The 144,179-nt window shown below is 38.2% G+C and overlaps 8 protein-coding genes and 4 pseudogenes across 10 annotated transcripts; 2 read left to right on the forward strand and 10 right to left on the reverse strand.

Annotated features, from left to right (window-relative positions):
• Positions 1-2,517: 2,517 nt before the first annotated feature.
• Positions 2,518-2,967, reverse strand: LOC143539743 (transcription factor MYB44-like). Its single transcript, XM_077032970.1, has one exon. The coding sequence runs from the start codon at positions 2,965-2,967 to the stop codon at positions 2,518-2,520; it is 450 nt and encodes a 149-aa protein (XP_076889085.1).
• Positions 2,968-8,084: 5,117 nt separating this feature from the next.
• On the reverse strand, positions 8,085-8,582 carry LOC143539744 (transcription factor MYB77-like). The gene has a single exon (XM_077032971.1). The coding sequence runs from the start codon at positions 8,580-8,582 to the stop codon at positions 8,085-8,087; it is 498 nt and encodes a 165-aa protein (XP_076889086.1).
• Positions 8,583-12,974: 4,392 nt separating this feature from the next.
• LOC143539745 (transcription factor MYB44-like) lies at positions 12,975-13,472 on the reverse strand. Its single transcript, XM_077032972.1, has one exon. It carries the CDS (start codon positions 13,470-13,472, stop codon positions 12,975-12,977), a length of 498 nt encoding a protein of 165 aa, XP_076889087.1.
• A 22,232-nt stretch (positions 13,473-35,704) lies between these two features.
• On the reverse strand, positions 35,705-36,202 carry LOC143539747 (transcription factor MYB77-like). The gene has a single exon (XM_077032973.1). It carries the CDS (start codon positions 36,200-36,202, stop codon positions 35,705-35,707), a length of 498 nt encoding a protein of 165 aa, XP_076889088.1.
• Positions 36,123-110,497, reverse strand: LOC143539721 (asparagine--tRNA ligase, cytoplasmic 1-like). Of its 2 annotated transcripts, XM_077032952.1 has the most exons (7): positions 109,972-110,497; positions 107,391-107,981; positions 107,049-107,305; positions 106,831-106,960; positions 106,676-106,734; positions 105,585-105,773; positions 36,123-36,132 (listed from the first exon to the last, which is right to left on the reverse strand). In XM_077032952.1, the coding sequence occupies exons 1-6, from the start codon at positions 110,449-110,451 to the stop codon at positions 105,590-105,592; spliced, it is 1,701 nt and encodes a 566-aa protein (XP_076889067.1). In that variant the 5' UTR covers positions 110,452-110,497; the 3' UTR covers positions 36,123-36,132; positions 105,585-105,589. The 2 variants fall into 2 exon arrangements, with proteins under 2 accessions (XP_076889067.1, XP_076889066.1); XM_077032951.1 differs by lacking the exon at positions 36,123-36,132 and having other exon boundaries at positions 105,359-105,773.
• Positions 47,925-48,518, reverse strand: LOC143539748 (transcription factor MYB44-like). The gene has a single exon (XM_077032974.1). The coding sequence runs from the start codon at positions 48,516-48,518 to the stop codon at positions 47,925-47,927; it is 594 nt and encodes a 197-aa protein (XP_076889089.1).
• Positions 54,318-54,896, reverse strand: LOC143539749 (transcription factor MYB44-like). The gene has a single exon (XM_077032975.1). The coding sequence runs from the start codon at positions 54,894-54,896 to the stop codon at positions 54,318-54,320; it is 579 nt and encodes a 192-aa protein (XP_076889090.1).
• LOC143539750 (transcription factor MYB77 pseudogene) lies at positions 71,868-72,245 on the reverse strand (annotated as a pseudogene).
• Positions 85,883-86,275, reverse strand: LOC143539751 (transcription factor MYB73 pseudogene; annotated as a pseudogene).
• On the reverse strand, positions 91,022-91,465 carry LOC143539752 (transcription factor MYB77 pseudogene; annotated as a pseudogene).
• On the forward strand, positions 101,785-105,358 carry LOC143539722 (D-amino-acid oxidase-like; annotated as a pseudogene). Its single transcript, XR_013136489.1, has 3 exons — positions 101,785-102,178; positions 103,143-103,492; positions 104,975-105,358. The product of XR_013136489.1 is annotated as a D-amino-acid oxidase-like (transcript).
• Positions 110,498-114,858: 4,361 nt separating the features above from the next.
• LOC143539753 (UPF0481 protein At3g47200-like) lies at positions 114,859-116,418 on the forward strand. The gene has a single exon (XM_077032977.1). The coding sequence runs from the start codon at positions 115,483-115,485 to the stop codon at positions 116,416-116,418; it is 936 nt and encodes a 311-aa protein (XP_076889092.1). The 5' UTR covers positions 114,859-115,482.
• The last annotated feature ends 27,761 nt before the right edge of the window (positions 116,419-144,179 follow it).

The following is a 144,179-nucleotide window of genomic DNA, read 5'->3' on the forward strand; positions in this document are numbered from 1 at the left end:
TTTTCGGACAAAACATAACATGGTCAACGACCATTAACACTTAAACTCCTTTTTATATTTTATAATTCATTACCTTAAAACATCAAAATAAAATTAAACAAAGTAGTGAAATACACAGTCTGTTAGTCGATGAAGTTAAAAACACTTAGAGCATGACCACTATCAAGTTAAACAAGTCCAACATGAATGAAGAGGTAGGTCCCAGCAGAGCCCAGTTGGTCCCGCAAGACTCATCTTAAACAGGGACGTCTGCGCAAAGACCAACTGGATCCGCAGGACCAACCATGCTCAGAGACGTGACGTCCTTACGCGCAGTACGCAAGCTGTTCCCGCAGGAAATGCCTCCCATGGTGAAGGACTCCGCCTGTTCCCGCAGCCTCGGATACAAGCCATGAGGGAAGGCCACCCGCGCAGCATGGCTACACGCACTAGGTACTTAGCTCTCGATCATTCAGTGTCACCTGAAGGAATGAGCAAAGCCGGGAGCAATCCCGCACAGAGGCGGGAGGGGGAATACTCCCGCCCAAATAAGCCAGTCTGTATACTGAAGGACCTTTTACTGTACCTGACGAGGTACGGGCGAAAGATCTGATCAGAGATACGACAGCTCACTGATACAGTATGGCGAGCAGCATGCTCCTGTACTGTATCACTATTAGCCGCTGCCTACTCACCAACTACTGTCATACCACGTGCATAGCCGGCAGTTGGTGGAAAGGGAATAGTACGCAGCAGGCCTGGTCACTATTAGCCGCTGCCTACCCACCAACTACCAGCAGGGCACGTGCGTAGGCTACTGTTGATGAACAGGAACACTGTAGCAGCCGGCCATACCTCCTCGGAAACCTACCTTCGGCTATAAATACCCCAAATGGTATGATCATCTAAACACATTACATTGTCACATTATCATCATAATATACCTGATATCTGCTCTAGCAATCTCTTAATATACTTTTATATTTAAAGAGCAATCTAGTCTGATTCTCACGCCGGAGGGTGGTCACAAGGAGGAACCCCCCCCTTCTCAGTGACGAGCTCACGGTGTCTGTTTTGCAGGTTATCAGAAGAACCATCTTCTAAGGGTCTAACCCCTCGTGGGAAACAGCTATCCAACCCCCAGGTTACCAGTAATCTGCCCGGGGTCAGGTTAGTGTTTCTTCATGTTGAGTGTGGTCAAAGATTTCACATGAATTTAGTCAATAATAGTCTGTAACACACTTACACCTTAAAAATGAAACATGTGAACAAATTTCACATGTTGAGTGTGGTCAAAGATTTTTTGAATTATATTAATATAAAAATTTATATGAATATATACAATAAAAAGTGAGTTGTATCATATACTTAATTAACATTTTTATTGTTTCATTTTTTTAATGACAACCCAAATGTTTAAGAATCACATGGCTTAGAGTATTCATATTCCATCCATCAAAATATGTAAGTGAAGTTTTTATAACGTAGGGAGTGGTAGGATATTTTGAGTGGAGATTAGAGAATGTAACGATTTTTCTGTATATTTGAAAAATTACTGTTTATGTCATATAATTTTTTGATGTATTTTGAAAGTGGTTGTGAATGAGGAAATGAGAAATGGTAATGATAAATATATAAAAAGTTATTAGAGTATTCATAGCCCATTCCACATCTTCATCTTTATAATTACACTATAAAACATTACATTTCTATTTTATTTTTAATTAAATAATATTTTTATACATTTATTATTACAGTTGTCTTTCTCCTTTACCCACAACCAATTTAACAAATATTAAAAAATAAATAGGGAGAAAACAAAGTTTTCCTAAATTTACAAAAAATCACTACCGTTTCTCTCTCCATCATATAATTTACACTCACAACCACTCAAAACTCCATCTTATAATTTACAAACTCTCCTCACATAAATTTAGAGAATGGATTGAAAATGCTCTTATTTAATTAAAAATAACAGAGAAAATGCAATGACTTTTTGTGTAATTTTAAATTTAAAGATAAGTGATTGTATGGGAATGCTCTTAAACCCACATATTTTGAAAAATGAAAGCCTCATCTAACTCATTAATACCATTAGTCGAAAGAACATTTGATTTTTATTGAGTCTAGTCAAAATTAGAAGAAAGAAAAAACAACGAACTAAATGCAAGTTGATCATATCCTTTCGGACATATTACGAATAAATATTTTGAATTTTATCATTCATTTCATTTCCTTTTCAACCGAATTCTGGTCTGTCCGGCATTGCGAGTTTAATCTTAAACATTCATATTAAATGCAATCAAATAAATTCTACTTCACTAATAAAATACCAATTTTATTCAATATAAAATATTTGCTGCATCCCTATTTCGGACAAAACATAACATGGTCAACGACCATTAACACTTAAACTCCTTTTTATATTTTATTAATTCATTACCTTAAATTAAAACATCAAAATAAAATCAAACAAAGTAGTGAAATACACATATTTTCCACCACCATTAACACTTAAACTCCTCTCCATGTCTTAACCTAAACTATGGCTAATGACAACTCCAGATTAGTCGGGTTAAACGGGTTCTCGAAAGAACCGAAAACCGCGCCAAATGTGCCAGTGCTCATGAACTCATTAAACTGTCTATATGTCATAGACGCATACTTTCGCTTCATGACACAACGCCAGTAGTTTCGAACCGAGTTACCAGTCCGACCATTCAAACGCCGGGCAATCCTAGCCCATTTCTTACCAATTTTGTCATGTGACCAGAAAATTATCCGGTCTTCTTCCGGAGTAAACGGATCGGCAAGAACAGCCGGTGACAGCTGGTCGGACCAACGATTTTTACAAGACATTGCAGTTCGACCAGGCACGAACTGGCTGATGTATTCCCAATCTTTGTCGGGTCCAAGCATCTCTTTGACTTGCACAAGCCATACATCTTCTGTATGAGTCCAATGGGTTCTGGGTTGACGAGCAGCCATAGCAATAAAAATGTGTGCGTTAGAGAGAAAGCTATAGAGAAGGGTAAAGGTGTGAGATTAAGGGTAAATGATAGATGGTTTTATAGAGGGTTTGGCTAAGTGGTAAGGGTATAAACGTCCGGTCACGTCAATGACATGTAGATAAGCGAGATCTTTTAGTCAACGGGGTGAAATAAATGGGAAGATATCAAGTATTTGATATTTGTTTTCATTCAACAAAGTGGAGCTTAAATGAGTTCAAGCTTCTGATGTAGCTCGATCACTTAATCCGAGTCAATATTTTACTTATATATCGAGTTTGAGTAGTCTCACACTCTCACACGAACACTCAATTTATAGTTTTTAATTGGTTAATCAAATCATAATTATTAGACATAAAAATATAATAAAAATAAGTATATAGCATATATCATATTTATAAAATTTAATTATTACGTATCTAAATTATATTTTAATAAATAATGTGCGAGCTTTTAATAACAACTTACACACCTATCTAATCTACACTTACATCTACGTCATAGTTTATTGTAGATGTCGAACCCTCGACCTCTAAAAATCGAAACATTATATAACATACCAAGGTATCATTGGAATAAATGTCTTTTGGTAAAATGGACAAGTTAATTATTAGTCTAAATTTGGTTAATAGTATCGATGTCAAGTAGTTAAAACAGTAAAAGTGTAAGGGTGTCAAGAAGAGATTTTGTACTTTAAGTTGTATGATTAGTAAGTAGTAACAAAGTTGAGGTTAAAGAAGTAAAGTAAACAATCTATTATTCATAAAACTATGATAAAATTAACTATATAACTTATATTATTTTTATAAAATTTAATTATTATGTATCTAAATTATATTTTAATAAATAATGAACAAGCTTTAAATAATTACGCACCTATCTAATCTACTCTTACATCTACGTCATAGTTTATTGTAGATATCGAACCCTCGACCTCTAGAAATGGGAACATTATATAACATACCAAGGTATCATTGGAATAAAAGTCTTTTGGTAAAAATAAACAAGTTAATTATTAGTCTAAATTTGGTTAATAGTATGATGTCAAGTAGTTAAAACAGTATAAGTGTAAGGGTGTCAAGAAGAGATTTTGTACTTTAAGTTGTATGATTAGTAACAAAGTTGAGGTTAAAGAAGTAAAGTAAACAATCTTATTTTCCGAGAGGTCTTCTTCCTAAGCTTAATTAGATATAAAGTCACAGACAAATGAAACAAATATTCCTTTCATTCCTCTGACATGTAAACAAAAACATAATTGCAGTATGATTGGTTGAGTTTTAACTGTAAGTTTTGAAAAACAGCCGTCATACTCGTACATATTTTTTAGGTCTCGGGCCCACGTCGGATATAAACAATGGGCCCTCGGATTTGTCCTGTTGTTCATGGGTTAACACCCTAACAAAACCAACCCAAGACCGAGTTCCATAAAAAATAGGGAGCGAACCAAACATGTAAGTATAGAGTCGGTCCGGGAACAAGTAAATTTAAATCGGTAAGGTTCTTCAGGTTTGATTCGGGTCTAACCCTATTTATGTTCACCTAAAACACCTAAGAGGAAAAAATCTACGAGTCATGAAATAAACCCACGGCTCAAGGTATCAAATATACTTTTTTTTTTCTTTCTAAAATGTTGACAAAATAAACATCATTTATAATTATCTTTCTTCTTCCTAGTTAAACTCTCTGATAAATGACACCATTCTTTTCTTTATTCATGTTAATCCGAAAGTAAAAAAAAAAAAAAAAAAACTTTATCTTGACCCTATCAAATTGAGAATTCAAAGATGAACTTAGTCAATAGCAGTTTGTATACACCTTAAAAATGGAGCATGTAAACAAATTTCACATGTTAAGTGCGTTCAAGGAGTTTTGTTTATACGTAAGACTAGCTTACTATGTAAAAATAGATATATGCAAAATAAAAACAAAAGGTGAGTTTTATATATCATTTACACTTAACTTTTATTTTATGGCATTCTTTTCTAAAGGAAACTCATATACTCTCTATGTACTGAATAACACATTTTAAAAAAAGCGACTCAAACCACGAATTTTAAAAAACACGACTTAAATCAAGCATTATAAAAAACGCGACTTAAATTCAGACTAAAAAAGAAGGAAAATCTTAACTCTTGACACCAATATGCTAAACGCTCCTTGATTTTAAAATTTTATTTTCTAATAAAAATTCATTGTTTACAACAACGAACCAAACACAACCCTCTGGTGTTATTACGAATATATATTTTGAGTTTTCATTTTCTATAGGGTTGCACAAAATCAACCGAATTCCAGTTTGTCACTAAGGCTGGCCGGCATACACACCTCACACCAGTGAGGGATCAAACGTGGAAGCAGACGTAGAAGCCTCGTCAGCGCGTGAGACCTTTCAAACACCGCCCCGACCTCCCTCACTCACACATGACGGATATGTGGGAGGAAGCTTAGGCTGTTCACACGAGCTTCTCTTCGAATTTTCATTTTTTTCTTTTTCTTTTTAGCTGGAAGAAGTGGGTAGGTGCTGGTTGGATTTAATTTTTAGAGGAAGTAGGCCGGCGGTGGTGGGTTTTTTCGGCGAGTTTCCCGGTGGTGAAGAAGATGGGTGTGTCGTGAAAGGTAGGTCGAAGAGGATGGGGTTGGTTTTAATATAATATATTTTGTTTTTGAAAGACTTAATTACATTCTTTCTAGTTTTTGTTTTGTGTTTTTTTATTAGATATAATTTATGTTAAAAAGCAAATAATTAAAAGTAAAAGGCAAAAATATAAATACTCTTTCAAATTCATGCGTTTTTTATATTTTATAAATATTATTAGTTTTTAATAAAAATTATAAATAAAATTTGTACTAAATAATAAGAAAAAGAAAAAATGGAAAATGATGAGAATGGTGTATACCTAGAGATGTTCAACGAAACCGGTTCCTGGAACCGAACCGGTGGACCCGAACCGTACCCGAACCGGTTCCTACCCGTTTTTTGTAGGAACCGGACCCTATCTGATTCAACCCGATGATCCGTGACCGGTTCTTGCAATTCTGAGTGGGGGCGGGTAGGAACCGGAACCAGTTCTGGAACCGAACCATCCGGAACCGGTTCCTAATCGGTTCTAGAAGATATTGCAAACAGAATGCACAAAGACCTAACATATCTTCTAATCTTCTAATATGAAAGATGATTTAGATCACTTAAAGACGACTTGACCATCTTAAGGTTAATTATGAACATGCATCACCTATCCTTTAATACACGTGCCTTGTATACTGAAATTCATATAAGCTCTTTATTGACTTAAGAATTTTCTACTAGTTTAGTTTAATTAGACATGGTATGCTCAAATGATCGACGATTGAGCTCGAATGACGATGAACCGCCCATCGGCCATGGTTCTTCTGCTACTTGGCTATTCAAATTTCAATAAGATCCTTGTTAGATACATCGACTTGTATGACATTGCATCGACTACATATGTTCTTTTTATGAAATTCTTCAATTTTTGATGTTTGTTTGAGTTGATTTTATCTTTACAAGCTATTAATGATGGACTATGCATTAGCCATCCCTCTGGTTCTATATATCATGATTTTCTTTTCACTTGTTTGATCTTTTGAATACTTATTTTGATGATTTAAGAATAATGAATATGAATATAAATTTAATTATTTATATCTATGGATAATTAGTAAAAAATTATAATCTCTCTAACAAGTCAACTGATGCATGGAACATATTCCACTAAAATTGTTTCTAGTTTTAGATTTGAATAATTGTCACTATGAAACAATTAGCTAGTGACTCTGGGAACGATCACTAATGGTGGCATTTTAGCCTTAGGAACAAACATATATTTGCAATTCTATATTCTACATAAATCAATGTAACACTTCTAAAGGTCAATATTACACCTATACATAAACTTTTCAATAAAATGTTTTAATGACATTATTTCACTAAGATTTCCACTATAACTTTTTCAGCAGAAAAAACCCTGACGTTTTCACGCTAATCTACGAAATCATCTAAATCGCAGATTGTGATGATTGATGAACAAATTATCTTGAAAAGGTTATGATGGGAAACCATAAAAACAAGATTTTAACATGATACCACTTACCACCACATAAAGATTTTATTTGACGAATTTCTATGAAGTACGCCCTAAAAGCATTGTACTTTTAAGACTATAAATCGCAAACGAAAAACGAAAAAAAAAAAATTTACACTGTAACCGGTTGGAACCGGGTTAGGAACCGGTAAGAACCGGTTAGATAGGTTAGGTGTCCGAGGGTGGGAGAGCCGTTTCGGTTCCCTAACCGGTTCGAGCCTGGAACCGGTTTAAAAGGGGGTTTTGAATATAGGAACCGGTTCCGGTTCCTAGTCCCAAACCGTTTTGAACATGGCTATGTATGCTCGTGGTTTAAAAGTGATGTTTAATAATGGTTGAAAAGCTGTTGTGGCCGAAACGTAACGAATGAAGGGAATAGTGTTAAGGGATATATACCCTTTAGCCTAAGAGCATTCTCATTATATCACCTAAAAATATGTGAGAGAAGTTTGCAAATTATATGGTAGAGTTTTGAGTGTAAATTATATGGTGGAGATAAATGTATTGATTTTTTTGTAAATTTGGGGGAACAAAGTTTGCCCATATTTATTTTTTAATATTTTCTGAATTGGTTGTGATTAGAATAGAAATAAAATTGTAATAATAAATGTATAAAAACGTATTATTTAATTTAGCAATAGTGATAAATGTATTGTTTTTTAGTGTAATTATAAAGATGAGAATGAGAGATAATTTAAAAATGCTATAAGCTTGAGTTTAATCCGGCTCAAACGTTCATGCATTAATTACAATTAAATAAATTCTACTTTTTTAGTTCAACACCAATTCAATATAAAATATTTGTTGAAATTCTTTTTACAGACAAAACATAAATTTTCAACGACCAAGATGCATAACTTAATTAAACTCTTTTACGTTTTTCTAATCATTCCCTTAAAACATTAAACATAAAATTTATTACTCTTTAAAACTAAAATTAAACAAAGTACATATTTTCCACCATGCACCTTCTACTTGCCTATCACTTCTTAATCTAATGCCCTGGAGTTGCGAGGGTCAACGCCGTCAACGGATCATCAACACCCACATCTCTGGCATCAGGTTCATTCGGGTTAAACGGGTTGACAAAAGGAACGAACACCGCGCCAAATTGGCCGGCGTTCATGAAATTTTCAAGCTCTATATTCGTCATAGACGAATATTTTCGCCTCATCTGATACCTCCAGTTGTTTCTGACTGAGTTACCGGTCCTACCAATCAAGGACCGGGCAATCCTGGCCCATTTCCTACCGATGTTAGCATGGGCCCATAAGATTACCCGGTCTTCTTCCGGGGTGAACGGATCGTGAAGAACTGCGGGTGACAAATGGTCGTGCCACCGTTTCTTGCACGACATGGGGGTTCGACCGGGTATGGACCGGCTGATGTGTTCCCAATCTTTGTTGGGTCCAACCGTCTCATTACTGAGTTGCCTAAGCATTGCATCTTCTGCAGGAGTCCAATGATATCGAACCACCCCATTACCAGCCATAGCAATAATAATGTGTGAGAGTGAGAGAGAAAGCTATAGAGAAGGGTAGAGGTGTGAGAATAAGGGTAAATGATAGATGGTTTTATAGTGGGTTTGGCTAAGTGGTAAGGGTAGAAATGTCCGGTCACGTCAATGACATGTAGATAAGCGAGATCCATTAGTCAAAGCGAAATAAATGTGAAGATATCGAGTGATGATGTCAGTTAAAAGATATTTGTTTTCTTTCAACATGGCGTATCGAGCTTAAATGAGTTCAAGCTTTTGATGAAGGTCACTTAACCTGAGTTAATAATTTAGTTATTGAGTTTGAGTAGTCTCGCAAACTCAAAAGTAAAAAAAATCTAAAAGTCATGACGTAAATCCGCGGCTCAAGGAAACAAAAATTCCTTTTATTTTTTGAAAAATGTTGAAAAAATATACGTCATTGATAATTATCTTTCTCTTTCCTAGTTAAAACTATCTGACAAATGACATCACTCTTTTCTTTCCTTATGTTAATTCGAAAGTAGAAAATATTAGCTTGACTTGATCTATCAAATTACACCTTAAAAATGGGATATGTGAAGAAATTTCATATGTTAAAGTGTGTTCAAAGATGTTTTGAATTATAACATAAGACTAGTTTACTAAAAAAAATAGATATATGTATAAATAAAAACAATAAGTGAGTGGTATTAATCATTTATATTTAATAAATTTTTTATTTTTAACATTTTTTTAAATGGAAACCCATATACTCTCTAAGAGTATTCTCATCTTATTCCCTAAAATTACATGAGGGAGATTTGCAAATTATATGGTGTAGTTTTGAGTGGCTGTGAGTGTAAAATTATATGGTGAATGAGGAAAAAATCTAGTGATTTTTTGTAGATTTGAAAAAACAAAGTTTGACCATATTAATTTTTTAATAATTTTTGAATTGGTTACGAGTAATTTAGAGAGAAAACTGTAATGATAAATGTATAAAATAATATTATTTAATTAAGTTTGTTGATGTAATTATAGAGACGATGATGAGGGATAGGTAGAGAATTCTCTAACTATACTACTGAATCATGCGTTTCAAAACCAATAATTTTTTGAAAGAAGGAAATCCTTAACCCGTATGGCAAACGCTCTTTGGTTTTTTATTTACTAATGAAAATTCATTGTTTATGACAACGAACCAAACACAACCCTTAGGTGTTAATACGAATATATATTTTGAGAGGGTTGGGAGGAGAGAGAAAGCAAGAGATGTGAGATGAAAGGTGACTAATAGATGGTTTTATAGGGGACGTGCCTCACTAATAAGAGTATAAACGTCAAGTCATGTCAATGACATGTAGATAAGCGAGATCTTTTAGCCAACCGGGTGAAATAAATGGGAAGATATCGAGTATCTGATATTTGTTTTCATTCAATAAAGTGGAGCTTAAATGAGTTCAAGCTTCTGATGAAGCTCGATCACTTAATCTGAGTCAATATTTTACTTATTTATCTAGTTTGAGTAGTCTCACGCGAATACCCAATTTATAGTTTTTAATTGGTTAATCAAATAATAATTATTATACAGACGACCGACTATAGTAAAAATAACTATATAACATATATTATTTTTATAAAATTTAATTATTATGTATCTAAATTATTTTTTAATAAATAATTAACAAGCTTTCAATAATAACTTACATACCTATCTAATCTATTTTAACATCTACGTCATAGTTTGTCACAGTTGTCGAACCCTCAAACTCTAAAAACGGGATCATTATATCATTGGAATAAATGTTTTTTGGTAAAATTAGGCAAGTTAATTATTACTTTAAATCTGGTTGATTGTATTGATGTCAAGTAGTTAAAAAAGATTAAAAGTTTAAGGGTGTCAATAAGAGATTTTGTACTTCAAGTTGTATGATTAGTAACAAAGTTGAGGTTAAGAAGTAAAGTAATCTTTCTTATTTTCCGAGAGGTCTTAAGCTTAATTAGATATAAGTCACAGATAAATGAAACAAATATTCCTTTCATTCCTCTGACATATAAACAAAAACATAATTGCAGTATGATTGATTTGAGTTTGAATGGTAAGTTCTGATAAACAGCCGTCATACTCATACATATTTTTTAGGTCTCGGGCCCACGTCGGATATAAACAATGGGTCCTTTGGTTTTGTCCTGTTCTTTATGGTTAACACCCTAAACCAACCCAAGAACGAATTCAATAAATAATAGGGACCGAACGAAACATGTAAATATAGGGTCGGTCCGGCATCTAATAAATTAAATCGGTTAGGTTCTTCGGTTTTTTTCGGGCCAGCCTTAATTATGCTCGCATCTAAACACTCGAGTCAAAAATCTACGAGTCATGAGATAAATCCACGACTCAAAGGATCAAATATTCCATTTTTTTCCATAAAATGTTGACAAAATAAGCATCATTAATAATTATCTTTCTTTTTGTAGTTAAAACTATATGATAAATGACTCCATTCTCTTTTTTCTTCATGTTAATTCGAAAGTAAAAAAAAAAACTTTTATCTTGACCCGTATCAAATTGAGAGCCCAAAGACAAACTTAGTCAAGAGCAGTTTGTTTACACCTTAAAAATGGAACATGTGAACAAATTTCATATGTTATGTGCGCTCAGGGAGTTTTGATTATACGTAAGACTAGCTTACTATATAAAAATAGATGTGTAAAATTAAAAACAAAAGGTGAGTTATATATATCATTTATACTTAATTAACTTTTATTTTGTGGCATTTTTTTTCTAAAGAAACTCACATACTCTCTACGTACTGAATCACGCATTTTAAAAAATGCGACTCAAAGCACACATTTTAAAAAACGCGACTCAAATCCAGACTAAAAAAAAAGGAAAATCTTAACTCTTGACACCAGTTTGTCAAACGCTCCTTAATTGATTTTAAGTTTTTATTTTCTAATGAAAATTCATTGTTTACAACAACGAACCAAACACCAACCCTCTGGTGTTATTACGAATATATATTTTGAGTTTTCATTTTCTATAGGGTTGCACAAAACCAACCAAATTCTAGTTTGACACTAAGGCTGGCCGGTATACACATCTCACACCAGTGAGGGGTTAGACGTGGAAGCAGACGTAGAAGCCTCGTCAGTGCGTCAGACCCTTCAAACGCCACCCCGACCTCCCTCACTCACACATGACGGTTATGTGTAAGGGTGCATAGGCTGATCACACGAGCTTCTCTTCGAATTTTTCATTTTTTTCTTTTTGTTTTTAGCTGGAAGAAGTGGGTAGGTGGTGGTTGGGTTTAATTGTTAGAGAAAGTAGGTCGGCAGTGGTGGGTTTCTCTGGCAAGTTTCCCGGTGGTGAATAAGGTGGGTATGTTGTCAAAGGTAGGTCGAAGAAGATGGGTTGGTTTTAATAAATAATATATATTTTTTATTAAATAATTAATTGTATTATTTTTAGTTTTTGTTTTGTCTTTTTTTATTAGATATAATTTATGTTAAAAAACAAATATTAATTAAAAGTAAAAAGCAGAAATATAATTAGTATAAGTTTCAAATAATCAACTTCATGCGTTTTTTTTATTTTATAAATTGTATTAGTTTTAATTTTTTTTTAATAAATATTAGAAATATAAGTTGTATTAAATAAAAAAGAAAAAGAAAAAATGAAGAATGATGAGAATGGTGTATACCCATGGTTGAAAGGTAATGTTGAATAACGGTGGAAAAGATGATGTGGCGTAAACGTAGCGAATGAAGGGAATGGTGTTGAGGGGTGTATACCCTTTGGCCTAAGAGGATTCTTATTTTATCCTTAAAAGTATGTGAGAGATGTTTGCCAATTATATAGTGAGGTTTTAAGTCGTTGTGATGTAAATTATATGATGAAGACAGAAAATGTAATGATTTTTGTTAATTATATAGGAAAACAAAACTTTTCTTTATTTATTTTTTTTAAATATTTTTTGAATTAGTTGTAAGTAGATAAAAGAGAAAAATTTTAATGAAAAAAATATAAAAAATATTATTTAATTAAATATGAGTTATAAATACAATGTTTTGTAATGTAATTATAGTTATAAGAATGAATAATATGTTAAAGAATGTTTTAAGTGTGAGTTTAATCCGTCCCAAACGTTCATGTTATCATGTATTAATTACAATTAAATAAATTCAACTTTTCTAATTAAACACCAGCTTATTTAATATAAAATATTTGTTTCAATTCTTTTTACGGATAAAACATAAATATTCAACGACCAAAATGCATAACTTAATTAAACTCTTCTTTTACGTTTTTCTAATCATTACCTTAAAACATTAATTAAACATAAAATTTATTACTCTTTAAAACTAAAATTAAACAAAGTACATATTTTCCACCATGCACCTTCTACTTGCCTATCACTTCTTAATCTAATGCCCTGGAGTTGCGAGGGTCAACGCCGTCAACGGATCATCAACACCCACATCTCTGGCATCAGGTTCATTCGGGTTAAACGGGTTGACAAAAGAAACAAACACCGCGCCAAATTGGCCGGCGTTCATAAAGTTTTCAAGCTCTTCATTCGTCATAGGCGAATATTTTCGCCTCATTTGGTACCTCCAGTTGTTTCTGACCGAGTTACCGGTCCTACCAATCAAAGACCGGGCAATCCTGGCCCATTTCTTACCGATGTTAGCATGGGCGTAGAGGATTACCCGGTCTTCTTCCGGGGTGTACGGATCGTGAAGAACCGCGGGTGACAACTGGTCGAACCACCTTTTCTTACAGGACATGGGGGTTCGTCCAGGGATCGACCGGCTGATGTGTTCCCAATCTTTGTTGGGTCCAACTGTCTCATTACTGAGTTGCCTAAGCATTGCATCTTCTGCAGGAGTCCAATGATATCGAACCACCCCATTACCAGCCATAGCAATAATAATGTGTGTGAGTGAGAGAGAAAGCTAGAGGTGAATAAAAGCCATAGGAGAGAGAAAGCTATAGTGAAGGGTAAAGGTGTGAGAATAAGGGTAAATGATAGATGGTTTTATAGAGGGTTTGGCTAAGTAGTAAGGGTATAAATGTCCGGTCACGTCAATGACATGTAGATAAGCAAGATCCTTTAGTCAAAGCGAAATAAATGTGAAGATATCGAGTGAAGTTGTCAGTTACTTGATATTTGTTTTTATTCAGAAGGTGGATCGAGCTTAAATGAGTTCGAGCTTTTGATGAAGCTCACTTAATCTTAGTTAATAATTTAGTTATTGAGTTTGAGTAGTCTCGCAAACTCAAGAGTAAAAAATCTAAAAGTCATGATGTAAATCCACGGCTCAAGGAAACAAATATTCTTTTTATTTTCTGAAAAATGTCAAAAAATATACACGTCATTAATAATTATCTTTCTCTTTCCTAGTTAAAACTATCTGACAAATGACGTCAGTCTTTTCTTTCCTTATGTTAATCCAAAAGTAGAAATATTATATTGCCTTGATCTATCAAATTACACCTTAAAAATGGGATATGTGAAGAAATTTCATATGTTAAAAGTGTGTTCAAAGATGTTTTGAATTATAACATATGACTAGTTTACTAAATAAAAATAGATATATGTATAAATAAAAACAATAAGTGAGTAGTATTAATCATTTATATTTAATAAATTTTTTATTTTTAACATTTTTTTAAATGGAAGCCCATGTACTCTCAAATAGCATTCTAATCTTATCCCCTAAAATTACATGAGAGATATTTATAAATTATATGGTGTGGTTTTGAATGGTTGTGAGTGTAAAATTATATAGTGAATGAGAAAAAAATATAGTGATTTTTTGTAAATTTGAAAAAACAAAATTTGACCATATTCATTTTTTAATATATTTTGAATTGGTTATAGTAGTTTATAGAGAAAACTGTAATGATAAATGTATAAAAAATATTATTTAATTAAGTAGGGGGAAAGAATTGTAATGTTTGTTGGTGTAATTATAGAGACGATGATGAGGGATAGGTAGAGAATTCTCTAACTCTACTACTGAATCATGCGTTTCAAAATTCAACGTGAAGAAGGAAATTCTTAACTTGTATGGCAAACGCTCTTTGGTTTTTTATTTACTAATGAAAATTCATTGTTTATGACAACGAACTAAACACAACCATTAGGTGTTAATACGAGTATATATTTTGAGAAAGTTGGGATGAGAGAGAAAGCATAAGATGTGAGATGAAAGGTGACTGATAGATGGTTTTATAGGGGGCGTGCCTCACTAATAAAGGTATAAACGTCAAGTCACGTCAATGACATGTAGATAAGCGAGATCTTTTAGTCAACCTGGTGAAATAAATGGGAAGATATCGAGTATCTGATATTTGTTTTCATTCAACAAAGTGGAGCTTAAATGAGTTCAAGCTTCTGATGAAGCTCAATCACTTAATCCGAGTCAATAATTCACTTATTTATCGAGTTTGAGTAGTCTCACGCGAATACTCATTTTAGAGTTTTTAATTGGTTAATCAAATAATAATTATTATACATACAACTATAATAAAATTAACTATATAAAGTATATTATTTTTAAAAAATTTAATTATTATGTATCTAAATTATTTGTTAATAAATAATGAACAAGCTTTCAATAACAACTTACATACCTATCTAATCTACTATTACATCTACATCATAATTTATCGCGGTTGTCAAACCCTCGACCAATATAAATGGGAACATTATATCATTGGAATAAATGTCTTTTGGTAAAAATGGACAAGTTAATTATTACTCTAAATGTGGTTGATAGCATTGACGTCAAGTAGTTAAAAAGGTTTAAAAGTGTAAGGGTGTCAAGAAGAGATTTTGACATTTTGTACTTCAAGTTGTATGATTAGTAACAAAGTTAAGGTTAAAGAAGTAAAGTAAACAATCTTATTTTCCTAGAGGTCTTCTTCCTAAGCTTAATTAGATATAAGTCACAGACAAATGAAACAAATATTCCTTTCCTCTGAGTTTCTGACATGTAAACAAAAACATAATTGCAGTATGATTGGTTTGAGTTTGAATGGTAAGTTCTAATAAACAGCCGTCATACTCATACATATTTTTTAGGTCTCGGGCCCACGTCGGATATAAACAATGGGTCCTTCGGTTTTGTCCTGTTCTTCATGGTTAACACCCTAAACCAACCCATGAACGAATTTCATAAATAATAGGGACCAAACCAAACATGTAAATATAGGGTTGGTCCAGCATCAGATAAATTAAATCGGTTAGGTTCTTCGGGATTTTTCGGGCCAGCCTTAATTATGCTCGCATCTAAAAACACGAGTAAAAAAATCTACGAGTCATGAAATAAATCAACGGCTCAAAGTATCAAATATTCCTTTTTTTCTCGTAAAATGTTGACAAAAGAAACATCGTTAATAATTATCTTTCTTTTTCTTAGTTAAAACTATCTGATAAATGACTCCATTCTTTTATTTCTTCATGTTAATTCGAAAGTAAAAAAAAACCTTTATCTTGACCCCTATCAAATAGGGAGTCCAAAGACAAACTTAGTTAAGAGCAGTTTATTTGCAGCTTAAAAATGGAACATGTGAAAAAATTACATATGTTAAGTGCGCTCAGGGAGTTTTGATTATGCATAAGACTATCTTACTATATAAAAATAGATATGTATAAAATAAAAACAAAAGGTGAGTTGTATATATCATTTATGCTTGATAACTTTTATTTTGTGGCATTTTTTTTCTAAAGGAAACTCATATACTCTCTACATACTGAATCACGCATTTTAAAAATTGCAACTCAAATCACGAATTTTAAAAAACGCGACTTAAATCACGCATTATAAAAAACGCGACTCAAATCCTGATTAAAAAAGAAGGAAAATCTTAACTCTTGACACCAGTATGCCAAACGCTCCTTGATTTTAAAATTTTATTTTCTAATGAAAATTCATTGTTTACAACAACGAACCAAACACAAGACCAAGTTCCATAAAGAATAGGGGAGCGAACCAAACATGTAAAGGGTCGGTCCGGGAACAAGTAAATTTAAATCGGTTAGGTTCTTCAGGTTTGTTTCGGATCTAACCCTATTTATGCTCACATCTAAAAACACCTAAGAGGAAAAAAACTACGAGTCATGAAATAAATCCACGGCTCAATTAAGGTATCAAATATTCTTTTTTTTTTCTAAAATGTTGACAAAATAAACATCATTTATAATTATCTTTCTTCTTCCTAGTTAAACTCTCTGATAAATGACGCCATTCTTTTCTTTATTCATGTTAATTCGAAAGTAAAAAAAAAAGGAAAACCTTTATCTTGACCCCTATCAAATTGAGAATCTAAAGATGAACTTAGTCAATAGCAGTTTGTTTACAACTTAAAAATGGAGCATGTAAACAAATTTCACATGTTAAGTGCGCTCAAGGAGTTTTGTTTATACATAAGACTAGCTTACTATATAAAAATAGATATTTGCAAAATAAAAACATAAGGTGAGTTTTATATATCATTTATACTTAACTTTATTTTGTGGCATTCTTTTTTAAAGGAAACTCATATACTCTCTATGTACTGAATCACGCATTTTAAATATGCGACTCAAATCATGAATTTTAAAGGTATCTCGTACACATTCTGACGATTGGCCGAGCGAATAAGTCAACTTCAAAGTGGATTTGTTGTGCGAAGAGTGCGTTATGACCCGTGGCCGCCTGCCTGGTGGGGGCGGCTCCTCCGTTGTGGGTAAACGGGAAACCCGACTCTACGAACCCGAGGAAAGGCTGCACAGCAGTAGTAGGGGCGTTAAGACCGGAGCTTTTTGTAGTGCTAGCAGGATTGCAAGTGAATGAATCCCATCCCCTAGCGAGTAAAGTGCTTACGCCCCTTTAGAGATAGGGGCGCGCTAGCGCTTGACTAATAGAAGCTCTTGCTTGCTGCCTACTTCGCGAGCCTTCACTGCCCCGTTCTGTAACTTACCTTCTTTCGTCCGTCCACGAGGCTGTAAAAAGAGAGAAAGGGGCGGCTATCTAGCGGGAGTCGTTTCGGTTGTATGCCACGAGGTCCCTATGGACAAGGGGACAAGTGAATCATCGCTTTTGGGAGCAGGCAGCCCTCTACCATCTATCCCATTGCATTCCATTGTCTCGTATTGTACTGTACCGTATCAGACCGGATACATCTATTGAGTGAGAGAAAGGTAATCTATTTCATTCTATTTTCTTCATTTTGATATTGATAGGGATCCCCATTCATTCCTAGATTCCCGGATTGATTGTCCCTACCTAACTACATGGTAGTGGTCTAGGGAGCGCAATTGCTAGAGCACGGGAGAATGAAGAGTAATGATTTCAGCAAGAGCAACCGGACGGACTACTATAGTGAGTCTAGTGACTACTAGAGTAGAGTTAAGTCAAAAGGTATGGTATAGCAGCCTTTCCGAGCGAGCCTCTGGGATCTCCTGTAAACCCCCATGATGTGGTAAAGGGAGGATATTAGGGGAAGCAGTGAGTGGAGATTCCCCTGCAGAGAGCCGGATGAGGGGAGACCCTCACGTCCGGTTCGGAGGGCGGGGATATCCCGACCCTACTATCATTAAGCCTTTGCAATGTTACTTGGTTCAACTCTATTTGTGACCTTTTCTCGTATGTGGGACTCTCTATCTTCTTGGGTAGATAATCGATCGTCTTTCATTTGGATAATGAGTTGTTTTTATAATAAGTCAGGTCAAGAATCATAATCGAACTGGGGGGAGCTTGCCAGGATGGCTTGGTAAGCAAGCAAGCAGTTATGCAGGCGCCAACTCCCAGTTCTTTCTCTTCTTTCTTTTTTCTCATCAAAAGAAGATTGCTGGAAGAAAAGAGATCCGGTCTTTCGTTCGCAACAAGGTAGCCATAGGGAGAACCTGTGGCTGGATTGAATCCTATGCCCTCAAGTTCTTCAAGTCCGGATTCATGGATAAGCCTTCAGCTAAGAGAAAGAGAAATGCTATAAGTCAAAGTCAACTTCGTTCATCACTACGTTCTTTCAAAACCGCTCCGTGGGCTTCCCTGAAATAAGATGTGGAATAGCGCTAGCTAACAAGTAAACGAGTGAATCTTGCGTAAGTGAACGGAATGCTGTTGGCATGTTCGAGCTAAGCAAGTAAACTACTTCTCTTCGTTGCGTAGGCGAAGTGAGTTGGCTGTTTCGAGCTAGGGCTAAGCGAGCCAGAAGTGATCCAAGCTGGAAATGAGCCGGAGTTCGTAGGCTAAGTGAACGGGGAGCAACGGCTGATCGAAAAGCGAAGATAGGCGCAGTGATCTACAAGAGTGGTAGAGGTTATTGAGCTGGTGGCCGGTCCCCGACCAAAAAAGACTATTTCGATTGTTTTTACAATTCGATGACATATTTCCCCCAGAAAGTATACAGCAAATTCTTTCTGTGAAAACGGGGAAAATGAAACGTAAGGCAGAATTAGATCCTGATCCTTTTTGGACCGAGCAAAGCAAAGAGACTGAAAGTAGATAGGAGTACAAGGGCATTTCAAACGAAAGGTGCATTTCCTCAGTTGATAGAAGAAAGAGTGCAGCCCAGCGCTACGGCTTAGTTAGGGGGCTAAGAGTCATGGCTGACTTATAAGGAGAGTCTACGGTAAGCAAGAGAGACAACGACACCTAAGCTATTCACATATTAGGATTGGTTAGTAGTCTTTGATTATGAGACTAGGGAAAGTGAGACCATAGCCCTAAGCTCTTCTTTAATAGCTTATAGTGCACTGGGAAAGAGAATGAAAGACTCTATTGTAAGCAAGACCCTAATCTAAAGCCAGAATCAAAGGCAATGCCACGGGGAAGTGAAAGGTGGCATGAAAGTAGAATCAGATCTCCGAAGCAGACTGGCTTGAATTCATGTCATGCTTAAAGACTGCTTGAAAGCTAATCCTGCATTCCTTCTTGCTTGACTGACTTTCAAAAAAAAAAGTACTATAGTATATATCTCGAACTGTAGTACTTGCGTTTCCGCTAAGAAGAAGAAGGTTTGGATCTTTAAACCTTAAGAGGATGCTATCGAATGTGCTCTTGGCGCACGTGAGGGATGTGACCTATGTTAGGTCCATAAGATAGCACAGCTTTTGGTGTTCTATGATTCACCTCCGAATAATGAGTAGATAGGGAAGAGCTTTTTATTTTTCTCTTCATAGAAGACTGGTGGGTGGAGCAAGATGTCAAATTACTATAGACAGAAAAGTTGTAAACTATAGGACTTCTTTTTCTAGTAGTAAGATTTAGGGTTTTTTCGTTCCTTCTCTTCGATAATAATATCGATTTGAAATGATAAAAATTCCTCTTGATTCTCTTGTGTTCAGCGAAAGAACTGCCTAAGCATACTTTTTCGGATCCAAACTTCTTTGTTCTTTCTAAGTCTTCGTCTTGCATAGAAGAACGCAACTGTTGCAAAAACGGGTCTTTCAGTAGTAGGCGGCATCCCCTCTTAGTTTTAAGTAAGCGGAACCATTCCGTTTTGGTTCTTCTCCACATTCTTACCGGGCTATCCAGGGATTTTCCTATGATTTTAGAAACTGAAATTTCGATATAGAAGGATCTCCTTATTTTTGAATAGATTATAGCATCATTTTCTTTCAAAGATATGAAATCACCTTGGGAAACTTGAAAAACCAGGGCAACAAAAGTGGAGCATACGGCGATGCCGCCCGTTTTCATTTCGTGGAAGTCCCCGGCAGAGGAAAGGGCTGTAGGTGATGGCGCGTTCTGCTTCTTATCTAGAGAGGGGCGCTAAATCCTTTCTATGGGCTCGTGCGTGGCAGCTGGTATAGATGAAGAAAGGCGGACCGCTTGAACGGGACCTATTCTATTAATAGGCGGCAAAGCGGAATAGAAAAGCACGGACGAGCCACATGCAGGGAAACTTACACGTGTGGTTCAAAAAAGATACGGCAGTCAGAACAGCTTCAGTCCAAAATTGACTAAGGACAGAAGCAAGCTACAAGCATTAGCAACCGCTTTCGTTTAATCTTTCAAAAAATCAAAAAGAAAAAAAGAATCTTTTTTCTTTTTTCGTTTTTGAGTGATTTTTAGAAGAGAGAAAGAGTAGAAACAAAGGGTACGCACTCTAGAAGATTTGCTCGGAGCTGTTCACTTTCGCTCGGTCGACTGGTATCTTGAAACCTTTTCGCTTGCGGGGGCAGGTGTGACACCCGGTAAATTCCCAATCCCTTAAACCAAGTAATCAACCTAAATATTAGGTAATTTTGTTATGTGCGCCCTGCGCGAGCGCGCCATATTAGTCAGCGCGTGCATTTGTTATGTGCGCCCTGCGCGAGCGCGCCATATTAGTCAGCGCGTGCATTTGTTATGTGCAACCTGCGCGAGCGCACCATGTTAAGAACCAGCGTGAGCATATGTATATGCGCCATGCGCGAATGTTTTGGCTTTATGTTTTCATGTAACTTAACGTTATGTTGTCTATGGGTTGACCATCCCGCATGATGCTAAGGCGGGTGCATCCTAAATCGTTTATGCGCGTGCGGAAGGGAACTAACCTCCCCGCATGGCGGGAACATTGAGAGCTAGTTTGTCTGAAGCTCCAAGATGGAATTGACTTCAACATGACTGATCACTATGTTGAAATACCAAGACCACCTGGAGAATCTACAAATGAAACTCAATGACCCTAACTGCGAGAAGGTTACGTGCCTACCCGCAGCAAAGAAATGTCCTTCACGCAGAAAGCTATGCGCACAAAGTGATGCGCACAGAACACTTAGTCTATTCTCCAGATGTAAGGAGATTACTCCCGCCCAAAAGGAAACAGTAGCGTGTTTCAGAGATTTTCCACTTTTTACTGTACACTGACAAAAGTACCTGAAAAAGCACACTGTAACATGAAAAGTCAACTGTCAGCCACCCTATTCTCACCAACCCCAGACCTGCATGTCCTGTCCAAATCAAATCAAGATCTTTTATCCACTCCTCCACTTTTAAATAAACAATAAACAATAATAATTTCCATACTTTATCATCATTACACCTAGATATGAAAAGATTACAATCCCCTAAAGCAAGGGATTGTGTTCCCTTGAGTTTGCCTATAAATATGTAACCTAAATTATCACTCAAAACACACTTCAAAGAACTGCAAACTTGCACTAATCATCTCCCGAGCATCCGTTATTTTCGATTCCGTTCCAGTTACTAGGTAAGCCGAGGTTATAAACTTGAGATCTACTTTCCAAACCTTATATTCTCCTATTTCTTGATCTTAATATATATACTTCTTGTTATTTAATCGTATTCTAGACCTTCGATTCCGAGGCCAACACCAAGAAAACCCGAATCTCGATTAATCCCTTAACAAGAACCACAGGTGAGTCTCACAGCCCCTATTTTCACTGTTTTCACTATTTTTAAACTGTTTTCGGGGCGAGGGACACGTACTTAAATAATGTTTTATCATGGTATACTTACAAGCTATGCAAGCGATTATGTGTTTAAGTTATGTTTCATGATGAGCAATGCAAACGGTTATCTAAGGTTTTCGATGTATGTGCGCTAGAACTCGAGTAAGTGATCACTTTACCATTGGAACTCTAAGGGTAGGGACTGCTGGTTTGATCCGCCCACTCGTAGGGGTCGCACCTCTTACACAGACGAGTGCCTAGTATGGTCATGGGGCAGTACTATGGGTTTGAGCCCGCTCGTAGAGGTCGCTCCTCTTACGCAGACGAGCGCCTTGTTTTCCGGCACAACGTCCGCGCGTAACCCGCGGGACGGTATTACAGCATTATTCGCTCGTAGTGGCAGCGCCACTTACACAGACGAGCACAGTTTCCAGAAGTGTCCGTGCGTAACCCGCGGGACGGTATTACATTATTTTAGCTCGTAGTGGCAGCGCCACTTACACAGACGAGCACAGTTCCCAGAAATGTTCGCGCGTAACTCGCGGAACGATTTTATCAGAATTTGTTGATAGAACTATGTTTTACCAAGCATGTGTTTTAATGATGCTATCAGAATTATGTTTCAGAATGATTTTTATCAAGATTATGATGCAATACGATTTATCAAGTTACGAAAACTTGTGAACTCACTCAGTTTATACTGATTCAAATGTTTTACGTGTCTTTCAGGAGATAACTAGGTAGCGCATGAAGTCACACTTAGAGCACCTCACGCTGAACATCTAAAACTAGCTTTTTGGAAGATTTTAGTTCTATCCCTTCGATGCGCGTGGTTGTTCTCGCCGCGCAAGGGGATATGGCGTGGAAATCTTCAACAGTTTTTATACTTGGAAGATTTTATGTAATCTTTAAACAATGTAATGTATTTGTATTAAACATTTCATGCGCAATGAAAATTTTATCTTGAATGTTTGCAATGACCCGTGCTTAAGTATCAATCCCCACTCGCGCGCGCCCGGCTGTTTCCGCCGTTCAGGGCCGGGTGTGACAGATTGGTATCAGAGCACTGGTTATAGCGAACTAGGAAAAGAAGTTTTAACCTAGACTATAACCGTTGGGGAATCGCATGAAATATTTTTCAAAGAAAATATTTTCAAAAGAAACTATACACACACTTAGGAACACGGGTCACACAGTGTCTAGTGAATAAAGATAAAGAACATTATGTGCTCAGAGTACATGCGCTAAGTTTGATATATTTTCATTCTCTTTTAAAGCGAGAATGCCTCCAACTAGAGCCAAGGGAATTACCATGACACCCGAGGAACTCGCGGAAATAATCGCGCAGGCGATTGCGACGCATGAGGCCAGCAAGGCCGAATCAAGTCAGGGTCGTCAGAACGAGACCCCAGAACCCGAGTCAGGAACCTTGGACAAATGATGCTCCTACAAGACATTCATGGCCTGTAAGCCTTGGCCATTCAAGGGTACCGAAGGGGCCATTGGGCTCTACAACTGGATTGACAAGATGGAGACAGTTCTCTCCATTAGCGGATGTAGTGAGAACCAGAAGGTCCTTTACGCGACCTGCATGTTCCAAGAGGCAGCTTCGTCTTGGTGGAAGCTTCAAGTGAAGACATTGGGGCGAGAAGTTGCTCTCCACAAGACCTGGGAGGAACTGAAGGAAATGATGATGAGAAAGTTCTGCTCTCGCGCAGAAATCCAGAGTCTGCAGCAGGAATTCTGGAACCACACCATGGTAGGAACGGATATCGACGCCTACAACAACCTGTTCAATGAGCTTTGCCAGTTGGTGCCAGACATGGCAAACACGGAGGAAAAGAAGATCGAGAGATATATTTTTGGGTTACCTCCTGTTGTTAGGGTTCCGCTCAACGCCGCAGCGCCTCCAACCTTTGATGAGGCGGTAGCGCGGGCCATCACCCTTACAAGGGATACGGTCCGTGCGGGTATGTTAACTACGCGCGGAATCGAGCAGCGAACCTCTGATCCCAAGAGGAAGTGGAACTCTCACCACCGAGGGTCCGACTCCAAGCAGCCACCGTTCAAGAAGCAGGAAAGCGCAAGGGTTTACGCGATCCAAGCCGCGGAGCCATCAAGGAAAGGATACAGTGGCCCTTACCCATGGTGCAACAAATGCAAGTTTCACCACGAGGGTGAATGCGCGAGCGTCACGTGCGCCAAATGTAACAGGCCAGGACACAAGACGGTGAATTGCCGTGCTAAAGAAGCTGGAGCCAATGACAACTGCTACGCATGCGGAAAGCCAGGGCATTTCAGTCGGGATTGCCCGCAAAGGGGAAACCAAGCTCGCGGGAGAGCTTTTGTGATCAGCGCGGGTGAAGCTAAAGAAGAGCCGAATGTGGTAACCGGTACGTTTTTACTTAACGGCCATTTTGCATCTGTCTTATTTGATACTGGCGCTGACCTGAGTTTTATATCTGCTGAGTTTAAAAACTCCCTAGGCTTAGCAACCAGTAGGCTAGATACGCCTTATACTATAGAACTAGCCAATGGTAGGCAGTTATGCGCGAACGAAAGAACTGAACAATGTGTTATAGTCATGGGAGGTCACGGGTTCAATATTAACTTGTTGCCAATAGACTTGGGAAGTTTTGACATTGTGGTAGGTATGGATTGGTTAGTCGAGAACCGCGCGGAAGTTATTTGCCATGAGAAGCAGGTTCGGATTCCACTGTTGAATGGAGAAACCTTGGTAATTCAAGGGGAAAGAAGGGGAGTTGCGACGAAACTGATTTCGTGCCTAAAGGCGCGTAAGTGCCTAAGGAAAGGGTGCTACGCCTTCCTGGCGCATGTCGTAGAGAAGAAAGGAGATGAGCGAAGAATTGAAGACTTACCAGTAGTGCGCGAATTTCCAGAAGTTTTTCCTGAAGATTTGCCCGGATTGCCGCCGCCGCGACAAGTCGAGTTTCGTATTGATTTAGTCCCAGGAGCTGCGCCAGTAGCTCGAGCGCCTTATCGACTAGCTCCATCTGAGATGCAAGAGCTATCCAATCAGTTACAGGAACTATTGGATAAGGGTTTCATACGCCCAAGCTTTTCACCTTGGGGAGCTCCAGTACTGTTTGTTAAGAAGAAGGATGGTTCGTTCAGAATGTGTATTGACTACAGGGAACTGAACAAGCTGACAGTCAAAAATCGGTACCCCTTACCGAGGATTGACGACTTATTTGACCAGTTACAGGGATCCAGTTATTATTCGAAGATAGATCTACGGTCAGGATACCACCAACTTAGGGTCCATGAGGAAGATGTGCCGAAAACAGCCTTCCGAACTAGATACGGCCATTATGAGTTCTTAGTGATGCCTTTCGGGCTAACTAATGCGCCGGCTGTGTTCATGGATCTGATGAACCGCGTGTGCAAACCATACTTGGACAAGTTTGTGATTGTGTTCATAGATGACATTCTGATTTACTCTCGGATCAAGGCCGAGCATGAGCAACACTTGAGATTGATTTTGGAATTGTTGAGGAAGGAAAAGTTGTATGCGAAGTTTTCCAAGTGCGAGTTTTGGCTTAGAGAAGTTCACTTTCTCGGTCACGTTGTAAACGAGAAAGGAATACACGTTGATCCTTCCAAAGTCAAGGCCATCGAAAACTGGGAAGTGCCGAAAACCCCGACTGAGGTAAGGCAATTCCTAGGACTAGCTGGCTACTATCGACGCTTCATTGAGAACTTCTCCAAGATAGCTCTACCTCTGACCGCGCTAACTCAGAAAGACAAGAAGTTTGTTTGGGGCGAAAATCAGGAAGCAGCGTTTCAAATGTTGAAACAGAAGTTATGTAGTGCGCCAATTCTGTCTCTGCCCGAGGGGACGGATGACATCGTTGTTTACTGCGACGCTTCGCATCAGGGACTCGGATGTGTCCTTATGCAGCGAGACAAAGTCATAGCGTATGCCTCGCGCCAACTCAAGACCAATGAGAAGAACTACACAACGCATGATCTGGAACTTGGAGCGGTTGTCTTCGCGCTAAAGATTTGGCGCCATTACCTCTATGGTACAAAGTGTATAATCTTTACGGATCACAAGAGTCTTCAGCATATATTTGATCAAAAGGATTTAAACATGAGGCAACGAAGATGGGTGGAGTTGTTGAATGATTATGATTGTGAAATTAAGTACCACCCTGGAAAGGCGAATGTGGTAGCAGACGCGCTAAGTAGGAAGGAGCGAATAAAAACGCTACGAGTCAAGGCTCTAAGGTTGACCATTCACGCAGATCTCTCTACTCGCATCCGAGACGCTCAGCAAGAAGCCTTGAAACCGGAGTTTGTTAAAAACGAATCTCTTGGGGGTATGATTAAGGATTTGGAGCTCAAAGAGAACGGCACTCGGTATTTTGCTAACCGCATATGGGTCCCTCTCAAGGGAGGATTGCGCGAGCAAGTATTAAACGAAGCTCACAAGACGCGGTATTCCGTACATCCTGGCGCAGACAAGATGTACCAAGATGTTAAAACGCTGTATTGGTGGCCCAATCTTAAAGGCGCCATCGCGACGTATGTCAGTAAGTGCCTGACGTGTTCGAAGGTGAAGGCTGAATACCAGAAACCATCAGGGTTGCTTCAACAGCCAGAAATTCCCATGTGGAAGTGGGAACAAATCTCTATGGACTTCATCACCAAATTGCCAAGGACACCTGGGGGTTACGACACGATCTGGGTTATTGTAGATCGGCTAACTAAGTCAGCGCACTTCCTGCCGATCAAGGAAACCGATAAGATGGAAAAGTTAGCCCGATTGTATATTCGAGAAGTAGTTTCAAAACATGGAGTCCCAGTGTCCATCATTTCTGATAGAGATAGTCGGTTCACATCAAGGTTTTGGAGAACGTTACAAGGAGCTCTAGGTACTCGCCTTGATATGAGTACAGCTTATCATCCTCAAACGGATGGGCAAAGCGAGCGAACAATTCAGACGTTGGAAGATATGCGGCGCGCGTGCGCGATCGATTTCGGAGGAAGCTGGGATACTCATCTCCCATTGGTTGAATTTTCTTACAACAACAGTTATCACACAAGCATTAAGGCTGCGCCGTTCGAAGCTTTGTATGGGCGCAAGTGTAGATCCCCACTGTGCTGGGCTGAAGTGGGTGACAAGCAAATGACTGGTCCAGAATTGATCCAAGAAACAACAGACAAGATTTTTCAGATAAGGGATCGCCTTAAGACAGCGCGCGACAGACAGAAGAGCTACGCAGATGTGCGAAGGAAACCGTTGGAATTTCAAGTAGAGGATAAAGTACTTTTGAAAGTCTCTCCATGGAAAGGAGTTCCCCGTTTCGGCAAGCGAGGAAAGTTGAATCCGCGCTTCATTGGACCATTTGAGATCCTGGAAAGGATCGGTCCGGTTGCTTATAAACTCCGTTTACCCGCCGAACTCAGTGGAGTTCATGATACGTTTCATGTGTCCAACCTCAAAACGTGCTTATCTGACGAAACGTTGATTTTGCCGTTGGAAGAGATTCACATCGACAACCAGCTGCACTTCGTAGAAGAACCTATAGCAGTAACCGATTGGAAAGAACAAAAGTTACGCAGAAGCAGAATCAAGTTAGTAAAGGTTCAATGGAACTCGAGGCGTGGGCCTGAATTCACTTGGGAAAGAGAAGACCAGATGCGCAAGAAATACCCACACCTCTTTCAGAACATGGCTTCTGCCAGCAACGTCTCCTAAATTTCGGGACGAAATTCGTTTAACGAGGGGAGAATGTGACACCCGGTAAATTCCCAATCCCTTAAACCAAGTAATCAACCTAAATATTAGGTAATTTTGTTATGTGCGCCCTGCGCGAGCGCGCCATATTAGTCAGCGCGTGCATTTGTTATGTGCGCCCTGCGCGAGCGCGCCATATTAGTCAGCGCGTGCATTTGTTATGTGCAACCTGCGCGAGCGCACCATGTTAAGAACCAGCGTGAGCATATGTATATGCGCCATGCGCGAATGTTTTGGCTTTATGTTTTCATGTAACTTAACGTTATGTTGTCTATGGGTTGACCATCCCGCATGATGCTAAGGCGGGTGCATCCTAAATCGTTTATGCGCGTGCGGAAGGGAACTAACCTCCCCGCATGGCGGGAACATTGAGAGCTAGTTTGTCTGAAGCTCCAAGATGGAATTGACTTCAACATGACTGATCACTATGTTGAAATACCAAGACCACCTGGAGAATCTACAAATGAAACTCAATGACCCTAACTGCGAGAAGGTTACGTGCCTACCCGCAGCAAAGAAATGTCCTTCACGCAGAAAGCTATGCGCACAAAGTGATGCGCACAGAACACTTAGTCTATTCTCCAGATGTAAGGAGATTACTCCCGCCCAAAAGGAAACAGTAGCGTGTTTCAGAGATTTTCCACTTTTTACTGTACACTGACAAAAGTACCTGAAAAAGCACACTGTAACATGAAAAGTCAACTGTCAGCCACCCTATTCTCACCAACCCCAGACCTGCATGTCCTGTCCAAATCAAATCAAGATCTTTTATCCACTCCTCCACTTTTAAATAAACAATAAACAATAATAATTTCCATACTTTATCATCATTACACCTAGATATGAAAAGATTACAATCCCCTAAAGCAAGGGATTGTGTTCCCTTGAGTTTGCCTATAAATATGTAACCTAAATTATCACTCAAAACACACTTCAAAGAACTGCAAACTTGCACTAATCATCTCCCGAGCATCCGTTATTTTCGATTCCGTTCCAGTTACTAGGTAAGCCGAGGTTATAAACTTGAGATCTACTTTCCAAACCTTATATTCTCCTATTTCTTGATCTTAATATATATACTTCTTGTTATTTAATCGTATTCTAGACCTTCGATTCCGAGGCCAACACCAAGAAAACCCGAATCTCGATTAATCCCTTAACAAGAACCACAGGTGAGTCTCACAGCCCCTATTTTCACTGTTTTCACTATTTTTAAACTGTTTTCGGGGCGAGGGACACGTACTTAAATAATGTTTTATCATGGTATACTTACAAGCTATGCAAGCGATTATGTGTTTAAGTTATGTTTCATGATGAGCAATGCAAACGGTTATCTAAGGTTTTCGATGTATGTGCGCTAGAACTCGAGTAAGTGATCACTTTACCATTGGAACTCTAAGGGTAGGGACTGCTGGTTTGATCCGCCCACTCGTAGGGGTCGCACCTCTTACACAGACGAGTGCCTAGTATGGTCATGGGGCAGTACTATGGGTTTGAGCCCGCTCGTAGAGGTCGCTCCTCTTACGCAGACGAGCGCCTTGTTTTCCGGCACAACGTCCGCGCGTAACCCGCGGGACGGTATTACAGCATTATTCGCTCGTAGTGGCAGCGCCACTTACACAGACGAGCACAGTTTTCCAGAAGTGTCCGTGCGTAACCCGCGGGACGGTATTACATTATTTTAGCTCGTAGTGGCAGCGCCACTTACACAGACGAGCACAGTTCCCAGAAATGTTCGCGCGTAACTCGCGGAACGATTTTATCAGAATGTGTTGATAGAACTATGTTTTACCAAGCATGTGTTTTAATGATGCTATCAGAATTATGTTTCAGAATGATTTTTATCAAGATTATGATGCAATACGATTTATCAAGTTACGAAAACTTGTGAACTCACTCAGTTTATACTGATTCAAATGTTTTACGTGTCTTTCAGGAGATAACTAGGTAGCGCATGAAGTCACACTTAGAGCACCTCACGCTGAACATCTAAAACTAGCTTTTTGGAAGATTTTAGTTCTATCCCTTCGATGCGCGTGGTTGTTCTCGCCGCGCAAGGGGATATGGCGTGGAAATCTTCAACAGTTTTTATACTTGGAAGATTTTATGTAATCTTTAAACAATGTAATGTATTTGTATTAAACATTTCATGCGCAATGAAAATTTTATCTTGAATGTTTGCAATGACCCGTGCTTAAGTATCAATCCCCACTCGCGCGCGCCCGGCTGTTTCCGCCGTTCAGGGCCGGGTGTGACAGCAGGAGTGGAAACATCTGAGAGAGCGCTTCGCGAAAGAAGCGTGTGGCGCGGTGAAGGGTTCCCGTTGGGGTTTCCGGCTCTTCCGGTCTCCACCTACTTGTGGAAGAGGGGGGTGAGTTGATATTAAGGTGTCAAGGCGCTCGAAGAAGGCCACAAGTGGAAGCAACCGATGCTTTGGTCATTCAGTTGACTCCTTGCTGCCAGTCCGTGCTTGCTGTCATGCTGGCAAAAGCGGGGCTTTCGGTCGGTTTTACCTACTATTGGATTTGAACCAATGACTCTCGCCGTATGAAAGCGACACTCTAACCGCTGAGTCAAGTTGGTCAAGCTGAGTCAAGTCAGAGAAAATAGACCCCTAGAAGTAGAAGAGAAAGCCGCGCAACCAAAGTTCCCCGTACTATACAAGGGGGGGGGGGCGGAGCGCTAAGAAAGAGAAAGCGTTATCACTATACGAAATGAAGCAGCGGCTAGCACGCTAAGCTAAGATCAACCACTTGGAGAACGCGGAGCCTTTCTTTCTCGGTCGTCTGTCTTAATAAGTTAAGCGGATTCCAATTCATGTGGTCGTTCTCTGTTGCATTGGTGTTTTCACTCCCCACTCTCCACCCTAACAAATGTTTCCACTATATCTCAGGAGTAGTCAAAGGAAGTACGGCGGGTCCGAGTAGGAAAAAATGAACTAAGAATTAGGGCATAGAACAATGGATCAATTCATTCAACAAGATCCGTTCGGATCAGACCAGTATAATGGGATTGGTTTGACCTCTCGCTCGGAATTAACCCGCCGCCGACAGATGTCCCATGCCACGTTTCGTGAACAGCTATGCCCGAGAATGAATGAATTGTGATATAGCGCCGAATAAGTCACAGCTCTCCGACTTGAAATCCATAAAGGACTTTAAGTCGGGAATAGAGCTGTGGTAAGCAATATAGATTGCCCCTGACTCTCTCTCTATAAAAAAAGCCCTTCTTAATTCTTAACTGAATAAGGCTTCGGCCCTATGGAGTAAAGGGAAGTGCAGATCTGGAGTGTTTGGACGAGAAAGAAAGGCTTTGAAGCAAGCGGAGTTGTACCAAAATGGATTTTCCGGGCATACGAGAAAAGAATCCAGCCGAGCATATTTGTTTGCTAGTTTCTTGATCCCGGAAATCTTGTACTCAGAGTCACGGATAAAGTGGACTACCCAGCGCCTTTGATACTTGGTGGACGACCTTTCTAGTGGCTTTTTCCCGTCCCTTTTGGGACCATTCACCCTTTTCCCAACCAAGCATAGGTAGAAGCCCTCTTTCCCATACACAACGACGGTTCCAGGCAAGATTAATAGTTTATAGTCGACTCAATATCGGCGAAATCCCCCATTGAATCTCTTTAGTACCTATTCTCTTGTAGTGCACCCTTCCTCAAAAGAGTAGGCGGTTGAAAGACCCACCTCTGAATAAAGTTTAGGTTGGGAGATCTCAAAGGGGAACCTCGCTTAGCTTATCAGTCCCTGTATTATTCAACTCATCTGTCCACTTATCTTGTCCAAAGCAGAAGGAATTTTTCAATCCTTTGTTTCGAAGGTAATCCGCCAGTCTCTAGACTGGAAAAGATTCAATCCACTTGTTGGCCTGCTTCTATGTCCTGTAGCTTCTAAGGCATTAGCTTCAAAGGGGCTTGTTGGCCCCCTTCTTAGCTCCTGAGGTCTGCTTTAATTTAAGCTTCGTCGAAAAAGGCCCGTAGCTTACAACATCTTATGAGAAGGGCCTGTAGCTCGATACAATTTAAGGCCAGTTGCGTACTTGCTAGAGACGGATTCCGCCATTCCCTGAAACATCAGGGCCCAGCTTGAAAAAGATTTGGATGCGGATGATAGAGAGCATATTTTTTATATATCCCCAAAATGAGAGCTATTAGATGAGAAGAGACTTCGCGCCATGGAACATGCCCAGGTCTACCAGAAAAGGGGCTTTCAAGTGAATTCCAAAATACGGTAATATAGAGAAAGGTCAACATAGGAGATAAAGTCGTGAAAAAGATTCTTTCCGGACGTGAGCCTCACCCAAGAGGGAAACTCCATTTTGTGCTCGATCTCTTCTGTCATGCATCATGGCTGGGTGAGTTGTCCCATTGCGAAGGAACCTCCGTGCTTCCAATCTGGTCATGCACTTCTTTAAGATGTGGAACCTGGGAGCTTTCCTCTTATAAAGAGGGCTAAATTTTTCGTAGGGGGGGTAAGGAGGGTGCCGAGGTCTTAATAGAAAGCGGTTGATAGTCCCGTCTGCTAGGCTTTTCCGAACTTCCCTTCGCCTTTCTATCTCTTAGTTAAGGGGGTTTCAGAGAATCATCCGAACGAGATAAGGTTGTCAAATGGGGGAAGAGGAACGAGAGGCGTCCCTGGCTCACTAGTAGGTGACGAGGGGATTAAAAAAAAGGGCTCATTTCACCTGCCCATGCATTCGTTCGGATCCATTCTTCCTTCTTTACCATTTCAACCCACCCTTACTAGCTAATAGGGCTTACTAAAAAAACGAATTTGCCTCTTCCTGGTAATGAATTAAGCGGCAGCGAGGAGGTCCGGTTCCATAGTGATTTCGTCTGCTTTTGGAACTTAGATTCCTAGGGACAAAGAAAGTGACTTCGGACTTTTGAATTCTCAGAACCTCCTTCTAATGAAAGAACTTGAGAGGGTCTCACAGGCATCTCTCTTCGAGCGGCAGTGCAAGCTCGGATGATGTTAGCGCTAGCAGAAAGTCCTGGATTAGTTTGTACCGGTGTAGGTCCCTGAGTGGTGACTTGTCCCCCTTGATGTTGTGGCATTGGATTAGTATAGATCCCCAGTAGCTTCAGTGACATTGGCGGCTTTAAGGTATGCCTTAACTTCGTTCCAATTGAGAAGATTTTCATCTAGATGACATCACGCAAAGTATGACACTCTTCGATGGTACGGACGCAAAGTATGACACTCTTCGATGGTACGGACGCAAAGTATGACACTCTTCGATGGTACGGCCTGCGTATCAGTGAAATGGACAGAACTTTGAATAGTCGAGACCAGGAGGCCAGGGGAGTGGTTTATCTCTGGGCAGAGAAAGTTTTACAGGGCAGAAGGTGGAGAAGGCTGGGCCGTAGCTACTATACTAGGAGAAAAGTATGACCTCTTTAAGATCTGGGATAGATCTTTCCGATGATATCCATGGCCCACCCTCGAAACGGCCAAGGCTTTATAATCGGGTATAACTCGGAAGCCGGCTTGTGCTGGATTCCTGCAAACCTCTGGCAGGCATCGCAGCTCTTAGCATGTGCTACGTAATCTGCATGCAAGGACCGTAGGCCAGTAGTGGCCATGTCTCCGGATCTCTCGAATTTCCCTCAGCGCCCTCAATCTACCTATCTTTCTGAGTTTGATTGGTTTTCGCTCCAGCTGACCTTTCCCTTTAATCACTGACAAAACCTACCTTTCTTTCTTCTTACCCTAGGAGCTTTCAGCAAAGGACAGATTTCTTGGTCCATTGACATCGATCAACGAAATAGACCTCCTTCTTTCACTTTTGTAAAAAAAAGACTTAAATCAAGCATTATAAAAAACACGACTCAAATCCAGACTAAAAAAGAAGGAAAATTGTAACTCTTGACACCAATATGCCAAACGCTCCTTGATTTAAAAATTTTATTTTATAATGAAAATTCATTGTTTACAAAAACGAACCAAACACAACCCTATGGTGTTATTACAAATATATATGTTGAGTTTTCATTTTCTATAGGGTTGCACAAAATCAACCGAATTCCAGTTTGTCACTAAGGCTGGCCGGCATACACACCTCACACTAGTGAGGGGTCAAACGTGGAAGCAGACGTAAAAGCCTCGTCAGCGCGTGAGACCCTTCAAACACCGCCCCGACCTCCCTCACTCACACATGACGGGTATGTGCAGTGTTGCAAAAATCCCGACTAGTCAACGATTAATCCCCGATTAATCGCTAGTCCCCACTTCACTGATGAATTTTGGGATAGTCGGCCAAAATCGGCGGTTTCTTGTCAAATCCGGTCAAAATCGGCGGTTTCCGGCAAGATTCCGACCAAAATCAGCGGTTTTCGGCGATATTACGACAAAAATCAGTGGTTCCGCGTGAGACTTCAACAAAAACTAGCGGATTCAAGCGAGATTCAAGCCAAAATATATTTTGTGTATGTATAAAACTTGAAATTACATATAAAAACGTGTGCGTGTATGCATAAAACTGAGAATTATGCATTAAAGTCCGATCCGATTAATCCCGATTAATCTCGACTAATCCCGATTAATCGCTAGTCCCCACCCCACCGCCCGACTAGCGACTAGCGATTTTTGCAACACTGGGTATGTGGGAGGAAGCTTAGGCTGTTCACACGAGCTTCTCTTCGAATTTTTCATTTTTTTCTTTTTCTTTTTAGCTGGAAGAAGTGGGTAGGTGCTGGTTGGATTTAATTTTTAGAGGAAGTAGGCCGGCGGTGGTGGGTTTTTTCGGCGAGTTTCCCGGTGGTGAAGAAGATGGGTGTGTCATGAAAGGTAGGTCGAAGATGGGGTTGGTTTTAATATAATATATTTTGTTTTTGAAAGACTTAATTATATTCTTTTTAGTTTTTGTTTTGTATTTTTTATTAGATATAATTTATGTTAAAAAACATATAATTAAAAGTAAAGGGCAAAAATATAAATACTCAAGTTTCAAATTCATGCGTTTTTTTATTTTATAAATAGTACTAGTTTTAATTTTTTTTAATAAAAATTATAAATAAAAGTTGTATTAAATAATAAAGAAAAGAAAAAAAAAATGAAGAATGATGAGAATGGTGTGTTCCATGGTTGAAGAATGATATTTAATAATGGTGGAAAATTTGATGTGGCGGAAACGTAGCAAATGAGGGGAATGGTGTTAATTGGGATATATATCCTTTAGCCTAAGAGCATTCTCATCATATCACCTAAAAATATGTTAGAGAAGTTTGCAAATTATATAGTGAGGTTTTGAGTAGTTATGGGTGTAAATTATATGGTGGAGATAAATATAGTGATTTTTTGTAAATTTGGGAGGAAAAAGTATGCCCTAATTTATTTTTTAATATCTATGGATTGGTTGCGAGTAAATGAAAAAGAAAACTATAATGATAAATGTATAAAAACGTATTATTTAATTTAGCAAAAGTGAAAAATATAGTGTTTTTTATTATAATCATGCAGATGAGAATCTTGGTGGTGGGATAAGGCTTAGGGACCAAAAGGTCGTGGGTTCGAATCCCACAAGGGGGTTTTCCCAAGATTTATTGGGTTTCATCATGAATTGGTGGTTAGACATTATTGTCTAGTGGAGATGGATATGATCACGTGGTCTGCTGGTGACACGATGATACTCCAGTGGTCCGTGAGTGATCCTAATTTGCCGTTAAAAAAAAGATGAGAATGAGAGATATTTTAAGAATGCTCAAAGCTTGTGTTTAATCCGGCTCAAACGTTCATGTATTAAATACAATTAAACAAATTCTACTTTTCTAATTAACACACCAACTTAATTTAATATAAAATATTTGTTGCGGTTCTCTTTACGGACAAAACATAAATTTTCAACGACCAACATGCATAACTTAATTAAACTCTTTTACGTTTTTCTAATCATCACCTTAAAACATTAAACATAAAATTTATTACTCTTTAAAACTAAAATTAAACAAAGTACATATTTTCCACCATGCACCTTCTACTTGCCTATCACTTCTTAATCTAATGCCCTGGAGTTGCGAGGGTCAACGCCGTCAACGGATCATCAACACCCACATCTCTGGCATCAGGTTCATTCGGGTTAAACCGGTTGACAAAAGAAACAAACACCGCACCAAATTGGCCGGCGTTCATGAAGTTTTCTAGCTCTATATTCGTCATAGACGAATATTTTCGCCTCATTTGGTACCTCCAGTTGTTTCTGACCGAGTTACCGGTCCTACCGATCAAAGACCGGGCTATCCTGGCCCATTTCCTACCGATGTTAGCTTCAGCCCAGAAGATGACCCGGTCTTCATCCGGGGTGAACAAATCGTGAAGAACCGTAAGTGACAACTGGTCAAGCCACCGTTTCTTGCACGACATGGGGGTACGGCCTGGTATCGACCGGCTGATGTGTTCCCAATCTTTGTTGGGTCCAACCGTCTCATTACTGAGTTGCCTAAGCATTGCATCTTCTGCAGGAGTCCAATGATATCGAACCACCCCATTACCAGCCATAGCAATAAAGATGTGTGTGAGTAAGAGAGAAAGCTATAGGAGAGAGAAAGCTATTGAGAAAGGTAAAGAACTAAAGATGTGGTAAATGATAGATGGTTTTATAGAGGGTTTGGCTAAGTGGTAAGGGTAAAAACGTCCGATCACGTCAATGACATATAGATAAGCGAGATCTTTTAGTCAAAGCGAAATAAATGGGAAGATATCGAGTGATGATGTCAGTTACTTGATATTTGTTTTCATTCAACATGGCGGAGCTTAAATGAGTTCAAACTAATGATGAAGCTCACTTAATCCGAGTCAGTATTTTACTTATCGAATTTGAGTAGTCTCGCAAAGTTAAGAGTAGAAAATCTAAACGTCATGACGTACGTAAATCCATGGCTCAAGGAAACAAATATTCTTTTTTTTTTCTAAAATGTCAAAAAAATAAATAAACGTCATCGATAATTATCTTTCTCTTTCCTAGTTAAAACTATATGATAAATGACGCCACTCTTTTATGTTAATCCGAAAGTAGAAAGAATGAAGTTTAGCTTGACTTGATCTATCAAATTAGACGAGTCCAAACATAAACTTAGCCAAGACCAATTTGTTTACACTTTAAAAATGGGATATGTGAACAAATTTCATATGTTTAATGCGTTCAAAGATGTTTTGAATTATACATAAGACTAGTTTACTAAATAAAAATATATATATGTATAAATAAAAACAAAAGGTGAGTGGTATATAATCTTTTATATTTAATTACTTTTTTTATTTTTTAACTTTTTTTTTTCAAATGAAAACTCATATACTCTCTTAGAGCATTCTTATCATATTACCCAAAAGTGTGAGGAAAATTGCAAATTGTATGGTGGGGTTTTAAGTGATTGTGAGTGTAAATTATAAGGTAGAGAAAGAAAAACGTAATGATTTTTTTTGTAAATCTGAAGAGAAAGTTTGACCTTATTTATTTTTTAATATTTTTTTGAATTGGTTGTGAGTAGTGTAGAGAGAAACCGCAATGATAAATGTATAAAAAAATGTTACTCCGTATTTAATTGAGAAGAAGAGAGAAATATAGTTTTTTTTGTGTAATTATATAGACGAGGATAGGGGATTGGTTGAGAGTACTCTAACTCTACTACTAAATCATGCATTTTAAAAGTTAACGCGACCCAAATCTAGAATTTTTGAAAGAAGGAAAGCCTTAACTCTTGACACTAGTATGACAAACGCTCTTTAGTTTTTTTAATGAAAATTCATTGTTTACGACAACGAACTAAACACAACCCTTCGACGTTATTACGAATATATATATATATATAGTGGCGGAACTTCAATACTTAATGTGGGGGGTGTAACACCCCGACCAAAGGCGGATTATACATCGGGGCGCCACATATTGTTTCATTACTCGTGACACTATTGGGTGTCAATATTTAATAAATATATTCATTCACGCATGCGCAACGTATACATAAGATATAAATAAACCAACATAAATCAATATATAAACCAAAATATTCGAACAGCAATAACTTGTCTTGATACATTTTAATCTAGGTCCAAAAGTAAAAACGTCCTATGTGTCCACAAGCTCCAAAACAGCTACTGCAAACCTGAACATGTGTTAAAATAAACGTCAAACACTTGCGTGCTGGTGAGAAATCAAGTTTAATACAATACATAGATAACAATAAATCTGCGCGCAACATGTGTATGTCTGGTTTCAACAAGGGTGTAATCTGATCGGGACCAACTCTAAGATTCATAAGACTGCCAGTGCTCACAATTGAGCTCACAAACAAGACAAACTGTGCATGTGTAAACAAAAGAGAAAATCATAAACGATAGTTCTCCCGTGTTCATCTAATTGTACCATGAAAACTGCGGAATAGACCGACAAGACGGTTAATGATCCTCACATACAAATAACAGCCAAGTCTACGTCCTCAACACATGGGGTACTGCGCGACTAAAGTTCATAAACAAGTTTAAGACTCTAAGTTTGTATGAACACATGAACATCCCAAAACATTAAAAGCAAAAAGGGATTAGGTACGAGATTACTCACTTGATAATCGGTGTGAAGAAAGACAAAGCAAGAACCAAACTCTTAGCAAGCAAAGTTAACCTATATTTAAAGATTATTGTTTTAATGATTGGTTTTAAGTCTTGATTATAAGTTAGCATAATTAATAAGTAAATTATTATATATAATATATACATTACCGGAAAAGCAGGGCAGAACAGGGAGGAAGACGGAGGCAGAGAGGGAGGCGGCAGAGAGAGCAAGGAGCAAGAGAGAACATGAGAGATTAAGTGTTTTGTGTGTGTAGTGTTAGGAAAATATCATTATTATTTATAGAGAAACCCTAGGGAACACAATCCCTAGAAAAAGGGAAAAGATCTCCAAAAAGCAAAAGATTCCAAAAGCAAAAGATATGGCAGCAGGGAAAAAGAGAAAAAGGCTGACAGGGAACAGTAAAAAGGCATGGGAGGGTCAGATAAAGGTACTGGTCAAGCATGGAAAAGCAGATCTCCAAAGATAATGTCAGTCACTTTTTCTGCCAACCAATGGGGTTGGTGCGCATGCTGCGCCGAAAGTAACTTTTCAGACATAAAGCAGGTTAGGTCAACGGCTCAAAAGATAAGACATCACAAAAGCAAACGGCTAGATTAAACAGAAGAAAACTCAAAAGGGGTTTAGCGCGAGAAGGCTAAGGCGCGAAGGCAGACACAGAAGGTCAAGAGAGCGCGAGCGCGAAGGCAGACAGAAGGAACCTTAACGCGTCGCGGAAAGAACTACATTTCTTAGCGCGCCGCGGGAAGAACTATAATTCTTCGCGCGTCGAGGGATGAACTACGATCCTTAGCGCGCTGCGAGAAGAACTACAAATCCTTAGCGCGTCGCGGGAAGAACTACCGTTCTTAGCACGCTGCGAGAAGATTTACAATTCTTAGCGCGCTGCGAGAAGAGTTCGTCTCGCGTAACGCTGAAACAGATGGTCTTCACGCAGGATTCCTTGTAAGGAGTCTGCGCAGACAACCTTAGGCGGGAAGGAACAAAAGAGTTAGAAGAAAAAGGGAAACAAGGCTTAAGGGCGGGACGGCGACAAGAGGGAAAAGAAGGCGGAAAGAGAGAAGGAGAGGGACGGGACGGCGGAAAGAAAAGAGAGAGAAAGAGGCGGGAAGGAAAATATATTATTATTATTAAAAGTAAAATATAAGTATAAATAAATACTAAATCATAAAAGAAAGAGATCGGATCGGAGAAACGGGTACCTGGGTCGGGTCGGATCGGGGCAGATGTCACAGTCTCCCCTACTTTAAGAAATTTCGTCCCGAAATTATCTCGAAGTAGGTTGCGCAAAGAACAGGTGCGGGTACTTGATCTTCATTTGATCTTCCCTCTCCCATGTAAACTCGGCTCCGCGCTTGGACTCCCAGCGAACTTTCACGATAGGGATACGACTGCGCTTGGTTTGCTTAACCTCGCGATCCATAATCTCAACAGGCTTCTCAACGAAATGCATAGATTCATCAACTTGAACTTCATCAAGTGGAATGTGAAGGTTCTCGTCAGCTAAACACTTCTTGAGATTGGATACATGGAACGTTGGATGCACATTACTGAGCGCGGGCGGCAGGTCTAGTCTGTAGGCAACTTTTCCTACACGCGCGGGAATCTTGAATGGACCAACATAACGAGGAGCAAGCTTACCTTTCTTCCCAAAGCGGACAACACCCTTCCAGGGCGACACTTTGAGGAGAACAAGATCACCAACTTGAAATTCGAGAGGCTTCCGCCTACGATCTGCGTAACTCTTCTGTCGGCTTCGGGCAGTCAGCAGATGATCACGGATCATGGCGATTTTATCGGTTGTCTCTTGAACAAGTTCGGGTCCTGTGATTTGAGCTTCACCCACTTCGCTCCAACAAATCGGGGAGCGGCACTTACGACCGTAAAGTGCTTCAAATGGGGCCATACCGATACTGGAATGATAGCTGTTATTATAAGAGAACTCAATCAAAGGCAGGTGTGAATCCCAATTACCTCCAAAATCAAGAACACAAGATCGGAGCATATCCTCAAGAGTTTGAATAGTTCGCTCAGACTGACCGTCAGTCTGAGGATGATATGCCGTACTCATGTCCAAGCGAGTTCCAAGCGCAGATTGGAGAGATTTCCAAAAGCGAGATATAAAACGGCCATCGCGATCGGATATGATGCTCAAAGGAGTACCATGGCGGCAGACAATTTCCTTGACATAAAGCTGCGCGAGTTGCTCAACACGGTAGTTTTCACGAATGGGCAGAAAGTGAGCAGACTTAGTCAAACGATCCACTATTACCCAAATGCTATCATGTTTGCTTGCTGTCAAAGGTAACTTGGTAATGAAGTCCATCGCTACACATTCCCATTTCCACGTAGGAATTTCTGGTTGTTCGAGCAAACCAGATGGGCGTTGGTGTTCAGCTTTTACTTTAGAACAAGTCAGGCATTTAGCTACGAACACAGCTATATCCTTTTTCATACCGGGCCACCAATAAGTAATGCGCAAATCCTTGTACATCTTATCAGCGCCAGGATGAATAGAATACCGAGATTTATGCGCTTCACACAGGATATCAGCGCGAAGATTCTCATCAAAGGGAATCCAGATGCGATTAAGATAGCAGAGAATTCCACTCAGATTGGGCACAAAGTGCGCTTCCGCGCCACACGCTAACTCGGCGCGAAGGTTACCATTACTGATGGATGCGCGCTGCGCGTCACGAATACGCGATTCAAGGTTGCTTTGGATCGGCGCAAAGTGAAGCTGCGTGCGCGGTAAGATACAGTTAAGCTGGCAGGGTTTTCGGCTGAGCGCATCGGCTACCACATTAGCCTTACCAGGATGATACCGGATCTCACAATCGTAATCGCTGATGAGTTCGTTCCATCGGCGTTGTCTCATGTTAAGTTCCTTTTGATCAAAGATATGCTGAAGGCTTTTATGGTCAGTGTAGAGGATACACTTAGTACCATAAAGGTAGTGTCTCCAGATCTTCAAGGCAAAAACAACTGCACCAAGTTCGAGGTCGTGAGTTGTATAATTCTTTTCGTGAACCTTGAGTTGCCTCGATGCGTAAGCGATAACCTTGCCTCGTTGCATAAGAACACAACCGAGACCTTGGTTGGATGCATCGCAGTACACGACAAAATCATCATTACCCTCAGGTAGCGCAAGAACAGGAGCTTCACACAACAAACGCTTGAGCGATAGAAAGGCTTCTTCTTGCTTCGAGCCCCAAATATACGGTTTACCTTTGTGCGTTAGAACTGTTAAAGGCAAAGCGATCTTTGAGAAGTTCGAAATGAAACGCCGGTAATAACCAGCTAAGCCCAGAAAGGAACGGATCTCGGAAGGAGAAGATGGCGTCAACCAGTTCTTGATTGCTTCAATTTTGGATGGGTCGACATGAATACCCATCTTGTTCACAACATGGCCAAGAAACTGTACTTCATCAGACCAGAATTCACACTTGGAAAGCTTAGCATAGAGTTGCTCAGCTCTAAGCTTTTGCAACACCAACCGAAGATGTTGCTCATGCTCGGCCTTGGTCTTAGAATACACCAGAACATCATCGATAAACACAATCACGAATTTATCCAAGAAAGGCCTACACACCCGATTCATTAGATCCATGAAAACGGCGGGTGCGTTGGTTAAACCGAAGGACATGACCAGGAATTCAAAATGGCCATAACGAGTTCGAAAAGCAGTCTTCGGAACGTCCTCATCGCGGATGCGCAACTGGTGATAACCCGAACGGAGATCAATCTTGGAAAAACAAGAGGCACCTTGGAGTTGATCAAAGAGGTCGTCAATACGCGGTAAGGGATACCGGTTTTTAATGGTGAGTTTGTTCAACTCGCGGTAATCAATACTCATGCGAAACGATCCATCTTTCTTTTTAACGAACAACACCGGAGCACCCCAGGGCGAAGAGCTAGGGCGAATGAATCCTTTAGCAGTCAACTCTTGAAGTTGGCTTGCCAATTCTTGCATCTCAGCGGGTGCAAGACGGTAAGGAGATTTAGCTACGGGGGAAGCACCAGGGACAAGATCAATACGGAACTCGACTTCACGAGCGGGAGGGATACCAGGAAGATCATCAGGAAAAATTTCAGGAAAATCACGCACAACAGGGATATCGCGAAGCTTCTTTCCTTCATCGGGTTTAACCACATGGGCTAGAAATGCAGTACACTTCTTCCGCATGAGTCTTTGGGCTTCGGCGCAAGACATAAGCTTAAGACCACTGGAGGGTTTTTCGCCGTAGATGTGAAGATCACCATTCTCACGAGGTATGCGAATCAATTTCTTGGCGCAAATAACTTCGGCGCGATTATGCGAAAGCCAGTCCATACCAATGATAACATCAAAGCTTCCAAGAGGCATGGGGATGAGGTCGATCAGGAAATCGTCTTCGTTAAGGTTAAGCGTGCAATTTTTAATCACAGAGTTAATTAAAACAGTTTCACCGTTAGCCAGTTCAACTGAAAAATCTTCTTTTAAATCGCTGCGCGGTCGCGCAAGCTTCTGCTCGAAGGCGCGAGAGATAAAACTTCGATCGGCGCCAGTATCAAAAAGTACAGAAGCATAAAATCCGTTAAGCAAAAATGTACCATTAACTACGTCATTATTCGCTTGCGCTTGGTGCGCGGTTATGTTAAAAGCTCGTCCACGCGTCACTTGGTTTGAAATCTGGTTCACCGGATTCGCTTGCGTAATCTGAACTTGTAGTCTCGGGCACGCGTTCCGGAAATGACTGGGATCACCGCAGTTAAAGCACGATCTGGGTCGTGGGTTTTGGTAGGTTGGTTGAGGGTTTTGCGGGTAGACTGGTGGTGTTGGCGCAATTGGATTGGCGGGAAGGATTCTACAGTTTTCTGCAAGGTGACCAGTACGGCCACATCGGGTACAAAGTCGACACGGGGTTTGGGTTGGGTGGTGAAATCTACAGGTTGGGCAAAAGGGATGGTTTCCTGTGTAAGGTTTCTTAGTTGGCGGGGCAGGGAGTGCTGGATTGGTTAAGGCATAGTTGTGGACTATAGGGGGAGTTGGGTAGGCTGATGGTGGGTTAGGCGTGTAAACTGGAGGTTGGTAGATGGGTTGCTGGACAATGGGCGGGTTGGTAAGCGCATAGGCTTGTCTGCGCCTACGTTTCTGGTTATGGTTTGAGGGTTCAGGTTTGGTTTCTGTTGGTTCAGGGGCAGATTTGGTAGGTTTGGTCTTCTCAGCTCCCCGCAGGAACAGGGTTCCTGCTCTGACATGGTTGTCGCTGAGCACAGCAGCCAACTCGATGGCGTCAGAGAGGGTAACTGGGTTTCTGGCCCATACAGAATCTTGAATTTCCATGGGGAGACCCCCAAGGAATTTCTCTATGGCTCGGCGGGAAGGGGTAACAAGGTGAGGGACCAGTAAGCTTAGCTCGTGGAAGCGCGTCGCGTACTCGCGCGCTTCACCACTGTACTGCTTAAGATTCCAAAATTCCTCCTCCAGGCGCTTAACTTCGTTGGGAGGGCAGAATTCTCGCGTCAGAATTTCCTTGAATTCCTCCCAGAGCATGCTGGAAGCAGCTTCTGCGCCACGCGCATGAGCTACTCCATTCCACCATGTAAGCGCTCTGGATTCCAGGACACTGGAAGCATATAGGGTTCGTCTGTCTGAGGGGCATTGGGTGTGGAGGAAAGTGTTTTCTATTTTCTCAAGCCACTGGAGCATCACGGTGGCTCCTTCAAGGCCTGTGAACTTTGGAGGGTTACCCGCGTTAAAGGACTTAATGTTATAACTGGAGGTATTGTTTTGGCTCAAAGCTTGGGCTATCGCGGCGGCCATTTCCTGGGAACGTTGCTGTCTACGCATGCGCGAGGCTTCTCTTCTCTGAAATCGGCGAGATAGCGGAGGCATTCTATAAAAATTTTAATTTTAGTTAATATCTTGGTTTTAGCGCAAAGTTTTAATCTTATAAAGCTTGGTTTCACGGAGTCAGTTACTGTCAAAAGTTAAAGTAAGATAAATGACCCTAAATGCAGACTTAATAAAGGTAACAAATTCGAATCAAGAATCGACAATTCATGTATCACCATGACTTTCCGAATTCCCAATTTAAAATATACGAGCAAACGAGTATTGGAGATTGACGATTCATGTATCACCATGACTTTTCAATCTTCAATATAAAATATACAAGAAAATGAGTATTGGAGGTCGACAATTCATGTATCACCATGACTTTTCAAGTCTCCAACCTCAGAACATAACCGTAAATGGAAATTGAAAATCAACTATTCATGTATCACCATGACTTTTCGGATTTTCAAATTCAACAAACGAATATGTAAGTAAAATCAATAAAAATCGAAATTCAACAAAAATCGAAATATTGTGAAATAAAACATAAAATCATATACTGCGCAAGCGCGAGCATATTCATAAATAACGAGTAATTAACAATAAGCGCGCAAACATGAGATTTCTCTCATGCGCGAGAAGGGACTCTTAGGTATTCTAGGCCGTTACGTCTAACCACCTATCCTAAAGTCAACGAGCTCTGATACCAATCTGTAACACCCCGACCAAAGGCGGATTATACATCGGGGCGCCACATATTGTTTCATTACTCGTGACACTATTGGGTGTCAATATTTAATAAATATATTCATTCACGCATGCGCAACGTATACATAAGATATAAATAAACCAACATAAATCAATATATAAACCAAAATATTCGAACAGCAATAACTTGTCTTGATACATTTTAATCTAGGTCCAAAAGTAAAAACGTCCTATGTGTCCACAAGCTCCAAAACAGCTACTGCAAACCTGAACATGTGTTAAAATAAACGTCAAACACTTGCGTGCTGGTGAGAAATCAAGTTTAATACAATACATAGATAACAATAAATCTGCGCGCAACATGTGTATGTCTGGTTTCAACAAGGGTGTAATCTGATCGGGACCAACTCTAAGATTCATAAGACTGCCAGTGCTCACAATTGAGCTCACAAACAAGACAAACTGTGCATGTGTAAACAAAAGAGAAAATCATAAACGATAGTTCTCCCGTGTTCATCTAATGGTACCATGAAAACTGCGGAATAGACCGACAAGACGGTTAATGATCCTCACATACAAATAACAGCCAAGTCTACGTCCTCAACACATGGGGTACTGCGCGACTAAAGTTCATAAACAAGTTTAAGACTCTAAGTTTGTATGAACACATGAACATCCCAAAACATTAAAAGCAAAAAGGGATTATGTACGAGATTACTCACTTGATAATCGGTGTGAAGAAAGACAAAGCAAGAACCAAACTCTTAGCAAGCAAAGTTAACCTATATTTAAAGATTATTGTTTTAATGATTGGTTTTAAGTCTTGATTATAAGTTAGCATAATTAATAAGTAAATTATTATATATAATATATACATTACCGGAAAAGCAGGGCAGAACAGGGAGGAAGACGGAGGCAGAGAGGGAGGCGGCAGAGAGAGCAAGGAGCAAGAGAGAACATGAGAGATTAAGTGTTTTGTGTGTGTAGTGTTAGGAAAATATCATTATTATTTATAGAGAAACCCTAGGGAACACAATCCCTAGAAAAAGGGAAAAGATCTCCAAAAAGCAAAAGATTCCAAAAGCAAAAGATATGGCAGCAGGGAAAAAGAGAAAAAGGCTGACAGGGAACAGTAAAAAGGCATGGGAGGGTCAGATAAAGGTACTGGTCAAGCATGGAAAAGCAGATCTCCAAAGATAATGTCAGTCACTTTTTCTGCCAACCAATGGGGTTGGTGCGCATGCTGCGCCGAAAGTAACTTTTCAGACATAAAGCAGGTTAGGTCAACGGCTCAAAAGATAAGACATCACAAAAGCAAACGGCTAGATTAAACAGAAGAAAACTCAAAAGGGGTTTAGCGCGAGAAGGCTAAGGCGCGAAGGCAGACACAGAAGGTCAAGAGAGCGCGAGCGCGAAGGCAGACAGAAGGAACCTTAACGCGTCGCGGAAAGAACTACATTTCTTAGCGCGCCGCGGGAAGAACTATAATTCTTCGCGCGTCGAGGGATGAACTACGATCCTTAGCGCGCTGCGAGAAGAACTACAAATCCTTAGCGCGTCGCGGGAAGAACTACCGTTCTTAGCACGCTGCGAGAAGATTTACAATTCTTAGCGCGCTGCGAGAAGAGTTCGTCTCGCGTAACGCTGAAACAGATGGTCTTCACGCAGGATTCCTTGTAAGGAGTCTGCGCAGACAACCTTAGGCGGGAAGGAACAAAAGAGTTAGAAGAAAAAGGGAAACAAGGCTTAAGGGCGGGACGGCGACAAGAGGGAAAAGAAGGCGGAAAGAGAGAAGGAGAGGGACGGGACGGCGGAAAGAAAAGAGAGAGAAAGAGGCGGGAAGGAAAATATATTATTATTATTAAAAGTAAAATATAAGTATAAATAAATACTAAATCATAAAAGAAAGAGATCGGATCGGAGAAACGGGTACCTGGGTCGGGTCGGATCGGGGCAGATGTCACAGGGGGGGGGGGGGTGAAATGCATTTCGACAAATCCAATAATACATGCCGATAAAATCCAATAATACATGACGATAAATACATTGCGATAAATTAATAAAGTCGAAAATTAAAATGACAAAATAAGTTAATACTTTGATCTGACTCAAAAAATAATACCCCATCTGTCCCATTATAAGTGTTCTAGTTTGATTTTTCAAGCTTTTCTTGTTTAACTGTGACCGACAATATATTTGTTTGTGTTATATAATACTTGATGTAAAATATATGCATGGATTGGGTTTTAAATGTATTTTACATTGATATAATTTTCATCAAGTATTATATGACACGAACAAAAATATTTACAATCAAGGTTGCAAAAGAAAGACTTGAAAAGTCAAACTAGGACACTTATAATGGGACGGAGGAAGTAATACTTTTATATTACACATTAATAAACCTCACTCTTTTATCATACTATAATTAAAAAGTAAATAGAAATTGTTTGCCAATATTAAAAATATACTTATAAGTTATAACCTTAAATAATTCAAAAGATAAAACAAAAAACAATAAAATACTAATTTTCTAACTTTTGTTACTCCCAATGCATCATCTTCTTCACTTGGCATCTACTCTCCCCACACATATTACTATTAGGAAGTTGCAGCTTCACTGGAAAATAATTAGATAAACACCTTTTGAGCTTCTTTCTCTGACCCAACGTACGCTTATCAGCCAAAACACTGGGAGGGCCGGAACCCCCTCTCGCCCCATTATGTTCCGCCCTTGTATATATATATATATATATATATATATATATATATATATATATAAGTTTTCATTTTCATTTCTAATAAGATTGCACAAAACCAACCGAATATCAGTTTGTCCGTAAGTGCGAGTTTAATAAAAAACGTTCTATTAAATACAATTAAATAAATTCTACTTTTCTAGTTATTACCAATTTAATATAAAATATTTGTTGCAACTCCTTTTACGGACAAAACTTAAATTGTCGACGACCAACATGCTTAACTTAATTAAACTCTTTTTTATGTTTTTCTAATCATTAAACATAAACCTTAAAGCATTAAACATAAAATTTATTACTCTTTAAAACTCAAATTAAATAAAGTACATCTTTTCCACCATGCACCGTCTACTTGCCTACAATTTCTTAAACAAGTGCCAATGACAACTCTAGATTAACCGGCTCAGATGCCGGTATTACCGGCATCTGAACCGGCGGATTACTTAACCCTAAACCCGGAGTTGCGAGGCTCAACAACGTCAAAGGGTCATCCTCACTTGAATCACTAGTATCATCTCCAGTTGGGTTAAACGGATTAACAAAATAACCAAAACCCGCACGAAATGAGCCTTGGTTCATGAAGTCATTGAACTCTTTATTCATCATAGACGAATATTTTCGCTTCATTTTATACTTCCAATTGTTTCTAACCAAGTTAGCAGTCCGACCGGGTAAAAACTGGGCAATCCTAGCCCATTTCTTACCGATATTGTCATGTACCAAGAAGATAACCCGGTCTTCATCCGGCGTAAATGCACGGTGAGTAACTTGTGGCGATATTTGGTTAGACCACCGTGTCCTACATGACTTTGGGGTTCTACCAGGAATAGATTGGCTGATAAGTTGCCAATCTTTGTTGGGTGCATGCAACTCAACAAGTTCCCTAAGGATTTCATCTTCTTCTCGTGTCCAATGATATCGAACCCGAAGAGGATTGTTCATGAGAAAATGATCAGCCATGGTAATACTAAGTACTTAGAAATGTTTTTGAGTTTTGAGTGAGAAAGAAAGGCAAAGGTGTGAGATGAAAGGTGAAGTATATGGTGATTTTATAAGGGGGTGTGCATTGATGGGAGGTGTAAAGATATCAAACCTATATTTTTAATATATTCTTATCACATTCTGATTTACTTTTTTTTTTCATGTTGAACATAGGATCAACATAGGATCGATTAGTAGGGGACACCTAATGGTGGCGTACACCATTTCTAATATCTGAGTGAGCACTTTTTATACTGATATATACAGACTTTTGCGTTCTAGTGCTGACACTTCTGACTCAACTAAAAACACTATCAGTAAATATATTCATCACTACAAAAAAATCTTCTTAAGTCATGTTTCAAAAGTAAAACCATAATACCAATTGCTGCGTACACATATTTACACTACAAATAAAAATCCATTTAATGGCAAAAAAAAAGTGTCACAAGAAACCAAAGAAGTGCCACTAAAGAACCTTGTTGGAATGAGTGACACACAAAAAAGTGCCACTACCACTAAAGCCTTTTAGTGGCACTTTTCTCGTCTTCCACACAAACTTTTCGGCTTTTAGTGGCACTTTTTTTCGTATGCCATTAAAAATATTTTGGACTTTTAGTGGCATTTTTTTCCATATGCCATTAAAACATTTTGGACTTTCAGTAGCATTTTTATCCATATGCCATTAAAATATTTTTGGACTTTTAGTGGCATTTTTTTCCATATGCCATTAACATTTTGGACTTTCAGTGGCATTTTTATCCGTATGCCATAAAAACATTTTGGAATTTCAGTGGCATTTTTATCCGTATGCCATTTAAAAATTTTAGGACTTTTAGTGCCATTTTTTTCGCATGCCATTAATAACATTCTGGACTTTCAGTAGCATTTTTATCCGTCTACCAACATAAAATAAAAATAAAACCGTCAAACATAGAAATTATAATATCTTGACCACAACTAAAAGTTCAATTACATTCTAAACACACACCAATCGCATTCCATATGCATATTATATGTCTAATAACTCTCAAGTCAACTCAAATATCAATCATATAAAAAGGAAAATAACAAATATTCGAATAAAAACTAAAAACTTCATCACACTTGTTAACCTCTTTCACCATCTTCAATCTTCATGCAAGGAGCCTAATAAGAAAAATAAAAACTTTTCAATATGTAAATAATATGGACACTAACTTGTGTAGCATACTTAATTATTAATCTAAAATCGATAATAACCTGTTAAAATCAACCATCTCAACGCTTGTGAAAAGGCTAAACTAGTCCGAGCCTAAAAATAAGCTCGTTCTATAAACGAGCCCAAGTTTCATTGTCGAGCTCGAGCCGGCTAACGAGGCAAATATTTTTATTATATATATATATGTTCGTTAACCGGTTAAGTTTAAATGGTTCCTATATGAAAATTCCTAACCGGTTCCTAATCATTAGTTACAATTGAAAAGTAACCGGTTTTGTTTCGGTTTACCGGTTAGGATTTGCACCTCGAGTTACAAACGAATCACATAAAAGAAATTACCATTATTATTTCATGAAGATGATACTTGGTTAACCGAAGAAATTGTACTCGGTACCTAAAACATATAAATGAGAAAAAAATGTCAATATATAGATATGTAACAATAAAAATAATAAATAATAGTTTATAAATGTGAGTACCTCTAAGTTCATGTCGCTAAGAACCGAAGACAAGTTTGCATTGGGAATATGTTCAATAATGTTCAACATAACATTGACAACACTCATTAGTCGATCAACTTTATGTGAATTTGTTGAAGAATCACCTTACTTTTTGCGACTAGCATCCTTCCAACTAATCGAACGTATCCCCTTTTCTCCGGGCCTTTAAATTTTGAGTAGTCATCATTTGAAAAATCGCATGGATCTCCGGATTTACTTGTAGAGTCACTTGCAATAGCTTTTAATGAAGCCTAAATACAAAATAATAAAACGTATCCCCATCTTTACGAGTGTGAGTTTTTATATAGTTCTCCTCGTGTTGGGTGTGCACCATTATTATTCATGGCCTGCAATTGTGTTTGATGTTTAGTAAGGGAAAAAAAACAAAAAGAAGACTATAATTTAATTCAAAATAGCTAAAATAATACCTCTTCATGAGAAAGTGTAGCAAACGATTTTGTCCCTGTAACATGAGGCTCATTCATCTTTGAGCGGCTCGATCTTTTAGCATCACATGTACTCTATGGTAAATAGTTAAATAATACATGATTAGATTTATTTAATATAGTTCCATAATTATATATACTGTATAAGACATCAAAGATATGAATCATTGTTACTTGAAATTTCGGAGTGAACCAACGAGTAACAAGTTTTTTAAATTGAGTTGGATCCAATCTATTGCCCTCCTTGGTTTGTTGTGCCACAACTTCATCAACAGATTTGCTTGAATCATATGCGCGTGTCTTAAATAAACCTTTCCACGTTCTCCATTTTTTCCCCATGCTACAGAAGATCCATTTCTTAATCTCATCTGTTTCTTTAGGATGAGTAACAAATTTGGACTGCAAATAAAAACTATGTATTAGCATATACCTCTTAATGAGTCACCACATATCAAGCTTGATAATAGACTATACCTTAACAAGTAAATACATGTCTTCTTTCTTTTGCTCGGGAACCTTTCTCCAATCAGTATATTCTATCGACACATGATCGGACATCCTCAAGTGTCCCAAGGTACTGAACAAGTTCATTACCTTCATCTCCTATAGGTTGTCCAAAATGGTTAAATGTGACAACTATCCTTGTCCATTTGTAGACCGACATTCTTCGGAATCTGATTGATCACCTTGACTTTTGCTGGTATCATCACCTTGAGTTTCATATCGCTCATTATCTACAACATTTTCTTCAACAGTCTCTTCCAAGTCGCTAGAAACTATACATGGCCTCTTGCGTTTACCCATACTATCTATTAAAAAAACATATAATTCAAACATCATTACTAGCATATTAATTACTAAACAGCCTGTTTGACTGTATCATTCCTTGAGAGACACTAAGTAAACAAGCAATTACATGAGAATAGATTGTATCCGCTTCAAAAACATTACATTCGAGTATCAAAATATTATATAAAATGTAAAACCTTATCATTCACTAGCATATTGAACCTAACAGCAACTGATTGATTCGATAATCGATTACAACAATCAGTCAATTAAGAATAACTAAACAACAATTAAATGATTCAATAATTGAGCTAAACAACAACCTAATATCTCAATCATACGGTTAACCTAATTTCAACTAACATCTCAATCACAATTCATAACAATTAAGCTCAATCAACTAACATATCAATCACAATTCATAAGAATTAAGCTCAATTGCATAATCACAATTCATAACAAATAACCTAATTTCAATTAAACACTTAAACCTAATTTCCGTAAGCTCAATTGCATAATCACAATTCTAACAGTTAAACAATTAAGCACAATCAACTAACATCTCAATCACAATTCCGAACAGTTAAGCTCAATTGCATAATCACAATTCATAACAAATAACCTAATTTCAGTTCAACACTTAAACCTAATTTCAGTAAGCTCAATTGCGTAATCACAATTCAGAACAGTTAAACAATTAAGCTCGTATTTCAGTTAAGCACTTAAAACTAATTTCAATTCGTATTCAAGTCGCTAGAGATTTGGTGTCAGGTGATGTATAGAAGTTACCGTCGCCAGAGATTTGGTGATGTGGAGACTTACCATCGCAGGAGATTTGGTGACGTGAGACGGTTACCAGAGAAATATCGCCAAAGACGCTCACATCATCGGAGATTAATTTGTGCAGACTTAATTTGTACTGAACCAGTATTATTATTTGGTGATAGACTTAATGGTTTTTTGTTAAACAACATTATTATTTAATAGATATATGAAACTAGTTAGTAAGATTTTTAAAACCGTACTGAATATTAGAAATTGAGTGTGAATTATTAAGGATTAACAAAGGGATTATTATTATTATTACTATTATTATTATTATTGATTGTATGAAACCGAAAAAGTCAAACAGACGGTTTGGTTTTACAATGTCGTAAAAAACCAAACTTACTGGTTCAGCTCGGTTTTGGTTATATGCTTGTAATAAAAAACGAAAAGGAAACTGAACCGAATTTATAGAGTTTTAAGTATTTATTATTTTGGGTCAAATATTCATTATTTTGGGTCAAATATTTTCTTTCGGCCCAAAAATTTCAAGCTCAAATGGCAAAACCGAAATGAACGTTTTTCAGATAATAAAAAACCGAATTGACGTTTTTTGCCTAAACCGACCTAAACCGAACCGTGCACACACCTAAGTTCGTTTTTGTTCGTTCTTTTGTATAATAAATGAATAAACATGAAAAAGGAGTTTCGTTCGATTAACTAAATGAACAAACATGTACAAAGGCCATGTTCAGTTGTGTTCGTGAACCATTCACGAACAATGGTAAGTGAAAAAAAATCGTTGTGTCTTTTTTTTATTATTGTGTTCTGTGTTTATTTCGTGACTGATTGTGTAGTTTTCCTTGACATTGTGTATTTTTTTTCTTTATATTGTGTTATATATATTACTCAACATTGTGTTATATTTTGTTCAGCTTTGTGTTAAATTTTGTGATATGTTGTGTCATTTGTTCATTTTCGTCATTTTGCCTTTAATCTTAGCATTGTGTCTTTTCAACAATTTTTTTTTGTATTTTTTTAACATGAATGATGGCGGAAACATTTTAGTTCTTTGTAATTATTTTCGGTTTTTATTTATATTTCGAGTTATGATTTTTTTATTATTATTTTTTAATTTAGTTTTAAGGGATTTTTTTTATCATAAATCTTTCTCACACTTTTTATTTTTGTCTTCATTTGTATTTTAACTTTACTCATATTATCATCCATTTTATAAGGAAATTATACATGTTAAAAACCATTTTAAGAAGTTCGTTATCTAAAGTTTTGTCATTAAATTTATACATAATTTTCTTTTGGTTGCTAGTGTTTTAATTTAGTTTATTTATAGCTTGGCTGACTAAGTTTCAAATATTTATTATTTTTCTCATTAACTTTAATAATGAATTTTTTATTCGTGTCATAATACTTTTAGTCTTTCAATTTTAGCAACAACAAAAAATCAACTTTTACAACAAAAGTTTATAAGTAACAAATCACACCGATACTGACTAAGTTCTCACTGTATCCCCATGATAACGTGTGGTAGCTTTTGAACACATAACACACTTAACTTGATCGGCAGCAACGCATAGTAGTTTTCAAAAATACGTAAAAAAGAATCATAAATTAAATTTAATAAAAAAAAGTCATTGTTGAGGAAAAAAGATTATTGTGTCATTTTTATACTTTTTGTTTATTTTCGTGATTGATTGTGTATTTTTTTTCCTTGAATATTGTGTTATATTATTCAACATTGTGTTATATTTTGCAATATATTGTGTTTTTTTGTTTGTTTTCGTCATTTTTTTAGAACAGAAGTGACGAGGGAAACATTTTTGTTTTTTTAATTATTTGTATTTTAAGCTATGACTTTTTATTGTTTTTTTTTAATTTTTATTTTAGGGTTTTTTTTATAATTATTTTTCACACTTCTCATCTTCCTTTGTATTTTAACTTCTATAAACATAGATCGCCAACGAACTATCAACATGAATTAACTCTTTATTTATATTATACCTTTTAAACTAAAAACATAAAAACTTTCTTCCTTAATTTATAAAAGACTAAAATAAAATCAAACAAAGAAATTAATTTCTTTCACCACCGGTTCTTCAGCCCTAATACCACCATCACCTTGCCCTAGTACTGACAAGGACAACTCAAGACTCACCGGCTCCGGTGACCGCATTATAGGCTCCGCAACGGGCGCATCCTCGAACCCTAACCCAGGCATTCCTAGGCTCAACCAGGTCGGATTGTTCAACGCCGGTCCCCTTGGCCCAGGAACCGCCTCTCGGTTCGCCCTAAACTGATCTTCTTCATTCTGCATGATCAAATCGGAATACTTCCATCTCAAATCCGACTTCCAGTGGTTTTTCACCCTGTTAGCGGTCCGGCCGTTCAAACGGGTGGCGATTTCTGCCCAGCAGTTACCAATTTCAGCATGTGCTTGAGCTATCGCCAGGTGCTCTTCTAGAGTGATGGGAAGGTGGTTCAGCTCGGGCGAAAGCTGGTCGCACCACCGCGCCCGGCATGCTTTGGCACTTCTATCAGCAAAGTATGTGCTGATAAAAGACCAATCATTAGGACCATTTTCATTAACAAGAATTCTAAGTAGGTTGTCTTCATATATGGTCCATGGACGTTTAATCATTGTATGTAATAATGTTTATTATTATTATTATTATTATTATTATTATTATTATTATTATTATTATTATTAGGGTGAGAGAACTTGTGATATATACTTGGCATATGTTTGGAAGTATATATAGAGATAGAGGGGTGGTTGGGGATATAGAGAAATTAAGGGTGACATATTAATGGTATATCAAATACTGGTTTTGTATAATCATGTATTGATGGTATGATGTAATAAACAAGCGGTACTTGCATCATGTATTATATGATGTAATTTGGGACGGTTGTAAACAAAGTATTCAGATACATGCATTCACATTGTGATCTTATCTCTTATGTTAACCTTGAAGGGAAGAGAAAAATGTAGAAATGACAGAAAAGCATGGTTAAATAATCTTGTATCTATCAATACTTCTTTAGGTCTTTGTCTTAACGATGTGTTAAGGAGTTAGATAATGTTTTGTTTCTCAAAGGACATGTGTTTAAGTTCTGTACGTGGTTATTGCTGATAAGAGTGTAATTAAAGTGTAGATTAGAGAATAAAGAGTGTATGTGAGCAGCTCTTAAAATAATAATAATAATAATAATAATAATAATAATAATAATAATAATAATAATAATAATAATAATAATAAAAATAATAAAAATCTAATTTATGCTAATATAAAAACAATCAAAGTAACTATAGTAATATTTAAATTTAGAGGCTATTCGATTTCTTATTGTAAGTGTAGAAAAACAAAAATAAAAAATATATAAAATTATTGTTGTTGAATTGATTTAAAATTCACATAGAATTCAATGGAATTCGTATGGGAATTGCAAAGAAGTTGAGTTAATTAGTTATTCAAGTCTTGATTTGCCGAGGGTATATGTTCAATTAGTTAGATAATATATTGTTTTACATTTTGTTTCTACAAATTACTAATCATACATACATACATATATATATATATGTGTGTGTTTGGTGTACAAGCAGTGGCGTAGCCAGAAATTTTTTCCTACGGGTTCGAAAATTTTTGAGGGACAAAAGACCGACTGTTTACCACTTATATTTGGGTTTTCTACGGGTTCGATATTGAAATTTCTACGGGTTCGATGTCAAAATACACTAATATATAACACTAAAACAAAATTCTGTACGGGTTCGGCCGAACCCATTCCCCTAAGGCTGGCTACGCCCCTGTGTACAAGTTAAATATGTCATTTCTAATGTGGTGCAGTAGTATGGTGTTCGGATTTTTAACGGAGACTCAATTTCAATTCCACTTATAACACTTTAAGTGGACATGGTGGCTCAATTAAAAAAGACTGAAATCTTTGTAATAACCAATTCGATCCGAAGAGCATCTGGATTTTTATCACTATACGGGTGAGTTAAAGTTAACTTGGAGACACTTAAGAACTTCGTAAGACCGGCTAAGTTAGGCCAGTTGGTAGTGGCATTTGCCATTAAATCACTCCATTAAAAAGAACCTGTATATTATATTCTATGTTTGTTAGAGAAAAAAGAAAATTTCATAAGTTAAAGATAAAGGTCTTAATCATTAGGCTTTTGTTCATGTTTTCTATATGTTTTTTTGTTGTCTTTCCTTGGTAGATGTTCATATTCTTATGGGGTCCATGGAATTCTGATCCCACCAGAATCCTTGTTGGGATTGTAACCCATAATAAGTACTTTTAAAAATTTCTTATTTTTTAATGATCAGAAAACATATGATGTTTGGGACATGTTTTAGAGGAAAGAGAGTAAGGGTGACGTAATCAGGTTACCACCTGTCAGATGATCTATCTGTTGCATGTAAAAGACACTTGGTTAACGGGCACGTCACATCATAGCATTGAATTTGTACTTTCTCTAACTTAGGATTGAACGAGTTTTGTTTTTTTTACCGAAATGAAGATGAGAAAAAGTATTTATTAAAATAAGTTATTTGAATGATATTTTGTTGAATAGGTTTTTCTTTAAAAACTTATCTTTTAACACTTCGAATGTACTTGAATAAAATCATTTCTACTAAAATTTTTAACATAAAAAACATAATCAGAAAAGTGAATTGAAAATAATAAAATTTTATTTTTATTTTGCTTAAATAAAAAATAATCAAAAAATGTTTTTTGAAAATAAATTTTTTATTCATGTCGGTTAATAATAATTCCAACAAATATAAAATGAAAAAACCACTTACTAAAACTTGACGAAAGCTATTTTCTTAAATTAGTTTTAGAATTTTTAGCACCGTTAATCTTGAGAAATCCTACTTATTATCTCTACTACATTTAGAATTGGTTACACACTTATTTTTATATACATTGCACACTTATTTTTAACCTTTTTTCAAAACATATTTATTTATAAAGTTTAGTTTAATTAAACCATATTCCACATACACAAATTTAATAAGTTTCCCCTATCTATTTATAATTTAACCGACGCATCATTTGAGAGTAAATGTAATTCATCGTTTACTACTTTTATTATTCCTATTTTATGAAATTCAAGATATGTATAATAGAATTCTAAATAAAATAATCAAAATGCCAAGTTGCCATCCTTTAGCAGTTATTATTCCTATTTTCTAATTAAGAATTCAATTAGCCACCCATTTAAATAGTTAAATAACCGTTACTGATATAAAAGTGTCGCATTTTGGAAGACAAAAATTAAGTTACTATATATCTGTTTCCCTGACTTTTTCCTTTTTATTATCTCTTCTACATTTAGAATTGGTAGCAAACCTATTTTCTAAACATTTTTATAAAAAAAACCTACATTATGAATTACAAATGCTTATAGTTTCATCCTATAATTTTATTGTTACAATTAAAGCAATGTTTTACAATTAATTTTACATCCTAATCATTTATTATAGAAATTACATAAACTACTTTCTTAATATAATATTTAAACTATTTGCATCATAATAATATAATAATCAAATCCTACATTATAAATCGTGTGTCAAATTAAATAATAAATAATATATCAAATTAAATAAAATTCATGTAAAACTATACACATAATATGGCACCCTTTTAAAACACCAACCCAACCGTTGTGTCTTTTCACAAAGTGACCACCTCTTAACCGTCACTATCCAAAACCTATAAATACACCCTAAAATCTCACCATTTTCCTCATCCCAACTTCAAACATGGAATTAAACCAAACATAATAATCAATTATCACACAACATGTAATATAAAAAATCAATATGAATTATTTAATGCTAATTGATTATGGATAGATATATATATCTTGCCATTAAACCAACTGAACTGACATGTTTTTTCAACTTTTGTCGTAACTTCATTTATATATTTTATTGCACGGAAAAATGCAACTTCACCATGCGTGACACTTTCTTGGCATGTTAATAAAAGTTTGTTTGTTTACATTTTAAGGGGAAATAATTACACCAACATACAAGAATCGTCATGAATTTACATTTTGCTACAATTTCACACCATATATGTTATCCTAATCGTCACTGAATTCATTAATCAGATTCCTCCTTCGTCGTCGCAAAAATTAGGATCACTGAAATCTTTACCAGCGCGAGTAAGGTTTGACCGCGTGATTCACCGTCTGCGGTTATGATATGACATAATTTTCGTTGATTAATTTCAATTATTAATGTGTCGACGTCACGGGAAATGGTGGATGTGGCCGGGATACTTTCGCCAAAAAACGACGAATATAATCCCAAGTTATTTGTCAAATAATAATTTATCATTAACAACCAATAATTAAATAAATTTTAATTGATTTTAATATATGTTGTTTTGTGAAAAACAATTCAAACAAATCCACAAAGTCAAAATTAAAAATATGAAATATAAGTGATGAAGATAAAATGATTTACCAAAATTAAAAATATGAAATATGTTGTGTATGCACTGTGACGTTTTTTTCCCAAAACTGTAACATGCATATGAACCGATCTTTTAAGAGAATTTAGTATTAATGTCTTGAATTGTTACAACAATGTTCAAATTTAAATATCACAGTAACACATAATATTACCGTTAACATTATGCTCTTTTATTTGAATGTTATTCCTTAACATCACAAAATAAAAATAATATACAAAAATAGCGCCGCAGCAACGCGCGGGTAACATCGCTAGTTTTTAACATTTGACAATAAGATCGATAAAAGTTTACCATTGGAAAAATCGATTATTTAAAATTATTAAAAAGTGGTATGATTTTTTATCGTTAAAAAAATAAGATCTATTCATAAAACATTTTTTAAAAATTTGACGATAAGCATGGAAAAAGATTTTTTTTTTTACATTCGACAAAACTAAAGCCTAATCTTATTGCTTTCGTCAAAATTTATTCAAAAGGGTGTTTTAAAATTGTTTTTTAAATTTATATGGTTATTTTCTTTTAAAAAAACCAATTTAAAACAAATGGCTTATTATTATTTTTTTTAAGATCAAAAGTCTTACTGGTGTTCGCACCGTACTGGTACCAATAACAAACCGTACTGCCTATGACCAAACAACTTCGATATTGATAGCAGTAATATCGGAGCGGGCGCCAATATTTATTTTTATGATTGCTTTTAATATACTAGATTATCGTGCAAATATTCTGTGCATGTGAAATTTGTAATAATAAAATTTTGTTATTTTTATGATGATTTTGACGTTAATTATTTATTATACATATTATTATTATTATTATTATTATTTATTGTATAATGATAAATTTGCAATAACAAAATTAACTTTTATTAATATATATGCAAGGACGATTATATACATGAACGATTTTTCAATCTCATATTTTTAATCATGTAAGTTTTATTATTTTTCAATTTATGTTTTCTTGTTTTACTATTTTTAGATATAAGATTTTAACAAAAAAATATTATTAACCAATAAGATTATGAATAAGAAAACGTGACTTAACAAATAAAAACCAAATTTGGTAAATATTTTTTAAATCACTCATTTTGGTAAATACTTTTCCCTCCTCCCCTATTTTGGTAAAATCCTCGTGGATGAACTCATTATACCGATTTCAAAATTCGTTAAAAATGGATACCGATACTGAAAATATTTGGTAGAGTATTATAACGATTCAATATCGGTAAGGTATCGATACCAAAAGCAAAAAAGTGGGTAAAATATATGTATATACTGTAACGGTACCATTACAAAAAATTTCAAAAGTTGCTATCGAATTGGTACCGAAAACACCCAGCCTCATTTACTCATGCCTACTCTCACTCATAATCCTCTTGTCAAAGGTTTTTGCTTCAATATGTAGAGTAGCATGTTAAGATTAATCCCCCCCATGTGTTACACGAGTTGAAAAAAATGCAACATTATATATTTATTAATAAAAACAATTTGGTTTTTTAAAAACATGTGTATTGCAAAGGTTAAACAAACTCATAGAATAAAATATAATGTAATCCCTCAAGTATTAAAACATACATTTATCAATATGTAACATCTTGAAAAAAATACCATATTTATTTTTGGGTTAAATGTCAAACTTTGATAATATGAGGACCCAAAAATAATTTAAGAATAAATATGGTAAATAAATAATATATATGGATTATAATAAGTTAGAAGAATTCATATTAAGAAAATGGTGGAAGGATATCCATCCCACATTGAAAGTAGGAAGAAAATAGAATTTCTTTCAAAGGGTACAAATAAGGAAAATAAATCGCATCCCACATATAAAGTGAAATAAATTTGGAAGCTCTTTATAAGAGATGGAGTTTCCACAGTAATATTATTTTATGAATAACATGCACCAAGTGTTCCTAAAGGAGGGTGCGGAGCACCCGACGCGCACGCGCACTGACACGGGCTCGGGCGAGGACGAGGACAATGGCGACGGCGACGACGAAGGGCGCAATGCGACGCTTTGATGGCGCACTTCGCACGCTCGCATTGCCGCTTGAGAGCCGCCTTATTGTTTTTGGATAGTGGAAGCGAGGTCAAGAAGTGGCAAGATGTAAAAGTACAAGGACTAAAATGAAAAATCTTGATTTCAAGACCCATCGCGATACGCAATCGCCTAACCTCTTGGGTGGGCGGTGCCGCGATACGCGATCGCCTAACCTCTTAGGTCATCGCGATACGCGATGACCAGGCGAAGTAATCGTGACACGTGTCCAACAACGTGGCGCCACATGTCAACACGTAGCTGGTCTACTAGGTGACCAATCAAGGCTAGTGGGAGACGTCGCGATACGCGATGTCAGAACCTAAAGTTCCATCGCGTAATAAAATAATCAGAGGCGGTTAACAGATCCATCGCGATACGCGATGGATCCCTTTTTAACCCATCGCGTATCGCGATGGGTCACAATCTTAGCCCTATAAATAGGGGTGTCGGGCTCTGCTTATGTGTAAGGCCCCGAACCCGGTAGCCCTACTTTAGCGTCGGATTTACTCATAAACACAGTTCTTACAAATCAGAGTTCATTAAAACTTTCGCGGAATATAAAAACTTTCATATAACATTTCGTAACAAAACACATCTTGTCTTAAAACATCATTTTGTCTTTCAAAATTAACGAACATTAACTTAAACGTCTTGAGTCTTCCGATGCCAGCCTCTTATTCAGTGTCACGTGTCTCCTCAAGCGAGCTGCCTCATCCTACTCACCTGCGTGCATACTAAAAGTCAGCTACGCTGAGTGAGTTCTAGTTAATCAGACGCCACACAATACATACACATACATACATATCCGAAGATACATATCCATACTTAACCAATTACCCTTCTGTTCTACATACATACTTACTACCATACATACATACATATCTACAATCACTAACCTCAGTCTACCGAGAGTACGTTCATAGTCCGCCGTCTATACCTGTACTCAAGGTCGTGAACACGTAAAAGGTCCGCCGTCCTTACCTATGTTCACCATTCATGGTACGTACAAGGTCCGCGATCCTTCCCTATACCATCATACATCCACAACACGTACAAGGTCCACGATCCTTCCCTATGTTGCAACCTAATTCATAGCACGTACGAGGTCCGCAGTCCTCCCCCATGCTAAAGCACGTATAAGGTCCACAGTCCTTTCCTGTGCTAACGCCTACCTATATTACGTATAAGTTCCGCAGTCCTTATCTACGTTACGTATAAGGTCCGCCGTCCTTATCTACGTTGGCGTCTATCTCCTATAACACGTATAAGGCCTACCGTCTCTATCTACGTTTATATCTATCATCTACACCACGTATAAGGCTCGCAGTCCTTAACTATGCCATCACCAGCCGAGTCTATGTCCGACAGAAGCTAGAGGGATTTGCCATCCTAACTTACTATGTCGAACGTAAAACTCACATACCATTCGTGTACCTGTATACACATACTTCACATATACAATAATTACATTATAGCATAAAAACATTCTAGGCGTTCTTTACATCCTTCATTTAACAACCATACCCCTTGTCGTTACGTGCAATATCCGAAGATCGTTCACGCACCGACAAGTATTCATTTGTAATATTCATACATCTTCGATATATAATATTCGTACCTTTATTTTTAACCTGACAGTACGCGCAATATCCGAAGATCGTTCGCGTACCGACAAGCAATCATTCATATCCATCACATATATCACATATGGCATACACTTATCACTTAGGATAAATGTATTAACAACACATCGAGTATGCACACAGCCCCGAAAACATAACAAGGAATGGGGCTAGAAACTCACCTGAACTCTGCTTCTTCCTCTGATAGTTGTAAATCCCTTCTTTAACTGAGCTCGGCTGACTGTATAAGTTACACGTATCAATACTCTTCTGATCTAATCTGGTGGCCTAGTATTAGCTTACTTTTACTTATCGTTTTAATCTATTTTCTAATCGAACTTAGCTTTAGGCGAAGTTGTCATCAGGCGAACTTGGCTTTAGGCGAAGTTGTCATCAGGCGAACTTGGCTTTAGGCGAAGTTGTCATCAGGCGAACTTGGCTTTAGGCGAAGTTGTCATCAGGCGAACTTGGCTTTAGGCGAAGTTGTCATCAGGCGAACTTCGCTTGCAGGCGAAGTTCATCAGGGGAACTTAGCTTGCAGGCGAAGTTGTCGTCTGCAGTTACTGTTCGTTCTTAAATCCCTTAATCACATTCGTTTCTTAACCAAATAACTCGATTTAGGTACCCACGGGATCGTCTGACCAGCGCCTACAAACCCCAACCATCAAATCGGCCTAACATCGATGTTTAAAGGGTGCGATTTAGGCATATATGTTACGGGTTCTTTTTATCAATCGATTAACCCATCAAATCATAACCATTTTCAGTAAGATTAGCTTTGTTGGATTCGTTTTTACCATACAAACTCAGATCTATCATTTCTCAAATCAAACCGAACCTATACGAATGATTTCTAACTATAAACGTACCTTGAACAAGTCGAACTACGAACACGGTTAAGCCTTGATGTTTTGGTCCGTCACGACGTTCCAGCACCAACAAGCTCGGGTTTTCGCATTCGGATCTTGGTTCGGGTCGTGTGTGTTTTGGGTGTGTGTATGGAATATGTGAGAATGAGGATTAAAGGGTGATTAATGGTATTTATATTTAGGGATCATGGGCTTAAGCCCATGGACTCTCCTTCCTTCTTTCATAACCCAAGTCCATAACCCATATCCATTACCCAACACTAGCCGACCCATACCAACTCCTACTCTATTTATTTATTTCCCGATAACCCGAGTAAACTTTCCCTCTATTATTAAGTAATATAATTAATATCATTTTGGAAATTTCGGGATGTTACATTATGGCATCCCAAAATCAGTTCACAACTCACTTTCTCGAAAACCGTGTCACGATCCCGTTGTTCCGACAATCGATTCTCGAAATACGTGCAAGGCGTAGAAGTGTTATAAGATCATTCCCTCGATACCGACGACAAGTAAGAGTGCTGCCCGCGTCAAGCTTAAGCATTTCCAGAAATACAAGCCATACAAGGTAGGGGTTCTGCCCGAATATATTATTATATATGGCTTAAACCCTAGTCGAGGGTATAGTCTATACCTTGATTATATAAAAAGTAAAAATATAATCTTTTACAAGACGAGGGTATATATATATATATATATATATATGTATATATATATAAGAGGGTTCAGATAAAAAACAATTGTTTTGTGAGAAGTGTGAGAATGCTTTAAAATAAATCAAACCACCTAAATTAAAACTATACCATATAAATAGGAAACTATACGGTTTTCAGAAACTACCAATCTCAACCGTCAGATCCTAGATCCAATGGTCTAGATCTCTTCTTATGTTTCTCACAAAATTATTGTTTTTACATTAACCCTACCCTATATATATATATATATATTAATTCTTTATAATCATAAAGATTTTATATTATTATGGATATATATACGTTTCTTCATAAAGAAGAAACGTAGTGTTTAAATGATAAAACTTCTTGGACTAAAGGTCCTAGTAATTTATATAAGAGAAATGACTATCAAGGTAATGATTATGCAATTAGACTAAAGGTCTAAAGCTAAATCGATGATCTAGTATTTATAAAAGATTATTCTCGTACTATAGGTTCGAGGTAACAAGAAGATTTCATCAGTGGGTTAAACTGATCATAACAAAGGTGAATATGCCCAACTTTTTACAACTTTATAAATCGAGTCTTATAAATGATTACATGGGATTGCGTATCCCTAAAACGTTATAAAAAAGGGTAATCGCTGGCCCTCAGGCTATCGTATACGTTTGTCTGGATCCTTTCATATGTGGTTAGACGGTGGGCACACCACGCCACGCTTGATTATGCCCTCGCCACGTTGGGCCGGACCTACGATGTTCGAGTGGGGATAATCTTGTGTATATAGGTAGTGGCTACGATCTCGAACGCTATGATGTTCGCTGAGCGGTTTCGAGTTGAGCTGGAGTTTGTAATAGTTACTCAGACTTTCAGAACTTAATTGTTTCCTAGCCACGTTGGGCCGAGGCCTACGATGTCTCGAGAGGATAATTAAGTATCAAAATATTTTGTGTCAACATATTCACCAACATGCGTTGCTGACGTATTTTATAACTGTTTTGCAGGTAATCAAGATTAGGTGTTTGGAGATGAAGAATAGCCATTAGACGATCTGATGGCTCAGATGGAGTTTTTATTATTAAAATAATGTAAATTATGGTTTTCATGTTTAAAACACTTTTGTACCAAACATCGGGTGTTAAATTCCCGACTTTTGAATTATATTAATATTTGATTTTTAAATGGATTTGGGTGATTTTTAAATGGATTTTTTAAAAAAACCATATAATACTTTTTAGCACATCCTATTTTATAGGAATTTCACATCAATAATTTAGAGAGATTAATTGTTAATTCAATGAGATGTTATAACATGTTTAAGAAATATCTGGGTTTGGTAAAACTCATACCCATGAATTCGGGTCAAATGCATGAGAAGCTTCAATTTAAAAACCAAGCAAATCTGGTGATTCCAAAAAAAGGGGGAGCGACCACATCGTGACAAATAGGATTTTTATGGTTTCGTTTATATATATTATTGATATTAATAATATTATAAATGTAAAAATAATAATAATATCCAACTTTCATGTGCATTTACACATACTTGTTTAAATATATAACATTTATATTTCTTCCATACTAGCATAAATGTAGTTTGGTTGGTTGTTTGGTGAAGTATTCAACAATACTTAGTATCGGTCATGAACCCGGGTTCAATTCCTAGCATCCACGTTATATTTATTTAGTTAAAAAGTTCTTTTACCAATTCATCCAGCGGATCATAGAGTCCGGGTCCACAGCCACCCTTAGAAAACGAGTCAAATACCATGATCCGACCTGGTATAGGTACCAGAGACATGCAGGGTTAGGTTGTGTTTCAAAACATCGGCGTAAACATGCCGAGTGTGGAGAATAGTGTTGAGAGGTGTATAGCTCTTATCCTTATGTCTTGTTTTCCACCATTATATTATTAGATAAGAAAAAAATGAGAAGAGAACGGAAAAAAACACAAATAATTTGATTGGGTGAGGAATGACGCGCATGATCGTGATCATATGGACCCTATCATGCATGAGAGGAGGATGGGGCGCGATGCTCCTCACTCACCCTTGAGTGTTGAACTCTCCACGTAGGATCATTGAATGGGGAAGAATAAACCACACCCAATATTCTAATAGCTAGGCAATTATCTTAGAATAAAAAATTGGGAAAAAAAACATTCATGATCATGCGCTAGAATGAGAACACGAGATGGTTACTTGTTTGGTGAAAGGAGAAACATAGTGAGTTGACACATCACATATGACATACCACGCTTTAGGGTAGGAATACGGTTGAGAGGTTACATGTACGGTAAAAGAGAAAAAGAATAAAACGAAACGCCAACATCACGCTATACCTGTCGTTGGCTGCGGAGATTTCTTTCCTTTTCACGTGTTAGAAAAATTACGTCATTGTAATGACTATTGAACAAAATGAGGCGCGCACGTCAGGATACCAAAGACCGGGAGACAAAAAAAAAAGAGTGTGCATTTATTTTACTCACGTGTTATGAAGGTAACACCAATGTGCCTTCCCTCTTCTCTTAAGAAAAGATAGAATATGTGAAATAATGTCAAGAAGGGATACAGTTTGTATGATTGACAAAGGAGTTTATTATGGCCCACTTACCTACCTCTCTATTGTAATTGGATCCTTTTGTTTAATATGAAGTTTCAACATGAAAATTTTCCAAAAAATAAGCGTTGATGTGATAATTAATTTTCTTTTTGTCGCGATTAAAGCAATTATGTAGCATCGTCTAGAAGTGGATCAAATTGCATTAATAAGTATTCCTTCCTAAGCAAAAGTTGACGGTAAGTTTGCAAGAGTGGAACATAACTACATATACAAGTATTAATGTGCTTTTCCTAGTCTAAATTGGAAGGAATGAAACATGTTTTGTGAAGCATGACATTTATATAGTAGAGAATATTGAGGCATGTTATTGGAAAGTTTTATTCCTTCAAAGTATATCCATGTATTAATAAGTAATTATAGTGCAATTGGACTTCCTTGCGAGTAAGAGTGTAAGACTAGGCGATGAGAGTTAGGATTGCATGTATCTAACATACAAAGTCGTAAAGATAAGAAAAAGAGCATCTTGTCTTTAACATTAACAAAAACAAACTTAAAATTCCTACATAGATGCCAGTTACTAGTACGAATAGCTTGCCGACACACTCCTTCCTGACACAAACCAAAAGCTAACTACGCTGAGTGAGTTCTAGTTTAATTAATATTGTTATATAATTATAATTACATATTATTAACATCTCAAGTATGAATAAGAAGCGAGTTTGCAAATTACTCACGAGGCACGTCTTAGGCATCAAGTTCAAAACAAATATAGCTGGAAATATGTTAAATTAAAAGACCATAATTAAGTTTAGTCATTTTTAAGGACCTTTGTAGTTAGATACGAGTCAAGTTATAGATATGAACTTAAAAATGAAGAGTTAGGTATCATTTTAGTACCTGTGGTTTACTCAATTACGCAACTTTAGTACCGTTTTTGAATTTTATGCAAATGGCTACTTGATGTTTCCAAAACTTGCCATGTTAATACCTTTTTCTAACCCAATTAATTTTTCCTCGTTAAGTCAGGGGTAAACATGTATTTCAGTTATTTTATCATAAACTCAAAAAATTATGTGGTGTCAAGGACTCGAACTCGCGTCTATGACCGATATGAAGATTTAACAATGGATGCACAAACCACTAGGGCAAGTGACTGACTTGTTCATAAGCTGGTTATGAATATTTGTATTGTGAAGTTTGAAAGACCCCACAAATCCTCATAAACCCTAGAAATGTCAAAATCGGTCATAACGGATCATGTGACGAGTTACACTAACACATTCAGGCACGAGTCTGTCCTTCAATTCCTTCAAACAGAGCTGTTAATTTGTTGTTTAATCATGTTAATGTACTACACATATTGTATTGCGGATTACTATTGATCTGTTGGATGAGGTTAAGAAAAATTGTTGAGAAGGAAAATCGGTATGTTGGATACTGGTATGTGATTCTAAATTGTGTGAATGCTTAAGATTGTTGTTGTTGAAGACGGGCGATGAGTTTAGTTGGGAGTAAAATGTAACATCCTACTTTTGATTTTAATAATAAAATAAATTTCGTCTATTTTATAGTGGGTCGTTATCGGTTTAGATAAATAGAATATGAGTTGGGCTAGTGTTAGATAAATGGATATGGGTTATGGACTTGGGTTATGAAAGAAAGAAGGAAAGACCATGGGCTTAAGCCCATGATCCATAATTATATAAACGATTAATTACCCATTTAATTCATTTCTACACATATCCCTTACACCACCCAAAACACACACTTAAGATCTTTTTCTAGTTCCTCCCTTTTCTCTAACCGAAACCAAGAAAGAAACCGAACACCGACCCGAGGTAATACTAGTATGATGTTTTATTAACTTAAACCCGTGAGATATGGTCACGAAACGACGAGCCGACACCGTTAAACCGTTTAAGTCACGAGATCCGGGTGGAATCGGGTATAAACCGAACCTAAGATGAGCTTAGGAATCACCCTAGCTCAGATCTGGATCGAACGGGGCGAAAAACGGTGAAAAACGAAGCGAAAACCCGATTTTCCGGCAATGGCGGTGCCGGAATAGTGGTACGAGGTTAAGGAATGTCAGAGAATGTTTTGACATTCTCTGACCTAACCCTAGTTCGCTATGGGAACATAACGAATTGGAAGGTGATTCATTAGTTGATTCGCATAAGGGAGCACAACGAACTAGCTCTAGTTCGTCTTTGATTCGTTAGGGTAAAAGGGTAACGAATTACCCTTGATTCGTGATGGACCAGTTCTTTAGAAGAGATAACGAATTAGATGGACTAATTCTTTATATGGACTGGTTAGCTATGGAACTGATTCGTTAAGGAGTCCAGCTCGTTAAAGAGTCCAATTCGTTATAGGAACCAGTTCGCTAAGATAAGCCAATTAGTTAGGAACCAGTAAGAATTAGAGGTTTAACGGAATGACAAGAACAGTCCCTGGACTTAGAAAAGAATGATTTAATTACAAAGAAGCCCTTGGATTTTAAGTAGCAAATTAATTAATGATTCAAAACGCTAATGGAAAATGTGATAAGACAGCTCGACACCAGCCAGGGGCTCTGCCCCTTAGACCCTGCTAGGGGCTGCCGCCCCTAGACCCCGCTGCCAGGGGCGCTGCCCCCGGACCCCCGTTCGTTGAGGGTTATAATTGGACTAGAAATACGATATGGATAGTGATAATAATTAATATGCGTAATTGTTATACAGTTACTCGTGCACAGCTAAAGAGGGGAATGACCGTAAACGGTGAACGCGTCCGCATTGAGGTGAGTTTCTAGCCCCATTCCGTGTTATGATTTCGGGGCTGTGTGCATACTCGATGTGATAGTTAATACACTTACCTTAAATGGTAAGTGTATGCCTTGTATGGTTTATGTATGATGATTGCTTGACGGTGCGTGAACGATCTTCGGATATTGCATGTACCGTCAAGTGGCAGTTAAAGATACGATTGATATGTAGGATGTATGAATGATGTACGTATGAATATGTATGATGTATGAATAATGTATGTATGATATGTCAATGGTACGTGAACGCTCTTCGGAGATTGCACGTATGGTCAAGGAAAGCATGTAAGACAGGTATAGTATAATGTACTAAACGTAGGGAACCGACCCTAATAATGTCGGCGAACGCATGGGATAGACCCTAATAATGTCTCCGAACGCAGGGGACCGACCCTAATAATGTCTCCGAACGCAGGGGACCGACCCTAATAATGTCGGCGAACGCAGGGGACCGACCCTAATAATATCGACGAAGTTTATAGGGCATAATGCTCTTTAAAACGTATATGTATGAATGAAACTACGTATGTAAGGATGTAAGTAAAATGAAGGCATGAACCTTCGGGTACATATGTAAGTATGTGGATGTATTGTATGTCGTCTGATTAACTAGAACTCACTCAGCGTAGCTGATTTTTTGTATGCACGCAGGTTAACAGATTGAGACAGCTGGTTTGAGCAGGATACATGGCAAGACTGAAGAAGCTGATATCGGAAGATTTGTCATTATGTTATGATACTATGTTTTAATTATGTTCGACAAGTTACGAGTATTTGTAATGAATGGTTAACTGTTATTATTATTCCACGAAAGTTTTTAATTAACTCTGATATTTAGAACTGTGTTTATGAGTAAATCCAACGTTAAGGCGAGGCACCGGTAACGGGGCCTAACATAAAATCGGCGTGCAAGTTGAATGGGACTTTGAGCAGGTGAATCGGTTGTTGCTTTTTGAATTATTGAATTTATGAAATGTCGTGAACGTTTTTGGGTTGGGATTTAAATCGAAAACTAAGCGGTTGGCCAGAGTAGAAATGACCGGAGTCTCGTCGGCGGTGTGTGGGAGTGGGAGCCGGAGAAACGAAAGGGAAAGGGGTGGGGGTTGTTTGGTTTAGGGAGTTGACACCATTAGCCCCTAGGGTTTTGAAATGTCTAAAAACTAAACAAAACTATAACGAAAGGGGGGATTTGACTAAATGATCGATAAAATAGATGAAATTACCATTTTACCCAATACTTAACGAGAAAACATTGGCGGGTTAGAGAAAGGTAGTAAAATGGCAAGTTTTAGAAACGTGGAGTAGCCATTTGCATAAAATTTAAAAATGATACTAAAGTTGCGTAATTTAGTAAACCACAGGTACTAAAATGACACTTGACTCTAAAAATGAATAAAGATTAAAGATTGAGCTCTTTTGAGTTAAACAAGTCCATCATGAACTTAGTCAAGGATAGTTGGTTTACGCTCAACAATGGAACACGTGAACAAAATTCACATGTCAAATGTGCCCAAGTATGTTTTGTAATAAACATAAGACTTTATATAAAATATAAGATATCTTTAAAAATATAAATATAGAATTGTTTTAGATTATAATTATATTTCGACTTTAATTTTTTAAGTTCTTTTTCGATCGTTATATCGAATCATAGTGACGGATGGAACTCAATAAATACCTATTAAATTCCGCCGCCTTATATGTTTCCTTTTATCGTCTGACAACAATTCAACTAAAAAATGTACGGAATCACATGTTGATACCTTTTAGGCATATTAAAAATATGTTACTTGACTTTTCTCTTTCGTTTCGTATAGGAAGTGCATCGAAACCGACCAAACTCCCACCACAATACCACATAGCGCGATATAAATCCAACTTAGTTAATATTAATTACCAATTTAATAAACCTATTTTTCTTATTTTATTATATATTAGTTGTAAATTCTATGCCACCATAAATTAATTCTATAATTATAAATATAGAATTGTTTTAGATTATAATTATATTCCGACATTAATTTTTAAGTTCTTTTTCAGTCGTTATATCGAATTCTAGTGCCGGAAGGAACTCAATAAATACCTATTAAATTCCGCCGCCATACCTGTTTCCTTTTATCGTCAGAATAAAATTCAACTACAAAAATGTGCGGAATCACATGTTGATACCTTTTAGGCATATTAAAACTTTGTTACTTGGCTTTTCTCTTTCGTTCCGTATAGGAAGTGCACCGAAACCGATCAAACTCCCGCCACATAGCGAGATATTAATCCAACTTGTTCATATTAAATTCCAATTTAATAAACTTATTTTTCTTATTTTATTATATAATAGTTGTAAATTTATGCCACCATAAATTAATTGTTACGACTCCATTTCCGGAGAAAAATTAAAACTTCTTCGACCAGTCACAAGAAACACTTTCTTTATTATTATTATAATAATAACTAACATAATAGTATTATGTTCTTTTATTATTACATTACAACTAGAAACTCCTCTTTAACACTAAAATCAAAGACAAATTAATCACTATCATGAACCTCCTCCTCGGCCATCGCCACCATGTACTTGAGAGTATGATTCCATCGGTTTCTAACAGAGTTGCCGGTCCGACCGGGCAAAAGGAGAGCAATATTAGCCCATTGATTACCATGCGCAGCATGTTCATAGATAATCACCCGGTCCTCTTCCGGCGTGAAAGCACGATGGTCCACCAGCGGTGATAGCTGGTTATACCATCGTGTCCTGCATGATTTAGCAGTTCTGCCAGGTATGGACCGGCTTATAAATGGCCAATTTCTGGCACCATGCCTGTCAACGAGTTGCCTAAGCATTTGATCTTCTTGTTCTGTCCAATGAAATCTTACTTGAGCAACAAAGTTCACAGGATTACCTGCCATAGTAATAAAAGTATTTATAAAATTGTTGATTTTGAGAGAGAGAATTAAGGATGTTAGAGTGTACATGTAAATGGTTTGGTCTTTATTGGTTTTATAATGGGGAATGAGAGATTACTTTTTAATGGGGTAGGCCCCACCAAGTTTATGAAAGAAATGAGTATGTTTAATCATGTGTTATGGAGCGTTATTAGTTAGTTAAAAGCAATAAATAATAAATAGAATTACTTTATTTTTTAACTATATTTTATTTTGTTTTTGTTTTTCTTTTAGTTTTAAATACGTTAATTTGACAAAATGAATATTTGAGTTTATTTCTAGTACCGTAACAACCTATCCAATATCGATCAAATTTGTGTTGGCTTGCAACCGCAACATCCGGATAAACGTCATTTTAATAATGTTATTTTTCTATAAGATGCACAAATGTTACTATTGTTGTGGCCGTTTACTGATAAGTGTAGATCAAATTCGCATCACTGCAGCGCCTCAACGCGACACGTTTGTTACCTAGTTTTTTTTAAAAAAAAAATTGAACGCAGTAGCTTTATAAACCAAATAATTTAGGGTAACCGTAACTTTTATCTTTGTGTAAAAGAATGCATTATAAAAGTTAATAAAAAATAAAAGGCTTATGGGATAATAACTTAAAAATTATAACTACCAGATAAAATGAAATTAATACAGATGATTGCATGTTTCATGGCGGAAGGAGAAACAAAATAATCAAGCAAATCGTATATAGATTAAGTGCGAAAATGGCAATACAACATAGGGATCAAAGGTTCGAAAGAAAGAGAAGAAAAATGGTTTCGTGATAAATGGCAATACAGTAGAGGGATTAAAGGTCAGAAAGAAAGAGAAAAAACGGTTTCGGTTTGGGTTTTGATCGGTTTTGGTTCGGTTAACCGGTTTGGAATAGAGAAAATTACAAACCGGTTTGTAGATAATCCGTTTCAACCCAGATTGGTTTTAATTCTGTTAACCGGTTTATTTGTCCACCTCTACTCACGTCAATATATGAAGAAAGAGGTATTCTACTTTTTTTCCTCACGTGTTAGAAGAAGTAACTTGTAGTGATTACTCTCTTTAAATTTAGTCTCAAAAGTAAATTGTGTAGAAGTAACTTGTAGTGATTACTCTCTTTAAATTTAGTCTCAAAAGTAAATTGTGTAGAAGTCGTTACACTTATCTTTTCTTCACTTTAGTTGGTAAGTAAAATGAAACTTTAGCAACAATAAAATTAATTAAAATAAAATAAATTTGAGTGTAACAATGTATGATTAAAGGGATTTAAGACTTCAAGTTATATAATTAACAACTAAGTTCAAATCCGACTACAGAATTAAAGTATATACATTCATTTTCTAGAAATTCTTCCTAAATTTCAAATGGAGTTAAAGGTCTTCAAGTGATCGATAGTCGTCTGTGTTTCGTGTGCCTTTTCTTAGTTAGGGTTGTAATGTATATGACGTTTGGTGAAGCGTGTTATGTACGTAAAGAATAAGCGTGCATTGTAAATACGTTCATATATAGTATATACTCCGTACATATAGTATAAGTTGTGATAATATTAGTAGACTTCCATATGAATTAGGACCAAGTAAGAGTCCAGGCATGATTAAGCTAAAAAAGAAAAGATTTTTAAGAGTAAGAAACGTGCATATGTCACTGTATATAGCTTGTAGATAATTAAAGAAAACAAATATTCATTTCTTTCTAACATGTTAAAAATATAACGCTAATGTAATTATTGTTTTTCTTTCGTTTTGGTTGAAACTATGCATAAATATTGTTCCTCTTATCTTATCTGGTATAATTGATTGATTAAGGAGTCATTCCTAAGCTGAAATTGGATGTTAGTAACAGGTATCACACATATTTTAAGAATGTTTTACTCATGCCATGTATATATGTAAAGTACTAAAGTTTATTAATGTATTAAATGGTAATTATAGCACACTACCTCACTTAACCTCACTTTCATATTTGATCAAAAAAAAATATCTTCTTAATTTTCCAAAATATTTTTCACCACCACATTAGTGCACCGCTGCAACATAACAAATACTTAAAGAGATTCGACATGCCCGACACAATGCATAGGGTAAAACACTAGTTATATATAATAAAAAAAGTCAAGTATTAATTAGACGTGAATTTGCAAATTACTCACAAGGCACATTTTAGGCATGTATTTCAAAACAAATAAAAATATGCGGAGTTAAAAGAGTTGAACTCAAGTTTAGTCGATTTTGACCTTTGTATTTATATACGATTTAAGTTTAAATATTTAGTTAGAAACAAATAAATCTTGAGCTCTTCTATGTTATACGAGTCTAAAATAAAACGATTAGTTTACACCTTAACAATGAAACACGTGAACAAAAATGTTAAGTGTGCCCAAGTAGGTTTTGTAATATATATATAAGACTTACTTTTAAATATATAAGATATTTGTATAAACAGAAATAAAAACCAATTTATTTTAGAATATCATCGAATTCCAATTTTATATTTTGCTTTACCTTTTAGTAGTTATAGCGAATTCTAGTATCGAAATGAACCCAACAAATACCCACCGAATTCAACAAAATATATTAACAAACCGATCATGTGTTGATCGACATACCACGATTATTTATTCGGGATTTTTGTCTTTCGTTTTATAGCATCCAACCGGCCAATTTATATTAAATACCAATTTAATAAACCTAGTTTCCTATATAATTTTATGTTAGTTGTAAATTCTTTGCCACCATATATTAATTGTTTCAATTTCAATTCTATTTATAGAGAAAACACAAACATGAATGACCAACAACACAATTAAACTCTTTTTCTAAATATTATTATTGTTTAATTTTGCTTTTTTATTCATTACATTAAGACTTATTACCACTCTTTAAAACTAATCTATGCCATCACCCTCTTCCGACACCATTTGCTTTAGAGTGAAGTTCCATCAGTTTCTAACAACGTTACCGGTCCGACCAGGCAAACGACGGGCAATATTAGCCCAACGGTTACCATGCACAGCATGCTCGTAGATAATCGTCCGATCCTCTTCAGGAGTGAATGTTGGAAGTAATTTCCAACTTAATAGGCCCGTCACGTGTAGGTGACCGGTTGGACCTATTGGGTCCGTGAGATTCATTATTATGTAATGGGTTTATGGGATTACAATTATGGTTTATTATAATAGGTATGTATTGGCTAGCAAGTTAGGTTAGTCTATATTAACATGTCATTGTTAGACATTATAGATTGTGTGGTGTGAGATGCAACCGAGTTAGGGTTCATCCAAGAGACACACAGGAGATGTAACCGAGTTAGGGTTCATCTAGAGTGAGGTTGGTGTAACCGAGTTAGGGTTCATAAAGAGTCAAACCGAGTTAGGGTTTGAGGGTTTGTAATCAGTTTTTAGAGTTATATTTTCTGATTAATATAAACGAGAGTTATTTGTTTATTCGTGTTTGTTTATCGATCCGGGACTTGAATTGGTATCAGAGCCAAGTTCAAGATATCGATAATCGTTAGGCGGTGATCGGTGGCTTGAGGAGAAGCTATCAATCGGCGAATATCGGAACCAAGTTGGGTTTTCAAATCGCGGTCTGGTGCGGTGAACGTTGAGAACAAGCAGGATCCTTCAAGGCTTTGATCGGTTTCTATTTGACGGAATCAATTTCCCACGCTTCTGTTTTCGGGATCTTTGGTTTTGTGATTACGTATAACACATCAAGTCAAAAGGTGATTTGTCTTTATTAACGACTGTTGTCCTTTGTGATTAAAGAGTACAAGAGTGTCACAAAAGTCAACAAGGATTCAGCACATGTTACTGAAGAAACACTAAGTGAACCCTGGGCAGATTATAGATAATCTGGGGGTTAAGTAATGTTTCCCACGAGGATGAGGTCTAGCAGAGAAGGTTGTTCTTCAGGGGACCTGCAAAACAAACACCGTAAGCTCGTCACTGAGAAGGGGGGGTTCCTCCTTGTGACCACCCTCCGGCGTGAGAATCAGACTAGATTGCTCTGAATATAAGTGTATATTAAGAGATTGCTAGATAAGATTGAGATATCAGATGATGTCCTTACCATTCCAAGGTGTTGGAGTATTTATAGCCGAAGGTAGTTTCCTAGAAGGTACAGCCGGCTGAATAGTATTCATGTTCCACCAACAGTGGACTACGCATAGGCCATACTGGTTGGTGGATAGGCTACGGCCAACAGTAAAGGTCGGCTGTATACTGTTCCTTTACTGCCGGCTACGCACTGTTCCACCAACTGTAGGCTGCGCACGTCCCATCGTAAGGGTTGGTGAGTAGGCAGCGGCTAATAGTGACAAACAGTACTAGAGGATGCTCCTCCTCGTATTGTTGTCGGTGAGCTGTCACCCTGTGATTGGTTCATGGGCTGCTCTGGTCAATTTGTCTGTTCCGCCCATACCTTAGTAGGTATAGTACGAAAGACCTTCCAGAAGCATACGGACTGGCTCATTTAGGCGGGAGTGTTCCCGCCTTGCTCATTCCTTCATGTGACTACTGAAGTAGCTAATGCCTTGTGCGTGTAGCCTTGCTGTTAGTGCGGGTAGCCTTCCCTGATGGCTTGTATCCGCAGCTGCGGGAACAGGCGGGGTACTTCACCATTGGGAGGCTTTCCCAGCGGGTACACCTGGTGTACTGCGCGTAAGGTTCTTTGAGCATGGTGGGTCCTGCTGGAGCAGTTGGTCATTGCGCAGACGTCCCTGTTCAAGGTGAGTCTTGCGGGTCCAACTGGGCTCTGCTGGGACCTACCTCTTCAAGTCCCCCCAGTCCAATGTTCTTCTCATGAATTATTAATAAGTGAGGTGAACTTTTGGACTTAGCAAGGGGTTTTGAAAAGGGTTTAGTTTTTAGGTTTTCCGTGGTGATTCTTCCCGCGGTTTTCCTGATGTCACGCAGAAATTCCCGACTTTTCTGCTTGATCTTTGGGTGTGAAGCGGGTAGGTTTGTAACCTCCTCGCACGTCAGGAGCGTTGAGTCCTACTTGTGTGGATTCTCCATGGGGTCTTGGTAGTTTTCAACATAGTGATCAATTATGCTAAAACCACCAATTCCATCTTGGAGTTTCAAACAATATAGTTCTCGACGTTCCCGTCATGCGGGGATGTTATTCCCGTTTCCGCAAGCATGGCCCAGAAGATCCTTCTTGGTTTGAATTCCCTGCAGAGTGCTAAGTATGTGAAGGGTTTTGCCTTGACACTGTACCCGCACTTGTCTTACGGTTACTTTACTTCCAAGGTATTCCTGGCGTCAATTCCCTGCGGGTGCTAAGTATGTGAAGGGTTTTGCCTTGACACTGTACCCGCACCCGTCTTATGGTTACTTGGTTGCCAAGGTAAGGGGTATTTTTCCGCTTACTTTTGAATCTTTTTGAATTTTGAATTTCGAAATTCGAAGAGTTGGTGGAAAGATAAGAACAGTCCAAACATCTGAAACGTCGTGCGACGGTTTCTTCTGACTGTGTCAGGACGTGCAGGAAGTTATGGTGACGTGACAGTACATGGTCATTCCAGACGCTTTTTCAGGCGCGTGGGCGCGATTTTTCGGTCGCGTGGCCGCGAAATTAATGGTATGCGTCCTGTCAACAGCTGTTGCCAGCTTGCTTTTCGCCACGTGTCATAGTTTCATTGCACCTTCGATTTCTCTCTCCTCCGTATTAAATTCATCGCATTAATTGCGATTAGTATATAAAGGGGGAGAGGGTTCTTTGTAATCCACACTTTCACTCTTCTTTTCATCTTTTAAGCGATTTCCGGCGAATACTCCCCTTTTCAGGCAAGCATTCTCTCGAAATCGCTTTCTTCTTTGCTTTGCAAGATGTCGTCTCGTGATCTTGATTCTACAGCCGATGACAAGAGTACTGCTGGATAGAGTGCCAGTGTGCTCTGCCTGGCGATCTGTATCGGTACGTCGTCAGGAAGTTCATGCTCGAGTCTCTCGAGTCTGAGTTTCCTGAACCCCACCAGACGGTGTACGATGCCCCCAGAGGCAAGATCGGGGTTTATGCTGCATTCTTTGTTTATGGGAATCTTAGGTTCCCATTGACAAAGTTTGTTTACCGTGTCCTTGAGAGGCACGGTGTTCATTTGACCGAGTTGCACCCCATGGCGATCGCCAAGATTCGCCACTTTGAGTGGGTGTGCCGGATTCTGGGCATTGAGCCCTATGTTGACCGCCTGATGACCTTCTACACTTGGAGGTGCATCCAGGGGTGGTACACGTTGATAACCCGGGTTAAGGGTTTGAAGATTTGCGCAACCGAGCGCAGTCTTCGCGCGTGGAAGCGGGAGTTCTTCTTCATATCCGCTCGCGCCATCCCCCTTGCCATGAAGTTTAAGAACGGGCAAGCTCTTCCCAGCCTTCACGCCTCCAACTACGAGGAGGCGGAATGGTTTTCGAGGATATCCCGAGTCCAATCTCCGGTTTACCGGTTTGCGGAGTCCGGGATGGTGATGCTGGGGATGAGCCGGGTGTGGAAGGCTGCTGATGCGCAAAAGATCCCAATCGTCCTCGAATACGGTTCGAACTCTGTTCCTTACGGTATGCTTTGTTTCTTTTTGTTGATTCTGAATTTCTTCTAACTTTTTCCCTGTTTATTTCAGAGGGGAACGACCTGCAGTCGCTCCTTAACCCGCGGGAGGCTGACGGTCCCGCTCGGATGGGTACTCGCGCTCTAGACGAGAACGAGTTGCCCATCCTAGAACAAACTGCGGATCGGTTCGTGGAGGTCTACCCGCTAGGCCATGAGATCCTGAGCGCCAGGCGGCCAGGTAAGGCGCTATTCAACCCTCGACCCCTCAATGTTGAAACCTCTGCTGGAATTCCTCTAATCGTATGTTCTGATGAGGAATCCGCAGATGGTCCTCCGTTGGTGCGGAAGAAGAAGGCTGCCGGCGGGAAGGGAAAGGAGAAGGTGGCCTCCACTGCCGATCCGGCGCCTCGGTCTGATTCGGAGACCGAGAGCGAAGAGGTGGCGGGGAATCCCGGTGGTGATAAGACCACCGCTCCGGAGGCTGCGACTGTCACCTCCGGAGAGCTCAAGAAGATGACGGTGACCGGCGCAAAGAGGCCGGCTCCATCGGGTTCGTCCCCGCCTGTCGATTTCTTATACGTATTTTTTATAAATACGTATTTTTTATAAATGTTTGTCAGTGTAAAACAAATAAAAATATATAAAAATATTGTGGCTGAATTGATATGAAATTCACATAGAATTCAATGGAATTCGTATGGGTTGCAAAGAAGAAGATGATTTACTTAGTTATTTAATTCTTGATTGGCCTAGGCTGTATGTTCAATTAGTTAGATAATATATCATTTTACATTTTGTTTCTACAAATTACAAATAATACATATATATTTGTTTGGTGTTCAAGTTAATGGTGTCCTTTCCAATATGGTGTGGTAGTAGGGCATTTGGATTTTTAATGGAGGCTTAAGTTCAATTCCACTTGCAACATTTTAGAGAGACTTGAGTGGCTTAATAAAGAAAGACGGAGATCATTTTAATTAATCTTCAGTTCGATACTAAGGGCATCCGGGTTTTTACCACTAGTGCGTTTTCGGACGGGTGAATTTTCCATGAAACTTAATATAACTTTGAGACACTTTAGAGCTTTGTATGATTAGGTTGGGCCAGTTGACGATGACCCTTGCCATTAAATCACTTCTTACGTAGAACCTATATATTTTATGTTTGTTTGGCCATTAAAAGAAATTCAAGTCAAAGGTAAGAGGTCCTAATCATTAGGCTTTTCAGAGTTCATTCATGTTTTTTTCTATATGCTTTTTGTTGTCTTTCCTTGGCAGATGCTCATATTCTTCTGGGGTCCATGGAATTCTGATCCGACCAGAATCCTTGTTGGGATTAAACCCATAACAAATAAGTACTTTTGAAAACTTCTTATTTTTTAATGATCAGAAAACATGTGATGTTTGGATGTGTATTTTAGAGGAAAGAGAGTAAAGGTGACGTAATCGGGTTACCACCTGTTAGATGATTAATCTATTGCATGTAAAATACACCTGGACACCTGGTTAACGGGCACGTCACATCATAGCATTGAATTCATACTTACTCAAATTTAGGTAGGCCCTGTTTGTTTTTGCCTCTTTTCTCTGAATAGAGGAAAACGTCTGATTCGGTCAGACGTAATCAGACGTGGGGTTGTTTGTTTTTTTTCTGGCATTAAGAGGTTCAAAGTCTTAATAACATCTGAACCAATAAGAGCTTTTAGTGGGTCTGAAAACCTCTTAACCCAAAAAAACATACGTTTGTCTCCGGCCTCCATTAACTTCTAACCCAGAGACTAGGCTCCATCTCCAACGACTAGAGGTTCGTCTCTAGCCTCCACCTCTTAATGATTCAGATTTCAGACATTTGAACCACCTCTTAACATTCAGATGTGGTATTCAGATTTAGACTTAAATCTCTAAAAAACAAACGGGGCCGTAGTGGATGAACTCAGTATTGGTATATCTAATTTAAACACTAGTAGAAAAATGCTTTTTAGATGCGGTGAAAATGACTTTTAGACGCGGTTTTAGACCGCGTCAAAAAATGGTGAGGCAAAAGCTAGCTTGGTTTTATATGCGGTTTTGGAAACCGCGTCAAATGCACACTCAACCGCGTCAAAAAAGGGTGTGGCATTTTTATTAATCATCTTTAGACGCGGTTTTGAAACCGCGCCAAAAGAATATTTAACATTTAAAAAAATGAATTGCAATTTAGCGTCAAATCCATATGTAACCTGCCAAATCTTTTTCATTGCAGAATTTTAGCAACCCAAATCCACCAAAATCACAAAATAAACCAAAATGCATTAAATCTAGAATTTTACAATATAAGCTCGTCAAAATACATTTTTCTACAAGATAGAACCAATTACAAACTATACTAAAATCTATTCAGCTATATACAAATCGAGAGTACAAATACTCAATTTAGCGTATTCCTAAGCTTGTAAAAATTTGAAGCATCATGTTCTCGAGTAGGTTGACGAAATCTGCTCACGAGTTCCTCTAATATATACGACCCTTGCAAAAGTTTGAAATCAAAGTTTATGTCATGACAATTTTACTATAGACAACGCATCCCAAGTGAAGCTTAGTAAACAGATATATATATATATATATATATATATATATATTTCACTTTTGATGTCTAAAAGAATTACATAATGAGTTATTGGTGACTTACAATATAATACTTTAAGAAAAATCAACATTCTTATAAAAGTATGTCTAATTAATTTAAATTGATGTTAATAGAAAACATCATAATTATATATGTATATAGATTGGGTTTGCATAAAGGAATATGCAAATGAGCAGATCACAAGTACCATTAAAAAAAAACTTACGGAAAATTGGTTAATCGCGTGAAATAAAAGTCAGTTTGGTTCAAGCATTTTATCGAGCTGGTGGCGTGCGTCTTCAGAACTCACCTTTATACAGCATAATAAGAACCTGCGAGTAAGACCAGAAACAAACATAACAAAATCCACCTTTGATATGTACAACTGACGTTTGAATGAACAATTTAACTAGAAAAATCTAACCATCAATGATCAATAATCATCACTGTAGCGTATTCGAGAAGCATCACCGCCGCAGTCCCTCTTTCCAGTGCTCGCCCACATCCATAGCGGTCGTATAGAAGTAGGAGATCGGGAACTGAACTGGAGTGGTGGACATGAATTATCGCAACTTAATGAACTTTGTGACAAACCTAGTCACAAAATCAAGAACTATAATGAACTTCCAAATTCATATCGATTACATAAGATAACTTTCGGCAAAATCAAAATCCCTAAAACCGATTTGGGAATATTAATAAAAATTAGGTTAACCCAAAATTAAGCAATAAGGGGAAAACGCAGATGAGGAAGTAAATTGGAGAAGAAAAGATGACGAAGTTTACCTTTTTGGAGAAGGAAACAACTAAATGTTCTTCAAAATTGCTCCTAAAGTAGTGAATGAAGGTGATATGGTGGGATTATGGAGAGGGTTCAGGTTATGAGATGATAAAGGAAAACTGATCGATCTAAAGTTATAATCTAAACTGATCTAATGGGTCAGATTTATGGACTAAGGAATAAGAAATCATAGTTATAGACGCGGTTTTTAAAAACCGTTGCTATAGTCATAATCTAAATCTTTTGACGCGGTTATAAACCCTCAAACGCATTTTGTTGGCACCTGATTAACAGTTTTAATGAGAAAGACATTTTTAGACGCGGTTTTGGAATAGCACCGCGTCAAAAAAAGAAACCCAACCGCGTCAAAAGTTCGGTTTTCTACTAGTGAAAATTATGTAAAATTAGATACTAGTACTAAAAAAATTTGGTACAGTACTGTATCGATTCAATATCAGTAAGTACCGGTACCGAAAGCAAAAAATAGATAAAACATCGGTATAGACTGTAACGGTACCTGTACCGATTCAAAAAATTTCAAAATTAAAGTTGCTAACGAATTGGTACCGAAAACACCCAGTTTCATTTACTCATGCCTACTCTCACTCATAATGCTCTTGTCGAAGTTTTTTGCTTCAATATGTAGAGTAGCATGTTAAAATTAATCTCATGTGTTACACGAGTTGAACAAAAGCAACGTTATATATCTAGTAATAAAAAGAATTTGTCTTTAAAGACATGTGTATTGCAAAGATTAAACAAACTCGTAAATAAAATATAATGTAATTCATCAAGTATTAAAACATATATTTATCAATATATGTTTTTAAAATGAGCTTTAAGGAGATATATATAAATTATGTTAATTTTAAACATACGATTGAACGATTATTTGATAATAAACAAAAGTTTGAATAATTAATATGATTGAACTATTTAATTGATATAAACAAACTTTTAAAATATCTATCACTTGTGGCCATATGGTAGGAAGGTTAAGTTCTTATGTGGGGCCCAAGTTTGATTCTAATTTGGGTTATTTTGTGTAGATATTGGTAATGAATGATTTGAGATAAGCCTTTTACAAGGGTGTCAGTTTGGATTCTGAGCCAACTCGAGTTTTGTTCCCACTATGTGTTACGCCAGAGATATCTGCTATTGTGACGTTAAAACGATGATCAAGTGAAAGACGGCGGTATGGTTTCTCGGAGGAATGCACAAGCCAAACTCTGAAGCCAGCATAAACCTGGTTAAAAAAACATAGCATGGTCAAAATGAGACATCAGGGCTCTTCAAATTTAGAGTGCTGTAGCTTAAATAAAAAAAACCGTCGTTCTATTTGAAATGAAAAACAATTAAACTCGTATTAAAGTCAGAATTTATATCATCCATAAATAATTTCATGTTAAATTATTTGGTCAATGTATATAATATATATCCATAACTAAATAATAGGTATTAATGATTAAATTTATATTAAACATCTAAAAATGTTTTTTTTAATATATTATTATTTAATATTGTTATGTAATTGTAGAAAGATGGGAAAACCCAATTGATGATATTTAAAATTGTGCCATGCTTTCCGTGTGTGTTCTTTTGCTTATTAAGCATATAGATACTTTTTACATAGAACTCAATGAGGTTTGTAAATTTAATTAAGCATGCTATTTGTTTTATTATTTGATATATTGAAAATATGTTTTATTAATTGTTTTATATTAAAAATTGTTTGATTTTATTTATTACTATATATATATAAAGAAAAATAATTAATTATAAAAATATATAGATGTACCACGCTTCAGAGTATGAATACGGTTGAGAGGTTACATGTACGGTAAAGGAGAAAAAGAACAAAACAAAACACATACATCACGCTATACATGTTGTTGGTTGCGGAGATTTCTTTCCTTTTCACGTGTTTGAAAAATTACGTCATTGTAAAGACTGCTAAACAAAATGCGGCGCGCACGTCAAGATACAAAGACCGGAAGACAAAAAAGTGTATTTATTTATTTTTCTCACGTGTTAGAAAGGTAACACCAATGCACCCTCCTTCTTCTCTTCTCCTAAGAGAAGATAGAAGAAGTGAAATAGTGCCAAGAAGGGATACAATTCGTATGATTGACAATGGAGTTTATTGAGGTCCGCTTTCATACCTCTCTATTGTATTTGAATCCTTTTGTTTAATATAAAGTTTCACTATGAAAATTTCTGAAAAATAAGTGTTGATATGATAGTTAATTTTCTTTTTGTCTCGATTAAAGCTATGTAACATCGTCTAGAAGTGGATCAAATTGCATTAATAAGTATTCCTTCCTAATCAAAAGTTAACATAACTATATATACAAGTACTAATGTGCTTTTCCTAGTCTAAATTGGAAGGAATGAAACATTGTTTTGTGAAGCATGACATATATATAGTTGAGAATATTGAGGCATGTTGTTGGAAAGTTTTAATTCTTCGAATTATATCCATGTATCAATAAGTACTGATAGTGCTATTGGACTTCCTTGCGAGTTAGGTGATGAGTTAGGATTGCATGTATCGATCTAACATACAAAGTCCTAAAGATAAGAAAAAGAACATCTTGTCTTTAGCATTAACAAAAACAAACTTAAAACTCCTACATAGATGCCAGATACTAGTCCGGATAGCATGCCGATGCACTCCTTCCTGACACAAATGTTACCGGTAACCAACCTGACGTGCATACTAAAAGCTAACTACGCTGAGCGAGTTTTAGTTTAAATTTTGTTAGGCATATAATTATAATTACAAATGATAAACATCTCAAGTATGAATAAGAAGCGAGTTTGCAAATTACTCACGAGGCACGTCTTAGGCATCAAGTTCAAAACAAATAGAGCTGGAAATATGTTTAATTAAAAGATCATAGTTAAGTTTAGTCATTTTTGAAGGATCTTTTTAGTTAGATACGAGTCAAGTTATGGATATGAACGTGAGAATGAATAAAGATTGAGCTCTGTTGAGTTAAACAAGTCCAACATGAACTTAGTCAAGGACAGTTAGTTTACACCTCAACAATGGAACACGTGAACAAAATTCACATGTCAAGTGTGCCCAAGTATCTTTTGTATAACATAATACTTTAAAAAAAATATAAGATATCTTTAAAAATATAAATATAAATATAAATATAGAATTGTTTTAGATTATATTTATATTCCGACTTTAATTTTTTAAGTTCTTTTGCAGTCGTTATATCGAATCCTAGTGTCGGAAGGAACTCAATAATTACCTATTAAATTCCGCCGCCATATCTGTTTCCTTTTATCGTCTGATTCAAATTTAATTAAAAAAAATGGACGTAATCACATGTTGATACCTTTTAGGCATATTAAAACTATGCTACTTGGCTTTTCTCTTTCGTTTTGTATATGAAGTACGCCGAAACCGACCAAACTCCCGCACAATATTAATCAACCTTGTTCATATTAAATACCAATTTAATAAACCTATGTTTTCTTATTCTATTATACATTAGTTGTAAATTCTTTGCCACCATAAATTAATTGTTTCAATTCTATTTTGGAAGAAAATTTAAACAACAATAAACACTTTCTTTATTATTATAATAATAACTAACATAATACTGTCTATTATTATTACATTACAACTAGAAACTCTCTTTAACACAAAAATCAAAGACAAATTAATCTCTTCCATCACCCTCCTCCGCCTCCGCCTCCGCCTCTGCCGTCGCCACCATCTTCTTGAGAGTATTGTTCCATCGATTTCTAACAGCGTTACCGGTGCGACCGGGCAAAAGGAGGGCAATATTAGCCCATTGATTACCATGCACAGCATGTTCATAGATAATCACCCGGTCCTCTTGCGGCGTGAAAGCACGATGGTCCACCAGCGGTGATAGCTGGTTATGCCATCGTGACCAGCATGATTTAGCACTCCTGCCAGGTATGGACTGGCTTATAAGTGGCCAATTTCTGGCACCATGCCTGTCAATGAGTTGCCTAAGCATTTGATCTTCTTCTTCTGTCCATTGGGATCTTACTTGACCAACATGATTCACAGGGTTACCTGCCATAGTAATAAAAGTATTGATAAAATTGTTGATTTTGAGAAAGGATATATAGAGAGAGAGTGAATTGAAGATGTTATAGTACATGTGAATGGATTGGTCTATGTTGGTTTTATAATGTGGTAGAAGATGTCACTTTTTAATGTGGTAGGCCTCACGAAGTTTATGAAAAAAATGTGTATGATTATATCATGCGTTATGGAGGTGGTTAGTTAGCCAAAAGCAATAAATAATAAATAAAATTACTTTATTTTTAACTATGTTTTATTTTGTTTTTCTTTTAGTTTTAAATCCATTAATTTGATGAAATAATTTTTTGAGTTTATTTTCGGTATCGTAGCAAACTTAACCGATATCGATCGGACTTTTTTCGGCTCGCATCCGCAACATTCGGATAAATGACACTTTAAAAATGTTATTTTCTATAAGATATACATTTGTTACTATTGTTATGGCCGTTTACTGATAAGTGTCGATCAAATTCGAATTCGCCTCAACGCGGTAGCTTTATGAACCTAATAATTTAGGGTACCTGTGACTTTTATCTTTGTGTATATTAAAGAATGAATTATAACAGTTAATAAAAAATAAAAATTTTACGGGTTAATGACATAAAAATCATAACTACCCAATAAAATGAGAATACAGATGATTGCATGTTTCCCCGCGGAAGGAGAAACAAAATAATCAAGCAAATCGTATATAGATTAAGTGCGAAAATGGCAATACAACATAGGGATCAAAGGTTCGAAAGAAAGAGAAGAAAAAAGGTTTCGTGATAAAAAATAACAAAAGGAGGTGCACACGAGTCATGTTAACATATGAAGAAAGAGATTCTATTTTTTTTCCTCATGTGTTAGAAGAAGTAACATCACTATAGTGATTACTCTCTTTAAATCAAGTCTCAAAGTAAATTGTGTAGAAGTCGGTACACTTATATTTTCTTCACTTTAGTTGGTAAGTAAAATGAAACTTTAGCAACAATAAGTATATAAAAAAGAATGAGTGTAACAATGTATAAATTAAATAAATTTAAGATTTCAAGTTGTATAATTAACAACTAAGTTCAAATCCGACTACAAAATTAAAGTATATACATTCATTTTCTAGAAGGTCTTCCTAAATTTCAAATGGAGAGTGATCCGAGATCGAGTCGCCTGTGTTTCATGTGCCTTTTTCTAGTGTGCATGCTCTAAACCCACAATGTACTCGCTCACCTCCTTTCTTATCGTTTCTTAAAAAAAATAATAACACCCAACTTTTCACTTGGAGGCTCCGATGGTTAAAACAGTCTGAGATTGCGACATTATCGATATTAAAAACCCTACCTTTAAATGTAGCTCTACTCATACCTTATATCCTGCTTTAAAATCCACATGGCCAATATGGAATCTAGTGACGCGATATATTTCTTTATGTTCAATCCGAAATTGTTGACATATAATTCGGAATGCGCCTCTCACATCGAGTGTGTATTGTAATATTAGATCGACTATCGAAGGATATTTCGATTTATTTTGAACATAAAGTCTGTGGCGAAAATATGTTTTGCTAAATATTCATTTCTTAATCAAGCTAGTGACTATTTAGTCTTGAATTACTAGCCACAACTATATGGTATCTCATCATCAATGTACATTCATTAAAACTCTAAAAATATTGTTTAAGGGTCGAAAATGTTAAGATCATAAATGTTAAACATAAACAACTTCATAACCAATGGAAACCCCTTATAAAGAAGATAAACTTCACTTACACCCTAGAAAAACACAAACATTCAATATCTAGAGTCATAACCTATACGAGTACCAACTACAATGTATTAGTAGGTTGATTTGGCTAAGCAAGGTAACATTGGCATCAATTTTGGTTGGTTATGGTTATCCTGTAAGTCTTGCATATACATTACATTATATTTTCATATCTTACAAATAAACTGCATTACATTTTCACACCTTACAAATAAATTACATTACACTTACACATATTACAATCTAACATGAATAATTATTGTAAACTTAAATATATGTGTGTGCCAATGGTAATTTACCTATGTAGACTTACATGTATAGAACAAAAATGAATGTAGGGTTGTTCACGGGTCGAGCACGAGTCAAATCAGGGTTGGGCTCAAAATTAAACGAGGTAGCTCGACTATGCTCGAGCTCGAGCTTGAAGTTAGATGAGTTGAGCCATGACCCAAGCTACCACTGCGGGCTTTTATCAAGTGATATACAAGCTCGAGCGAGCCAGGGCCACTGGCCTTTTCTTTGAGCTTTTATTGAGCGAGCTACGATCCTCAGCTACCAGTCGCGAACTTTTTGAACAACCTTAAATGAACGACCATGTTTTGTTACCATTTATGGGTTCGAACTAGTTAATGTTGAGTTTTAGATTATGGTAGGTTTCATTGATAGTTAACATCCACTGACAAATGACTACAAAGGTTTGACAAAAATCTTAATTAAAAAATCTTATCCTCACATTAGTGAGATCTCCCATTTACATAAGTTCTCACCAAAAATGAGAAAATTTGGACTTACCCCATCGAGCACCCATTGGTGATATGTGATCATAGATGTGTTCACCATTTTAAGTTATTTGTCAGTTATTAGCTACAAAGTATCGTCAGTTTACTTAGTTTTTTTTTCTATTGTTTTTAAGTATGTTACTGGATTTCGTCGATTTGAGCTATTAATACCAAACGTCGGTGATACTGATTATTTGTATAGTATATAGATGCATAAAAACAATCAATTTTTTTTTTTGATTATTTTTTGAGTGAAACAAGAACAGTCGCTCATTAATTCATATTAGATTTTTTTTAACAACTAATTTTATTGAATGTTATCAACTAGCAAGGAGCTAGAATAAGTACAAATTTAAAGTAACTCACTAAATTAGATAGATAAGTCTGATCATATTAAACTTGATTAGATTTATTTTCTTATAAGCATTGTCGTATGCGGGACTTTAACTCAAGTCCTTCAAACCCAGGTGTTTTACAGGTTTTGTCTTTACCAACTGGAAATAATAGCCCAACGCAATCACACAACGATATTGTCCGCTTTAACTTGGACGTACCACCATCGTCTTACGGATTTAATACATATCATGATGGTGAAGTTTCAAGCCCCTAATTATAAAAGAAGTATTCGTTCTCCTTCATAAACAATGTGTGAAATTACAATCCACGCCTTTACGAGCTCAGCGTCCTCACTGGTACACTAGTCCAGACCCTAGCTCTGATCAGGCCCGGCTTCGAGAAACACAAAAACAATTTGGGCCGAAGGCGAATCTAAATTTGGGCCTTAAGACTTAAGTAAAATATAAATTCAATAACGCAAATAAAAAAGCAAATCATACAATGATAATATTAATTTCAATACACAAAACATAAATATTGTAGCAAAATAATCTAATTTACATACCTAAACGAAAAGCGATGCTCGCCTTGCATTCTTTGAAGCAAAACTCTCGATCAATTCTTGATAATCTATGCTTTCCAACACATCACTCTCAATAGATATCATCGCCAAGCCATCACTCTCAACGCATCACTTTCTTATTTCTTCGTCACGTTTCCTCTTTTTGCGTTTTTCATTACCGGATAGGTATTTGTATTTAGGAGGCATTTTCCTAAAAGATAATATATATATATATATGTGTTAATTCAATAAACAAAAACAAAGTAACAATTAACAATCAAACTTACTGTTGACATAAACTGATAAACAACAATTCAACAACCTTTATAATAAAACTGACAACTGTTAGTCTGTTACTAACCCTAACTAGCTAACTCCCTAACTCACTAACTTTTATAATATAAGTATAAAACTAAACAAATAAACAAGAAGTCAGATTGTTAGAACTCAGAACTAACCTGGCGCTGGTAGCTCGACGACTCGACGGAGTCGGACTGTCGGAGCAGGGTTGGACTTTGGAGCCGGCTGCGGTGGTGGTACTGGTGTCTGGTGGCTGGCTGGCTGCCGGCGGTCACGGTGACGCGGTGGTTGGTGGCTGGCTACCTTTTGGAGTTTTTGTGGTGTCTGGTCTAGTGGTCTGGTTACTCTAGTCTCTGGTATGAAATTTTAAAAAACCTTTCATACTTCCGTAGTTCCGTACTTCCGTTCCATGAATCGTTAATCACTAAATGGGCCTGAACAAATTTTCAGAAGACTGGGCTGTATACAATTTACACATGGGCCTAAACAAATTTTTTTTATAAAATATAAAAAAAATTAAAATTTTCGGACTTATCGGGTGGTCGGGCCTATGACGGTCGACTACCCTGCCATGGGCCTGGGCCGGCCCTGGCTCTGATACCATTCGTTAGTCTTCACAACCAATATGTGATATTACATTTAATTACATTCAGAATAAATAAGTATAGCTTAGATATTTATACCACAAAAGGTTCAAATCTTTTTAGACATAAAACTTACATACTTTATTTCCCTAATAACACACTTTATATTACAATACACTGTCCCCATCTCTCTTAAAACTTAGAACTTAGAACCTTAAAACACTTGATAAAAACTTAAAACATGAACTTTAAAACACTCAAAAACTTAAAACTTGACCTTAAACACATAAAAACTTAAACTTGAATCTTAAAACACTTAAATATTTTATTCTTTCATCTCTTTCCGCCGCCATCTTTCCATTAATCAGCCTTACTCATTTTAGCCTCACACTTTCCACCCTCCATGTACTTCTTCACCTCTTTCTTTATCATTTCTTGAACTAATTCGATCCGGATGACTCACCCACTGGACCGGACTTCGGGTTACCATTATTACCATTAGGGTTTGCTTCTTGACTTATAATAAGGGGTGATGGTATCGCTAGCACGGGCTGAGAACATTGCAACGAATTTTGTTTCCGCTTCAAAGTCAAGTTCCAGCGGTTCTTAACCGCGTTATCGGTCCTACCCGGTAAATTCCGGGCAATGGTAGCCCATTTGTTACCCAACCGGGCTTGTTCCTGGATAATAAACTCGTCTTCTTCGGGAGAGAACGCACCATGGTTCACATCTTGCGACAGATAATTGAACCACCGCAACCTACACGCCTTGCGGTTTCTGGTAGCCATAGAATTGCCAATAATCGACCAATTCCCAGTCCCATGAATGTTAACAAGGCGCTTAAGCTGTTCATGTTCTTGTTCTGTCCACAAAGTTCTGGCCATAAGAAAGTTTGGAAGTTATTATTATTATTATTATTTTAAGTGAGAATTTAGGGTGAGAACATGTGATCTTTGGGATGTGTGATAAAGATGGGTGAATGGTGGTTTTTATGTTATGGGGCCAGTGAGAAAACAATGTGCTGGTGACATAATAGGGTGACCATTTATGAGACTCAAGCAAGCAGTTGCATTTGCTAATTAGCTTGCTAATGGACACTTGTCACATCAAAACATTCTTACATAGTATATCACTCTCTAACCAAAGTACACTTGGCACAAAGATTACACTTGGCACAAAGATATGCGGGTGTGTAACAGGTGTTTTCTAGTTTAGAGGTCAATGGTTCAAACGCTGAGGTAAGCGAGTTAAATTAATTTAGGATTAGAGTATTGGGTGTTTAAAAATTTGAAAAATTATACCAAAGGAGTAGAGCACCCGCGGGTACCCAGTTTCCAAGTGTGGTACCCGCGCGGTGAATGCAGTCGCCGATAGTTTAATGTAGATTTCGGGTACCTACGAGAGAGAGAGAGATGTAAGTAATTGTGTAAAAAGCTAGAGAGAGGTGAAGTAAATGAAGTTTTATTTTTTCTTGTCTTTTTGTTATTAATTGTTTTTTAATTATTTTGTTTATGTATGTAAACTTTAAATATTAATGAATGTTTTATTTATTTTTTATTTCAATATATTTTTGGTATTTATTTATGTTACCCTTCTATATTTGTGTTTATAAAATTAAAATTAAAAAATCAATGTATTTGAGAAGAGTGATGCATGTGGCTTAAGTGGTTTTGAAATAGTAGATGGTGTAAATCATATGGCAGTATGGTGGGTAGGTATTCGAGTATTTGAGAGAAGCCACCCTCCCTCCCTAAACAAATTGAGACAATCATGTGCTACTCAGAATAGGCTTGTCAAAAGCTTCCATTTAGCAATGTTTAAACAAGTTTAAGTGGTTAATGTATTTAATTTAGAGCATTCTCATCGAGTCTCTATCTTTATTTATATAATTTAAATAAAAAAACACTTTTTACTTTGTTGAGTTATTAAAAAACTCACACACCTGTTTTTCATCTTTATCTTGTAAATAAACATTTTTTTTTTGTTTTTTCTCAGTTTATACACAAGTTTATATAGATTTTCGCTCTCTAAATATAGAGCCACTATTTCCTTAATCAACATTTTCTTTATAATAGTGAGTCCAGTGGATGGAGGTTTTTGTTATCATCTTTATTTTATACTCTATATCATAGAGTAAGCGTAAATTTAGAGATTTCAATTGAAATGCGAATGTTCTTAAAGAGGCAAAGAAATGTGTTATCTATTAAATATATAATAATAAATTTTGTATTAAAAAATATAATAGAAAAAAGTAAGTAATATATATTGTGCTAATATAAAAGTAATAAGTTTATATATATATATATATATATATATATATATATATATATATATAATATTAATAAATGTATATAGATAAAATATAGAAATAATTAGTACACATAAAAGAGTAGAGACGAAAACAATTTTGAGCTCGAAAAATTATTCACTAGCCAAAATGAGACCTTAGAAACTAACTCAAAATAAGTCGAGTTTGAGTTTTCATATGTTACACGAATCAAGCTCAAAATAATTGTGCATGTAGTGCGCCCCCTATTTCAACTTCTGTAAATTTAACATGATATTTTACGTTTTTAAGTTACGAATAAACAAAATAAAACAATTGATAACAAATCAAATTACAATATAAACAAGTTATTGTTTTTAATGGTGATAGCCATTTAAGATGTTTACCCAAGTAAGGTATGAACTTAATTTGAACCCCTTGAATACCATTTAGGTACCTTACCACTAGACCGTTTTAAATGTAGAAGTTAGTTATTACATGTCTTGTTGATAATGTAGAAGTTAACTAATTAATAAATATCAACGGGTGTGTAGCATAATGATATTAAAGTGTTTGTATAAATCTCTTTCAAATAATAAGGGTTCAAGTATCATCGTATACAAATTATATAAATATTGATGTAGCTTTAGAGTTGTATAAGTTTACTATAAAAAAAAAGCAAACTAACTAATAAACTAGTAAATTAAAATAATAAAGTTATTAGAAATTTAGTTTACCTCTAGGTCCAAAAGTGTTTCTTTGGAGTCATCTAAAATTTTCTTATAAATTCGGCGTTGGTTAAAAATGTATATAAATACATGTCCAGATTATCTGGTTGTCTGTTGGACCTATTTTTAGATGGATGGCACATCGGAATCCGCCGTCAACAGTAATTAAAGATAAGATTTCAGATAAGATTTTGATCACTCAAGATATTATGTGTTTGTTGTGTGAAACGGTTTTCTATTTATTTTTTTCGGTAATTCGTCGCCAGTTTTTGTAAATAAGATGTGAACAATGTTCCATTCGAATTTTTGTCGTTAATTAGTTTGACCATTCTACGTCGGATATTTTCTTCCAAACAACACTTACCAAAACCTACTAAACATAGTACAAGACAACAACCTTTTTTCAAACGTATAAGTGGTAACAAATATCAGTTATTTTCGTCTAATACCTATAAACACTTTTGGTTTTCTTCATCTCCCCTAACCTTCGTGTTTTCACATGTATTATATAAAACTATATGAATTTGATGGTAGCCATTTATTTAGACTTTATAGTCTTGGAATTAAATTGTACCAAAACGAGCTCACGTATGTGTTCAAATTTCAATATCCCCTAACACTAGAAAGGTAGAACGGGTGTGTAGCATAATGATATTAAGGTGTTTATATAAATCTTTTTCATGTAATAAGGGTTTAAGTACCATCGTATATACAAATTATATAAATATTGATGTAGCTTTAGAGTTGTAGAAGTTTACTATAAAAAAAAGCAAACTAACTAATAAACTAGTAAATTAAAATAACAAAGTTATTAGAAATTTAGGTTACCTCTATGTCCAAAAGTTTTTCTTTGGAGTCCTATAAAATTTTCTTATAAATCCAGCGTTGGTTAAAAATGTATATAAATACATGTCCAAATTATCTGGTTGTTTGTTGGACCTATTTTTAGATGGATGACGCATCGGGAATCCACCGTCAACAGTAATTAAAGATAAGATATCATATAAGATTTTGATCACTCAAGATTTTATGTGTTCGTTGTGTGAAACGGTTTTCTATTTATTTTTTTCGGTAATCCGTCGCCAGTTTTTGTAAAATAAGATGTGAACAATGTTCCATTCGAATTTTTGTCGTTAATCAGTTCGACCATTCTGCGTCGGATATTTTCTTCCAAACAACACTTACCAAAACCTAGTAAACATAGTACAAGACGTGAACCTTTTTTCAAACGTATAAATGGTAACAAATATCAGTTATTCTCGTCTAATACCTATAAACACTCTTGGTTTTCTTCATCTCCCCTAACCTTTGTGTTTTCACATGTATTATATGAAACTCTGTGAATTTGATGGTAGCCATTTAGTTAGACTTTATAGTCTTGGAATTAAATTGTACCGAAACGAGCTCACGTATGTGTTCAAATTTCAATATCCCCTGGCACTACAAAGGTAGAACGTTTGGACTATGAACTAAATGGGTTAGCATCCGTGAGAATTGGTGTCTTGGATTGCAGGTTGGCTGTTGGCATTAATCTTGGAGACTAAGGGTGTGCAAGAAACCGAAAAACTGATTCGAAACCAAAAAATCCAAACCGAAAAAAATGAACCAAAACAAAAACCAACGGTTTGATTTTATGTTTTTGTAAAAACTGAACACACATGGTTTTACATGTAATAAAAACCGAACCAGACCGAATCCCTAAATTTTTGTTTTTCATATTTTATATTATGTATTATAAGAATTTAGTAAATGTAACTCAAATAATTTTGGTCAAATGCATAATAGTCTATTATTTTACAGTTAACAAAATTATTTATACCTAAATTCTTTATTTTTTGCCAATTTATGAAAACCGAAAACCCGAAACCGGACAGTTTCAAAAACTCCAAAAACCGAAGTTTGGTTTTTGCTGAAAACCGCACCACGCACACCCTACTAAAGACAGTTAAATAATAGTTTACGTCTTAATCTATAGTATTTGGAAATTTAAGGCATTAAAACAATATTAACACGTGGCAAAACCAATTAAAGTCCCACCAGTGTATTTATCATCTTATCATGTCCTATTAACACCTAAATTAGTTGCTTGATTGCGATGTAGTATGCTTCGTTGTGATGTGGTGTATTTGAAAGAAACGGAATGTCTTGGTTTACAAAGGGATTCCAATTCAATTAAATAAGTTGTTAGAAGAAATTAAAGAGCTCAGTTATTTTTGGGTTAAAAATATATAAGTCAAGGCATTCTTAGGAGGATAGATAAAGTTTTCAATTATCATTTGTGATAGACTTTTGAGATATTATGGGGTGGGTGGCTGTTGGTTGTAGTAGCTTGCGCCATGCTTTTTCTTAGTGGTTGTAATGGATGGTTTCTAACGTCTTGTTAAAGTTTTATTAATTTTTGTTGGTTGTTAAAAAAACACCTAAATTAGTTTTGTTAAATTTCATATGGCAGATTTATCAACGTGCTTATTATCAATGATACATTGTATTTTGTTTTTAAAAAATAAAAATAAATTGACATAGTTTACCATTTCGTTTATAATAATAAAAAGTAATGTTTTATCAAATTCTATATATGTACATAAAATTGTGAGATTCTTAGTATATCAATGTATCGATAAAAGTTTTGTGTAAAATCGAACTATTCAAATAGAATTGACTTTTTGTTCTTATCGCGACGAGTTGAACCGATATCGTATGAAAAACTTTGGTGGCGCGTGCTATCAATATTTATTGTTTCTGATTTCATTGAAAACAGGATTGTATTTGCAATAATTTGTCTTTTATACATCCTAACATGTTGCGAGAGTCAGTAATGTACCTGCGTCATGACAAACCGAACCAATGCCATCATAACAATATATGTACCGCGTCAATTCCAACCTAACAAAGTTGGTACCGGAATCACTAGTTTCGACTCCATAGCCGATATTTATTTTTTTGGGGTTTAAATCGATGTTAAACAAGTGTCAATATCCTTTTGATCATATCACAGAATTATTTTTTAGGTTTTAATCTTTTAATTGTTATACCAAGCATGGCCGGCTCTTGGGGTGTGCAAAGCGGGCGACTGGCCGTGGCACGTTTTTTTTTGTCACAATTTTTTTACAAATTCCTGATGTTATATATGTAGAATACCCGAATGTTTATAATCATTATTTTTATATTACTCAAACATCTTTTAGACCTCATTTTTTTTTTAATTAACCAAAGACTTATAGGCCTACTAAAATTTGAAAAATGCCAAGTACTTTTAATTAATCATTATAAGTTAAATAAATAGAAGAAACGAATATGCACGATAATAGCAAAATCGACTTCGAAGACCAGCAACCACGTCGACTTCGAACACCAGCAGTCACGGTAGCATTTGAAAATATGAGTTTTTCAAAATTATAGTTATTGAAATCTTATTTTCGACCCAAAACGCCTCAAAAAAGACTTAGCGGGTTGGCGATGAAAGTTATCAAGAACGGAACATTAGAGAGCATAAATTGCGAAGAGTTAATTGACCAATTTATTATAAAAAATGTTATGAGAACTTCACAAATCCTTAATTACCTATTAATCTATTAAGTGTGTTATAAACTCATTATAATATCATGATTTTCTAATTTTTATGTTAATCGCTATCATTTTAATCGACGTATAAAAAATGTGTTTACATTATTAGTATGTTAAGGTTTAAGGGGCATAATTTATTCGGCTCGACCGAGGCACGTGAATTTTCAGAGCCGGCCCTGATACCAAGTGTCGATACTAGATTGATATCGTAATGAACTAAATAGATAACCACTGAATATTTGCCGTAACAAATGAGGAAATTCTAGTAGTCGTATATTATTAATTGAAATTTTGTGTTTTGATGAAATAATAATTTTGTGTGTTAATATTCCATAAAGAAAAACAAAAAAGGAAAAGAAAAGTTGGTTGTTGATGAAAACGATAGATAATAAAGTACTTTTAAGGAAGGAATCCAGATAGCTTTTTGACTCTTGTAATCATTGTACGATGAAACTGACACCCCAATTGCACGTGCTTGTATTTTACGAGTTGATACTTTAATAATAATTTAAATATTATCTCTTTTTAATTTAATTGTTTAAAGTTGAAAATTACCTTTTTTGCCCTCTTGGAACTGTGGAAACTAAATATTAAATGATTTCAAATTTTTTATTAGTATTCCATATTTATTCACAAGTAATTTAAATTATGTGGAGTTAATTGTAGTGTTTTAAAAACCGGTTCGTACCGGTCTTTTGAGCCGGTTATATCGGGTTTCGAATAAGTAGTCGGTATTTAAAACCCTTTATTTTTAGGCGGTTTGCTAGAGCATCGAACAGTCGTTTTTTTAAATGTCGGTTTAAGCCGGCACACCGGTTTTAAGCCCAATAAATTTTTGATACTTTTTACGGCCCAAGTATTTTAAAAATGACTTTAAAGCTAGCATATAAAATTAAAATGAGCAAACCGGTAAACGATGTCATAAACCTATTACACAAATTTTATTTTATTTTTAAACTTTATTTTAAATCAAGTACCTTTGTATTATTTTTTATTACGAATTAGCTTTTGGATTATTTTTATAATTGAGTCATGTAATTGTGGGCTAACTTTTTAGTTGAAAGTTGCGTTTATATAAAATTATAGGGTAACTTATTCAACTCGGTTGAATCTTCGGTACAACTCAGTTCAACCGATTATACTATTCTTTATTTAATATAGTATAAGTAAAACTACGGTTTTTAAAACATTGGTTAATTGCTAGTTTCCTACATTACCTTCATTATTTAGCAGACAACGCTATACATTTTTAACCGTGAATAATGTAAGGATATCGCTTATACGGGTGATTAACATATACATGACTTTAAATAAATAAGTAAAAGAACTGTATAGTTATTTTTACATATAACTTGCTTATTATCATTGTAATTATTATTATTATTTTTATTTATTTAATAATTGATTTTCTAATATTATCATAACGTACATATCATAACATACCATACCATAACATGCAGTGGTAACGCGCACTATCATATCATATTACTCATATCATACTATACCATATCATGCCATACCATCCCGTACCATATTATGTAGTGGTAACACATTTCGCCTGTTTAAAACATGTAACCCCTTTAATACAACTATTAAACTTGAGCACAACACTTCAAATAAACGTATCATTTCTTTTATACATTAACACAAACTTGTGTAATAAGCAAGTTATAAGAAACATTTAACGCGATCGATATACACTTGTTTATATATGACAAAGCTAGGAAACATCTATTTGATGCATACTAATTACCATCATTGTTCTAGATATAACTGTTTAATTGAAGCATTTTTGTAACTAAATAAAATTTAACTTTCAATATGCATATTTTATAAATCCGATACGTAATGGCTATTAAAATTTGAATTTTTATTCAAGTAAACTATTTTTAATGAGTAATGATTTATATTTTACAAGTAGTGGTTTTAAAAGTTGTCATTTAGCACGACCAAGTAATTAACATGTTCCACTTATATTATTTTCTCACAAGTATTTAAGTTTACAGAATTTATTAGGAACATATGCATTTTTTATTTTATTCGTTTTGTTTTTTTTTTTTTGTTTTGGGTTTGTTGTTAAAAGTATCGGTGAAATCACATGATCCACTCATCCAAAGTCCACACTCACAGATCTTTACATCTTTTAGAAACCCATTTAGAATCTGGGTTAAGCAAGAAGGGCCCAGCCCAACTAAAATCTTGGGTTTAGAAATGGGCTGGTGATGAGGTAATTTTTGGGCCTAACCATGATATGAAACCAACTGACCCGGAACACTTCATAGAAATTAAAATTAGTTCAGGTGTTTTTATTTTAAGAAAAAAATTGTAACAATTTTTTTTAAAAGAACGTTTAAATTACTAAAACAATGCATTTTTATTTAATTTTTTAAAACATCTTTTTGTTTATTTCAGAGAAAAGCCTGTTATAATTTAAATATAAACCTTTTTAAAAATAATGATTTGTAGAGGGGAATAATTTTTTTTACATGATTCCTTCAAGAAAGGTATAACAAGGGAAAGGGTATATTTAGGCTATTGTTAATTGGGCATATATTTAAAACACGATTAAATCTTTAAATCAAAAGGTATGTCATGTGATTTTTTTTTAATTTTTTTTAAATAATTGTAGGTCAAGCTCTGTCATTTCTTCTTTTGGTACATGAAACTAAAGCAGTGTTATAGACATGAAATATAAAGTAGTTAAACGAGTTATATTCATGTTTGATACTTGTGTTATCTCTAACATATTAAACACGATAAGACCTGTTTTAACAACACTATACTTGGTAGTGTTTGTTAATTCAATTATATCGACTGATTTTGGCTTCAGCACCAAAAAACAAATGAAGTTGCTTTACATTTTAAACTGAAAAAATACAAAATAAAATTTTAAATGTTGCTGAAATTAAACACATGATTTGCATTTTGCAAACACAAATAATATACATTAATTAATTTTATTAAACACATGATTTGTAAACATAAAAAAATAAAAACATTAATTAATTTTTATTTCTCATTCATGATTGATAAAATGATCCAATTAAACTAAGGCAATGACACCTCAATGTGACGAATTTTATAATACAAATTTACAATCATCATAAATTTTTAAGTGTTTATAATTTGGTTTATGCATCTCGTGCAAACTAGCCTTTTGTTATTAGTTGAAATAATTGGGTGATAAAAAAGGTGGGTATGTCTTTATGTAGAAAGCGGAAATGAATAGTATCTCAACTCGGGTTGGCTTTTTCATAGAAATATTTCAATCGAGACCACGAGGCTGCCTTTTTTGTGATGAAGCTACTAAAACAACTGCACATTTACTAACATCGTGTGAGTTTGCAAATCGGATATGGCAGTTGGTTAGCTCGTGGTGTAAATGCCCCCTATGTCCGTTTTCTCGGTTTGTGATTTACTTGTTATACATAAAACCGCACCTTTATGCGTTAAAAAGAAGATTAATTCTTCAAGGGATCATAATATAGTTTGTTGGCATATATGGAGAGGAATAAATGAAGGCGTTTTCTAAGGGAAGGAGATTCTAATCAGTAAGGTGACTATTGAAGACGTTAAATCTTTGGCGTGTGTGCGTATGAATAAGAAATAGATTCTCATTTAAGTCCTTAAATTTGAAAGATTCGTGTAATTTCTCTTTTTGAACTATTTTGTTGTTTTTTATTTGATATGGCGTCTTGTAAATCTGTCGCCTTTTATAAAAGGCAGTTCTTTGTAAAAAAATAATAAAAATAAATAAAAATAGTATCCGTTGAAGATCTACAATCGTCCATCAATCATTATCTTAGATCTTTTAGGCTATTAAAAACTATACTAGTTGCATGCATGAAACGTGAAAATTGAAGCAAATACTAATTTATTCTGAAAATAGAATATCTTTATAATTATTAAACATTGTGTGCAAAATACTTGATAGGTGCATCAAAATTATTAAAACATTGCATCAAAGTTACAATAATGTGTCTAACTTATTTTGATAGTGTATTCAAAATTATAAATTTTGAACACTGACATAATGAGTTTTGATCAACATGCATATATATAAACAAACATAAAGATGTGTCTAACATATTACAACGGAACACCCAACCTCTTAGGTTTAACACTTCTATCATGAATTTCGTGCGCACATGTATAGAACCATTTGTCTAACTTATTACAACGAGGCATCCATCTTCCTCATTGTAATGACTTAAAATCATTTGAATCTTATAAGTGTATCTGGGACGTCACTGGGTAAGCTATTTGGCTTCATCGCTTAGTCAGGTGCACTGTCGCCAACCAATCGCGCGGGTAAAACCGAAGATGGTGAGTGGTTTTCGACCGTTGGCAGCCGTATCTGTTGAAGATCTTCAATTAATAATTATTTTAGATTTTTTAGCATTTAAAAAATACTAGTTGTTTCATGCATGAAACGTGAAAATTGAAGCAAATAGCTTATTTTATTAATAAATATATTGATAAGTTTATTATATCAAATATTTAACTTTTTATATGATTGTGTAAAAGTTAAAATAACATTAAATAAATAACTATATATATCATGGACCATGACATGCTATATTGTCAAACTTACTAGTTCACTACTTCTAAAGTCATAAAAACGTTACATAACACCAATAAATCCATGGATGATAACCAAGGCCAAGATCAGCCATCCAAACGGGTGGTGGTTTGCGGTGGTGGAATAATCGGAGTTTGTACGGCTTACTTTTTAGCCAAGAAAGGCGCGACTGTGACACTCATCGAGCGATCATGCATTGCTGGTGGCGCAACAAGCAAAGCGGGCGCCTTCATCGCACTTCATATGTGTGATGGTGGGCCCCTCTCATTGTTGGCTCGTGCCAGCTTCAATCTCCATCGTTCCCTAGCTGAAGAACTCAATGGATCGAAATCCTACGGTTATCGTCCACTTACCACCCTCACCATCACCGTTGGTGAATCGGAACCAAAACCGCCGTCTGAAATGCTTATTCTACCTTCGTGGGTGGATGGTCGAGTTAACCCAGACGAAATCATTGGTACTGTTATCTGAGTTTATTATCTGTTATATTATCATCTGATTTATTATATATCTTTAAGTTTGCTTGTTAGTTATTACAATCAGCGAAGCTTATTTACGTTGTGTTCCCAAGTTTATTTTTAATGAGAGAAAAAATTGATTTAAAACGTCGCAGGCCCGGCTCCGAGAAAGCAAAAAAAATTTTGGGCCGAAGGAGAAATATTTTTTTGGCCTTAATTAAAAATGAGTATTTTGTTGGTTTATACAATTAAATTTTTATATAGGTTTACTTGGTTATAATTTGGGTTGTGTAAAAAAATTTTGTATAAATATAGGATTAAACATGTATCAAATGAGATTTGAATCCACAACCTTTTGGTTGAGAGTAATAGCCCTTTGCCACTAGACCAAATTAGTGGTCATGTAATTAAGCTTAAACATTAAATATATATATATGTTTTTAATAAAAATAAATATAATTTAAAAAAAAAATACGGGCCTAACGAGTGTCGGGCCTGTGGCCGTCGACCACCCCGCCACCCCTATGGGCCGGCCTTGAAACATCGTATTCCATAGATTATTTTAAGGAAAGAAATGAAGAGAAATTAAAGAAATTGTATTTCCTTTATTCCATGAAATACGATAAATGTTACTCTTACTCTACTTTACACCAATAATTCTGACCTACTCTTTTTGCCAGGTTAAAACCTGAAATCTCCCATTTAAAAGACATAATATGTCTCTATTAAGTGGCCTAGTCTCACATTAACATTATATGTGTGTGTATGTGTAAATTGTCATTTTCTCAAAAAAATGTTAATTATAACTCTATCTCGGGTTTAAATATTATGATACTTATTGAAACATCATTGTTTCAATATACAACGATATCATTACTTTGTTGTATTTTTTACTGTAATCTCTCTGTATATTAAAAAAAATATCAAGTAACGTTATTGTTTCGTTTCTTTGAATTCTTTCAGGCACGACCGAGACAACAGCCCAACTCGACCCACAACTATTCACTCGCGCCTTGTTAGCCAAGGCAGTGACCAAGTATGGGGTGGAGGTTGTGACGGCGAAAGTTGAGGGTGTGGCGGTGGAGGAAGAGGGTGTGGTGGTGAAGTTGGATGGTGGTGGTGTTATTGGTGGTGATGCGGTGGTTTTGGCCCTTGGACCATGGACTAGTTTAAGGTGTATGGTAAGAAGGTGCACAGCGTAGTACTGGAACCCAAAGATAGTGATGCCATTACTCCTCATGCACTCTTTGCTACTTATTATCCGGGTCAAGATATGGGCCCAGTAGATCCGGATTTTTTTCCTCGTCCAACAACCCAATCCTATATTCTTTAATAAAATTGTAATAATAAATCATCATCATCATCATCATCATCATCGTACTCAGTATATCCCACCAATAGCAAAGCTATAGTAGGGTCTGAGGAGGGTAAGATGTAGACAGCCTTACCTCTACCCCATAAGGATAGAGAGGCTGCTTCCGGTGAGACCCCCGGCTCGATAGTAGTTTTGCATCAAGCCTTGGACATAAGGCACATAGCACTCAATCATCGGGACACCGGCTGATCGGTGCATGTACCCTTGTCTTTCGGCTATCAACGCCACTACATGATGCCTGATTAACCGTCCGTCACTTTTAACGTTATTTTCACGAGATTAGTAAAATAACGTCAAAATTAGTGCAATTTCACTTTTGCCCACCCGAGGGTTCACACATATATACATCATATGTACGCCCTGCTTGCGGTGCGCACATATAATGTATATATGTGTGAACCCTTGGGTGGGCAAAAGTAAAATTGCACTAATTTTGACGTTATTTTACTAATCACGTGAAAATAACGTTAAAAGTGGCGGAAGGTTAATCAGGCATCATGTGGTGGCGTTGATAGCCGAAAGACAAGGGCACATGCACCAATCAGCCGGTGTCCCGATGATTGAGTGTTATGTGTCTTATGTCCAAGGCTTGATTCAAAACTACTATCGAGCCGGGGGTCTCACCGGAAGCAGCCTCTCTATCCCTATGGGATAGAGGTAAGGCTGTCTACATCTTACCCTCCTCAGACCCTACCATAGCATTGCTATTGGTGGGATATACTGAGTACGATGATGATGAAAATTGTAATAATAAAAATAACAATAATAAGAAATTGTTATTATTGAACTTAAAAAGGCTTAGATGTTAAATATTTTATAAAAACTATTTTACCCTTATGTTAATTTGTGTATGGTTTTGTTAAGTCCTTCAAAGACATGAATTTTGTTTTTAAGCAATTTGAATTTTAATAATCTTTTATGCAGTTGATAATAATCTCACATCATAAAATAAATAGAAAATAAATGTCACCGGTTCTAAATTTCACACTAGTTGTTTACATTTGACCCCTGTTAAAAAAAACTTAACGGCGTTAAATTTTTTCCAAATTTCAAAGTGATGTTCTAAGGCTTTTGATCGGAATAAATATACAAGTCGATTGATGTAAAACTTATTGAAACGATACTCAAAACGATGAAACAGTGCTTCAATTCGGGTGTTTAAATTTTCAATTAGCAAATGTTAAACTGTTTGGAGCACCGTTTCGAGGTAAGTTTTACATCAATCAACTCGTATCTTCATTCTGGTAAAAAAACCCTAAAAATAAATGGAACTTTGGTGTGAAAGGGATGTCCAAGGAGAACAATTGGTGTGAAAGTTAGGACAAACTATTTTCTAAAATGTGATTATTATTCCAACTGCAGAAGGGTAGTATTAATAAAATCCAATTTGCCTTTGTTTAAAGTTGACCGAATGATGCAGGAGATGTGTATATATGTGGACCGTCTGTTGAAGTCGAGACCCCAAATGGACCAGAATTGGTTATTCCTGATACTGAATCTATAGAAATGCTTTAAAATGTGGCGGGTATGGTCTTGAGCTACCTTGCAAAAGACAATGTGGCGGTAAAAAGTGAGGAAGCAGGCTTGATGCCTTGCACCAAGGATGAACTTCCAGTCATGGGTGAAGTTCCGGGAATGAAGCGGTGCTATGCGGCTAGTGGACATGGTTATTGGGGCATTCTATTTGGTCCGGCTAGCGGTGTTGCCATGGCCGAGCTTGTGTTAGATGGCCATGCTACCATTGTTGATCTTAATTGCTTTCGTCCAGCTAGATTCGATATGTAAACGGATAAAAATCATGAAATAATAAATTTCAATATCATTCTATTAACGTCACTCGCTTTAAAACAAAGTACATTTCTAAATAAAAAAAAGTGTTTTAACATCACCAAGCAAGTAGCAAAAGACGTGTATGCAAGACGTGTATGCAAATCCGTTTTACCAACGAAAACACCAACTTGCTAATAAGCACTAAACCAAAAGGAAAACCATATGTGACTACTGAACATACGTATTTGTATCGTCTCATGTACCTTTAAAGATCTGCCCTTCCCGGAAACCTTGGAAATGGGATCACGTCCCTAATATTATCAATCCCGGTTGCAAAAAGAATCATCCTCTCGAACCCTAGACCAAACCCACTATGCTTCACGGTCCCATAACGACGTAGGTCAAGGTACCACTCGTATGGCTCAAGTGGCAATCCCATCTCAAGAATCCTGCATACCCATGTAATATTATGTATGTTAAAATATGGGTCAAAGACGAGTTTGGATACTTGCTAATGGTTTATTAATTATTATGTTTGTTAAAATTTAAAAAAAAACAATTTAGAAGGTATCCGGCAATACAGAGAAAGTTTTTGAGGTTTTAAACGCATTTTAGCTATTTCTTTTGACTTGTTCGAGATCAAACACAACCCAAATAAGCCCATTAATCAGAATATATTGCCATCAATTTTTAAGCATTAAAATAGAAAACTAAATAGTTTATGCTTCTCATTAGGCTAGTAAACAAACCAAACATTCAATGAACCGTGCAGCGGGAAGTTCGTTTATGTCAGTTTGTTTAGGTAACAAACGAACATGACCAAGATTTTTGCTCGTTTAGTTAAACGAACAAACATGAACATGTCTTGTCGTTAAAATCGATTATACATTCGTTCATTTAAGTTTGTTTATATCAGTTCGTTTATGTTAAATTACGTTTGTTTAAGTTTTTCGTTTACTTTCGTTAATATGTTTTAAATCCATATGCGCATTACAATATAGTCTAGCTTTGATAACTTTTTAGCCCAACAAATTGTTGTTCACATTTTTACTTTAATTGGTTTTAGGTCAATCATGTTCATTCATTTATATTCATGAACTATTCACTTTAATTGGTATTAGCTCATTTATGTTCGTTCATTTACATTCATGAACTATTTGTTTATACTGCTAACAAACGAACATAAACAAAGACAAACACGTTCATTTACTTAACAAATAAACACAAACAAGAAAACCCAATTTGCTTAATCGCTTGTGTTTGATCGTTTGTTTAGTTAAAGTTAAACAGACAGGGACAAACATACTCCGTTCCTGTCCGTTTGATTCGTTTACAAGCCTACTTCTCATACCTTTCTTTGATAACTTCATAATTCTCTTCTCTTTGGCTTCCACCAATTAGTTCACCCACCTATTAAAAAGCACATAATAGTGTAACAAACACAATAATGCATAATGTTCATATTTTTAAAATATTTTCATAAAAAGTAAAACCAAGAATGCATACCTTTGGCACAAGAACATCCATAGCAGCTACTGTTTTCTTGTCCGGGTTGACTTTCATGTAAAACGCTTTGATTCCTTTAGGATAGTTGTATACAATTACAGGTGACTCATATTTCACCTCAGTCAAATATCTACATATTGTAAATTTGCAAATAATTAAATAAAGAAGTTAAGAAACACGGTTATTAGTTATAAACAAATGGGAAAAAGAAACCGTACTTTTCATGTTCAGATGCCAAATCAATTCCCCATTCTACTTTATTCTCAAACTTGTGACCTTTAGAAACCGCTTCTTCAAGAATTGTTATTGCATCTGTGTATGGGAGACGCATGAAGTTGGTTGAAGCAACCATTTGCAGCCGCTTAATAGCATTTTTATCAAACTTCTCAACCATAAATTCCATGTCATCACGACAGTTGTCGAGTAACCATTGGCAAAGAAACCTAACGTACGCCTCTGCACACTTCATGTCATCCTGCATAAACATATAAACTTCCATTTATTAAGGTTAAAATAAACATCATCATTCTTGGATCATTTTCTTTTACACGACTTTCTACCTGAATATCAGCAAATGCAATCTCAGGTTCAACCATCCAAAACTCAGCAAGATGTCTTGATGTATGAGAATGTTCCGCTCGAAAAGTTGGTCCAAAAGTGTACACACTACTAAGTGCACAAGCAAAGGTCTCAACTTGAAGTTGGCCTGAGACAGTTAAAAACGCCTGGCGTGCGAAAAAATCTTGGGCATAGTCAACCTTTCCATCTTTCTTCGGAATCCCAGGTTTCAGTTTAAACCTCTCTTCAAGCTTTGAAAGATTCTCTTTGGCTTTAGTGAGTTCAGCAACTGCAGCAATTATTTCTGGTTTACCAGCTTTATCAGACTTCAGTTTAGCAACTATCTCACCTTTTGCCTTTACATCACTTTTGGCCGATTCCACGTCTTCTAGAGATGGTGGTGGATTCTTGATTAGTTCTTTTTCTATTTTCTCTGCTTCGTTTATTAGGGTTGTAACCTGAAACATCTCTCCAGCACCTTCACAATCACTGGTTGTGATGATTGGGGTATGAACATATAGAAACCCGTATTTTTGAAAGAATGTGTGAGTAGCATAAGCCAGTGCGTTACGAATACGAGCAATAGCAGCAATCTGAAATAGTAACACAATAGATTACGATCAATGGCAGCTTCAAAAATGATAACCAACATAATGTTAATTCATCATTGAAGATAAGCAAAATAGATATGAAGTGTATCTAATGGTGCAAACGAGCCCTAGCCGGCTCGTTAGCTACGCAAAATTGGCTCGTTAAAATCTCAAATCGGGCCGAGCTTAAACAAGCTTGATCTCAAGCCCGAACTTAACTCATCGAGCTCGAGCTGGCTCCCTAGCCTAAACGAGCCTAATATTTATAAAATTTGTATTTAATGTATTATACACACACCCTATTCTAATACAAATAAGAACAAAAAAAGTAATTTACATAATCATAAGATGATAAGAGTTTAAAGTAATCACAACTTTAAAACATTTGGTACAATCCTTTTAAACATATCATTGACTACTGAACCAACTTACCCCCACAATTTTTAAACGACCATAACTTTTTCATACAATGATATTTAAAAAAGATTTACACCTTAAAAAGGGATTTCATTCTCTTTGATTTGAGTATGATATTGCTTTGGATTTTTTTAATACAAAAAAAAATGCTTTGGTTTTTTTTAATACCAAAACAAAAAACAATTTACAGACTATCAGTGTCTGTGTTCCTCAACGCATCACGCGGACACCTCTCTAGTGTGTGTGTGTGTGTGTGTGTGTGTGTGTCATACCTAAAATTGTGATAGAAATAACTAAAAAAGTATATATTATGTTATATATAAAAAATATAATTATAATTATAAATAAAAATGTATATAAATTAATTAATTACATAAAATAAACAAATCGGGCGCATGAACTGAGCTTGAGCTTGTAAAATGATTCATGATTCGAGCTCGAGCTTCAGAAAGAAAACAAAAAGAACCCTTAAAGCGAGCTCGGCTCAGGCTCTTGTAAATCAAAGCGAGCCGAGCTCAAGCCAAGACACTTTTCACCCCTAACAATATCTATAAGTTATAACAAATTGCGTGAATAATATCCTGTACTGTTTCACAGCAATTTCCATCTATCAACAGACCTAATTCCAACTACATTCTTTATATTACTGCATAGTGCATACACCATTTATTAAGAACATGAACACAAATATTTGTCCAATTAACCGTTCGTGTTCGTTTAAAGTGTATGTTCGGTTCGTTTACAGGCCTAATCAGTTGACCTAATTTCACCTACATTTGAAAATAATTAAATATTATGAGTACGAGTCATCTACTTAATGGTTTCTTATTTGTTCGTTTGTGTTCACTTAAGTGGTTCTTTCATGTTCGTTTGTGTACAATTACGTCTGTTCATTTATGTTCGTGTATTTTTGTTCAGTTACGTCCGTGAACTGTTCATCTAGATTTTAAACAAACTAACAAACACCATCATTTTTTTTTAAAACGAACATGCACACAAATATTTGTCTGATTAATTGTTCGATTCATCTACAAGTCTAATCAATTGACCTAATTTCAACTACATTTGGTGTATTATTAGATATACCATTGACACTTAAAACAATATTAAGAACATGAACACAAATATTTGTCCAATTAAGTGTCCGTGTTCGTTCGGTTCGTTTACAGGCCTAATCAATTGACCTAATTTCAACTACATTTGGTGTATTATTAGATATACCATTTATACTCAAAGCATAATTAAGAACTTGAACACAAATATTTGTCCAATTAAGTGTTCGTGTTCGTTCGGTTTGTTTACATGCCTAATCAATTGACCTAATTTCAACTACATTTGGTGTATTATTGGATACACCATTTATACTTTTAACATAATTAAGAACATGAACACAAATATTTATCCGACTAAGTGTTCACGTTCGTGTTCGTGATCGTTCGGTTCGTTTACTTTACAAGCCTATTCAATTGACCTAATTTCAACTACATTTAGTGTATTATTATTATTACTCCGTATTATATATAACTACATATCATTCATATCTAAAGTTCTAAACACAATTAACCAAAATCCTCACAGTATTAGTCCTCGGGCGCAAGTGAACATAATCCCGAAGAAACTCGAGCGTCAACCGCGTCTTCGGCAACGGATACTTCAACGGATCCACTCTCCCAATCTCCAAAACCTTCACAACCTTCAACTCAATCGCCTGTTTCCCCTGCTTCTCCTCAGGCGGCAAGTGCAGCACGCCTTCCACGTGCAAGCACGTGCCAGTAGCCGTCACCTCACCTAACACCGCCACGTCAGCGTATATTATTAACTGCAGGTTCGCTGGACACGATCCGTCGTTAAGTTCGATAAACGCGAACGTGCCTTTGCCTTGCTCACGGCCTTTTTTCACCCAGCCGCCGACTTTTACGGTTTGGCCGGCTAGACCGGCCCCGTGGTCCGGTCGAGTGAGGATGGATTGGATTAAGACGCGTTGGGAGAATTCGGCTTGGGTTATGGTGTCGGAGAGTGTTAAGGTGTTGATTGACGGTACGGTGGTGTCTGCCATTGTTATTGTTGTTGAAGGAATTGAGGGTTTGAGTAATAATAAACCCTAGGGTGTGTGGTGTTCGTTAATATTAAGCTTGGTGGAAAATATAAATGGAAAGTTCAAAGTTGTAACGACTAACGCGTGCCGAATATTGGAAAAATTAATCAATTAGAATCGCTAAATAACACTTAAATGCGTATTTGGCGTGTTAGGACCACGCGTAGTGGTAGGCTATAAGCGAACCGGACGTGTGGAATATTGAAAACATTGCTCAATTGACTAAAAAACGACATTACGTAGTCCAACAAAATTTGTAATTATTACATGGGGAATACGGTGTTGTTAGCCGTGTATTCTTATACGCGAAACCAATCAAAACGACGTATTTTGATTAAAATCTATTCATTTATTTAAAATCCTTTCCATTCTTGTAAAAATATCAATTTACTAATCTAATGAATAAGTGTTTTCGGATTTTTTTCGTACATCAGTGGCTTGCAATTTCTTTTATTATTATTATTTTTTTTTTGAATTTTAATTCAGTACTAATATCAATTATTGTAAACTCATTAATAGGTGGCTGGTGATTTCTTGGATTATATTTTTTGGATTTAAATTGCTGTATTAATATCAATGAAATTAGATACACACGAATTATCCAATACAAGCATAGGAACCACATATTAAAATACCCGCAAAACCTTTTACTATGTAAAACAATAATAGTCAAATTATTTGATCTCCAAAACAAGAGGCTATAGAATTTTGTGATGAAAATCTCTTTAAACAAACATTCTAAACAAAGAGTTGACATGAAATTATGGTAAACATTGAAATAATTTAAAATAGATGAAGAGGTTTTAATCAAAACTACGTAGTTTTGATTGGTTTCGCGTGTAAGGTTACACGGCTAACAACACTGTATTCACTTTCCCCTTATTATATTATACAATTGAGAATTTTGGTGTCGCCAAGCCCTTGTTGTGCCACTTGGCGGCACCATGTTGGTCAAGACATTTTGCCTTTTTTTTCGTTTTTCTTCCGGTATCGTAACGAAAACCGACCGAATGTCAATTATTTTATAGTTATGGTAAGTAATGAACGTGACGGAAACTAACTGAATTCGTATTGACTCACTACGTTTTGTTTTAGTTATGGTACCGTAGCGAATGTAACGAAAACCGGGTTATTTGTTTTTTTTTTTTGCTTTAGTTCCGGTACAATAACGAACGTGACGAAAACTGATCGTATTTGCGTAGACTCACCGCCTCAACGTTCGGGTACAACAATGCTTAGGTTTAATCAACACCCGAGTTTTACCAACCAACGCCAACCCATTGGTCAACCTCCATTTTCATATACTTTTTTGTTTTAGTTATGGTATCATAACACATGTAATAGAAACCGATCGAATCCGCGTCAGATTAACGCTTCAACGCTCTGAACCGACAACTCATGTGTTTTATCACCACCTTAGTTTTACCAACCTGAACGGCACAACGCGTCGGGTGAAACAATAGTTATTAATATTAACAAAAAAACTGCAATATATAATCCAACAATGAAATTCAAGTTAAATAAGAAATGTTGAACTTAAACTATCAAAATGGTATTTATCAAAATGGTATGATCCGACCATATGTTTGATGAAGGTAGTTTCAAACATATTGTTGGTTAGATAAATAGGTTGGTACGATTATCACTATGCCACTTTGCAAAACTAGTAATTGCTAACTGGGATGCCACGTGCCCGAAAATGATTGGCCGTGCTTAATTACCACTATGTGTGGTCTAAGGCCAAACGTAGTGGGCGAGAGTTGGGGGCGAAATGGGGCGACGAAGGGCTAGAACACCGCCCCCCCCCCCCGGGCGATAATTGGGCGAAAAGGGGCGGGGGCGGGGTTTACTTGTCGCCGGGGTGGAGAAGAAAATAATATTATTATATTAATATGACTGTTGGTAAACAGTCAAATGTTTAAAAAAAATTAATTTAGTTTATATATATATATATATATAAACATACACCTTCTTTTCCATTTCATACCAAAATTCTCTAAAAAATTTAGCAAAATGAATCCTACAAACAACCCGTACCAACCGGCACTCGTGGAAGTCGCCGCTACCATGAGAGAAATCATCAAAAAACAAAAAAAATGTGTCGAGGAACTCAACGATGTCATGAAAGAAACCAACAAACAACACGAAAAGATTGACCAAATGTTGGAATTGCGGGAATTGAGTGAAAAATACGAATCCCTCAAAGCGGCCGGGTTACACGAAGAGGCCGTATTATTACAACGACAACGAATTGAAAAAATGCGCAAATATCATGGATATTAGTATGTTATTTAGTTATGTTTTTTAATATTTTTAGTTATGTATTTTTTTTAATTTTAATGCATTATTAGTTATGTTTTTTAATTTTTTTGTATTTCTTTTTAATTTTAATGCATTTTTATTTAATTATTTAAATAAATTGGTTTTTATTTGTTAGTTTAGTTATAAAAAGAAAATAATAAAAAAAGATACTATGGGCCCAACTTGTAGCCCTACACCATTACACCCCAAAAACAAATTTTCACTCCATGCTAACTGGGCGCCACGTGTCACAATTCGCCCAAATTGTAGCCCCTCCACTACACATGGCCTAAGAGCAACACCGCACTGACATGTAACTCTAATGACTTTGCCAATTAGATCTATATGTGTTTTTTAATTGTATCTGAATATCAAATCTGAACCAAAGTGACCTGAAACCCGGTTAAACCGAACCCTAAGGAGCGTTTAAAGATTTTAGTTTAGCTCATGTTACACGTTAGTAAATGACTAATATGATTATGATAGGTTTTAGTTGATGTTGGTTATGATAAGTTTCGGTTCATTTATGAATTGATGATTATGCATCAATAGATAATTAATCTTTGGAATATAGTTATAGGTTTGATTTGGTTAAAGTTGAATAATTTTATTTTTATCTTGTTTAATCAGAATTTACCTACTCATTCACCCGAAACCCGAACAACTCAATCTTATTAGGGTATGTTTTTGGGTCAATTTCCTTTACACTCCAGCCCGAACAACCCATGACCTGAAAAACATAACTCAAAGAAAACCCCTAATTTGACCTAGGGGTGTTCAAGAAATCCGAAATCCGAAAAACCCGAAATCTGAACCAAAACCGAAACCCAAATAAACCGATCCAAATTCTTATTCGGATCGGATCAATCCGAATATCCGAATAAGTAACTCGGATTCGGATATGGAATTTTAAAAAATTCGGATTGTTCGGATTATTCGGATATCCGATTAACCCGAATAAAAAACATGTTTTTATTGGTATTTTCCGGTTTGGTATATATTTTAGACTATTATTTGAAGTTTAAACTTTAAATTTATGTTAAGAGTACTTCGTATTTTTCGGTTTGTATGTTTATTATGGTTCTAAATTATTAAATGTAAGAAACAAAAAAATAAAAAAAATTAGCTTTATTTTGGATTATTCGGATAATTTCGGATTATTCGGGTATTATCCGAATCCTATCCGAATTCAATTCGGATAGATTCGGATCGGATAGGAATATTCCTAATTCGGATCGGATCGGATTTCGGATATGGTCTAAAAATTTTCAAATCCGAATAACTCGAATAATCCGTTATCCGATCCGATGAACACCCCTAATTTGACCAAATAAAAGTATTTTTGTAAAATGATTTAATTAAAATGCTTGAACATAACTTGAAGCAATTTTAGCATTTTCGGCTACCACGAGTATCTTTGGTCCGGTGGTTCTGCAAGCGTACAATGTAAAGAAGTAGTAAATGACTCTTTTTTTTTCTTTATTAATCTTGTTAAATGTTAATGGGTATTGGGCCTAGAATATCCAAAAGGCTTAATTAAATTCAAGACTCAAAGTGAGTTTAATTTTTCAAATGAGCCTAAAAAATGGTTTTGAAGTGTGTTAAAAAAAACAAACAAGACTCTATGAAAGACTATACCTTTGGTGGCTGCCCTGCCAATGAACCGCCATGAAAATCACTGAAGATTGTTACGGACTAAAATCATTGTAATTGTAAGGTATGTAATTTGTCCCATATTGATTTGGCTTGTAACAAAGAAACGTGGAATCATATACTTTCTAATACAAATGGCATGAATCTTATGATCTAAAAAATAATCAACAACATAAAAAAAATAAATAAACAAACACGTCTTAAAAGTTGACCTAGTAAAAAAGTGAGACCTAAACACATCACAAAACTAAACAAAATATGTTGTATTACATCACAACTACTATAAAAAAATAAATCTCAAACTTTGGTTAAGACACTTAACAATGACCCTAAATTATCAACATTCACATGCCTTAAATCATTTATAAAATATAAAATCAATCAAATCATATCATTTTCATTGGTTGGAATAAAATGGGCCAGTTTTAGTGGTGGAGATGTTGTTTGACCACTAAAAGTCAAACAGTGTTGCTTCTATTGGATTAGATCAAATATTCAGATCTACAATTCATTATTTGCATAAATAAATATCATATCAATTATTAAACTAACATTATTATTATTATTATTTTTTGCTTCTAATCAAAAATGGTTGCTGTGTTCAACAAAGAGCTTTTGAGTTGGTACCTAATCACTCTTAAACTCAAAGAAACTGTTGATGCTGGAATCCCGAGTTCGAGCCGCGCTATCTCGACCCCAAATAACCATCCAAATCAGCCGTCAGATGCGCTACATATCGAGATAAATGGTGATCCCGATAGCCCGAAAGATGGGCCCACATCACCCGAATCTAATTGGATGATCGCGGTAAGAGAAAAACTTGAACTAGCCAAAAAAGATGACGTGGCGGGAACGTGGGGAAAACTATGCATTTATAAGGTCCCACAATATCTTCGGGATGGCGAAGACAAGGCTTACATCCCGAATATTGTGTCGCTGGGCCCGTACCATCACGGGAAAAAACGCCTTCGAAACATGGACCGACACAAATGGAGCGCGTTTTACCAAATATTAAAATGAGCCGGTCACGATGCTAAAATGTACCTTGACTCGATCAAAGAAGTCGAAGAGCGGGCCCGTGAGTGCTGCGAAGGTAATATTACTATGAGTAGTAACGAGTTTGTCGAAATGATGGTTATCGACGGGTGCTTTGTTCTCGAGCTTTTTCGTGGGGCGGCCGAGGGGTTTACAACACTCGGGTATTCCCGAAACGACCCTGTTTTCGCGATGCGTGGGTCGATGCATTCGATCCAACGGGATATGATAATGCTCGAGAATCAAATCCCGTTGTTTGTTCTTGACCGGTTGCTCGGGCTGCAATTTGATCAGCCCGAGCAAAAAGGGCTAGTGGAAAAACTAGCCCTAAGGTTTTTCGACCCGTTGATGCCAACGGACGAACCGTTGAGTAAAAGTGACCGAAGTAAAATGGAATCGTCACTCGGGTACGTGGGCCCGGATCAGTCGTTTGACCCGTTATCGGACCAAACTTATCTACATTGTCTCCATGTGTTTAGACAAAGTTTATTGAGGCGTGGCCCGCAAATGGAACCGAGACGATGGATTAAAAGATGGTCTCATAGTAGCCGTGTGGCGGACAAACGTCGCACGCAACTTATTCATTGTGTCACCGAGCTAAAAGAAGCCGGGATCAAGTTTAAAAAGAGAAAAACCGACCGTTTTTGGGACATTAAGTTCAGAAACGGGGTTTTAAAGATCCCGCGCCTGTTAATCCACGACGGGACCAAATCGCTCTTTCTTAACCTTATTGCATTCGAGCAGTCACATTTAGACTGCGGGAACGAAATAACCTCGTACGTGATATTCATGGACAATTTGATCAACTCGCAAGAAGATGTCGGGTACCTACATTATTGCGGTATTTTCGAGCACTGGTTAGGGAGTGACGCTGACGTGGCGGATCTGTTTAACCGGTTATGTCAAGAAGTTGTTTTTGATATTAATAATAGTTATTGAAGAGGTAGGTCCCAGCAGAGACCAGTTGGTCCCGCAAGACTCACCTTGAATAGGGACGTCTGCGCAAAGGCCATCTGCTCTCGCAGGACCCACCATGCTCATAGGATCTTACGCGCAGTACACAAGCTGAACACGCAGGGAAAGCCTCCCAATGGTGAAGTACCCCGCCTGTTCCCGCAGTTGCGGATACAAGCCATCAGGAAAGGCTACCCGCAGACAGCAGGGCTACACGCACGAGACACTAGCTACTTCAGTAGTCACATGAAGGAATGAGCAAGGCGGGAACAATCCCGCCTAAATGAGCCAGTCTGATTCTGAAAGATCTTTTGTACCATACCTACCAAGGTATGGATAGGACAGACGATCTGACCAGAACAGCCCATGAGCCAATCACAGGGTGACAGCTCATCGACAACAGGGCGAGGAGGAGCACCCTCTAGTACTGTTTGTCACTATTAGCCGCTGCCTACTCACCAACCCTTACTGAGGAGCATGCGCGGCCTACAGTTGGTGGAATAGTGTTACTGTTGGCCGTAACCTATTCACCAACCAGCATGGCCTGCGTACAATCCACAGTAAGTAGGACGTGCATAATCTACAGTTGGTGGAATAGTGCAGCCGACTTTGTTACTGTTGGCCGTAACCTACCCACCAACCAGTATGGCCTGTGCATAGTCCACTGTTGGTTGAACAGGAATACTATTCAGCCGGCTGTACCTTCTAGGAAACCTACCTTCGGCTATAAATACTCCAATATCTTGGAATGGTAAGATCATCTGCTATCCAGTTATCTAGCAATCTCTTAATATACACTTATATTCAGAGCAACCTAGTCTGATTCTCACGCCGGAGGGTGGTCACAAGGAGGAACCCCCCCCCTTCTCAGTGACGAGCTTACGGTGTTTGTTTTGCAGGTCTCCTGAAGAACAGCCTTCTCAGCTAGACCTCATCCGTGGGAAACATTACTTAACCCCCAGATTATCTATAATCTGTACAGGGTCACTTAGTGTTTCTTCATTGGCGCCATCCGTGTATAAAAGCTAGAACTACTTTAGTTTTTTCACAATTTCTGAAGAAATGGTTAACGTTACTCCGGTTCAAAGGCCAGTAACCGACCAAGAAACCCCGGTAACAACCCCAGCAACTGGGGGGAACACCGGCGGTTATACAATCCTTACGAACACTACCCCGACTACCCAAGCCGGGGCAAGTGGAGTAAATATTCCATTGGGGTTCTCCGATACCCAACTGGAAAAACGAACGAAGGTTCCTCGCCAAACACTAGATCAAGTGAAGGCATGGGCCGAAGCACGGCAAAGAGAATTCCAGGCCGAATTGGACGAACGCTTGCGTTCAGTTCAACAGGCTGACGAATTCGCCAGTACTCGCCAACACCTCAATATGAGCAGTGACTGCGAGTACTCAGACGAGTTGGAATCCGACACCGACGCGAACCCTCGCCATAAGGCGAAAGGGAAGCGTAAGGAAACGGACGTCCAACCAAAAAGGAATTTTGGGGAAGCCTTTAAACCAATCGTGGAGAGAAACCCGCGTGACTTTTCCAAAACCTTTAGACCAACTGCCACAAATGCAGGGAAGTCAAAGTTCGCAAGGGACATTGCGGAAGCAATCGCCCCGAGAAGTGCCAAACAAATGTCCAACATTGGCACTTACGATGGTCTATCCGACCCAGACGACCATTTGAACAGGTTCATTGCGGGGGCTACCGTCAGCAACTGGACGGAACCCACGTGGTGCTACATGTTCCAGATGACTCTGGTCGGAGCGGCCAGGGCATGGTTCGATCGTTTACCGATCCACCACATATATGACTGGGCGGACTTTCAGAACAAGTTCAGCCAGCATTTCAGCCAACAGAGGAAATACACTGAAGAGCAGTGGACGATCCTTAACTGCGTGAGAGAGGAGGATGAATCTCTACTAGACTTCATCACTCGCTTCAACTCCAAAAAGCTTAGTCTCGGCAACATAAGTGAAGATCTGGTTCGCGCCGCCTTCATCCAAGGCGCCGAATACCCAGAACTTATCCGCACATTGACGGGTAAGGATGGCATGCCATCAACTTGGGATGCCATCATGACGGCGGCAAAGCGCTTTGCCGAGACGGAAAAGCAACTGGGAAGAGATCTTCCCCAGAGTACACACCTCTACACGCAGAGGACCAGAGAGAACAATGTCCGGATCGCCCGGCAGAACAAAAAGAGGAGGCTAGGTATTTGGCAGTCAAGGGTAAACTTTGACACCTCATCCAGCTCTCGCCCTCTTGTTGGCGGAAGGGACAACACACACCCTTCAAACCGAAAACACCGGTGGACGCCACTCACGAAGAGCGTCACGGAGATATTTGCCACGGAAAAATTGCCATGGCCTAAAGCCCCATTGATCCGGCAGAAACCTAATGCGGATCAAAGCAAATCCTGTGATTTCCACGGGACAAAGGGTCATGGTACTGAAGAGTGCACATCCTTGAAGGATATTATTGAGACATTTGTCAAGGACGGAAGGCTTGCACATCTTGTGGCATCGATCAGGAAGGGAGGAAGGAATGACAACCGGTACAGAGGTAACGGACGAAAGCCAGTCGATATCAGCATCAACATGGTTCATGGCAAGGTCAGAGGAAGGAAAAGACGGGTGGCAGAACCATGCGCGTGGAAAGAAGCTGAGGTGCGCTTCCCGCGAGTGCCAGGAGGCCCCAGCAAAGAAGGCCCCATCGTCATCAGAAGCCAGCTGGGGCACTACATCACTTCACGCACTCTTGCTGACAACGGCGCTTCGTCGACAGTGATGTACAGACAGTTCTTTGATAAGCTGGATGATGAAGACAAAGAACGCTTGGAAACGGTCTACGCTTCAATGGAAGGGTTTGACGGAAGTACAGAAACACCCCTGGGTATCCTATCTTTCCCCGTTACTCTTACTGATGGGAGTCATTCACGCACAGAGGACGTGGATTTTGTCGTAATGAAAAAGCCACATCATACGTACGACATCCTATTCGGAAGAGACGGGATGGCAAGATTCAACGCCGTGGTATCTTCAGTCCATGGCATGATGGGATGGCCAACAACTGAGGGTGTAGCAATGATCTCTGGCATTCCCCAGGTATGCATTGCATCTGTTTCATCTAAACCCAAACCGAAAAAGGCTAAACCAACCATCACTGAACCAGAAAAATGGGCCTTCAATGGCAAATACCCCGACCAGGCCGTTACCATTGGACCAACAATCGTTGATCCCACCCGCACCTTACTCAAACGCTTACTGCAGAAAAACGCTGACATCTTTGCGTGGGCACCAGCTGACATGACTGGTGTACCCCGAAGTAAGGCGGAGCATAAGCTCAAATGCGATCCGGCTGTTACGCCAATCGTACAAAAGCGCAGAGTAATGGGGCCTGAACAAACTAACGCGTGTAGAACCCAAGTCAAGGAACTCCTTGACGCAGGCATTGTACGCGTTAGTAGATATCAAACATGGGTTGCAAATCCCGTAATGGTACCGAAGAATGACAAACAATGGCGCATGTGCATAGATTTCAAAGATTTGAACAAAGCATGCCCCAAAGATTGTTATCCGTTACCAGAAATTGATCTCAAAGTGGATTCGTTGGCACCATTCCGCCTTAAATGCTTCTTGGATGCGTATAAGGGGTACCACCAAATCCACATGGCCATTGATGACCAGGACAAAACCGCATTTCGGACGCCCGATGGCACATTTTGTTATAAAATGATGCCATTCGGACTTAAGAATGCAGGGTCCACGTACCAACGACTAATGGACAAAGAGTTTCATGCCCAAATCGGGAGAAACTTGGAAGTCTATATGGATGATTTGGTCATCAAAAGCCTAGAGCCTGAGGCGATGTTGAAAGACATTGAAGAAACTTTCAACACGCTCCGAAAGATAAACATGAAGCTCAACCCGAGCAAGTGTTCATTTGGGATGGAAGAAGGGAAGTTCTTGGGAGTCATTGTTACTAAAGATGGCTTTAGAGCGAACCCTGAAAAGGTCGAAGCCATTGTTAAAATGGAATCACCTACCACCATCAAACAGGCTCAGACGCTGAATGGACGACTAGTCGCACTTAATCGCTTCTTGGCAAACCATGCAGATAAGTCGTTTCCTTTCGTGTCAACATTGAGAAACTGCTTGAAGAAAACGCACTTCCGCTGGACACCAGAAGCGGAAGCAGCTTTTCAGGAGATTCGGTCACGCTTGATCGAACTCCCAACACTTACAGCACCACAAGCGGGAGAGGAGTTAATCCTATACCTTTCCGCAACAGATAGAGCAACCGGGGCAGTCCTGCTAGTAGAACGAAAGGGCATCCAGATGCCAATCTATTATGTTAGCCGTGTACTAACAGACGTAGAAACCCGGTACTCTACCCTCGAAAAATTAGTCTTAGCACTTATACATGCTTCACGCAGGTTAAGACGATATTTCCAGGGCCACCCAATCACCATTCTCACCAACTTCAAACTCTCAAACGTTCTAGGCAAACCCGAATTATCGGGACGTCTAGCCAAATGGGCAATTGAATTGGGAGAATATGCAATTAAGTACAAGCCAAGACCAGCCATAAAAGGCCAGGTCCTGGCCGATTTTATTGCAGAAGTCCCCGCTTCGCGGGTGAAAGAGTGCCAGGAGGAGGCTCAACCCTCCCCAGCACAGGACGTCAATGATGTCTGGCGACTCTATACTGATGGAGCAGCCAGTAACGAGGGTTCAGGCGCAGGGTTAAAATTAACCAACCCAGCGGGCCAAGAATATACTTACGCTATTCGGCTGGACTTTCCAAGTACGAATAACGAAGCCGAATATGAAGCATTCTTAGCCGGTTTGAGAATTGCGCGTAAGATGGGGGTGAAAAACTTGGAAGCCCATGTGGATTCCATGCTGGTGGCCAACCAAATAAATGGAACATACACGGCTGTGAACGACACCATGGCCCTATACCTCGCCCAGGCAAAAACCCTTATGCGTGATTTTAGTGATTGTAAAGTCATACATGTCAAGCGCAGCGAAAACAAATCTGCGGATGCGTTAAGCAAGCTTGCATCACTAGCCTTCACCCACCTGGGAAAGGACATCCGCATTGAACTCCTCGAAGCGCCATCAGTCCCGCACAAGGAAATTTGTGTCATCCAAACCAGTACAGAAACGTGGATGACACCAATAATAAATTACCTTGCAGCAGGAATACTACCAGAGTCAAAAACACAGGCAAGAAAACTACGCTGTAAAGCACTGAATTATCAACTCGTCAATAACATCCTTTACAGACGTAACTTTCTTGGCCCACTCTTGAGATGCGTGGACAACCAAGATGCCAACTACCTCCTAAGGGAAGTACACGAAGGCATCTGTGGGGTACACGCAGGTCCCCGCGCTGTTGTAGCCAAGCTAAACAACGCGGGATATTTTTGGCCAGGGATGCATACGGATGCACTGGCATACATCAGAAAATGCAGATCTTGCCAGCTTTACGCACCTAACACGCATCGCCCGAAAAACGATCTGGTTCCAGTCACTTCTTCGTGGCCATTTCAGAAGTGGGCCATCGATGTGACAGGCCCATTTCCTACAGCAGCAGGAAATGTTCAGTTCCTAGTGGTAGCCATCGACTACTTCACCAAGTGGATAGAAGCAAAACCTTTAGCCCAAACAACCGCAAAGCATATCAAAAAATTTATTTGGGAATTTATAATTTGTCGTTTTGGACTTCCACAGAATTTGGTGAGCGATAACGGCACCAACTTTGCTGACAAAAAGCTACAACAGTGGCTAAAAGAACTTCAAATCACCCACACCTTTACCTCAGTGGCACACCCGCAAGGAAATGGTGAGGTGGAAAGAGCAAATAAAAGCATCGTCGAAGGCATAAAGAAAAGACTCTTGAAACACAGATCCGGCTGGGTGGACGAGCTTCCGCACGTCCTTTGGGCAAACAGAACGTTGAAGAAGGCCAGTACGGGAGAAACCCCGTTCAGCCTCACTTATGGCACTGAAGCTATGGTCCCGGTCGAAATTGGTCTACCCTCACCAAGGGTCTTGAGTCAGCCAGAAGACAATGATGCGGAAAGACGGTTGGATCTTATGCTAACCGAGGAACGCAGAGACTTAGCCGCAGTGCGTGAAGAGAACTACAAACGACAAATGCAAAAGTACTACAACACGCGGGTAAAACTCTGCAACTTCAAGGAAGGAGACTACATACTGCGTAACAACGAGGCTTCGAACCAAGAACGCCCAGGAAAGTTGGCCCCGATCTGGGAAGGGCCATACGTTATCAAACAGGTTCTGGGAAAGGGCGCATACCGGCTCGAAAGGCTCGATGGCACTCCCATCCCAAGAACATGGAATGGAGCTCAATTACGCAAATGTTATATGTAGATCAATTCCAAAACTTGTAAAGAAAAGGCCAAGAGCCACTTCTAATGGAAATGATTCTCCTTTCATAATGTGTTTACCTTTATCCTTATGAACTCCCCACTGGTGCCGGTATTTACCGCATAAATGAGGAGAAGTAAGTCATTGCGTGTGGAAGGCGACAAAACCCGCATAAACACAACGTTAAAAATAAGGGAAACCTACACGCAGGTATGATGTAAGTAAAGTTTAGCCATCTTTGTAAGTGCAAGTGACGGTCTTATCCGCACAATCACAAATAAGGAAGCAAAACTTCAAACTATCATCTACCACGTTCAAAGGTTATCCTAAAAAAAAAAAAAAAAAAAAAAAAAAAAAAAACTTAGAAATAAGGATAAGGAAAACCTACACGCAGGTCAGGTATGGGTAAAGTTTAGCCATCCTACCAAGTGCAAGTGACGGTTCAACCCGCACAATCACGAAAGAGGAAACAAAACTTTAACCCACTATCAACCACGTTCAAAGGTTAACTTATCCTAAATACTTAGAAATTTCGAGGAAAAATGAGGAAAACCTACACGCAGGTCAGATGAAGGTTAAAGTTTAGCCATCCTACCAAGTGCAAGTGACGGTTCTACCCGCACAATCACGAAGGAGGAAGCGAAGCTTTAACCCATCATCAACCACGTCCGACAGGTTAACTTATTCTAAAAAACTTGGAAAATTGCTAACTTAAACTAAGTCATGAGCTTATAAAGCAAGGAATCCAAAGAAGGAAATAACAATCTTATCCGCAAAAAGATTTATATTTCAATGATATATTACAAGAATGGCCGGGTTACTACCCGCCTGAAAGAGTAAATCTATACAAGTCTATCTTAGCAATGGAAAGGGATCTTCAGGGTCAAGCTTCAGGGCCGCTTCCACTTGGACCCGCTCCGTCAGAAGAACGGGGTGGTTCGAGGAAAGCTTTGAGGACAGCTAACCCATCATCAGCAACAGCTACTTCGTCCACCTTTTCCACCACTGGATGCGGGAAGGCGGCGTATTGGTTCAATGCTTGGTCGTAAATGGCTTCGGTATCCACATTGAACAAAGGGAAGTTGGAAGGCGGGACGCCTTTCTCAACAAACCCTAGACCAAGCAGGAAGCCGGCCTTTTCCCCATCCTCATGAGAAGCGTTGAGGGCTGCGGTCATAGCATCATCGTAAGAGGTCTCTGAAAAGACCCGACGCACAACCTACAAAGAAAAAATACAAGTATTAAAACCTTTTCTTACAAAAGAAAAGCGAGAAGATAAAGCTAAACATACCTGAGGCAACGCTTCTCGAAGAAGCCATTGGAGGGCAGCTTGAGCTTCGTTATGGGCGCGTTCGGCTTCGCTCTTGTTAAGGTTGGCAAGTAAAACTTCCTTTGCGGCAGCCTCTTCGACGCCCTTAAGCTTCCGCTCGGTGTGGTCAAGCACCCCTCTTTGGTCCAAGATTTCCTGGAGTTTCTTGGCATCTTCCATTGCCAAGGCATCATGAGCGCGTTGGAGAGCCTCTAATTTGGCCTTGAGCTCCTCATTCTCCACACGCAAAGGCTCAGAAATGGCTTCAGCCTTGGCAGCCCTCTCGGTTGCGTTTCGCGCAGTCTCCCTGGCCAGCCGAAGCTGTTCATTCACAGCTTGGGCAGCCTTGGAGCGGGCCTCGAGTCGCGCCTGAACTTCAACCTCGAGGGCCTTGAAGGCCTTCTCCTGGTCGGCGGCAGCTGCCGCCAGCTGTTGGTTCTCCTCCCGGAGAGCACGCGCCTCAGATACGTCCTTGGCGCGAGCTGCTTTCAACTTGTCGTTTTCACGACATAGCAGCTCGACGCGCAACTGCATCCGGGCTTGGAGAACCCGAAGCTCATTGGTTAGCCTACCCTCCTGGTAGCTAGCCATGGCTTCCCCCAACGCACCATGAGGAGCAGCGTGGCGAGCCCAGTCCACGCACTCCACAGGGGTACGAAGGGTTGTTCCTCGGCGTATGTTCCATCGCGGAACATACACTTCATTGGAATCCGACACTGCAAAAGAAACAAAGGCAGTAAAGAAAAGATGATAAAAAACATAAGGGAAAAAGAAAGGAACCCTACGCACCTGTAGGGTCAATGACAGGCCGATAGCCGCCAAACCCATCACCTGAACCTAAAGGAAATCCATCCAACAGGTCAGGCAGACGGGAAGGGGGCAAAGATCGGCGGGAAGCCCTGCGCGTACCTGATGGTCCGGCCGTAGGTGCCGGTGGCGCGGGCATGGTGGCAGCCGCCGTGGTCGCCGTTGTGGTCGCCGCCGCGGTCGCCGCCTCCTCAGCGGCAGCAGTAACCGCCGGCTCCGTGAAGGATGCTGTAAAAATCGCACTCACGGCCGGCGGTAACGTCATCTCGGCCGGAACAGTTGGCTCAAAGGAACGAGCAACTGGACCAGCGGATGCAGGCGCAGGCGCCTGGGTCGACGCCTCAGGAAGGCTGACCGAGCCTACCGTCATTGGCGGGGAAGTACTCCCCTGCACTTCACCCCGGAATGCGTCAACATCCACGCCTGCACAAAGAAGAGTGAAAAGTGTGAATTGCAAATAACCCTCTCCCCCTTTATATAGTAATCGCAATTAATGCGGTGAATTTAATGCGGAGGAGAGAGAAATCAAAGGTGCAATGAAACTATGACACGTGGCAACAAGCAAGCTGGCAACAGCTGTTGAAAAGACGTGTGCCAGTAATTTCGCAGCCACGCGCCGGAAAAATCATGCCCACGCGCCTGAAAAAGCGACTGGAATGACCATGTTCTGTCACGTCACCATAACTTCCTGCACGTCCTGACACAGTCAGAAGAAACCGTCACACGACGTTTCAGATGTTTGGATTGTTCTTATCCTCACCAACCTTTCGAATTTCAAAATTCAAAATTCAAAAAGATTCAAAAGTAAGCGGGAAAATACCCCTTACCTTGGCAACCAAGTAACCATAAGACGGATGCGGGTACAGTGTTAAGGCAAAACCTTCCACATACCTAGCACCCGCAGGGAATTGAAGCCAAGAATACCCCGGCAACAAAGTAACTATAAGACGGGTGCGGATACAGTGTTAAGGCAAAACCCTTCACGTACCTAGCACCCGCAGGGAATTGACGCCAGGAGTACCTTGAAAGTAAAGTAACCGTAAGACGAGCGTGGGTACAGTGTTAAGGCAAAACCCTTCACATACCTAGCGCTCGGCAGGGAATTGAAACCAGGAAGGATCTTCTGGGCAATGCTTGTGGAAACGGAAATAACATCCCCGCATAGCGGGAACGTCGAGAACTACATTGTTTGAGGCTCCAGGATGGAATTGGTGGTTTAAACATAATTGATCACTATGTTCAAAACCACTAAAACCTCAAGGAGAATCCACACAAGTGAGACTCAACGTTCCTGACTTGCGAGAAGGTTACATACCTACCCGCATCATACCCAAAGATCAAGCAAAAAAATCGGGAATTTTTGCAAGTGACATTAGGAAACCCGCGGGAAGAATCCCCACGGAGAACCTTAAAACTAGGAACCCTTTTCAAAACCCCTTGCTCAAAGTCCAAAAGTTCACCTCACTTTATTAAACATTCATGAGAAGAACATTGGACTGGGGGGACTTGAAGAGGTAGGTCCCAGCATAGACCAGTTGGTCCCGCAAGACTCACCTTGAATAGGGACGTCTGCGCAAAGGCCATCTGCTCTCGCAGGACCCACCATGCTCATAGGATCTTACGCGCAGTACACAAGCTGAACACGCAGGGAAAGCCTCCCAATGGTGAAGTACCCCGCCTGTTCCCGCAGTTGCGGATACAAGCCATCAGGAAAGGCTACCCGCAGACAGCAGGGCTACACGCACGAGACACTAGCTACTTCAGTAGTCACATGAAGGAATGAGCAAGGCGGGAACAATCCCGCCTAAATGAGCCAGTCTGATTCTGAAAGATCTTTTGTACCATACCTACCAAGGTATGGATAGGACAGACGATCTGACCAGAACAGCCCATGAGCCAATCACAGGGTGACAGCTCATCGACAACAGGGCGAGGAGGAGCACCCTCTAGTACTGTTTGTCACTATTAGCCGCTGCTTACTCACCAACCCTTACTGAGGAGCATGCGCGGCCTACAGTTGGTGGAATAGTGTTACTGTTGGCCGTAACCTATTCACCAACCAGCATGGCCTGCGTACAATCCACAGTAAGTAGGACGTGCATAATCTACAGTTGGTGGAATAGTGCAGCCGACTTTGTTACTGTTGGCCGTAACCTACCCACCAACCAGTATGGCCTGTGCATAGTCCACTGTTGGTTGAACAGGAATACTATTCAGCCGGCTGTACCTTCTAGGAAACCTACCTTCGGCTATAAATACTCCAATATCTTGGAATGGTAAGATCATCTGCTATCCAGTTATCTAGCAATCTCTTAATATACACTTATATTCAGAGCAACCTAGTCTGATTCTCACGCCGGAGGGTGGTCACAAGGAGGAACCCCCCCCTTTTCTCAGTGACGAGCTTACGGTGTTTGTTTTGCAGGTCTCCTGAAGAACAGCCTTCTTAGCTAGACCTCATCCGTGGGAAACATTACTTAACCCCCAGATTATCTATAATCTGTACAGGGTCACTTAGTGTTTCTTCAGTTATCTTTCGGAGCTGTCCGAAAAGGTTAACCGGTTTTATAACCACAAGTGGAATTCTTGGCGGGAGAGTTTGATGCATAACTATTTTAGTAACCCGTGGGCGATTATATCGTTTATTGCAGCCGTGATTCTGTTGATATTAACGTCTGCGCAAACGTTTTATGGTGTTTACGGGTATTACAAACCGCCTTCTTGATGTTGTTGGAAATTTGGAATGCATATGGTTTGATGGTTTGTTTTTGTCACATTATTTGGGATTGAAAGTATGAATGCTTGTAATGTTTAAAGAGTTATGTTTATGTAATTGTATAAATGTATTTGTACAGATTTTGTTGATCAAGTGTTGGAATATAATATTGTTTGATGTAGATGTTCAAAACCTGATCCTAGCATTGTGTCCATTTTCAAGACAATTTTTACAATTCATTTCATATCATTCCAAGTTTCCAACCTTCAAGTTCTTTCTCGCTTTCTCGGATTGATTTATTTTTTTTGTTGGAAATCAGACCGGAAAACACGAACAAAAAATTTGATCTAACTAAGACATAGTCTTTTATAGTTTTATTTATTTTTGATAATTTTTTGACATAGTCACAATGATGGAAAAATAATATATCATAGATTTGGGTTCACATGAATAATCATTTTAAAAGTTGGGCTCAAGTAGTTAACCACTTGACTACATACTTGCATGGGCTACAAGCTAGTAGAAGTAGGCTATCAAACAATCTCATTTGTAGAAGTTATTGATTGTCTGAACTGAAGAACATTAACATTTAACAGAAACCAAACAATTAACTGGCTCACGAAAAATGAAGCCTAGTATCTTTCCTTTTGTTTTTTAACGATTTTTTCCGAGTTCACATGTGACGGGGTTTCAATCGTCACCCATTATTTAACGCTTTAGGCTCGAGTCAAACCCCCAACCCCCAGGTGGAATCCCAACAAGGTAAAACCGTTACAATTGAATTTATTTGAGAGAAATACTCATATCTGAAACCCCCCCCCCCCTTTTTCTCTAACGCGTGCGCTAAGACTCAAACCGGCGACTTTCCCAAGGAGGAGCAACCAAGCCACCACCTAAACTCTATAGGTCAGTAGTAGTTGTTAAACGGGTTTCTATATTTGATATATATATATTTAGTATTATTTAGAACATTCACAATGGATTCTAGTCCCTATTTATATAAATGAATTACTAATCGAATTAAGAAAGAATAACTAAATTAATAATTGAACGCATAACTTTTTTTGTTTGCTTTCTTTTTTATTTTTCAAGTACAAAAGGTATAAAATTATCTTTTCTAAATAAGTTAAATCTCGGGGTGGCTTGAAAAATCATAATTATGGTTTTTTTATGTTTCAGATCGGACCGAATTGAAATCCAAAAGCTACAAAAATTGTACTTTATTCGGTCCGTGTCTAGGTTTTTTCGGTCGGACTGAATTCTGCTCTAACCTATTTAAAAATAGTCTGTCCATATCCTAAACTAAAATCTAAACTCTAAATTCAAATATTTTAAAACATCTTTATCTAAATCTTTGGCTAGCAAATCCTAACGTGTTCATGGTACAATTAAACTCGTTTAATAAGAAGTACACTACGTGATTTTATATCTTTTAGCTAATTTAATACTTATCACTAGTATTAAATGATACGACTCTATTTCACCGTCATGATCGTCATCGTACTATTCTTGTATCGAAAAAGAGTCTAATTATAAATGATATGGAGAATGCTAGTCAAACATAACGTCATTGTTTAAACTATAAATGGTATGGAGGATATGACGTGTTGGTTATTTGGAAATAAACATGATAATTTACATGCAACTTTATAATCCCCACCAGAATTAGCTTGGTCTATGTATTAATTCTTTTGCTGTACAAAACCAATGTCATGTTATTTAATAGGGTTGTAACGGTTTTGGTAAGCGTGTCCATTCTATGATTTTTCGTTAGTGAAAATTATCAAAATAGACATTGTTGACGTTTATTTTTCAAAACTAGACATCAGTTTGTAGCCTGCAACTTGCTAGACATCCTTTTTCTAGACCAATTAGGTTAAGCCATGAGGGATACCTTTTTCTAGACCAATTAGGTTAAGCCATGAGGGATAGTGAAGAAACACGGATCTACTCTCCGGGTATGGGTCCTAGATCCAATGAGTCAACAGGGTAGGATACGGTTAACTGCCAAACGATATGAACCCAATTGCCGAAAGTCCAATGACGAACACCTGCAAAAGAGACACCGTGAGCTCGTTACGGGAAGGACAAGAGGGGGGGTCTCCCGTAACCACCCTCCGGCATAAGAATAAGTACTGTTCTGTAGAAGATAAGCACTTAAGTAAATTGAGAGAGTACAATGAGAGTGAATGAATACCTCATGATGATTGAGAGGGTATTTATAGCCGAAGAGTGTGGGAAGGGTAATTGGGCTAGCTGTCCTTAAGAAGATGTCTGCATAACCGTCTGGACACGTGTCCGTATGTGATAGGTTCATCTTATACGTTGCATGTGCATGTATAACAACCTAGACACATGTCTCCTTATCATTGGTTAATGGGAGAATATTGGCCATGTGCACGGTTATAACGAACTTGCCATTTGTCATCAATTGGCTGGCCGAGGGCTCAAGTATTGCTCAAGAAAGCATCTTGGCAAATCTTCTAGAAGGTAATTGTGCATTGACAGCTGTCCCGGAGCATTTACCTCGTGGTTATTTACGCGGAAGGATATCTCTTCCTGCGGATGACCTTTGAGGGTGTTGTGATGCTTCCGCATTCGCTATGAGGGTGTTTCTTTCTCAGATGATTATTCGGATGGTTTATATGTCCCACGGATGCCTTATGAGAGACTTCAGATTGACCCGCAGGTAGTCTTTAAGGGTATTTGGGTCTTTTTGGCACCCTACCTCTATAAGTCCCCCCAGTCCAGTGTTTCTTCCGCGTAAAGTATTTTATGCGGGTGTAATTTTGGACTTAATGCGTATTTGGGGACTTTTTATTCGTAGGTTGGTAGAAAATATCTTCTGTTGTTTTGTGGATAACCATGAAAAAAGGACAAGTTGACAGCCTGTAGGTGCGTGTGCAGGTGACAGGACGTCTATGACGGCTGTAACTGAACTTGACTGTTCAACCTTTACACTTTTTCGAATTTCCCGCGTGACGTGTCGCGTATCTGTTGGACGATTTTCTCTCTCCACTGTTTGTATCCCATCGTATTAATTGCAATGCGTATATATAGGAAGAGTTAACTTCTTTGGGAAGTTTTATCGTTCCTGTTCGTTTACTATTAACTTGCTTTCCTTCTTTAAATCCTTTGATTTTTTCATCATACCAAAATACTTGCTTTTATGACTAGTGTGATGGCAGAAATTGATGAGATAGAGGTGCAATGGGACCAAAGTGAGTACCAAAAACTTATTGAAACGTATGGCAATTCACCGGAGTGGGGACCGGAGTTTCCTTCTGCCGGTTCTATTGCCAGTTTCCCACCTCCTGGGAAGATGGCATTATATGCTGATTACTTTGTGTCGGGAAACTTCCGTCTTCCTGTCACAAAGTTTTTTATGAAGGTGGTGAAGGCGTTTGGGATTCATTTGTCCCAACTTCACCCACGTGCTGTCATGCGAATTCGCCATTTCGAGTTTGTATGTATGGCTCAAGATATTGTGCCTCGACTGGACGGTTTCGCCGTTTTTTACAAGATGACCCGTCGGAATGGATGGTTTTCTTGTCATTCATCGACTGACAGGGCTTTTGGTCGTGAGGTCGAAACGATATCCAAGGACTGGAAGAAGAAGTTCTTTTGGATATCGGAGAACGTGGTGCCGGAAGCCATGGTTCGTCGAACAAAAAATGAGCCACTGATTGACCTTATTCCGGCTGCGCACGAGAACCGTGATTGGGTCCGGAAGTTGATTGTCCCGTTAACACCGATGCGGGTGCTTCCTGAGGAGGCCCTTGTCTGGGCGGGGATGAGCCGTCTATGGCCTGCTCCCGATATGGAGCCTGTTTTCGTCGAACCGAACGGCCGTAAGTTTTATTGGTTTTCTTTGTGCGATCTTTCAAAGTTTCTGTTACTTTGATTCTTGCGTTTGTTTTTCAGATTTTGGCTCTATGCTTAACGCTTTGTATGATGACAAGGGGTGCGTTGGGAAAACTATCCGCGATATTAATCAAGTGCCTGTCCTGGAGAGAAATGCCAAATACTTCCTCTTTCCTGTGAATGTGCGGGCCGAGCCAGTTGTCTCAGATACTATTTTTGAAACAGGTGCGTACATTTAGAACCCTCCACCTCTTAATATGCTGACCTCCGATGGGATAATCGTCATTCCAAGTGACGACTCCAATATTCTTGAGGGGGAAAGCTCAGATGATTCTACTGAAATTTCATCTGTTTCTCATCTGTTGGCAGAACTCTACCAGAAGAGGTCCTTCCATGTGTCGCAAGCGAGTGACGCGGGTATTAGCGCTGCGGACGCTGGGAAGGAGCCAAAAACAAAGAAACGCAGGACACATCGTCCGAGGAAATCACTGCCACCCAGCCTTTCAGAGCGACTGGGGACCGTAACCGGTAAGTTCGTATATGTTAGCTTTTTGATTGTATAAGACAATAAGATCTGACTTTGATTTTGCTATGCAGATCTGTCCATTGTTAAGGGTCACGCGTTTGGTAGGCTATCAATGCCGAAACCAAATATTGAAAAGCAACCGTTGCCTCCTCCGGAGAAAGAGGCGGAGAGGCCTGTTGCCCCTCCTATTGGAACGACTAAGGAGGGGTCTAACGATCAACCGACAACTGCTGGGCCGTTGGATTACCTTTTCCAAGGTGGGGACGTTGCTAGTTTTCAACATGATAACCCTGAGGTTACCGCTGAGGGCTTCTGGGTTAATGAATCTCCTCTCAAACCCACCTCTCAGTTTTATTCTACTTCTTCGCCTTTTATGTCAGGCGAGGAAGGAGAATTCCATTTTGGGCCATCTGCCCATGAGATTGGGGGAGGTTCTTCGCAGAGTGCTCCTCAGCAGACTTCCGCCTCCCCTATCCGTCTTGGAACTTCAAGTTCTCAATTCTTTGGGAACGTACAATTGGGAGGAGACTATGATTTGTTTGTCCCGCCTTGGGACATTGTCAGTGGGTCACGGGTTTTCCGACCCAAAAATTTGTATGAGTTTTGTCGAACATTGCATGCCGCCGGGTGAGATCAGATATCAGAAGACTCGTTCCTGCCAAGCTCTTCATACTGATTTGGCCGTTTCCTTAACAAATAGCTTGGCTTGTAGCCAAGAAATCTTGCGGGAATGGCGGACAATGGGCGGGAAACTTGGTGCGGCCTCTGAGGCCGTGAAGGTTGCGGAGAAGGAGGCTGAGGAGCATCGAAAGGCAGCGGTGGCGGCCAAATGGAAACAAGTCGATGTCGAAGCTGCTCTTAAGTTAGAACAGGACAGAAGTGCTGAAGCTGCTAAGAATTGGAAGGAGGCCTGTGAAAGGTCTAACGCCACCCTCGCGGCTTCTCGAGCTGAAACTCAAAAGAAAAAGGACGAATTAATGAAGGCACAAGACGAGGTGTCTCGCCAAAACGACCGGATTCAAGAGTTTAAGGAAGCATTGAGATTGCAGGGGGAGCAGTCCGAGCTTAAGGACAAGACTATCGTTGATATGCAATCTGCATACGATTCCCTTTTGTAATCTCAGGCTGAGACCAGCAGCCAAGCTTCTTCCGACCTACAGGGGCTCCGTGATAGAGCGGAACGTGCCGAGCGTGAAAAGGCAATATTTTCTCAACCGTGGTCTAGATTCGGTAATACCTCTTCCATGTTTTGTTTATCTTTTTGTTCCATTCCATCCCATTATATTAACAAAATCTTGTATATAGGTTATCCGTCATATTAAGAGGAGCAAGGAACTCACTGATTGCTTCGTGAATCTGACCACTGCTTCCGAAGGAGTTGGCCGAGTGAAGGGTTTCAATGAAGGGTTGACCTTTGCTCAAACTGGACAACCTATTGAGAACCATCCACTTTATGGTCTTGACGCGGAGTAAGAACTCGGTATGCGGGTTCAAGAATATGACGACCTAATCTTTCCGCTTCAGTATATGCTTCCGGAGTTCGCTTTATCCGAGGATGGCGTAAAACAGTTGCGGGTATATATTGATGACGAATCCGACGATGATGAGTCCGATGATGATAAATCTGATGATGGCCAGGCGGAAGACGTGACGCATACTGCTAACCCTTAGGTTATTTGTAGGCGCTAGAATTTATACTTGTAACTTCTTTTCATGTCTTTTGTAATCACTGTTTTTGGGTATTAATGGAAAGAATTTCATGCGCATACTATCTCTTGTGGAATATTTCCCTTTGAATTTTGAATCTGTGCAAGTTGGGTAAATAGTACTGATGACGTGGTAGGGAGAGGTTTTAGCCGGTGGCTGACAGGACGTGTAACACGCCTGTTTTGACAGCCTGTAACCACTTTTTCGAATCTCCCGCCTGACGTGTCAGTCATCCCTTGGCCTGGATTTTTTCTCTTTCCTCTGTGAGTCAGACGGTCGCATTAATTGCGATAAGTATAAATAGGCATTGAGGTCTTCAACCTATTCTTTTATCACTTTCATATTTTCTCTCTTGCTTTCAGAAAACTTCTTCTCTCTTATATCTATTATCTGTTCTTTCGAACAAATGGCTGCCCAAAAGAAAAATTCTCCTTCTATTACTGACGTCGGGTGTGATATCAAAGAGAAAGACTTCAAGGACGTTAAGAACGTGTATGGATTCCCTCCGGAATGGGAAGCCGAACGTCCGTCAAGAGGGGCTATTGCGACGAAGCCCCCGGCGAAGACAATGGCTGTCTATGTGGATCACTTCACTACCGGAAACTTTCGGTTGTCTGTAACCAAATTTGTCCAGTCGATCTTGACAGCGTATGGGATACATGTATCCCAAATCCATCCCTTCGGGATGCTTAGGATTCGACACTTCGAGTTCTGCTGTCAGGCGCGTGACTATGACCCTTCCGTCGGTATGTTTGTTGTTTTCTATAAGATGACTTTCCGGGAAGGCTAGTATAGTTTTGCTACTACCGGGAAGGGGGTTGTTGGCTTTGAATGGCTTCGCAGCATTCATGGATGGAAATCCAAATTTTTCTGGGTTCGGGAAGATGTTATCCCGTTCACCATGACGCGTCGAAAGCCCGAGGATGAGTTGCCGAAAATTCTTGCTTCCGAGTATAAAGGCCATGCTTGGTATCTAGCTTTGACCAAGACTCCGACACCCATGCGTCCTATTCATGAAGGGGCAATGGTTCATGCCAAAATGAGCCGTTTGTGGCCATTTCCTACTCTGGAGCCGTATTACGAGAATCCGGATGGAAGTAAGTTTGCTTTTATATCCTTCCGGATGTTTAATTTACATTGTTTGACACGTTCTCTTTTTCAGGCGAGGGTTCAATTCTTTCGACTCTCATGGATAAGATGGGTGGCATGATGGTACGTCGCCCCATTACTCAACAAGACGTGCCCTTTTTGGATCGCACGGAAAGGAATTTCCTTTTTTCCACTACCCTTACTCCAGAACCTATTGTCTCCGAGGCTATGTATGCCTAAGGTGAGGAATTTGTCAAAAATGCGAAGGTATTTTTCAACCCCGCCCTGTAACCGCCGTTACCCCACGTGGAGTGATAGTTCTTCTCTCGTCTAGCGAGGAGTCGTCACTCGGTGAGGGGGAGTTATCAATTGGTGCTGCTAACCCTTCATCTTCGACTATAGGTTTAACCCGTAAGCAAGATTTGAAGACCACTACTGACCCAACAACTGGTGAGGAAGGTGGTCCTCATAATTTTGAGGGCGAACCTCAGGTAACGGAGGCGGAGGGCTCTAAAGCTGCCGGTAAGCGAAAAGCGCAGCCCGCCGGTGCTGCGCCTCCTAAAAAGAAGAAGAATAAGGGAAAGAAAACCGAGGTTCTGGACCAAGGTGCCCGCCTTCAAGAACTTGCTGCCCGGGATGTTTCCAAGGGTAAGCTTTAAACCTTTATGATAGTTCTTCCATTTATTTCTTCTTGGTAACTTGAAGATTTTTATTGTTTGGAATACTCCAGGTTTGAAGGATTCTGTTGCTACCAAACTTCCAACTCCACCATCCTCACCGATCAATTTGTCGGATTCTTCTCCTATTAAGGACAAAGAGGTTGGTGGGGCTGATCAATTCCACACATCTCCGCCCCATGATGAGCATGAATTCCGAGATTAGGGTGGGGTAAATGTGTTTAAACATGTTGGACAAACTTCCACTTCTCAAGTGGGTGACGATACCGTTCTGCATCATCCTCGATGGACGTTGCGGCGGGACTCAATACTGGATGATGCGAGCGTTTGCCAGGAATATCTCAATGAGAGTCTTCCTCCTGCGGAGAAGGAGCAACAGCGTCGCCGCATCCGCAAAGATCTGTTCGACGCTAACTCTTATCATGTGGCAAATGCTGTGTCTACCAACCAGGAACTTCGTCGGGATTGGTTAGCTATGAATGATGAGTTGGATGAAACTGAGCATAAATTGTTGGATGCCAAGAAAGAAGCTCTTAAAGCGTTAACAGATGCCCGGGATAGCCATCGGGCTATGGAGGTGGCGAGGGCCGAACAGATTGCTGCTGAGGAAGCCAGGGCTGTTATCCAAAAACAGCTGGATGACCAAGCTGAACTGATAAAGACCCTTCAGGCTGACTCCGCAGCTAAAGACAAGCGCTTGTCTGTTCTTAATGCTAAGAGTCGAGACCAAGCGCTGGAGTGTACTAAGCATAAGATGGATCTCATCCAAGCTCATGCGGACAAGAAGTGGCTTCTATCAACAGCGATTCCCAAGGTACTAAGTCTTTTTAGCTTTAATCCGTTTAGATGTGTATGAGCTTACACCTGTTTGTTATGCTTGATAGGTTATTACCGATGTTCAAAATAGTGATGATCTTCGGAACTGTGTCGCAATACTTCTCCGTGCTTCCGAACAAGCAGGCCGGCAAATGGGTTTTAAAGAAGGCTATAATTTTGCTTCCGAAGGGAAAGTGCCGGAAGAGTATGTTTTGGCTGGTGTGGATACCGCCTCCATCCTTATCGAGAAAACCAAGGACTATGACACACTGAAATTCTCCCTCTCTGATCATATATCGGAACTTGAGGACAAAGATGATGCCATAGATCAATTAAAGGATTTATTGAATCTTGATGAGGAAGAGGAGGAAGCTAATGACACCACGGAAGAAGAAGATGCTGCCCCATAGGTGTATTGGTCTTTATTGTAAATATTCCTTTTGCTTGTAATCCCATTTGACTATTCAATAAGAAGTCTTGTTTCCTTCCGGTACACTTTGTCTTATGTATTATAATATAAGTGTCTATCCGGAACTTCGTTTGTGTCAATAAAGGATTACAACTTATCAAAATAGTGCATAACTATCATAAGTTTCTTTATAACTAGGCATAAGCCGTCAAAGGAAATTACACAGTTGCTGAACTATGTGGGCGCGTAGGCTGAAAATAAAAGACAACTAGAAGCACTACATGTAGCATTTCCTTAATTGTGCTGCATTCCATGTCCGAGGAATCTCGGTCCCATCTAATTTCTCCAACTTGTAGGCACCTTTGGATAGCACTTGCTTGATTTTATAAGGTCCTTCCCAAGTTGGGGCTAACTTGCCCGGAGGTTCCTGGCCGGAAGCCTCGTTATTACGGAAGACAAAATCTTCCGCATCGAATTCGCATGCTTGTACCCGTGAGTTATAGTATTTTTGGAGCTGTCTCTTGTAATTGTGCTCACGAATCGATGCTATTCATCCGGAGTTCGCGATCGTTGTCGCTGATTAACAAAACCCTCGCGGATGGGATCCCGATTTCTGCCGGGATCATGGCCTCAGTACCGTAGGTTAAGCTAAACGGTGTTTCCGAGTTACTAGAGTTTTTCTGGGTGCGGAAGGCCCAGAGTTCATGGGGTAACTCGTCAACCCAACCGGTCCGTTTAGTACCTAACCTCGCCTTAATCCCTTCCTTGATAGTTCGGTTGGTTCGTTCGACCTGACCGTTTGCTTGCGGGTGTGCTACGGATGTGAAGATTTGAGTAACTTGAAGTTCTTTCAACCAATCTTGCAACCCGCTGTCGGCAAATTGGGTCCCATTATCACTTACCGGTTCTTGTGGTAGGCCAAACCGGCAAATAATGAATTCCCAAAGGAATTTTTTGACTGTTGATGCCGTTATCGAGGCAACTGGTTTGGATTCTATCCACTTGGTGAAGTAATCAATGGCCACTATCAGGAACTTGACTCGTCCCGGGGCTTCTGGGAATGGTCCCATAATGTCAATAGCCCATTTTTGGAATGGCCAGGCAGATGTTACTGGAACCAGTTCGTTTTTTGGACGCAGGGTGTTGGGGGCATGACGTTGGCATGAATCACACTTTCTGATTTCCTGCACAGTGTCCAAGTGCATGCCGGGCCAATAGTACCCTGCGTCATAATTTTTGCAACTGTCATTCTTGGTCCCGCGTGTAATCCGCAAATACCTTCATGGATTTCTCGAATTAAGTAATTTGCGTCTTCTGCGTCTACACAACGCAAGAGCGGGCCAAGAAATGACCTCCGGTATAAAATACCATCAGTCAACTGGTAATTCAGGGCTTTGTGTTTGATCTTCTGAGCTTCAGCCTTTCCTGCTGGAAGTGCTCCGGAAGACAAGTAAGCTTTTAAGGGTGTCATCCATGATTCGGTGCCAGTTTGAATTACCAGGACTTGATTTTATGGGACGGATGGATGATCTAGAACTTCCACACGAATCTCTTTAGCGAAATGCTCGAAATTCGTTGAAGCTAGTTTGCTAAGGGGGTCCGCCGATTTGTTCTCGCTTCTCTTAATGTGAACAACATTGAAGGAGTTGAATTGGCGGATCAATACCTTTGCTTGTGACAAATAAGAGGCCATAACGTCGTTTTTGGCTTCATGTGTTCCATTTATTTGTCCCGCAATTAGCATGGAGTCCACCCGCCCTTCCAAATGTTTTACCCCGAGCTTTTTCGCTATCCGCAGGCCTGCCAAGAAGGCTTCGTACTCCGCCTCATTGTTGGTGCTTTTGAAGTCCAACTTGATGGCGTATGTAAATTCATGTCCCTCGGGGTTGACCATCCTTAAACCTGCACCCGATCCTTCACTGCTTGAAGCTCCGTCCGTAAACAATGACCAAACTTGTCCTTGTTCCGGAGATGCTTGGGGTTGTTGTTCGATCAAACACTCTTGTTCTTTGTGCTGCGGAACTTCTGTGACAAAGTCCACCAGCACTTGTCCCTTGATTGCCGGTCTTGGTTTATACTCGATTGAGTATTCACCTAATTCAATGGTCCACTTTGCTAGCCGACCGGACAATTCCGGCTTACTCAACACGTTCTTGAGTTTGTACCTAGTTAACACGTTTATGGGGTGACCCTGGAAATATCTGCGGAGTCGTCTGGCCGCATAGATCAGTGCCAGCACCAGCTTTTCCAACATCGAATATCTTGTTTCCGGGTCCGATAATGTTCTACTGACGTAATAAATTGGAGTTTGGACATTTTTCCTGTCTGTCAATAGAACAGCCCCCACAGCAATGTCAGATGCCGACAGATATAGTGTTAATGGTTCACCCGCGTGTGGAGCAGTTAACGTGGGTAATTCCATTAAACACGTCTTGACTTCTTGGAACGCTTGTTCGGCTTCTGGAGTCCATCTGAACTGTGCCTTTTTATGGCAGTTTCTCAGAGTTGAAATGAACGGATAAGATTTAGCAGCGTGGTTTTCCAGAAACCTATTTAATGCTACCAATTTCCTGTTAAGTGTTTGGACTTCTTTGAGGGATGCGGGGGATGGCATGTGGGCTACTGCTTGTATCTTGTCCGGATTAGCCTTGAAGCCTGTTCCTGTGACGATTACCCCGAGGAACTTCCCTTCCTTCATTCCGAAGGAACACTTTGCTGGATTGAGTTTCATGTTGATACTTCTCAGTGTTTCGAAAGTTTCCTCTATGTCCCTTAGCATTTGATCTTCTTCAATGCTTTTGATTACTAAATCGTCCATGTAAACTTCGAGATTTCGACTTATCTGACCTTTGAAGGCTTGATCCATCAGCCTTTGATACGTGGCCCCCGCATTTTTTAATCCGAAAGGTATCATTCTGTAGCAGAATGTGCCTTGGTCGGTGCGGAACGCTGGCTTGTTTCCGTCACCCGCCGCCATATGAATCTGGTGATACCCTTTGTAGGCATCTAGGAAGCACTCGAATTTGAATGGGGCCACCGCATCTACCTTTAAGTCAATTTCCGGAAGTGGGTAACAATCTTTCGGACATGCCTTGTTTAGATCTTTGTAATCTATACACATCCTCCACGTTCCATTACTTTTTGGGACCATAACCGGGTTAGCCACCCATGTTTGGTACTTGTTGAGGATCCACTTCTCCGGTTCAGTCCTCTGGTTTTGTTTGGAAACTTTGCTCGGCCTTGAACTTTCAGTGCGGGTCGAGACCCCTACTGCTCCGTGAGCTGTGGACGGATGTGCATTGAAGTCACCAATTGCCTCCCGTCCGAGGATAATATCATGTTTGTACCTTGCCGGTAAAACTAAGAATTCAACCTCCTCGGTTCGTGAGTGAAATCCGTCACTAAGTGTAACCGGGAAAGTAATTACACCCCGCGGGTGCATTATTTCCCCACCAAATCCAGAAACGGGTGCGTGAATAGGTCGCAATCGTTCTTTATCCTCTTCCTCAAGCTGTTCAAAGCACTGTTCATACATAATGTCGGACGTACTACCGGTGTCGAAGAACACATATTGTGACCGGTAGTGTCCGAACAAGGCAGTAATTATCAAAGGGTTTTTGTTACATGGTCCTCCTTTGATACGAGGAAAAATGACTGGCTCATTTTTCCACTCTTCGTCCTCAAATTCTTTTCTCTTCCCGCTGGTCTGCTGGCCTCCGTGAATCATATGAACGTTCAGATCTTTGATTTGCCTTTTGGTTGGGCCCTGGTTGTCTTTTCCGAGAGGCTTACCAGCCCCTGGTCTTACATTCTTGATCAAATGGTTTAACTTTCCGTTTTTTACCGCTGCCTCTATTTCATTTCTTAAGGCCACACATTCGTTTGTATTGTGCCCTATGTCATCATGGTACGTACAACGTTTGTTACCGTCAAGGAATGACTTCCTTGGTAATGGTTGAGGCTTGCGAAAAGTCAGATTCTCTGTTGTGAGAATTTCTGATGGAGATTTCGACAGCTGAGTCCAACTGCTATTGGAAGAACGTGCGGGAAAGTTACGTTTGTTCTTGTTGCTAATCAATGATCTCGCATCAAATTGCTTTGGTACTTATGTACTTGGTTGCAGTCTAGACCAAATTGGCCCCTTGGCCTATCTATTTGGTCTTGGGGTTTGGAATTCGACTCTTGGCACTTGTTTTTGACTGCCGGATCCCAAGGTTTTCTCAGTTCTTGCGAATAGCTTGGCTGACGTCATTATTTCGTCCCAAGATTTGGGCATACCATCTCTTCCAGTTAGAGTACAAATCAGGGCATCACTATTTACATTCTTTCGAAATGCTCCTCTCAGCATGTCTTCACTGACTCCGCCAATATTAAGGCTCTCATTATTGAAACGGGTAATGAAATCCTCAATGGATTCATTATTTCGCCTTACTACATCAAGTATTTCAGACGGGTCACGAGTGTGTTTTTTTTGTTGACTAAAGTGTTGGGAAAACTTTGCTACGAAGTCTTTCCAACTCTTAATGTGTCCGCAAGGCAATTTTTCAAATCATTCTCGCGCAGCTCCAGTAAATGTCAATGCGAACATATGGCACCAGTACGGGAGAGTCCAACCACTGACTCCTCCGACCGCTTCGAACCTCAGCAAGTGATCACTGGGGTCCGTCATCCCGTTATATGTCCCAACGGATGTTGGTATTTTCGCGTTTATTGGGAACGGAGCTGTCGCAATGGCCGGAATGAACTTGGATTTTTCTGCGAATGACTCCGGGCGGTATGGTTTGGAGAAATCGTGTTCCGCATTGCTGTAGTATTTTGTATGGCGAACAGCTGATCGCGGGTGACTAGCCTCTCTAAATGGAAGAAAACAGCTGTCTCCGCTATAATAACTACCTCCCGGATGATATGTCGAGTCGTGTCCGTCTAGTTCTTCTTCGTAAGACGGTACTCGCATATTTATGCGGGGACGAGGACGTAACCTCGGGATTTCCTTCTGGTATTGCTCTTCTGGGTGACTGTACTGAATATGACTTCCTCTTATCGGAGGAGAAACAGATCTCCTAGGATGGTCATCATAACTTAGGGTACGGGCGTGAAGTCGCTAATTCCGTACCCTTCGTCCATATTCAGCGGCCAGACTCTCTTGTTGGATACGGAACCACTCATCCGGAGACAAGAGTTCCTCAGATCTGTGGCTTGTTGTATGAGTTTTCCTCAGGGCTGAGTCACCTGAATTTTCTTCGAGGTCCAATTCTGGGTGAGTCCGGCGACTTTCTCTCATAGTTCGCCCAAGATCTCCCTAATTGGAACAACTCTGAGCTGTAATCCCTCCCAGATCGTTGGGCGGGGTACCAGCTGGTGTTACTACATTTCTTGTACCCACTGGAGCAGCGTCTGCCAGTGGGGTAAGATGCTTTCGAGTTGATGAACCACCCAAAGCAAAACCTCCAGGTGTCACAACATCATCTTGCTCATCGAACAATGACGTTGCTCTCTCACGTGTTTCTAGGTTAGTAACACGTGGTATTTGTTCTGAGGTCCCAGTCGGCCCTTTAGGAATTTGATTCATATTGTAACTTCGAAAACAAAAATTGTTGTTCTAACAAAAACACGGATGGCGCCAATGAAGAAACACGGATCTACTCCCCGGGTATGGGTCCTAGATCCAATGAGTCAACAGGGTAGGATACGGTTAACTGCCAAACGATATGAACCCAATTGCCGAAAGTCCAATGACGAACACCTGCAAAACAGACACCGTGAGCTCGTTACGGGAAGGACAAGAGGGGGGTCTTCCCGTAACCACCCTCCGGCGTGAGAATAAGTACTGTTCTGTAGAAGAGAAGCACTTAAGTAAATTGAGAGAGTACAATGAGAGTGAATGAATACCTCATGATGATTGAGAGAGTATTTATAGCCGAAGAGTGTGGGAATGGTAATTGGGCCAGCTGTCCTTAAGAAGATGTCTGCATAACCGTCTGGACACGTGTCCGTATGTGATAGGTTCATCTTATACGTTGCATGTGTATGTATAACAACCTAGACACGTGTCTCCTTATCATTGGTTAATGGGAGAATATTGGCCATGTGCACGGTTATAACGAACTTGCCATTTGTCATCAATTGACTGGCCGAGGACTCAAGTATTGCTCAAGAAAGCATCTTGGCAAATCTTCTAGAAGGTAATTGTGCATTGACAGCTGTCCCGGAGCATTTACCTCGTGGTTATTTACGCGGAAGGATATCTCTTCCTGCGGATGACCTTTGAGGGTGATGTGATGCTTCCGCATGCGTTATGAGGGTGTTTCTCTCTCAGATGATTATGCGGATGGTTTATATGTCCCGCGGATGCCTTATGAGAGACTTCAGATTGACCCGCGGGTAGTCCTTAAGGGTATTTGGGTCTTAGTCGGCACTGAAATTAATAAAAAGTAGGATGAGGCTCAACTACCGACCAATTTTGACACATGTCACCATTAGGCTAAATTTACGATCCAAATTCACTTACTTAGTTGTCATTGTCACATCATCTTGTAGGCTAAACATATACATGTCGGCTTAGCCGGCGTCTATCCTCTTAGTCGATATGTCTCCCCCTTAGTCGACCCTAACACAATTCCTTTGTTGACTCGTCGGTTAAAAATTTATTGGGCCACATAGCCGGTGTGTGTTGGGTTTAATTGCCGATGTTTTTTTTTTACATATAGAACTTAATTTCGCATTCTATTTTTATTAGCCTCTTTTACCCTTTAATTTTATTTTCTTACTAAAGAAGCTCTGATTTTTCTTCAACTTTTTAAAAAATGTTACAGAAGTTGTTTTTACATGTGAGAAATGGCATGTTGTTGATCGGCTTGTTGAATATGTCTCGCTGGGTTGTGTGAAACACTGAAACGTGTTTATGAAACAATGTAACTTATGATGAATTAATTGTCTTGGATTTCGGAACATTGTGATCTTCATATATTACATGATCACCCCGTAAATGTCTACAGATATGGATTCAGTTGACTTAGTGAGTGACCAGAATGTGAAGACCTTTTTAAAAATATGGCTAAAAAGAATGTTTGAAGCTGTTTGTTAGCCTTGAAAGCGCACTATCCCGTGTGTGGATATATAGTTGGTTTATGCACGCTTGGTTTGTCATCAAGAGACTTTGACGAGTGAGAAGTTAAGGTCGTTTCTTGGTGTGACATAATTGATACACACAAGTGCAAGGTTATCCCTTTTGCAACCTCGTCAATGATTATTGGATGTATATTGTAATATTTCGATCATGTTAAAAGTGACCTAGTTGTTGTTCGCTACAAATTTAGATTAGTCTTATAGCTATTAAAATTCAATAAACTGCATAATTTAATGCATGGCTTATCTAAAACGCCTTGGATATAACTTTATACTTGCATAGGCGCAAAAATTTT

Source organism: Bidens hawaiensis, unplaced genomic scaffold (genome assembly GCF_021521415.1).
Source record: "Bidens hawaiensis isolate Kalapana, Puna unplaced genomic scaffold, B.hawaiensis_p1.1 tig00012010_1, whole genome shotgun sequence".
Classification (NCBI taxonomy): domain Eukaryota; kingdom Viridiplantae; phylum Streptophyta; class Magnoliopsida; order Asterales; family Asteraceae; genus Bidens; species Bidens hawaiensis.

Excerpts from the sequence above, each read along its gene's own strand:
- LOC143539743 (XM_077032970.1), bottom strand. The coding sequence starts at position 2,967 with ATGGCTGCTCGTCAACCCAGAACCCATTGGACTCATACAGAAGATGTA.
- LOC143539744 (XM_077032971.1), bottom strand. The coding sequence starts at position 8,582 with ATGGCTGGTAATGGGGTGGTTCGATATCATTGGACTCCTGCAGAAGAT.
- LOC143539745 (XM_077032972.1), bottom strand. The coding sequence starts at position 13,472 with ATGGCTGGTAATGGGGTGGTTCGATATCATTGGACTCCTGCAGAAGAT.
- LOC143539747 (XM_077032973.1), bottom strand. The coding sequence starts at position 36,202 with ATGGCTGGTAATGGGGTGGTTCGATATCATTGGACTCCTGCAGAAGAT.
- LOC143539748 (XM_077032974.1), bottom strand. The coding sequence starts at position 48,518 with ATGGCTGATCATTTTCTCATGAACAATCCTCTTCGGGTTCGATATCAT.
- LOC143539749 (XM_077032975.1), bottom strand. The coding sequence starts at position 54,896 with ATGATTAAACGTCCATGGACCATATATGAAGACAACCTACTTAGAATT.
- LOC143539721 (XM_077032952.1), bottom strand. The coding sequence starts at position 110,451 with ATGGCAGACACCACCGTACCGTCAATCAACACCTTAACACTCTCCGAC. Across the intron at positions 107,306-107,390 it reads TTGCATTTGCTGATATTCAG|GATGACATGAAGTGTGCAGA; the intron begins GTAGAAAGTCGT and ends ATGTTTATGCAG. Across the intron at positions 105,774-106,675 it reads TATGAAGTTATCAAAGAAAG|GATTCTTGAGATGGGATTGC; the intron begins GTATGAGAAGTA and ends ATGGGTATGCAG.
- LOC143539753 (XM_077032977.1), top strand. The coding sequence starts at position 115,483 with ATGTACCTTGACTCGATCAAAGAAGTCGAAGAGCGGGCCCGTGAGTGC.